Here is a 144,179-nt window from a genome sequence, read left to right on the forward strand (position 1 = left end):
ACATATCGCGTCATTGAGCAAGAAAAAAAAAGATGTTTTATGTCTTCCTCAGTATTATCACAATAGTCACAATTCCCATCATTCAGCAAAGATCGAATTAAAAGATTAATTTTAACTGCAATCCCATTTCGAACCAATTTCCTTAGGAAAATACGCAATTTTGGCGTAATTTTCATATGCCAGATAATTCTATAAAAATCATAAATTTCTTTCCTGTGTAAAGGTTCCTTATTCCTATTCAACATAGTTAGGAAAGCATAACCAGATTTTATGGTGAAAGTACCTGATATTGTTCCAAACCAAAACCGAAAATCCTCCTCCTCCGTTTGTGGAATTTCCATTGCTAGTATTCGTGCCGCACTTACCCATTCAAACCTATCACGAACCATCCCCACCTTCCAAGTTGTAGACTGTTGATCAATCAAATCCTTTACCATCCAAAGTCTACTCTGTCCTAATAACTGATTCGATCTAACAACTGGAACATCACCCTGCACCCATCGTTCACTAGTAGCTCGTATAGTTGCTCCCGATCCTATTTTCCAAGCAAAACCATCCTTGAACTTTAACAAAACTTTATGAAAATTTCGTCTAGTCCAAGAAACCATACTTGGTAGAGAACCTTGTTGTAGACACCCATTTGTGTCTCCCCAAAACCAAACCCAGTGATGAATACCTTTCACGTCGAATCGTAATCGAATGAAGTGAAAGTGTGAAAAGTCTAGTGTTGCGGATAGTTTTAATTTCTTTTCTCTTCTCTCTGTTTTTGAAAACCTATTTTAAGAAAATGGCCAATCCAATTTGGTTGGTCCATGACATGGGTTCGATAGTAGTGTAGTTGGATAGGGCTTGAAAAGAGCTTTCCAACGATATATTATAAGCCCAATTCCGATGAATATTGAGGAAGTTATGGCCAAATTACTAAACTGGGCCCGGTTTGAGCCTCATATGTCGGCCCAATGATCTAGGGGAGGTCCTAATATGGATTTATCATTCCTAATGCAATTAGGAATGGTTTTAGTCTTCTAGATTCTTCTAGAAGGTTATTTTCATTCCTAATTCAATTAGCATTGATAAATTGACTTTTGTTGACTTTTTAGAGTTTTAATCAGAATAAAAGAATGTTTTTGAGGAAATTACGATTTTATCCTCCTGTACGGTTAATTTCTATTTGATTAAAGAAAACGCGTCAGAAATTTAATCAGCGCCAAACGCCAGTCATTAGCGCCTGGCGCTAGCGTTAGCGCCTGGCGCTAATGTCAGCGTCTGGCGCTAACCTCGTTTTTTCGCGTTAAAACTCTGCTTCGATTTTCTATCTTATTGGCTGATTTTCTCTATAAATAGCCTTCTAAAAACTCCATTTTGATTCATCAATTTTCATAGATTCTCATCTACAACCTCTAATCTACAACCATCAACTTTCTCTCTAAAGCTTCTCTCTCTCTTTTCTAAACCTACCCCCTTTTCTTACAAAATTTCGCATTCACAAGACCTAGATACACCTAACATCATTCGAAGTTGTCTTTGCCCTAGACGTGAAAGGTTTTAATTTCTGAGGGTTTGGTCCCAAATCTCTATTTCAATTATTTTATTTAATTGTTGTTTTATTATTTTCCTTGAAGTTACTAACGTGTGTATTTTGTTATTAGAAAGAGGTAAGGTACGAGGCATCCAAGTAAGTGTTTTAATGGTTTTTATTGATGTTATTATGTAGAAATCATGCTTAGGTTGTTGTCATGATTCCTATAGTGTCATGTTAGGGCGTTTTGATCTTCCTAGTATCATGTTTAGGGTAAATTTAATATCAAATATGACAATTATGATTTCTATGATGCTTCCTATTTTCTTTCCTAATATTCATGTTAATATGATGTTAGGATTAAAGCTTTGATTTTTAAGGTTTAGTAACATGCTAGGGTTTGTTATTAATCTTGTTAGTATCATGCCTAGGATCTTGCTATTATCATGCTTTAACATGTTAATTATGATTTTGATTATTTTGGTTATAATTATGATTATTATTATGTTGCTTGATATATTTATTGTTATTGCTTGATCACACCTTTTATGCATGTTTAAAGGGAATTTGACTTGTAATCACGCTTAATAAGATAATTAATAATCTTGTTTAGGGTTAATATGATTATAATTCAAGTGATCGCCAATAATAGATTTATTTGTGCATTGATATTCAACCAACATAGATAAACAGGTTTAGGGTTAATCCTATTGATTGCATGTTAGTCAGAAAGCGCACATGGATACGATCAGAATAAAGTAGAGGCCTATTATTAGGGCAGGTTCAATCTCTTTTAGGTTGGATTTGTACCTTCATCCCCGAACTACCAGTCATGGTCCAAAACCTATTGGAGTTGACGATCTCCTGGATCGTTAAGGGGTGTAACCTCACCTCGTGAACGGTTTACAAGTTCCTAAAACTTGTTGGCGACTCTTTTGCTCTATCTTCTTTCCCTTTGGACGCCACCGTACTTTAGTGTATGATCACAGTGGGGTTCAAGCTAGGGATAACGCTTGAAATATTCCCTACACTTGTCTTCTCCCACCATCAGAAGTAGTATTGAAAACGCATCGGACCTTGCCATTATACACTCTTGCTGCCAGTAACTGGGGATTGATAAAAATCTTTTGTACCTATGAAAATAGGAGTACATCATTCATGTCACACACCGAGCGGATCCCAAGTTCTCCCATCCCTTTTGGCAATTGTATCACCTGCTTTCGTACCTAATGTATCCCCTGCAAATTCCCTTTTTTCGCCCACTAGAATATCGTTATCAAAGAATCCATCTTATATGCAATGGATAGAGGCAATTTACAAGATCTCATAACATGTGCTGAAATGCCTAACAAAACAGAGTTTATCAAAATTAATTTTGCTGCCTTCGATAAAGTGAAATTACTCCACGAAAGAATTCTTCCCCGCATCTTATCCAAAAGGTATTGGAATTTCCCCGGTTTTCACCCTTGTAACTCAATCAGGACCCCTAAATGAGTACCAAACTGTTGTACCAGAGAGAATTTTAGCAAATCCTTATAAAATTGCACCTTTGCGGTACTGACAGAAGGGATAAAATTAACACAGGATTTACTAAAATTTATTTGTTGTCCTGAAGAAGAACCAAATCTGTCCAGAATATCTGCAACCAGTGCACAAGAGTCTTCATCGATTTTGAAAAAGAACATGGCATCATCAGCAAAGAAGAGGTGCAAAATTGACGGTGCACGGCGTGAAATTTTCACTCCTCTTAGCAAATTGAGATCCTCTGCTAAAGAGACCATACGGGATAAGACATCCATACAGAACAAAAACAAATAGGGAGATAGCGTATCTCCTTGTCTTAAACCACATTTCGGGTTAAAAGTCTCTTAGATCTTTCCATTCACCAGGCCTCTAAAAGGACACAGTACTAACACACTAGGAAATCCATTGTATCCATTTCGATGAAAAACCATAAGCCCTCAACGTCTTCAAAAGAAAAAGCCAGTTCACCTTATCATAAGCCTTTGACATGTCTATCTTAACAATCGCCAACTCAGTCACTCTGCGCCAGGTATTGATAAAATGTAGGAGTTCCTACGAGAGATAAACATTGTCCTCCATATGGCCTTCCTAGAATAAAAGCATGTTGATTAAATCCGACAAAACCACTTTAGCCGATTAACCAAGCATTTTTCAATGCATTTATAGACCGTATTACACAAACTGATTGGTCTAAATTGAGAAGGTAATTCCGGTGTATCAATTTTTTGTAATAAAACCAACAAAGTCACATTTAGCTCCTTTAACAAGAAACATGTATCAAAAAAAGTGTTTGATACTTTGATAAATCGTATCCTTCACCACCATCCAATGAGCCTGAAAAAATTCAGCAATAAAACCATCCGGTCCCAGAGCTTTAGAAGCCACTATCCCAAACATAGCTAACTCCACCTTTTCCATCGTGAAAGGTGCATCCATATCCATCAATTGTGAAACCGGTATCGTCGGGAGATGAATATCACGCAGAAAAATATCAATAGCTTCCCTAAGAGTAGGAGACAAAGAAGGAGTATAAACATCCTTCAACAAATTGATAATTAAATCTGAAACTTGTTGTTGCCCCTCCAACTAAACACCATCATCATTTTTAAGTGTAACAATCTCACATCTCTTCTTCTTAGCCTTTACCCGGTAGAACATTCTACAAGTTGGCATATCCCCTTTCTCGATCCAATTTTCTTCATTCGTTGTCGCCAATATTGGAATTCTAGATGACATTTCAGAATAATTTCACGTAAATTGTGGAAAAAACACGTACCATCCATAAGTGAATGAATCGAAAGACTTGTAGTAGCAAGATCTTTAGAGATCCTCTTCAGTCAATCCCCCAAAACTTTTTGTGATCAAGACACCATTTTTGTAGCCGATTTCTCACAATTTTCTTCTTTTGAAGAAGACAATAAGCAGACGAGCCATGCAAAGCAATACTCCAAGAATCCGAAATAATATAACCAACCTCCTCAATATTCAAACACCATTGTTCAAGTTGATAAGGTCTATTAGAAGAAAACAAACTTGGATTTGAATCATACAAAATTGTCGCATGGTCCGAAGTAACAATGGGTTCATGAAAATTTTGTCCATTCGGAAAGTCCTCAATCCATTCCATATAAGCATAGCCTCTATCCAATCGTTCCAAAATTAATCCACCATCCACTCTCTTGTTCGTCCATCACTAGTAGAAAAATACAAATAGGCAACCCCCAATTGGCACCGGTTCAGACCAAACCGGTGCCAAAAACCGGCCTAAAATTGGGCGGGGATTTAGACCAAGAACAATGGCACCGGTTCAGATCAAACCGGTGCCAAAAATAACAAGGCCACCGGTTTGAACCGGTGCCACTGAACCGGTGCACCAAAAAAAACCGGGATTGTTCATTTATAAACCCTAACATCCTTATCTCTCCTCTTAGCTTCTCTCTCCTCTCTTTCTCCTCCAAGGCTCCAACTGAGCGCCTCTCCTCCTTCTCCTCCAACTGAGCGCCTCTCCTCCTCTTTCCTCTCTTTCTCCTCTCAGCTTTCCGACCTCTCTTCTCTATCTCTCTCCCCTCTCTGTCCTCTTCTTCTGACCTGAAAACTACATCTAAGCCCGGCTTCGCCCCTCTCGCAGTAGGTGCTTCTTGCTCGCCTCGCTCTTGTGACATGCATGCTATGTTTCCCGGTTAACCGCCTCGCCTCGCCTCGGATCTCTTTCTAGAACCACCTCCTTAGAGTGAGTTATAGGCGACGAACTCAATGTTTCTGGGTTTAATAATTCGGGGTAAGGGTTTCTGGATTTAATTATTTATGCTATGTGCCTTAATTTTTTTGGGTTTGATTGTTGTAATATTGTTCGAAATTGATTGGTGTAATTGATCTTGGAATTATTTGGGTTAATTGATTTTGTCATTTTTTGCACTTAATTGATTTTTCGAAATTTCTGGGTTTAATTGATTTTCGAAAGTTTTGGGGTTAATTAATTTTCTGGGTTTTCTAGGTTTAATCGATTGCTGGGTTTGCTTCTGGGTTTAATTGATTTTCTGGGTTTAATCGATTTTCTAAATTCTGGGGTTAATTGATTTTCTGGGGTTAATCGATTTTCTGAATTCTGGTATAATCGATTAATTCAGAAAACCCTGGGGTCAACTAATTTTGCTGGGTTTGATTTTGGGTTAATTGATTTTGGGTTTGATTTTGGGTTAATCGATTTTCTCATTCATGCATTAGTTTTCTGGGTTTGCTTCTCGTTTTTTTTTTTTTTTAGTTTTAATAATTTCTGGGTTTTAATTTATGCAGGTGTTAATTCATGCAACAAGGATTCAAGATTTCGATTTTGGAATATTATTTTGATGTTGTAAATTTTTTTTTTTTATTGTTTTACAATTTCAATTTCTGAGTTAAATTTCATTATAATTCATTGTAATTTTTTTTTTATTTTTTTTTTTTTTGTATGGTACAATAACAATTTACTTGTTGAATATAATGTGATTTACCATTGTTTTGATGTTGAATATAACAATTTCAAGAATCCTTATTTCACCATTTATTTTTGTTTGGTTCGTATTTCATGTTTGTTTGTATATTATTTTTATTATTATTGCAAGAAAAAAGTAAAAAACAAAAAAACAAAAAAACAAAAAAATACCAAAAAGGCACCGGTTAAAACAACTACCACTAACAAAAAATATTCCGCGAAATTATTTAAGGCACCGGTTAACCGGTGCCAAAAAGGGGTGTAATTGGCACCCCCCACATAGGGAGCGGTTCAAACCGGTGCCTTAACCCGGGTTTGAACCGCTGCTAAATCCCTTTTTACACCTAGTGCATTTAAATCTTGGCCCTGTAAAAGGAACCTCCTTAATATCACACCCTAGTCTCCAATCAACAAAAGAATCCACCCCCTAATAGAACTACTTCCCCCTAGTTTAAAGTTGTTCTATTTGGTTAAAATCACCCAACAAAAGACATTTTGGATAAGCACAAATAATGTTTGCCAAATCATTCCAAACACTATCCCTATCCTCAACACAAGGAGCACCATAAACAAACACTACATACTTCATTAATCCATTAACTTCAAGTATTTTACACAAAAGATAATTTTGAGTAGAAAGTAGACAAGTAACCGTAGCACTCATCCACGCAAAAACCATCAAACCGCCCCTACTACCTATAGAATCTATCCCAAAAGAGGTAGTAGGAGATAAACTAGTACATAAAGAGCGTACATCATCTACTAACGTCTTAGTTTTCGATAAGAATAACAAAGAAGGACAATGGTGAGTAGTAAGCCGCATTAGATATGGGAAAGTAGGGGCATGTGGATCATTAAAACCCCTAGAATTCCAAGCAATGAGCTTCATATATGACTCGGGTGCTGAGTCGATGCAGCCACCTCATCTCCAAGTCACAAATCACAGTTTGGGCTTAAAACCCGAGAATCCACCTCCATATTAGTCACTTGCCCAGGTGGTGCCGAAGTGACTTCATCGCTTCGCTGTCGCTTTTGTCGATCTGAAGAAGAAGAATGTGAAGGGGACTTGCGCTTCTTCCCTTTCAAAAGAGGATCAGTGATACGGATACCCCATTGATGAGCCATATCCACATCTATCATAGCTTTCGATTTCAAGTGCCATGACCCCTGTTTATCACACTTCTCTGACCAGCGATTCAGAGTCTTCACCCTTTTCTTCCTAACCCAAAGAACATCCTTAAAGCTACCCCTGACATTAAAATCACCCTCTAATTTAACATGGCCTTGCACCACCACCCTATTTGCCTGTGAAGAACCAACTGAAGGTGTAGAATTGAACAGAGCATCAACATTGAGTGAACCAATTGGTGAAATTGACGTATTTGGAGGATCAAATTCCGTCAATGGTAAATTCGGCAAAGCTGCACTAAAAGTAGAAGGTGAGTAAGGAAGAAAAGGAGATCAGGATGGTCGCGGGTATGGGTGAACTCGTGCCATATTCCGATCACTCCCATTAGGAAAAGCATTTGCTAGCCTTCTTCGAGCTTGCACAAAAGACCAGGCCACATTTGTCATTGCAGCGTCGTTATCAGGCTCCACGAGCATCATTGGCTCCGGGAAAGAACCCATCATTCGGAGGGTAGGTTGCGGCAGCGCTGCCGGTGGTGGCGCCTGAATAGTGATCCTAGGTCCTCGATTCCTACGCTGATAAACAGTGGGCTGTCGAGAAGACTCCCCCACCTCAAAATTTGATGATTGAGATAATCCCGGCAGCGGCAGCACCATGGATTGAAAACGGGTGGCTAAATTTCTAACCACCGTCGTCACTGTCCTCGGATTCACCACATCTTCTAACCTGTAATTGAGTTGAGAATTAAGATGTAAGTCTAAATTAGAATCACGAATAGGAGATAAAAACCCAGGAGGAGCTTGAGAAGATGAAACACGAGCAGTCGTGTTTGTAGCAGCAGGAGGTGGCGAAATTGGAGAAGCAGAATAAGGAGAAGAGCCCCTTAATAAGTTAAAAGGTATTGGATTAACATGGTTAACCAGCCAATAATCTACTCTATGAGAACTCGGCCCACTTTCAGGTGGCTGCCTATTCAGATTTGCCAATCGGTCTTGGCTGCACTCTAGTGCAGCCAAGATAGCTGCAACAACACGCGGCCCAATACTCGCAGCCCAAACCAAACAGCAGCTTCAACCCATCAAACATACAGCCCACGCCATATTTCGGAAAAAAAAAAAAAAAAAAAAAAACCATCATATTCAAACCGCCATTAATTCCAACTTCTAACCATTTACTTCCTCACTTAAAATTATTTTCTCTCTCCATTCTCTAATTTTCTCTCTCCTTTCTCTTGATTTCTCTCTCTAAAAAATTGAAAATCCATGGCAAGCAAGCTTCTACCATCTCCGAAAAAAGGGTAACTTCAAAATTAGCATAATTTATGTTGAATTTCTTTCGTTTTCCTCTCCAATTCTGTGAATATTGTTCATATTTTATAGAGTTTACATTTTAAAGTTAATTTTTATTATTTTTGTCGAAAATTATGAAGTATTTGTTCGTTTTTTTTATTATGTAGAAAACCCAAAGAAGATACAACTAATTCAGATGATGAAGATCATGCGTAAGAATCATAAATTTGTTGTTATTCATTGTTATTTTTATGTTATATGAATTTTGATTTTGCACTAAAAACCCTAAATATCTAAAACAGAACTCTTTCTCAATTATTTGGAAAGAAAAAGAAGGAAGAAGTAAAAAGTCCAATTGTTGATCCAAAAATTTTAAAGGACTTGGAAAGAGAAGTTCAAACTGAGGATGAAAAAAGTACAAATGACAAGTATGTTCGCTTTGTTAAGTTCATGTTTATTGTAATTAAGTTCATTTTCATTATTCTTATATTCACTTGTTAAGTTCATGTTTATTGTACTTAAGTTCATTTTCATTATTCTTATATTCACTTGCTAAGTTCATGTTTATTGTACTTAAGTTCATTTTCATTATTCTTATATTCACTTGTTAAGTTCATGTTTATTGTACTTAAGTTCATTATAATTATTCTTGTATTCACTATATGCAATAAAAATATGATTATTGTACATTTCAATTTATGATAGAGAAAATGAACGACGTTCAAATCCTTCTGAACAAACAAAAGAAATTTCTGAACAACAAACTTTTGGAACTTGTAACACTAAAACTGTAGAAATTTCGGACCCCCTAAATGAAAAAGGGTATGTAATATACTTAATTTTTGTTAATATTCATTATTGTTCACTTGTTGTTAGTTTTTACATAGTTTTTTTTTTCGATTTTATGATATGGATTTAGTAATTTTGTATTCTAATTTATATACAGAGAAAATGATGTTGGACAGCCTAGTGTTGATCAACCTTCTGTTGAAACTAGGAAACAAGTGTACGCATTTTATTTAATATTGGATAAACTTCATTTATGTTTATTTGATATTCAGTTTTTAATGGATGTTGTTCAGTTTTCATAATAGAATATTAAATTTGCACTTCCAACTTAGTTATGTATTGCCTTAAACTTGTGCAATCTTAATTTATAAATTCATTGTGTTTCTTTTGTTGTGCATATTTTAACCTTAGTTTAGAATTGAACACAGCAATGAAAATGTATCTTCTGATCAACCAAAACCATCAGAACTCAAGCGAACTGTTTCTGAACATAGACCAATACCATCAGAACTGAATGACACTTTTTCTGAAGAAGGTGATAATCAAGGTTATGAACAACAAGAAAATTCTTCTAAAAAACCTACTGAAAAAGAAGTAGAGTAAGAAAAAATATTATTAGACAATGTTCATATTAATATAATGTTTATTCATTTTATTTGTTTTGATATTCATTCTTATATCTACAGAGATATGCCTCAAAATCGACTTGTACAACTTGCTATAGCTTCTGAACATGAATCTCTTTCAATGGTTGATGCTAAGTAAGAAAACCTTCAATTCTGGTCTATATTCACTAAATGGTTTTTTATGTTCATTTTGTATAATGAATTTATTCATTTTTTTTTTTGTAGAACTAAAATGAAAAGGAAACATATTGCTGTAAAAAAAATCAAGAGAAAGTGCAAAAAAGGAAAAGGAAAAAAGAATTGTTGATCAAGGTATTAAGAAATCTCCTGGTAAGAAACAGGAACAAAAAAATTTGAAAGAGAAGGACTTAACACAGAAAAAGATGAAGGGACAAAAAGATGAAGGACAAAGTTCAAAAAAATCAAAAGCAATTCTAAAGAAAAAGGAGTTGAAGGATAAGAAGTTAAAAGAAAATGAGTTGAAGGAATTGAAAAAAGAGTTGAAGATGTTGAAGGAGGAAAAAATTGAGGAAAAGAAAAAACCTATAAAAAAAAAAGAAAGAGAGAACCAGAAAATGGTGAAGATGAAATTGAAGTGGTGAATTTAGATGATGATGATGAGAACATATTGGATGATGAAAAAGACAGATTAGGTGTTAGAGTTGGACACTTCAAATTCATGACTTTTGTGAAACATTTGAGTCTAGCTCAAAAAGAACTTGTTGTTCAAATGGGGTTTGGAGCTATACTTGATGTTAACTTGCCACAAAATGACCAAAAATTTTGTGCTTGGTTGGTGAAGAACTTTGAAGAAAACAGTTGCACACTATTTTTGCCTTTCAACAAATCTATTGAGATTTGTGAAGATGACGTAGAATTGGTATATGGAATACCAAGAGGAGAAAAAGTTGTGACAGAAAGTTGAAGAAATAGCTGAATCTGATGAGGAGGAAGAGCAAGAAAGTCTATTAACAAGGTTAAAATATGTTCAATTTATTAATATTCAATATAAATTCACTAATGTTCATTATTAATTTAAGTATATTCATTATTCTGAAATTTTTACTTATTTTTTAAAATAAAATATGAAGGTGGAGAAAAGCATACAGCATCACCTCTGGAAGCCCAAAAACTCACTTGATTTTGGGAAAGTATGCACCTGAAGAACAAGAAGAAGAGAATGACAAGAAAAAGAGGAAGAAGAAAGCTGAAAAATCACCTGCTATTCAACAAAACTCGGGTGAAGCAAATGAAATTTTCATCATTGATTTCATTGTACTTGCTGTAAACTGTTTAATGAAAAGCAGCCAGAGCATCACCTGTCATTACAAGTTCCTATATTCATTCAAAGATTGTAATGAAATCAAGGAGTACAATTGGTGCAAGTATGTACTTAGAAGCTTGATGGATACTACTTCTGATTGGAAAAGCAACAAGAAAGGGTTCTATAAGGGTCCATTGCCTTTCTTAATGGTATTTCTATAATTCATTTATTCATTATGTTTATTCATATATTTCATTTAGTTATTCAGAATATAATAACAGTGAAACATTTGTTACTTTAGTTTATTTAAAATATTCATTTTATATACTTGATTGTTCATATTTTTATATGAATTATTCTATGTTTGCTCAGTTGACTTACTTTGATCGATTACAAAGAAAGGGTATTGTAACAGCAAGAACTCCACCACTGATTTCTGTTTGGAACAAGGACATGGTGATTGAAAGAATGAAGTTGGAGAAGAAGGATTATGGATTAGGAACAGTGTTACCAAGAATCCAAATCAAAAAGGCTGTTATAGATGTACCAGAAAAAACAAATACGGTTTGTTTACTTTTATGTTCATCTCCAAATTCACAATTTTGTTTTTCGATTCAAAGTATTCAGTTCTATATTTATATTAAAAAAGTATTATGTTCATTTTTTTGCTATTGATGTTTATAATTGGATACTGAATGTTCATATCCTCTATATGTTATGTTAATTTTGTAGGACCAATTCATGGATGAGTTAATTGATCTGGCAAAAACTCTAGGTGGATATTTGTCAAAGATGGCAGCAAAACTCAACCGTGCCAAGGAACTTTTCTCGAACAATCTCCTTTTAAAAACAATGGGAGTGTTCATTGAAAATAAGTTAAAGGAACCTTCAATCTTGAGTCAAGATGACGAAGTGTTTGGGTCAGAGTCCTTTTTGCGTGCATTGGATGAAGTTGAGAGAGAGTACTTGCAAAGAGTGGTAGAGAGATTAGCAGCAGAAAAAAAAACAAGCAGAAAAGAAAGCAGCAGCTAAGGAAAAAAGGAAAGCTACATTTGACCCGAGCAATCCTTTTGACTTGAGTATTAATGAAAGTCCTTCCCCAAGCCCCCAAGAAGCTGTGATTGCAAGTGGATCAAAAATCAACTTGAATCTCGGATTAGGAATGTCAACACTTGAAACAGAAGAGATTCTGGTATTTGATCCATCAGAATTTGGAGATATGTTGAACAAACTCGATACAACTCTGACAGATATTTTTTACCAGCCACAGTCAGGAAACTTCCCGTTTAATGAAGGGTAAAGTAACTCTAAACTAGACATTAGTTTTTCTGTAGGACATATAATAGATGAAGTGCAAGGATGTAGTATGAAGATGAATTTTTTTGGTCAAGTACTGGATGAAGTACTCTGAAATTTTTTGATCAAGTACTGTGAATTATTTTGGACAAAATGTAATTGAAATGAACAAGTATTAGAATGAAGTACTTTTGTATTGTAAATATTCTGGGAAAACTTATGTGATTATGATGAAATATATAAAATTTATGGTTAAGTTTTCTATACTTGTTCAGTTTATTTATATTAATGTTCATTTTTAAATGCATAATGTATTGTTCTCAGATATAAAGAAGCAGCACCAAGTGAGGAACAAAAAAATCCAGGAACTGAACAACGGTAAAAGAAAGTTTGACGTTCATAATCTGTCCCTTTTTATTCAAATATATACTTTAATTGTTAATAAATCAGGGAGAAGAACACTGAGCCAAAATTGCAAATTGAGGCAGAAAAGAGTGCAATAGATAAACAAGAAAGGTATAATCACTGTTCATTTCTTAAAAGTTTTTAAAGTTCATAATCTCAATATTGTTGTTCATATATATACTTTAAATCTTCATATATCCTTAAAAAAATATCATGTTTTTTCAATTAGAACAAAGGATGTAGAGGCAAAGAAAAGACCAAGGAGAGAAATTAAAAGACTGCCTCCTTCTCTTAAATCCCCTTTCATGATAAAATACAAAGATTTGTTCAAGGATGTCAACGCAATGAATGCAACCATTTCTGACTATGCATTCAGTGAAGGTCCTAATGAGTAAGTTTTATCTGTGAATTTCATTGTTCATAACTTGATACTGTATTATTCAAAAACTAATAAGTACTGTTCATTCTTTCATAAGTTTTAAATTTTTTTTTGTTTGTTTTGGTAGTGAGCTTTTGTACCATGATGGAGAAAACAGTGTCAATAAAGGTGAAATGAAGACACTTGGAACTGATTCAGAAGTCGACACCGCCGTTATTGATGCCTGGGCACATATTCTCAACATCAAGGGCAAAAAACATTGCCTTTACTTCTCCACAATGCCATATGTAAGAATATATCTGCTTTAATTTACAATTCATATTATTTATCATTGTCTTAATGTTCAATTTTGGTAAAAAATGTTGATTATTATAACATAACATGTTCATTTATTTGTATTTGATATGCAGCTGATAGTATGCACAGACAAAGGTGCAACTCCAAACACTACAAAAGAACAGAGATTTGAAAAGTTTGCACAAAGATTGCACTATGAAATAACAAACAGTAGCATTCAAAGAACCAAAGACTTTAAGCAATTCTTTTTTCCTGTAGCTGCATATAAGCATTTCTACTTAATGTGCATCAACATGTACAATGGCACGATTGACTTAATCGACAACAGAAAGCTACCAATGAATGTAAAAGCAAGTACAAAATATGAAGACAATCCAGAAAAAATGGTAAATTACTGAATTTCCTTTGTTCAATTTTTTCTGTTATGTGATCAATTTTGTTTGTCCATTATTCAACATTTCAGTTTGTTTAATTTCATATTTCAGCTTGAAGCTTTTGCACACTTTCTAAAAATTGAAGATTACAAAGAAGCCGATTTCAATAAAGTAAAGAGCTTCAAAACAAATCTGATTAAGATGAAATGGAGAAGCAATTTGGATCATGACAATTGTGCTATTTACTTAATGAAACATATGGAGACATACACCACAGAAAATTTGGTGGAGTGGGATTGTGACTTGGTGGCTAATGATGTAAGTATTTTAACAATATTACTCATAATTATGAGTATATTCATTTTTTTTTTAAAATGTTCAAAACCTTTAATAATATGTTCACTTTTGTGAAAACAGATTGATCAAATCCGGAAGCTCAAGCTGAAATATTGTGTAGAAATTATTCTAAGTACCACAAATAAAGAGGGATACAGAGTGAAGATGGCTGCAAGAAGAAGAATTGAAGATTGATGTTGTGAATTAATCATGTTGAAGAAATTGTGGTTTTATTTAGTGTGTTTGAATGATTAGTTTGAAAGACAAATGTTTTTTTTAAAATTTGAGACTGAAATTTTATGTTTAATTTGTAGCAAACTATTTACATTTAACTTTCTTCAAAAAAGCAAGTCTAGATGTTCAGTATTTGTGTTAATTTTAAAAATAATAAACAACAATAATAAAATTGAAAAACAATGAAAAAATAGATTTATTAATTGAAAAGTAATAAAATTTGTATATTATTACAATTTCAATGAAAAATAAGGAATAAATCTATGACTAACTTGTCCTGTCAAACATTGATAACATTTCATCATAATGAGACACATTAGAAGAGGCAGAAGCATTAGAAGATCCTTCATTCCTTGCATTGCGACCGGCATCAAAATACTAAAAATTACAAAAAAGAAAATTAAAAAATTAAATTTTGTTCATAAATAAAATGCACATATTCATAATTTATTATAAAAAAAATCATATTACCTGATACCATTTACTCTTTTCATATTGAAAACTTCTGTTGGAGTTAACTTCAGGATGTTTTCTTTTTTTAGCTTGAGATCCTAATTGACTTGATACCTACATCACATAAAAGGTGTTCAGATGTAATACAAATTTAGTTTATATTTTTAGCAACAAACATTCAAAAAGGAAACTTCATATCTTACATTTGATGAAGAAGGATTAGAAGAATTTTTTGGTGGTACACATGAAGATTGAGCAGTATAGTTAGACTTATTGGACTTTTCTGTTCTTGGTTGACCATCTACACCCTGTCAATTAAAAAAAACACCTATATTCATAATCTAATATTTAAAAACTCATAAAAAACTATTAAAAGTTCAAATAGTAAATTACATTAGAGGAAGAAGGTTGAGAAGCATGTGTTGACTTATTAAAGTTTCCTCTTGCTGGTGCACATGTAGGTTGAGCATTATTTTTTGATTTATTAGTATTTCCTCTTGCTGGTGAACGGCTAATACCCTTCAAAATAGAAATAATATATAAGTTCATTATCAATTTGACTAAATTCATAAATAAAACAGTAAAGTTCAATATTACTCTTTTCAGTTGCAGATTGGACACCAATACCCTATATATATATATATATATATATATATATATATATATATATATATATATATATATATATATATATATATATATATATATATATATATATATATATATATATATATATATATAATGAAAAAATTGAAAAAAAATATAAATAAAGTATTGAAAAATATTTAAAAATTACCTTTGTTGATGGTTGAAAATTCTTCTGTTTTGGAAGGACATTAAGATTTGAACCTGGTTCTGTTGGGTGTGAATAAATCATAGGATCACCATCATCATCCAAAACCTACAATTAAAAATGATATTTTAGCATTATTCATTTATTAAAATCTAATATTCACATAAATTAATATTATATTCAGATATACCTGGAAAAACTTTTCAGTAGTAGCTTTGACTTCATCCTTATATTTATCAACCTTTTTCTTCCACCCCTTGGATTTATTGTAAGCTTTTTCAACCGTACTTTTTGGCCTATCATTTCTCTCACCCTTTTTTCTTTTTATTTTGGGATTTTGAATAGGCTCACCTTCTTTAGAAACCTCTTCAACCTCCTCTTCTCCATCATCAAAAAGTATTGGTCCTCTAACACTCTCCACCTTTTCCCTTAGAATATCAAAAGTATATTCAATTTCAGCCCTTGCTTCAACATAATCTTGACAAGATGTCACCAATTGAACAAACTTTCTTGTCATTTGAGCCCTCCAAACAGAAGATGCCACTACATTCTCATCTATAGTTTCTTCATCAACCACATGACTACACATAGAGGTTTTAGTCCATCTCTTAACTATGTACTCTTCAGGAATTTTTTGAACACAGTGGATGTTGTAAATACGAAGAGAATGTGAACACAATAAACCCATTTCACTCCAATACTTACATGTACATTTGATTACCCTAGTAAATTTGTTCAAAATAACCTCATGCCTAATTATATCCTTGTTAGGCCTCCATACCAAGTAAGTAATTGTCTCATCATTTTCAGACTTTCTCTCTTGACAACAAGAAATGGCTTTAGCAAATTGATCTTCAAACACAATATAAACCGAAATAGTATACACCTCTCTAGCATGAATAAGAAGGCTTACATTAGCAACCGCCAAGTGACGATTACCTCTCAAAAATCGAAAGTCTTGTTTGCTTTCCCTACTTCTCCACTCAGCCACAACATCAAGAAAAGTCTTATAAAAATCACACATACCATCTATTTTCCTCAACCTATGAGAAACCGAACGGTTAGTAGTTTCACTCCTCTGTGTTGTCCTCTTTTTCTAGTTTTACTACTATCTTCCTTTCATTGGTAGAGTGTTGTGCAGAACTTGATTCGCCTACAATCCCAACAGATGAAACATTCTCAAGAGGTCTTTTTGTTGGAATGATAAAGAAATCACTTAGATCCCCATTATCACAAATCACAGATTTAGATTCCTATGATATAAGTTTCAAGATTTTTTTAGTACAATAGTCAATTATATATACATAATTAAAATCATATACTTAATTACGTATCAACTTTTTGTATATTAAAAGTTTACCTTTTCTTTCTCAGATGAAGTTTCTATTGGTTTATTGGAAGACTGAACATCGACATCATCTTCCTGCAAATATTGATTAATAAAATGCATTTAAAAATTTACTTTGCATCATAATTGACCATATTTTATGATGAGATTTATAATGTCATTAGTTACCTCCACATTACTATTGACTTCCAAAAAGGATTTGATTAAATTCTCATCATCACTTATTTTGAGGACATTACTTGTTTCGGGTGAAAACAATGGGGCCTTGCCGAAGGCCCGTTGAAGTGGTGAAGACTGGATTCGGTCCAAGTGATGTTGGGCCGAAGGTTTCCTGCACAGCGAACACACGTAAACTAGCCTCGGGGGTGTTGCCGAGGAAGGCCCCTCCGATGCTAAAGTCAGTACAATGTGTAGAGAGAGAAAGCTATGCAAGAGTATTAATTGCTTGAGGCTTTGTGTGTATATGCTTACAAAGATCATATTGATGGCTTTTATACCTTTGCACATATGGAGAATGTGGGCCGTGGCCCAATTGACATGTCTTGTGGACTGATCTTGACTTTAGCACAATTGGAGAGTTGAACCTTGACCTTGGGCTTTTAATTGGATCATTTAATGACTAGGCCCAATTAGACTTAATTGGACCCAAACAACTTGCCCCCCAGACCCGGCCTGGAAGGATGGCGGGTCGGGTTTGATTAATCAGAAAAAGGAGGGAAGTAAATGATTTAATTAATCCAAAAAATTTGAATTTAAACTGCAATTAAGGAAATAACGGCGGTTGGGCGAATAATTTGTGGAAGTTGGACGGATAATGGGCGGTTTAGCCACGAGATCGTGTGTTTAACGGTTACTCACTGGGGTATTTAAGAGAAATTAAGGCACGGACTCCCAGAATTCTCATTTCTGGACATATAATCAAGGAGCGCACCGTCTCTTCTCATTTCTTTCACAGAACCCAGAATTTTCGAGAGAACCCAAGAACCCGCTTCAAAACTTCGCAAATTCCCCGAGCATTGAGCTTAGAAACTGAGACTCGTCAATATCAATTCGTCAATCGGCAACTTTCGCTTCAGATTAAGGTAATTCCCTTTGATTTTTGTTTATTTTTCTTCAAATTCGAACTCTTTTTCCTTATTTTTCGAGTTTTCTTCGAAACTCAACAATGGCGAGGGAAGTTAGAGGTAGGGCCCGTGCTCCAAGAAGAGCAAGGCCGATTCCCGATCCTAGGAACAGGACGGGGACCTGGAATGGACAGAGAGCAGAGTCTGACCCTGTTGAAGGGATTAGGGCGACTCCTATTTCTTCGGCTCCTCCTCAGGGAACGGAGGGGCCGAGCGTTTCTGGGCGAGATGATGAAGTTTCCGCCGTCCTTTGGGATATCCTTCCTGGGTTTTCGGAGTGGGAGGATGCTGAAGTGGCTTCGGCCATGATAAAGAACCGCCCCTACTCATGGTGGGTAGAGAATGCTGAACAGTATCGGTTTGCCGAGAAGATTGAGTTGCATTACGGCATCCTTGAAGCTGATGGGTATTGGTGCCGAATGCCTGTGGCATCCGATAGAATCCATCGTCCACCCCCGGGGTATGTGGGGGTATATACAAGACAACTTCAGTATGGGCTGAGGTTCCCTTTGGACATATTCGTCCGAGACTTGCTGATCCATTATAATATTTCTCTATGTCAGCTAATTCCCATTAGCATCCGAAGGGTGATGACATACTTATGGGTCTACAAGTTCTTCAGGTATGTGCCGAACCTGCACTGCTTCAAAAAGCTCCATCGACTAGTGCCAAATATTCAAAGTGGACATGGACATCACGGCTCTGGGTGGTACCGGATTGAGTCTCGGCCCCAGTACCTAACCATGTGGCCGAATGACTCTTCAGACAAGGACAGGAGAGGTCAATGGATCTGGGTTAGGGCGCCCACAGATCTGGACCACCCTTGCGTCTTCAGTGCCCCCAGGTATCTTGCCGAGCCTGATCCCGACATGGGAAGCTTGGGTCCCCCCGAAGGTGACGGTTCGGATCCGAACCTTAATCAAATGAACATCTTCGGCAAGCGGCCGAACCCGGGGGGCAGCGGTCGAATGCAGCATATCCCGGAGACTTGGCTCCCCGATACGCATTATGTCTTCCAAGAGAACATGTTAGCAGCTGTCGGCCTCAGCCGAAAGTTTAGGGATGGTACGTTTCTTCGGCTGGGGCCGAGGCCTTTTAATTACATCTTTTCCTCTGTTTTTACTTCGTACTTCTCTGTTGTGCCGACCTAGCTGAACTAATCTTTTCCCTCTTCTTCTTTTAGAGCGGGACGAGACCAACGTCGCCATTAACTACGATCGTCTCGGCGTCAACCGAGAACGGGTCGTAACTGCTCGGGCTCCTTCTATCACTGAATCGAAGCATAGGGAAGTCCATCTAGACTCTACCCATTTCCAAATTGAGGTTGTTGCTCTATATCAGAAGCAGAAGCCTTGGTGGAAGAAGAGGGATCCCTTGTTTCAGCTGTTAGACGAAGAAGCTGAAGCTGCCCGTACAGCCGAAGAGGTTGCACGGGTTATTGAAGCTTGCGAAGGAGGAGTAGGGTCTTCCAGGGCTGCTGAAGAAGAAGCTGCAGCTAGGGCAGCTGAAGAAGACGAGGCTTTGCTGAAGACTTCGGTGAGTTCTTTAGACTCAGCTTTTCAGCTTTGCTGTTGCTTTCTTTGCTGTTACTCATGCTCTTTGTCCCCCCTTGTCTTTTACAGTCCGAGGAGAGTAATAGACAGAGAGAGGGTAAAGCCCCTGCTCGTCCCGAAGACCAGGTACAAGAAGAGTCTGAAGACTCAGACATGGATGAGCAGCCGCTTCAAAAAAGGCGACGAAGAATGGCCATCATCGGCCCACATGACTTTCAAAGGAGGCCGATGACCATCGGCATCGAGATAAGGGAACCTGAGGAAGGCGGTGGATCGCCGAGGGTTCCCCGGCCGCCGGCTCAATCACCTCCGAGGACCCCTCCGCCACCTCCCGAGATGGAGGTGGATCAGAAAACTCCCGATCCTAAGGGAGGGGTTCAAGAGGAAGTTCAAGAGAGTGCTGCTGAGCACAGAGATGAGGATGTTGTGATGCCCAATGCTGAGGGTTTCACAGCCGACATTGCTAGAGAGGTTGAGGCTTTTGTCCTCACACCTGAAGAAGAAGCGGAGGTCATAGTAATTGACTCTGCTGAGAAGGGGGATGCCGAGCCATCTAAGACTCAAGAAGCTCCATCGTCATCCTTCCCTTCCTTCCAGACACTGCAGTCTGGAGAAATGGGTTTCTCGGCCCCCCGAATGCCAATCCCAGATCACATCTGGGACCTCATATGGGGTCAGAACCGAGAAGGTGCTGCAGCCTACTTCGGCAACTTTGCTGGCATGTCCGAAGTAGATAGGGCAAGGATCTGGTCGCTGAAGGCCACTGCTGGGATGGGCGAATCCAGCAGATCAGTTCCAAACCCAGCCAGGTCTAACCAACTGCTGATGATGCAGGTGATTCTCCTTCCTTGCCTTTATTTTATTTATTATTTATTATATATATATATATATATATATATATATATATATATATATATATATATATATATATATATATATATATATATATATATATATATATATATATATATTTTACTTCAGCTCTTCAGTCGTTTTTTTTTTTTTTTTTTTTTTTTTGCTGACTTGTGCCCCTGTTTCCAGTTTGTGCACAATCAGACTCTTACTGTAGAGCTGATAGATACCCTACAAGATAGGGTTGACGCTGCTGAGTATGCCAAGAAGATAGCTGAGGAGGAGCTAAAGCTTGTCAAGCTGAAGCAAGCAGCGGCTGAAGAGAAGCAGCAGAAGGGTGAAGAGTATGAGAAGAAAGCTGCTGAAGCCCTTCAGACCTTCTGCGATGCCATGGAGAAGGAAGTTTTCCCCCCATTGATGGAAGGAGAAAAATTCCTTCAGGAGCACATGGGAGTGGATATTTCCAAGTTCAAAGCTGCCATTGGGAGCCGAATCCAAGAAGGAACTGCTGCACAAGCTGAAGTGCAGCAGAAGTTGGAAGCTCTTGAAGCCAGTAGAATGGCTGCTGAAGAGGTGCTCCAGGCTCGGAATGTCCAACTCTCCGAAGCTGCTACTGTCGCTGAAGCTCAACTAGCTAAGCTCCAAGAGGCTGAGGATCAGCTGAAGGTCAAGGAAGATAAGTTGACCCAAGCTCAGACCAAGGCTTCCCAAGTTCAGCAGGAACTGGACGAGCAGAAAGAGTCTTCCTCCAAGCTTGCTGATGAGCTAAAGAAATCCAAGGAAGACTTGGAGGAGATGAAGAAGAAGCTGGCTGATGCTGAGGCTCTACTCAAGGTCCGCATCTATACCCAAGAAGAGTATGAAATGGGTTTTAGAAACGGGTTCAGAGTGTGCCGAAGAGTCTGCCTACATGCTGAGCCGAAGCTCGACTGGTCCAAATGTGCTGAATGGGTCCAGGATCCCGAATACCCTCACATGAAGTATGCAACTCCAATCGAAGCTGAAATCCTCAAGGCTGAGGAAGCCGAAGAAGAAGCTGAGAGAGAGGAGTTGGAGGCTGAACGAAGGGAAAGGGAGGCTCAGCAGGGTGCAAAGCCCACCTCTTCTGCTGCTGGGGCTGAGGTCACCATGGGGCCCAACAACGCTGATCAGTCTGATCCTCGGGCTGAAGCATAGGAACTCGAGCAGTCGTCTTCAGAATCTTGCGGTTCATCGTGCGCTCAACTTTAGACTTGCCGCTTTCTGAATTTTTTGCCTTGTTTTTTGCTTCAGCTTGCCTTGTCGTACAAACAGTTTATTTTTGTTTCTGTACGTATTTCGGCAGCTGTTATTTTTCGCTTGTTGGCGGCTGCCGATATAGTCTTTAATTTATTTAAACTTGTAGCTCACTTTCTGAGCATGAATCATTGATCTGATGTTCCTTTCTTCAACTGCTTTGTCTTATTTTGAATGCTTTACTGTTTCTGATCTTGAGAAATTTTCGTAAAAATTCGCGAAGTAAAAGGCTTTCGGCTTGAAGAGTTCTGCTGAACATAAACTTGCACTGGTAGTGCCTCTTGCCCCCCCCCCCCAGAAATCTAAAGATTCAAGTCTTTGGATTACTGAGCTGGGTTTTGTTTTTTTATCTTTTAAAAATGAATATCCGAAACACAGGGCCAACTGAAGGCAATGCTTCGGATAATGGCTTTCTGGGATACAAGGCTCAGTTAAGGCAATATCCCAGACTGAAGAACAAGTCTTTGGAGAATAAGTCTTACTGAAGTTTGATTTCAGCTGAAAGACCGGAGTTCTTTAAAAAGACGAGTTTGTCAGCAATCCGAAACCCAGTTACCCGGAGGCGAAGGTTTCAGACAGGCCTGAATAAAAAATTTTCAACAGTTGCTGGTATCCTTGGTTTTCTGTCTATCTTTGAGAATGGATATCCGGAACATAGGGCCAACTGAAGGCGATGTTTCGGATAATGGCTTTCTGGGATACGAGGCTCAGTTAAGGCAATATCCCAGACTTGTCCATGGACTCATGTCTTTGGAGAACAAGTCTTACTGAAGCTTGACTTCAGCTGGAAGACCAGTGTTCTTTAAAAAGACGGGTTTGTCAGCAATCCGAAACCCAGTTACCTGGAGGCGAAGGTTTCAAACGGGGCTGAATAAAAACCCTTGAAGAGTAGATAGAACAAAGAAACTTTGAAAGAATAAAAAGTTGCGAATATTTACATAAATGGTGGCTCCAAGGCCTTTCATTAATTCAAAATGTACTTACAAAGATTGTTCTGCCCCGAAGGATTTACACATGATATTTCTTCAGTACATCAGCGTTCCAGTGATTTTTCAACTCAGTTCCATCCAACTGCCGAAGTCGGTATGTCCCTGGTTGAAGCTCATCACAGATTTCGTAGGGCCCTTCCCATGTAGCTGAGAGTTTCCCATGGACTCGGCCTTTCTGAACTGCAGCAGCATTCCGAAGGACAAGGTCTCCAATTTTGAGGGGTCTTGCATGGACCCTTCGGTTGTAAAATTTGCTGATTCTCTGCTTATAAGCAGCCATTCTGTCTCGGGCTGAGTCTCTTACTTCGTCGAGGAAATCGAGAGATTCCTTCATCAGTTGCTCATTCCCAGCCGAGAAGTGGTGCACTCGTAAACTCTCAGAGCCGATTTCCACTGGAAGGACGGCTTCGGCACCATACACCAGTTCAAAAGGTGAATAGCCCGTTGCCTCTTTTTCAGTTGTCCGAAGGGACCAAAGGGTTCTTGGGAGCTCCTCCAGCCACTTGGACTTTTGATCTTCCACCCTCTTTTTGAGGGCATTTAGGATCTGTTTATTTGCAGCTTCGGCTTGTCCGTTACTTTGCGGGTGGCATACCGCTGAATATGCCAGTTTGATGCCGAACTGATCTGTATACCGCTTCAGCGGTAAGTTATCGAATTGCCTCCCATGATCGAAGACAAATACTCTTGGGATGCCGAAACGAGCGATGATATTCTGCCAGATAAATTTTCTGACAGTTTGCTCTGTAATGTTCGAGGCTGCTTCGGCCTCGATCCATTTACTGAAGTAGTCAACACCGACTATCAGCCATTTTTTCTGGTACATAGCATCTGGAAATGGTCCCAGTATATCCAGTCCCCATTGGGCAAACGGGAGTGGATTAAGGATTGGCTGAAGATCCCTAGCTGGCTGATGGATAACTGGTGCGAATTTTTGACATTTTTCGCATTTCCGAACCAGCTCCTTAGCATCTGAAATCATGGTGGGCCAGCAATATCCGGCCCTCAATGCCTTGTGGGCTAAGGTCCTTCCCCCGATGTGGTTCCCGCAGATGCCGAGGTGAATCTCCCGTAGGATATAATCTGCATCTGTTGGTCCCACGCATTTCAGCAATGGGGCTGAGAAGGATTTTTTCAAAAGCTCCCCCCTGAAGATGATGAACCTTGAGCTGGTTCTCTTCAGCTTGGAAGCCAAAATTCTATCTTCGGGAATCTCTCCCCGAAGCTTGAAAGCTAGGATGGGGTCCATCCAGCTAGGCTCTGGGTCAGTGCAGCACACTTCAGGTGCTTCGTCGACACTTCTTTCTCGACGCACTTCCACATATACAGATCTGTTCAGCTCAGTGAGAGTTGAACTGGCAAGTTTGGAGAGTGCATCGGCCTGAGTATTCTGACCTCTTGGGATCAGTTGAACCTCAAAAGTTCTAAGCTTTGCAATGACTGATTTGATCTTGGCAAGATAGGCTATCATGGAGGGCTTTGGCCTCGTAGCTGCCACTGATCTGATATGCAACTAGCTGAGAGTCTGTTTTCAGGCATACATGCTCGGCTTCCAGGGAGATGCACAGCTCTAGGCCAGCGATTGCTGCCTCATATTCAGCTTCGTTGTTCGAAGCCTTAAAAGAAAATTTTAGTGCATACTCAAAGGATTTGCCTTCGGGAGAGGTTATCACTATCTCTGCCCCCGAACCATTTACGGTGGAGGATCCATCCGTAAACACGGTCCAGACTTTCCTTTCATTATCTAGCGTCTCTTGGTACAAGCATTCGGCCAAGAAATCCGCTAGAGCTTGAGCCTTTATAGCAGCCCTCGGCTGATAGCTGATGCTGAATTCGGTGAGCTCGAAAGCCCACTTGGCCAGCCTACCAGATTTTTCAACTTTGTCGAGAACTTTTTCCAGCGGCTGATCAGTTAAGACCACTATCTGATGGCAATCAAAATAGGGCCTCAGCTTCCGAGCAGCTACCACTACCGCAAAAGCGACTTTCTCGAGTAAAGGGTAGCGAGTCTCGGCATCCGTCAGGGTGTGACTGACGAAATAGATCGGTTGCTGAACTTTGCTTTCTTCCTTCAGCAGCACTGCACTGATGGTGGCTGGACTAACGGCCACATACAGATACAAAGTTTCTCCCTCTGCTGGGCTAGCCAGCGTTGGGAGTTGAGCCAGATGCTCCCGAAGCTGCTTGAAGGCTTCTTTTTGCTCTTCCTCCCAAACGAGCTCTTTTGTTTTCGGGAGTTTCAGGGCTTTGAAGAAAGGTAACCCCTTATCCGAAGCTCTGGAAATGAACCTCGAGAGGGCTGCCATTCTTCCGGTGAGCCGCTGAACATCCCGCTTTGTCTTCGGCTCAGGAAGGTCAAGCGCTGCTTTGACTTTGGAGGGATTGGCATCGATCCCCCTCTTGCTGACCATGAACCCAAGGAATTTCCCTGACTTCACGCCGAAGACACACTTCTTCGGATTCAGCTTCATTTGATGATTTCTTAAGGTGGCGAAGCTTTCAGCCAGGTCCTTAACATGGTCCTCAGAATTTTTGCTTTTGACGATTGAATCGTCAACATAGACTTCCATGTTTCGGCCCTTTTGATCGGCGAAAACTTGATCCACCAGCCTTTGATAGGTTGCCCCCGCATTTTTCAATCCGAAGGGCATCATTTTATAATTGTACACCCCGGCATTCGTGACGAATGCCGTCTTTGCTCGATCGTCGGGGTGCATGAAGATCTGATGATACCCCGAGAATGCGTCCATGAAACTAAGCAAGGCATGGCCACTTGTCGAGTCGACTAGCTGATCGATCCTCGGCAAGGGATAGAAATCCTTCGGACAAGCCTTATTTAGGTCCGTGAAGTCAAAGCACATCCTCCAGGTACCATTGGCCTTCTGAACCATCACCACATTTGCCAGCCATTCTGGATATTGACAAGGCTCGATGAAGCCTGCCTCCAGCAACTTTTTGACCTCGGCTGCGATGTCTCGGTTCTTATTAGCGGAGTAGTTCCGCTTCTTTTGCTTAATTGGTCGACACGTTGGGTCAACATTAAGCTTATGGGAGATGAGGTTTGGACTTATCCCGGGCATATCAGCTGCCGAGAAAGCAAACACATCTCTGTTGTCCCGAACGAGTTGAATAAGTTCACAACGGGTGTTCGGATCAAGGTCCATCCCGATTGTTACACATTTCTCAGCGTCTCCTTCGGTCAACTCGACCGTTTCAGTCTGCTGGTCCAGGTCCATTGTTGATGGACTGGACTCTTCACAATCTGGCCTGGTGTCTATGTCAACCGGCGTCCCAGACTTTTTGTTCTTCGGCTGGCTCTCTAAGTCTTTCGGCTCAGATGAAGAGCTAGCCTTTTCCCTTTCTGGCCCTTTTTCTCTGGGCACAGAACCTTGGGCCGAAGCACTTAGGCCTTTCGGCTTTTTTGTGTTGGGCTCTCTTTCTTTTTCTTTCTCCTCCTCATCCTTGTCGTCGTCATCTGGGCGACTAGTGGATGGCTTGAGGTAGTTGCACCTTCGGGCGTCCTTTTGGCTACCCTGGATCCTTTCGGGGAAGCCGGCGTCTGAGACGTAAATCATCAGCTGATGATAAGTTGAGACGACCCCTTGGATCTCGTGAATTATGGGTCTCCCCAAAATCACGTTGTACACTGAAGGAGCGTCAATGACCAAAAATTCAGTCATGACGTTCCTGGCTGCCTCATCGCAGCCGATGGTGACAGGAAGTGTCACCTTCCCATCTGGGTAAGTTGAAGCCCCATTGAATCCGGATACCGGGTAGGGTACTGGTGTAAGGTGCTTGGGCTTCAGCTTGATTTGATTGTAGGCCTTTCGGAACAGGATGTTTGCTCCGCTGCCACCGTCAACAAGGACTTTACTGACGTCGTGGTTGGCCACCGTGGCGATAATAACCAACGGATCCTCGTGAGGGAACGTTACCCCCCGACAGTCGGCGGCTGTGAACGTCATATTCGGCACCGGCGACTGGGGAGGCTGAATGTCAGCGTTGTTCACCTGGTGGGTCAGAGCCCTAAGGTGTCGCTTGTGTTCCCTCCGAGAGCATATTCCTCCCGAGATAACATTGATCGGAGAGAATTTTCCCTCCGCATTTTTATTGTTCTTCCGGGGGAAGTCGAGGTCTTGCCGAGAGTCCTTTGCTGACTTCTCGGCCTCCTTTTTCTCGCGGTGATCCGCGATGTATTTTTTCAAGTATCCCTTCCGGACCATGTCTTCGATCTGGTCCTTCAGCTGGATACACTCCTCAGTGTTATGTCCCGGAGATTCGTGGAACTCGCACCACTGATTTTTATTTTTTCGCTGATACCACTCTGGGAGTGGTCTCGGCTTTCGGTAACTCTGCTCTTCCTTCGTCACGTTGTAAATTTTGGCGCGTGGAAGAGAGAGCGGAGTGTAGGACTCGTATCTGCCTGTGTATGAAGCAGATTTCTCCTTCTTCGGCTCGTTGGCCGAAGATTGTCTCGAGGCCTTGGCCTTTCCCTTTGTCCTCTGGCCTTGGCCTTCAGACAAGGGTGTTTGTTTCTGCTTCCCTCCCCCAGATTGAGGTTGGGTTTTTGTTTTGTTCGACTCTTCGGCTCGGATGAATTTATCCGAGGCATTCAGAGCTTCCTCCAAGGTCTGCGGGGTATGCATGACCATGAAGTCTAGGAACTTCCCAGGCTGAAGGTCGTTCTGCATTGCAAAAACAGCTAGCCCCTGGTCCAGCTGAGAGACGCTGGATGACTCGTTGCTGAAACGGGTCAGGTAGTCTCGGAGGCTTTCGGTCTCCCCCTGTTGCAGACCCATGAGTTCTGCAGTAGTCTTCTCTCGGCGGTTTGCCGTGGAAAACTTGCTCCTAAATTTGGAGGACAGATCGTCCCACCCTATTATAGAGCCTTGTTTCACTCCCTTGGAGATCCATGCTTGCACGACCCCCTTGAGAGTGGTTGGGAAATATTTGCACCAAGTCGCTTCGGACCTGGGGCAAAGATGCATGTGAGCCTCATACGAGGCAATGTGGTCCTTCGGATCCGAAGTCCCATCATATGTGATGTGCGACGGTATTTTAACCGTGGGCACGTGCTCTTCCAGTATCCATTGCTCGAACGGGGAACTGGTGGGTAGCATTACGGCCTTGCCCTTGTTCCTGGCCGAAGGGACCGCGCTCCGCCCTCTTAGAGAGGTAGGAGCGGTTTTCGTCCCTGGCTGGGAAGTTTGGGTCTCGGCTGCAGGGAACGAGAGGCGACTGTGCACGCTCGGTTCCTTGTCGCCGAGTCGATCGAGAGCGCTTCGGCGAACAGTCACAGGTTGTTCTCGGCGAGCAGATTCTGGCCGAGAAGTTGAGCTGCTGCTCTTATGCGTTTCTGGCCGGGAGGTTGAGGATCGCGAGAAAAATTGAGGGTTCTTTTTCCTTTCTCTTTCAGTTCGCCAGGTATCCTCTTCCCACTTTTCCAGTTCCCGGAAGGAAGAAGGTTTCCCACCATCATGGTCTAGCTTCCTCCGCTGATGTCGGGTATGCGGAGGAGCTCGATCACGAGGTGGAGGCATGTTTTGTGCCCTCATTGCCTCCATGAGCACTGCCAGCGCTCTCGCCACCTCCTCCGAGCTGGGCCCCGTCAAAGGGGTCCTCGGCTGAGTGTGGGAATGAGAGCGGACGGTCAATGGTTGGCTTTGGGGCACGGAGTGAGTCCTATGATCGGACTGACCTCTGCTAGACCGAGAGGGACTCGGCCTATGATGAGAGTTGTGAATTATGGGAGAAAGGGAATCCTCCCTGTCTGATCCTCCCCCCGGACTGGCACCCTTGGGAGAGTTCCTGTCCGGTGAGGGTGATGGTGTAGGAGTTTTAGGCTTTTCGCCCGCTCCTTGACGGAGGCTTCTGCTCTTGCGGTTCTTAGCCATTGCCACTAAGATGATTGCAAGATGATTTTGATTAGAGATTTGGCTTAAAGATTTTTGAAAGTCTTCCCCACAGACGGCGCCAAATTGTTTCGGGTGAAAACAATGGGGCCTTGCCGAAGGCCCGTTGAAATGGTGAAGACTGAATTCGGTCCAAGTGATGTTGGGCCGAAGGTTTCCTGCACAGCGAACACACGTAAACTAGCCTCGGGGGTGTTGCCGAGGAAGGCCCCTCCGATGCTAAAGTCAGTACAATGTGTAGAGAGAGAAAGCTATGCAAGAGTATTAATTGATTGAGGCTTTGTGTGTATATGCTTACAAAGATCATATTGATGGCTTTTATACCTTTGCACATATGGAGAATGTGGGCCGTGGCCCAATTGACATGTCTTGTGGACTGATCTTGACTTTAGCACAATTGGAGAGTTGAACCTTGACCTTGGGCTTTTAATTGGATCATTTAATGACTATGCCCAATTAGACTTAATTGGACCCAAACATTACTTATCCCAATTTTTTCGAGATTGTACTTCGAAATTTGGACCTTGAACAAAAAATTTTTGTTCAAAAGTAAATCAAGTTCTTTTGGATATGAATCATTTTTACCTTCCTGCATAAAAAGAAATTGTATTAGAATGGTTGGACAAGGAAGGGTTGGATAGTCCAATATGAGTATTAAAACTCAAATGTTATACTCATATTTTTAAATACCTTTGACAGCTTATCCTTCAAATTTGTAGCTGATATTTGAAGAATTTGAAATATTTCACGATCAAACATGACAAAAGTTGCTATTCCGCTATCATTTTCCACCGTCACAGTCACTTTGTACCTACATGAATAGAATTGTAAATATTGCAAAGTATGAAGCATTTAAATATTTCATATAATCATGTACTATTTTTTGAAAAAGTACCTTGGTGGAGCAGATTTCACATGTGCGTCACATTTTTGGCACCAATATCATCTTCCACCTCCTTCATAATCAACCTTTTTGTTACATTATTTGCAAGAACTATAGTACCATGCGGTATCAGATTCTATACTAACGATGGTAGCAAATGTCACAAAATAACATTCCTGTAAAATCCATATAGTATATTAATTAATTAGATTTTTTTTTTTTGTAAAGATGTATCTCTTTTTTTTAAAAAAAAAAAGTGTAGTGAAAAATCTATAATTATATATCAAAGGGAATATCTCGCAATATTTAATTATCCCGTATTTATTACGACCTGTGTGATTGGATAAATAAAAAAAAAATCTTATACAATATATTAATAAAAGAACACATTCTAGTAGAATATTTGTTAAACTGTATTCTATCTATAAAATAACTAAACTATATATGCGTTATTTTTATTCAGAAAAAAATTCTATAAATTATGTTAATATTTAATTATTTATATACACACATAATTATTAAATTAACTTACTTTATTAGTCTCACATATCTCGTCCAATTGCTTGCGTTCAGACATTATCATAAATTCATCGGACAAAGAATGTGATATTTGACTTGGCAACTGAGTTATATTTTGTGAATGAGAATCATCTCCACCTATAATGCTAACACCAGTAAAAAAAAATTATCAGTTAGATATATGTTAGTTAGTTGGCAATATACACATATTTAATAAAATTAACTTAGTGATTTGTTATACCTGCTCCTAAAATCACGCACTTCGGATATGTCTTCATTAAGGAATATCTTTGTTGCAAAAAGTGAATTTTGTAGAGTAACTTCATCTAAATAACAAAACTTATCAATATTCAATTATATCAATTTTAAAAACATAATTTGAAATAAAATAGAATTACCTCTAAAGATCTTAATCATAGAAAATTGTATTATGATAACGACGTGTCCTTGAATGTCATCTTTTACAAAATTTGACACTTGTTCAGCATACTTGCCCCATAAAGTAGTTTTCAATTTGTTCTTCCTATCAATAGTATTGAAGAAAACAATAAATTTAAGAAAAATTTAATTTTTTTGTACAAAATATTATATACAATAAATTATGTCACTGTTGATCTTCTATCTCAAGTGGCAGCTTTAAATTTGGTGTAGAACCTTTCGACTCATCTATCATCTCACCTATTCCTGTAATCGTTCCGATTACATCTAAAAGACACCATAAAATATATTAATTTTAAAAAATTAAATTTCTAAACAAACAGAAATTAAAAGGGACAAAATACGTGTCATTTAAAAGGTAACATGAGATTTATCGACTAAATAAATGTCATTTAACTGTTTTTCAAGTATTTTATGAAAAGGGACTAAATCTAATCCGTGTAAGGAGAGCCCAACTTCTTCGCAATCTTTGATTGAAGTCCTATAAAAAAATTGATTTTATATGTATAACAAGTTGCTCTATACTTTCCATAATTTTTTCCTACTCCAAAGTTAGAAATGATGCAAGTTGAGCCTTCTTTCACAAGTTTTTCAAATCGCTGAATAAGTGTTTGTTTGATACTGGCTTGCATCTTTGATCCCTGTGATAAAAATTGTAGTAATTGTTATGTACATAAATAAATAGAACGCATGCATTTGTAGTTTGAATAAATAACGAAACAATAAAAATAACATTGTACATTTTCATCAACCAAAACGAAATCAACTGAACCAGTTTTTTCAGGTTTATTGTAGTCTGGAACATACCAAACTCTCACAATCCTAACTTTGGTCTTCCAGTTTTCTTTAAGAGAGGTTATATCATTCAACATGGTGTACGCCATTTAGAATTTAATGATATAAAATACAAACTTTTGGTTCTTGTATATCAATTAGAATGATAAGTGTATATTTATATGTTTTTTTACACTCAAATATAGTGTCGATTAATTTAAGGAAGGTAAGGATGGTAACTATGTCAACACTATATTTTATTAAATAATCAACCAACTATATGATAGTGGAATGTTGAGATTTTACTAAAATAACTAAGTAAGGAGATTCGTTAATTGTAGAATAAAGTAAAAATATTGTTCATAAAAATGATTTGTCAAATCACAAATTAACTATATTCCACATATTCCATTATATTCGTAACATATGATTCTTAATATATTTTGCAAATATTATTACTTCAAAATCTATATGATTCTTACTATATTTCGTAACATATGATTCTTACTATACAATCTTTGTGAATATTCTTAATATATTTCACATATTCTACTATATTATTTTACTTAATATATTCCACATATTCTACTATATTATTTTGAATGAATATTATTTTGTGATTCTCTGCCTTTTCACATACATGTAATAAGATAGAATCATAAACTTTTAGAGATTATTTGCCAAGTATAGATTGACGTACCAATTTTGCCAAGTAAATAATATATATATATTATGCGTAATATTTAAAGAAAATAGAATGTCTTTGATTATTAAGTGAATAATTTCTTTATTTAAGATAGCGGAAAAAGAGCGGGAAAATATGGTTTGTGAAGGTGACACGTGGAGCTTCTTTTCCGAGTGCCCTCTGTTTTAGTATAGTTATAGATTATTAGAGTGATAGTGGTAGTTAAACTTTTTACAACTTTGGACTAGTTCTTTTATAAAAAAAAATAAATAAATAAAAGTAGTTGTTTCCCACACGTGCTTTAATTGATACTTCTCCACAAAATTTCCTTATTTTTGACAAATTTCATTTTTAACCATTTGTCTCTTTCAACTTTCGTAGCAAATATATATATATATATATATATATATATATATATATATATATATAAAATAAAAAAAAAACTGGATCAGCTTGTGATCTGACCCGTACAAGGTTTATGGAACCTCTGTTTTACCGTCGTGGCAGTGAGCCGGATTTCGCCTCCCCTTCTGGGCCCCTCGGGGTCGGTTTTCCCGGATCCTTTTGGGGCGGGTCCTAGTAACTGGCTCTAGTCTACTCTATCTCCTCAACCGGAAGCTACTCCGATGTCTATTCCTTCACCGTCGCTGTCATTGGCAGCCTCTTTCCCAACGTATAATTCGGAGGACTCCGGTTATTTGGATGATTCCTCAACTGATGGATTCGCATTTTCTCAAGATTCTCAGGCTACATCTCTTCTGCTTCATGACTATCAAATTCCAAGTGATGTTTCGGGTCTTGAGAATGATGAACTAACTCCTATGGAGTGTTCCCCGCCAGCGTCAGTGCCTCCTTCTCCGGGTTCCCCGGCGTCTGCTCCTTCAACTCCCCCCATTCAGGATATTGGACAGGGGACGAAGCCGCTTACCTTGAAATTGAGCAAGAAAGGAGATAAAGTTTGGAAATGGGTTAAGGTAGTGTGCCCGTGTAAGCGTCGTTCTTCTACTCCGGCATCTCCTATGGTTCAACCTCCAATTTCAGATGCGGGGTCTACTTGCCTCTCCTTTCTAAAGCCTTTTAAGAAGCGTAAATGCAGCGATGAAGGCTCTTCATCTTCTGGTTCTACCCCGCAGGGGTCTGAGGGCATGGTGGTTGCCCAAAACGAGCCACCAGGTCAGATATGAACATAGCAGCGTGGAATTGTAGGGGTCTTGGTACGGCGGACTCCCTTAAAGTTCCATATGTCGCTTCCCTAGTCCGCTCTTTTGATGTAGATATTATGTTTCTGATGGAAACCTTAGTTTCTGTAAATGTAGCTATGAATAAGTTATCCTTAGTTAACTTTGATGGTTTCTGTGGAGTGGATGCTTTAGGCCTTAGTGGGGGATTTGTAGTTTTTTGGTTTGCTCCCGTAGTTGTTAGGCCTATCTCAATTTATTCTCATGTTATTTTTTGCAAAGAGGAAGTTCCTGGCCAAGTAATAAAATATATCATATTTGTGTATGGTTCGCCTCATATTTCTTTTCGTAGTTCGGTTTGGGAGGAAATTTCTTCAATTTTAATTGAAGTTCCAAATGCAGTTATTTTAGGGGATTTTAACCAAGTTGAGTATTTTAGTGATAAAGTGGGAGGCTCTTTTGTAATTCCTGGACGACATGATTTTATAGAATGGAAACTTAATTCGCAATTAATGGATATTTCTTTCTTTGGTCCTCACTTTACTTGGACTAATGGCCAAGTCCTAAATCCTACCTTTGAGAGGCTAGATAAAGGGCTTGCTACTTCTTCCTGGATGGATCGACATCCCGAGGCTTCAATTTACCATCAACCGATACTGTTCTCGGATCATGCTGCTATTATTTTTGGGAATCGGGTCTACCTAATTTCAAGAAGCGTCCGTATAAGATTGAAAACTGGTGTTTGGGCTTAAAAGAAGTTTTCGTTTTGGTCCAGTCTCAGTGGCGGACCTCCCACTTGGGGTCCCAGATTTTCTCCATTTCTCGTAAACTGGAGAGTGTTAAGCAATGTTTGTTACATTGGTGTGTCTCGAATAAGAAAAAATGGGTATTGATTGGCAGGATCTTTACAGTTCGTTGAGTTCAGGTTCTTCTGATTTGCAGAATGATCAAGCTCGAGGTGATCTTTTACTGGTTCGAGAGGATCGGTTGTCTCGGGCACAGGCTGCTTTCTTGTTCTGGAAACAAAGGTGTAAGACTCGTTGGGATGCTTTAGGAGAATCTCATTCAGGTCTTCTTTTCCGTTTTGTTCAAGCTCGTCGACGTCGGAACAAGATCATGAGTTTAAAGGACAACAACGGTACTTGGGTCTCAGATCAACAAAAAATTTCTGAACTCTTATTTAGGCATTTCTCTTTACTCTATAATTGTCAGGATACTTCTCCTATTCCTAGTCCTGTTAACTGGGAGGAATTGGAAATTCCTACTCTATCACATGCAGATTATCAGTTTCTAATGACTCCTTTTTCTTCATTGGAAATTAAGGATGTTATGTTCCATATTGGTTCAGATAAATCACCGAATCCAGATAGGTTTACTTCTGGTTTTTTCAAGTCTCACTAGGCGGTGGTAGGTTCTGAGATCATTAAGGCTGTCAGGTTCTTCTTTGCTCATGGATACTTATTAAAGGAGTGGAATCGTACCCTTTTGGTTCTTCTTCCGAAGATTGGTCATCCAGAATCTCCGTCCCAATTCCGACCAATTAGGTTGTGTAATGTACTTTACAAATGTATTGCGAAGTGTCTTACGACTCGGCTGCGCCGTGTTTTACCATCCTTGATTTCGGAATATCAAAATGCCTTTGTTCCAGGAAGATTAATGGCGGATAATGGTCTCTTGGCTCATGAGTTGCTTTCGTACATGTCCAACTCCTCTTCCAGGCTGTGTTCGGCTGCCTTGAAACTTGACATGACCAAAGCTTATGATAGGGTTAACAGGGATTTCTTATCGGATGTTGTAGGGAATATTTCAAGCATTACCCCAAACTTGAACCCCCACTGTGATCATACACTAAAGTACGGTGGCGTCCAAAGGGAAAGAAGATAGAGCAAAAGAGTCGCCAACAAGTTTTAGGAACTTGTAAACCATTCACGAGGTGAATGTTACACCCTTTAACGATCCAGGAGATCGTTAACTCCAATAGTTCTGGAACCATGACTGGTAGTTCGGGGATGAAAGTATAAATCCAACCTAAAAGAGATTGAACCTGCCCTAATAATAGACCTCTACTTTATTCTGATCGTATTCATGTGCGCTTTCTGACTAACATACAATCATTAGGATTAACCCTAAACCTGTTTATCTATGTTGGTTGAATATTAATGCACAAATAAATCTATTATTGGCGATCACTTGAATTATAATCAAATTAACCCTAAACAAGATTATTAATTATCTTATTAAGCGTGATTACAAGTACAAATTCCCTTTAAACATGCATAAAAGGTGTGATCAAGCAATAACAATAAATATATCATGCAACATAATAATAATCATAATAATCATAATTATAACCAAAATAATCAAAATCATAATTAACATGTTAAAGCATAATAATAGCAAGATCCTAGGCATGATACTAACAAGATTAATAATAAACCCTAGCATGTCACTAAACAATAAAAATCAAAGCTTTAGCCCTAACATGATACTAACATGCTATTAGGAAAGAAAATCAAAGACATCATAGAAATCATACTTGATTTAGGGAACTTATTCTTTACCCTAAACATGATACTAGGAACTTATTGTTGTCATTCTAAACATCAAATTAAGAAAAAACATCCTAACGTGATACTAGGATTCAAAATAACAACCTAGACATGATTTCTATATCATAACAACAATAAATCAATTAAAGTACTTACTTGGATGCTTCGTATCTCTTTCTAATAACAAAATACACACGTTAGTAACTTCAAGGAAAATAATAAACAACAATTAAATTAAATAATTGAAATAGAGATTTGGGACCAAACCCTCAGAAATTAAAATTTTTCACGTCTAGGGCGAAGACAACTTCGAACTTGGCTAGGTGTGTCTAGTGCTAATGTATGAGGAATTGTGTTTGTAAAAGGCTGGGATAGAAAGAGAGAGAGAATCAAGAAATTCTTGATTAGAGTTGATGATTGAAAAAATGGAGATATGACCTCTATTTATAGGAAAAAAGAGAGTCGAAAAATAAAGAAAAGAATCCGAATTCGAATCGAAATAGAACTCGATGGACAGCAGTTTTTGCGGATTTTATTTTTATCATATCTTTTGATACAGAAGTCCAAATAAGGCATATAATATGTCGTTGGAAAGCTCTTTAAGTCTACTTTTCAACACAATCAAAATCATATTAAAATATTTTGTAGATAAAAAGATATGGCCGAAATAGTAGAACGGTGTCAGTTTTGAGTAGAGTTTCATATCTCATTCATATCTTTTTCGTTATAGCTCGGATTTAATATTATAATATATCATTGGAAAGATAATATCAAGATCTATACAACCATATAAAATTTGGATAAAGATTATGAGGCACAAAAATAAAATATGACTGTCTTTGAACATCTTTAAATTCGAATAGAATTAGAATTTAAGAAAAAGGAAAGTTTTATTTAACTCAAATTCTTTAATTTTATCTTTTCAAAAAAGATAATTAAGATCTTTTAGAAACTTATAGAAGCTTCTAATTAATCCTAATTAGTTTAAGAATAGGATTAGACCTTTGGACCCTCCACATGATCATTGGGCCGTAGGTAAGATCCGGTTCGAGCACAGTTTAGTATTTTGGTCATAACTTCCTCATTATTCATCGAAATTGGGCTTATAATATATCGTTGGAAAGGTCTTTTCAAGCCCCATCCAACTACACCATTATTGGACCCATATCATGGATTAAACTAAACTAGAATTCACGTTTTTCAAAAGTAGGGTAAGAAAGAAATATTTTCAAAAACAGAAAGAAGAGATATTTTAATAAATTAAAAACATCCTCATCAGGATTTGGTTTTGGGGAGACACATTTAGGTGTGTATAGATGTTCTCCGTCGATTTGGTTTTCCTCCCTACAGGGTCCATATCTTGCAGCAATGTGTTACGACGGTCTCTTACCAAATCCTGGTTAATGGCTCTCTTTCTCAGGCTTTTCTTCCTAAATGTGGTCTGCGTCAAGGACACCCGCTATCTCCTTACTTTTTTGTCTTATGTATGGAAGTTTTCTCTTTGATGCTTCGTTAAGATGAAAAGAAAGGCTTGTTCCAGGGTTTACGTGTGTCCCGGAGGGCCCCTTCTGTTTCTCATCTTTTCTTTGCAGATGATGCGTTGTTATTTTTTAAAGTTTCTCCTTCAGCATGTGACCGAATTCTTTCGGTCACAAATGAGTTCTGCTCGGTCTCGGGACAGATGATTAATATACAAAAGTCCTTTGTCAGTTTCAGTTCCAACACTCCTGCGGATTTCCGAGACTATTTATCTGCTAGCCTCATAATGCAGTGACGTCCTTCTATTGGTGAGTACTTAGGTCTTCCTGTGGATTTGGGCCGTGCGAAATGTAAAGACTTTTAGTTTATGATTGACAAGGTGGTTCGTAAGCTTTCTTCTTTTGCTTCTCTACACTTATCGACGGCTGCAAAACTGGTAATTATTAATTCGGTTCTGGTTGCTTCTTTCAACCATGTTCTTTCTGTTTTTAAGGTTCCTGCGACTATTTGTGATCGAGTTGATTCTCTTCTTACTCGGTTTTGGTGGAAATCGAACAAAGATTCTAGGGGTCTGGCTTTGACTTCTCCTGCATTGATGTACCTTCTGAAGGGTTTAGGGGGTTTGGGTATTCGTCATCTGCGGTCCTTTAATCTGGCCTTGCTTGCTAAGCAAGCTTGGCGTCTACGACTTAACCCCCATCTTTTTGCACCTCGGGTTCTCAGAGCTAAGTATCATACTTTATTGTCTTCAAGACCTTCTGTTACCTGTCCTCATCCTTCTTGGGGCAGCTGTGGTCTACAGGAGGGAGGGTTAGCTTTATCTTCGGGGCTAGCTTGGAAGATTGGGTCGGGTGATAAAGTCAGCATTTTACAGAACAGTTGGGATCCTAAGGTTAAGGTTGTTTTAAGGATTGTATTCCTGAAGAGACTCGTCCTTTGATGGTTTTTGATCTACTTTTACCTGATTCTGGCGCTTGGAATACTTCTTTGATTCGTCATTTGTTCCCTAATTCTGTTGCTTCGGCGATTCTTGGTTTGGAACGCCCGCACGGAACATTGACGATTTTGTTTACTGGAAGTACACCCGGGATGGGTCTTTCTTGACTAAAACTGCTTACACTGGGTTTCTTATTCAGCATTTCAATCTCCTACACTCTTCGCCTGCTTCGTGGTGCTGGAAACGTTTTTGGGGTTTGCCTATCCTTCCTAAATGGAAAATGCTAGCTTGGAAGGTTTTATATAATGCTCTTTCTGTGGCAGACCTTCTGAAATTGAAAGGTATTCCCATTAATTCCACTTGTGTTTTTTGCCATGTTTCTTCGGAGTCGGTGGGTTACCTTTTTCGGGATTGCCCTCTTTCCCGCCGTTTATGGGATTCCTTTTCTTGGGAGTCTCTTCCTAAGCTTGAGGCTCCTCTTCCTTTTCTAGTCTGGTTTTCGGCTGTCATCTCTAGATATGTGACAACAAAGAATTGGTCTACTTTAGATCGTTTCTTTGGGATTTGTTGGGCCATTTGGCTTACCAGGAATAGTGCTAGGTTTAGATCAACAGTCTACTCTCCTGATTCCATTTTGCATATCGCCCGGGACTGGTGGGACAAAAGTGGTAAGGCTCGTGATTTTTCTGATTCCCTTAATGATATTCCCCTGGGCTTTTCTTACCCTTTTGTGAGTCAGGTTTTGCGGGGTAATCCCAATGTGCCTGACATAGTTATTATGCACTTTGATGGTGCCTGGGATCAAGGCAATTATAATGCAGGAATAGGGTGGTGTTTTTGGGATACCTTTTCCTTCCAGTCTATTGGAGGTGGGCCAGGGCTTGTATGGCTGCTTCTGCGCTCCACTCAGAATTGCAAGCTTGTCTTTTTGGCCTTAGGCATGCTCTCCAGTCTTTTTGTCTTTTTTATGGTGCCTGGGATCAAGGCAATTATTCCGCGGCTACTTATGGGTCTTGGTTCTACTGATATTTCGGTGATCTGGCTCGTTCAGGGAATCCGGGAGTTTGTCTCTTCCTTTTCTACTTGTCATATTTGAAAGGTTTCAGGTGGCTGATCCTCATCCGCTTGCTAGAGCAGCAAGGCGTAGAGATTTGCTTTATTTTACTTTTTAAGCTTTGTCTTTTTGGTAGTTCTCTTTGTCCAAAAAAAAAAAAAAAAAATTCGTAGCAAAAGTCATTTTTTTTTTTTTTTTTTTTTTGGACAAAAAAAAAAGGCTAAAAGAAAAAATTAGTGATAAAGCCAACATTAATAAAGTTCCTTTTCTGCAAGTTAATCTCATTATAAAGGCAGACAGTACTTTGTTATCTGATAACATTTGCTTTTAATTAACAAATGATGGAAGTACCTAATCTTCCCTTGTCTATAGCTAAGGGGGATTAGGGAGATTATTTAAAAAAGGCTACTAGTTGCGGGAAGCTGCCAACTTTTTTTAATGGAAATGCCAAATTGAAACACCCATTCATTTAATAAAACAAACATGTTACCCAACATAGGAAACATTAATAAACCCAAATTAAGTTAAAGAAAAGGAGACTCCAACATCTCTCATAATTTCTTTGCTCATTTGTTTCTCTTTACAAACCTGAAATCAAACTATTTACACTGTAATTTTTTTTTTTTCTTTCCACTAAACTCTCTTTCTTCTATAGTATTCATTTTCTTCTTTTTTCTAATCTCGCCCCTTCTAAGAGACAAGCTATTGATTTATATATATAATACTTCCACGATCCAAAATAACTTTTACAAGGGTATATACTTCGCGCATTTGAGCACAAACCCTAGCTAGACTCCTTTTTGACAAGTTCCCATCACCTGATTAGAAAACAGGACCCCTCGGTAAAAGGAGGTTAAGTCCCTATTTATGGCATCGGGTAGACACACACATACACGCACACACTCTCTCTGCCACGAACACGTTAAAAAGGGGGGGCCGAGAGGAGAGGAGAGAAATATAATAGTAAAAAAAGAGAATATAAAAGGTGGGTACGGAGGACGCAGGGCATGTGGGACAGAATGGACTGACACAATCAAATGTCTCTGGCAGCGGCGTTGCCGGATCTTGGTTGCCGTAGAAGCTCAATCAAGGTCTCCGCCTGTCCCACAATCAACAGCAACATCAGCATTATATTATGTCACAAAACTAACATCCAACAAATAGGGAAAGCCAAAATAAAACAGCAAGATAACATTCATAGATACATTATATTCGCTAAATAATAGTGTCCCCTACCTCTTCGATGTGGAAAGGTTCATTTCACATTGACACCCAATAATTTATGCTTAAAAGAAGACAGGTTGATTGGTCAAGTAGTTATGCCAAACTACATTATATAGCATATTGTAATAATCTCCGACATATCACATTAATTGAGTTGTTAATAGTTAGTTTGTTACTTTATAATTGGTATTCCATAATTTTTTTTAAAAACCGTCCATAATGATTTTCCTTGGAAAAGTTTAATAATTGTATGAATATTTGTAACAAAATACCTGACAAAAATTTAAGAATAATGGTCATTAGATCTATTGAAATTATTCTTTCATAATTATGAGTATTATGGTTTATGCAAACATGGAAAGTACTGTATAATTTTATTCCCTCATAAATACTATATATAAGTATAATAATAGTTTATATTTTGCTTAAACAAAATCCTTAGGGTTCGTTTGGCACCATTATGATTTTCTGATTTTTGGTTTTTTGTTTTCTAAAAGTATAGGATATGTGTCCCATAATGAATCAAAAATTATATAAACTTGTTAAAATTATGATAATTTTGAAAACTGACAACAGAAAAGTGGAAACACATTTTTCTTGTTTCCTGTTTATGGTTTTTGGTTTTAAAAAAAACAGAAAACTTAAAATCAAAACTGATGCCAAACAAGTCTTTAATTGTCTATTAGTGATTTTTCATAAGGAAATCAATACTCTAACTCGGGTGTAGCAGTGTTCAATATTCATGTCTAATCTTGAGGCGTATTATTTTCAAGAGTATACATGAATTGAAGAGTATATTGATGTGGGAAGTGCAAGTAAGAAAGAAAAAGTGATTGACTGAGAAAAGAACGTGATATTAGTAAAGAGAGGGTGGATATAAATGTGTAAATACTGTGGAATAAGAGGGTACAAATGTACAATAGTAATAAATTTTCCCAAAAATTAAACCAAGTTAAACAAGCTAATCCAAAAGTGACAATGTAAAAAATACAATTAAAAGTTGGTAGTATTAAAATAGTTTCCATCATAAAATGGAATTTAAAAAAAAAAAGCTGCCCCATTTATAATGTAGGACAAAACACAAACGGAAGCGTTAGAAGAATAAGGGCTCGTTTGGTTGCCTTTAGTTTTCATGGGCACTCAAAATTCCTATGAATTTTCTTTTGGGTATGTTGTTTGGTTGATATTAAAAAGCAAAAATGGGGGAGGTCACAATTTATGGGAATTTTCACTTCCCACAAAACGTGGGAAGTTACTTACCCACCCATCCCTTGGTCATTCACAATTCCCATGATTTATAAATTCCCACATGACAACCAAACATATTTATGTAATTCCTACGAATTTTAATAAAGGAAGTAATTTTCAATGAATTAGAATTTCCCATGGGAATTTACTTCCTACATCAACCTAACAAGCCCTAAGTCACATTACTCGCATCATTATTTGTCTCAAAGAGTATAAAACAATAAGTTTACAAACCCAACTAATTAAAATACTATGAATCCTTACGTTATGATTTGATAAAGAATAGCTTGTTTGGCATTTTTTTAGTTTTTAATTTTTAATTTTTTTGAAAAATAAACCAAAAATAGGATACTAGAAAAAAGATGTTTTCACTTTTCTCTTGTCAGTTTTCAAAATTATCATAATCATAATAAGTTTAAATAATTTTTAATTCATTGTATGACATATATCATATGATTTTGAATAACAAAAAAATAAAAAATAAAAACTAAACAGAGGCTTTTCGGTGCGGCAAGCCACATGGTGCGGCATGGTTACTTGTATTTTAGGGTTACTTGTATTATGGAGTTACTTGTAAGATGTTACTTGTATTATGAGGTTACTTGTATCGTGGGGTTACTTGTATGTGTTACTTGTATTTTGAGTAACTCCTACAAGTAACTCTAGACCAAAATCTCATACCAAACCAGTAACACCTTACAAGTAACCCCTGATCAAAACCAATAACACCCAAAATAACCTTAGAATACAAGTAACCCTATAAGTAACCTGACAAAATCAGTAACACCTTACAAGTAACCTCGACCAAAACCAGTAACACCCATACCAGTAACCCCAGAATACAAGTAACACCTACAAGTAAACAGTAACACCCTATAAGTAACCCCGACTAAAACCAGTAACACCCATACAAGTAACCCCTACAAGTAACCCCTGACAAAACCAGTAACACCCTACAAGTAACCCTTGTCGCACCATGTGGCCAGCCACATACAAAAATCTGTAAAAACTAAAAAACCACACGATGCGAAACGAATCGAGCTTCTAGTTTTAGAACATAATTCAGTATACTATCATCCTCTTTAAAAGTTGTGTACACTCTTAAATAGGTGTATGGTGCCAAAAAAAAAAGGAAAATTTGTCAGAAACAACCTTTTAAAGTGTCCACTTTATTTAAAACAACCTTTTAAATTTTTTTTTGCAATTTCAGACCACATTATAAATTTTTTTTATCAAAGACAACCAAATGCTACTTTCCGGCATTGACTCTATTTTTCCCGATGTTGACCACTAGTGTACAACGCACATGAACTTGTATATTGCTTAATACACCAATTTTCCCTCAATTCACCAGTATTAAAATAGGGATGAAAGAGAAGCAGAGGTTTTAATAGGGGTTAATTGGAGGGAAAAACGGTGTATTAAGCAATATAGGAGGTCACGTGACTCGCACACTCATAGTCAACATCGGGAAAAATAGAGTCAACGCCGGAAAGTAACATTTGGTTGTCTTTAATAAAAAAAAATTATAATGTGGTCTGAAATTGCAAAAAAAAATTTAAAAGGTTGTTTTAAATAAAGTGGACATTTTAAATGGTTTTTTCTGACAAATTTTTCAAAAAAAAAAAAAAAAAAAAAAAAGTGAATGAGCCACAAATGAGGAAGTTCCTTATATGAAGCTTGCTCTCTTCATTCTTAAATAAAAGCTGACCCTTCGTATGCGTCTTTCTAAAATTGCCTCTACATCTATCATACAAGCACGACATTAAACAATTTTCTATTAACTATTAACTAACAAAACTCTTCCAATCTTATAATACTTCACAGCATATACAACTATTTTTATTCAACTTTTTTTTATTGAACTTTTCTATTTCTTTTGGTTTGTTATCATCTTTTTTTAATCAATTTTTAATATTACAATATCATTTTTTAAAATTCACCAAAAACATTGTGCCCCCGTAGAAAGTTGGGGTGACGAGAACAAATGAACAATGGAATTTGGAAAGTTATGTAAATAGGAGATACCCCTAATTTTCCCCAAAATAATTGAAAAACACGTGTTAAATATCAACCACTCAATAAAGGTCCTAGTTCTCTATCTACAATGTTTCACTATTAATAAAAAAAAAAAAAAAAACAATTTTTTTTTTTGAAAGTAAGCCAGATTCCTATGTATCATGAGTAGTCAATAGTCTTATTTTAAAATTATTTATTTTTAAACGAGAACAATTTTTGATGGCCAAAAGAAAAAGCAAATAAATACGGAGTATTTCACAAATGGCATCAAACGTGCCTTCCATATGGAATACTTGAGATCAAAGCTACGGCAGAGGTGTAGTATGGTGACTAGTCCACTCTCCAAGATTTGCAAAAATCACAAGAATTTTAATTTGAATTATGCCCACTATTTATAACCATGTATAAACCCATACCTTGACAAATTTATACCTAATAAATTTCATAGGTTGACTTATCACTAAGGCCGTAATTAATGGTATACTTCCTTCGTTCTCTAGAGTTCTATCTATTTCATATTGTATAAGACTACAAAAACATTAAGAGAAAAACAAAAATTAGTCAAGCAAGTTGGTCTAACTTATGGAGCAAGCAGAATTAGAAAAGACACATTACTACTACAATATGTTAATATACAAACCACAAGCAATTCGCCTATTGCTTGTGGTTTGTATATCAATATATATTTTTTTTACGAAAAATTGACAAGAATATTCTAAACTTTGTCTCATTCGACCAAAATTATCCCAGCTTTCAATTATTTTTTAATAATTCGAACTTTAATATCAGTTTGTTTTTAATGGTCCCAACCGGTTATAAAACTTGTTATGACAAGTTATCAAACACGTGTCAAAACGGGATTGGTAAAAAAGATAACTAAACAAAAAAGTAATAAATAAAACAAAAGTTAAAATTAAAAAAACTTCAATTAATCAACTAAAACCCACCACCCCTCCCAAGAAGCTCCAGCCACCCCAGCAGCTGCAGTCATCCTTCAGCAGCACACTCCCGTGCAACTCATGACCCCCACCCCTCCCACGCGCCGGCAACAACCAGCCTTCCCTTCCAACACACCAAAACCCCAAAATCCCACATCCTCGAAATCCCTAGAAAAAGCCTTTTCCATCGCAAAAATCCCCAAATTCCACCTTTCCCACCCTCGGAACCTTAGCGAATAGAGGTTTTGAGGGTTGGGGGAGGAGCGATGGGCGATTTGAGCGTCGAAAAAGAGGTTTTTTAAAAAAAATTTGGGGGTAAGGGAGGGGGTTTCGTGTTTCCTGGTGGGTCTTTGGTGGTTTAGTGGGAAGGTCGACGGCGGGGGCGTGCAGGGGAGTGGATCTTGGGGTGGTGCGGTTAACGAGTCTGGGACGATGCGATTGATGGGTTTGGGGGCGGTGGTGGCGCTGGTAGTGTTGTGGTTTTTTTTATTAGCTTTTTTTTTTTTTTTTTTTTTTGGTAGGAAATTAGATTTTTTTTTTTTTAAATAGGAGTTAAGATTATTAATTAAGAGTTAATTAGGCACCAAATGAAATTTTAACTTTTTCTCACCAATCATGTAGTGACACATCACACATGTACATTAAACTTTTTTTTAAAAAAATTACATGCTCAACAGGTTAGAAGTCACTTGGGACTATTAAAAGCAAATTGATACTAAAGTTTGAATTATTAAAAATTAATCGAAATTGGGATTATTTTGGGCGAATGAGGCAAAGTTGGGATTAGTTTTGTCAATTTTTCTTTTTTTATTACTGTTACAATCATAACTATATTTTCTTTTCTTTTTTGAGGAACTTAACCATGTTTTCTTGCAAACATATAAAACTAAAACACTAGTCCGTAGTCTAATGTTTATTAATTGTAATAAGTATATATAAATTTTTATTATTGTCAATATTATTGTAAGAATATCTCCGTTTAAAAAAAAAAAAAAAAAGGTAAATAGGAGTTTACTTTTAAATCCAGAAAGTAATGCGAGATGAGTGATGAAATAGGCGTCCGCTTGGATTTGTATGGTAGGTAAGAAATCTTTTTAAATTTGGTGAAAACTGACAAGGATTTCTCCGTATTTCTAGCAAATAATACAACGGCGTAGTGATCCTAGAGCCTCCACCTCAAATTTCCACCAACATGACTCAAGAGTTCCTACTTATTTACTGACTGTCGCTTTCCTTTCTTACTTTTCTGTCTTCTTTTTCAGTATACTTCTATTTTTTTTTTTTTTTGGATCATTATATTTCTATCATTTTCTTTTTACTTGACACATTTTTTTAATCACGTTTGATAATGAACAAATTAAGTCATTAATATCTCATTTGACAATGTACAAATTAAATCATTAATATCTTTAATTATCGATAAGTAAAAATTATAAAATGTGAGTTAAGTATAGAAGTAGGTACTATCTTTTTAGATTTTTCACCTTTTAGGTACTCAAAGGCATTTTTCAGCCAAAAGTTAACCAAAGGTGAGTTAAAAACTGAGTACCTTGGTTAACACGTGGGACCCACTTAAAAAAGACTATGGGAAATGAAAAAACTGGTCCCCTCATAATGGGTTTTTTTCTATATTATTTTGCATTAATGTATTATTGAAATCACAATTCAAATCATTGAATCTTACGGAGTATGATTTAATTATTCATATAAGACCTATGATATTTCCCGGTTTTACATACTTTTCTTAAATAACGAAAACATTATAAGTTTTTTTTTTATTTTTTTTTTTGAAATGGACAAAAACATTATAAGTTTACTAACTTATTTAGTAAATAATACTAGTATATAGCAACTATATATATATATATATTTTTTACTTGTATTAAGGTTTTTTTTTTTTTTTTTTTGAAACGTTACCCGTATTAAGTTTTATACAAACACATTCAATCATATTTGACTATGATGTCTTGATTATGCATGTTAGCTTTCAATTCTAAAAGCCCCTTTCGATTAAAAATAGAATTCCGACTTTAATAACGTTGATTGATACTTAATTTAAACTAGTTAAATTATTATTTTGTATAGAGAAAGCAAGCATGAACATGATGGTGGAAGGAAAAGAATGTGTGGAATATTTCCCACGGATTACACCTGTTTGCGATCATGATAAACTACTTGATGCTCCTTGTAAAGATGAGTGTTACAAGAGACATGGAGTTACTGCTTCTAAGCAATGTTTTATACCAATTGAATCACTCGTTATTTAGTGTGTGTGCAATTATCCATGTTAATTAGTATGAATTTTGATTTTTAAACTTAAGAGAAATAATTTTATTATATGAAAACAATATTATAAAGGTTTTAATGCAAAAACTTAGTCCCCTCATAATTGTCATATATGAATAATTCAATGAAGGGATTGAGTTTTTTTTGCATTTAATTAGCTAAGGTACTATGTTCTTTTCCGGTGGGTTTATGTTGGGTTAAGTCACCAGTTTCTTAACTTGAGTACCTAAAAGGTGAAAAAAAAACATAGAGTACCCAAAAGGTGAAAAATGCAAAAAGATAGTACCCAGTTTTATACTTAACTCTATAAAATGTTGATATTTTGAAAAAATATACATTATGACGAATCTAATAAGATCTCACTTCACTATATTTTTCCTTACATATAAATCACAAAACATAATCAGGGGAAGGTGTGTGAATAGTGCAAAAGTCAAAACGTGTCAGCTAATAAAAAACGGAGGTAATAAGTTAGCATCTTCAATGGCAAGATACAATGTTGTGTAGCTTGCTTTTCCACATTAATTTTTATGCTACAATACTTTTTAGTAACAAAGTGTTCCAATGATAAGCTACATCTTTTAGTTTGTAAAAAATAAATAAATAATTATACACATATTACAATATGGGTGGAGTTTATTTGTCCTATTTTTCGATCAGGCATGTAGTTTGTTTGAGCTACAATTGTTAGCATGTTGCTTCATTTTTTGTTCTCTAATAAGCATATAGTTAATTTTTTTAATACTGCAGGCAAGTCCTTACAATTAAATCATTAGAGATGCTCTTACAATACTATTTGTCTTTCCTCTTTACCCCAGTATATAATTGTATATTTCCAGCATCAATGCCTTTCATTATTACGGAGTAATACGCAAAAATAAATTTAAAAAAAAAAAGGCCAAAATTGTAAAAATTTAGAATTCAAAAATCATATTGATATACAAACCACAAGAACTCATTTTAATTTTGAAAATAGTGATAATATCAAATTGTGTCAAAAAAAAAAAAATAGAGATGGTTATTGTATTATTATTATTATTATTATTATTATTATTATTATTATTATTATTATTATTATTATTATTATTATTATTATTATTTTTTGACAAGGTATTACTTTGTACTTTGAAAGGTAAAGTGTTAGAGATATGTGTTATCGGAAAATATATGTGTGATATATTTGCCGTAGATATTATTAAAGGAATAATATAATTAGGTTTATTTTATGTTAAGATATTATTTAATGAATATATCATTAGGATATATAGTATATCTTTTGGGAAGATTGTTTCCTATCTTATGAGGATATGTTTTGTATACTCAACCTATTAGTGATAAATAACAATCAAGCAATACAAAAGTCATTCTATTCTATATTTCTCTCTAATTTGTCATGGTATCAAGAGCAGGTTAAATCTTGGGACCGCTCACAAAAATTTTCCCCCTGCCGGTGGGTTGGAAAGTTAAACCCACCGGTGGGATTCAAAATTTTGCTTCCGCTATGCAATATTAATACTTTTTAATTTTTTATTCTTTTTGGGTTGGTACACGTATCATGTGTATGTGCATTTTTTTTTTTTTTGGAGATTTTTTTTTTGGGGGGAGTATGTGAGTGGACTTCCTCCACCATAACACATCTTTGGAGATGAAGAAATAAAATAGCGTTATGCTTGACGCAATATTTTAAAAAATAAATAAATAAATAAAACGGCTCTCTTGTGATACCTCCTTCAATTTTTGTTTCTTCTTTTTCAACGATGATATATTTACTAAATAATATCTTAACATAAAATAAATCTAAATATATTATTCCTTTAATAATATCTACGGAAAATATATCACACATATATTTTCCAATAACAAATATCTCTAACATAAAAACTATTATAATGATAGTCTGAAATTGAAACAGATAATCATACATTCATACCTAAATGCGCCAGCTACTACAGTACTAATTAGATTGAAAATAGTTGTGCTCAGTAAATACATAGAATTTTGGTTCAATTGAATTGACATCTTATTTAGAATCTAAAAAAATCGATACTGGAGACCTGCTTTCTTTGGCTTAATTTCAATTCACTTCAGTTTCTAATTTCCTCCTTTCATAAATAATTCGGTTCAAACAGTTCACTTCAGCTCAGCTTAAAGTACAAAGTACCGAAAAAGTCTAACAAATTGAAATTTAATGCAACGGTAAAACCTACCAAGAGTTCAAAAGGCAACCAACATAATCATCCAATAAGGACGTGCAAATATTTCAAACAATTATTTGATGAGCAAATACTTAAAAAATTTCAAAACAAAACAACCCTTAACGAAAATTTGTGAAGTACATTTCTTTATTAAATTCTCTAAACACTGCTGGTCCAAATCTAGGACTTTTTCAAAGATAGTTCATTCTTAACATCCAGCAATAAATATTACCTCCGTTACACAACGATTAGACATTTTTCCTCTCTACTTTATGTCAAATCGTTGTAAATAATATGTAACGGAGATAGTATACCAAGATTGAATACATATAATTCCTTCAAAAAAAAACCAATAAGCTCATTATATATATTTAAGAATTTCGGCAATGGGCGGCAAATAAATATTACTTCCTAGATTCTAATACTCTTGTATTATCTATACACAACTACACAAAAACAAAACAATCTCCCTTATAAATTTGTAACTAGAAATTTATTTTAATTTTCCGTTTTTTTCAACTGGTTAAGAATTAATCGAATGAATGATAAAATTTAAAAATGGTTTACATTTCAACAAACAATATATGTAACAAACTAACAATGCAAAATCATATTAAAAAAAAAAAACAATAATAATAACAAAATTGATTTGAATTTGGCAAGTTGCATCACTCATATTTGATTTAAGCAAATATCTAAAATGTGAAACAATAAAATAGTAAGGCAATAAATAGATAACAAGAACTAACCTTCCTCTTGGCCCGGCTAGTACCCGACTGAGACAAGGCAACCAACGGCGGAATTGCACCTTCACGCGCCACCATAGTCCTATACACAACACTGTCTTCACATAATTGCAGCAAAATCGCGGCCGCAATCTCCTTTTGTCTATGAGACCCAACCTCAACTATTTCTACCAATACCGGAATCCCCTCCTCATCCACCAACGCTGATCTCGCCTCCGGCAACGACACCAGTAAGCTCAATACAAAAGCCGATTTATCCACCATGTGGGACCCAAAATCCGCCATCAATTCAATCAACGGTTTCATGATACCCGCTTCAACGGCCCTGATCTTGTTTTCTTTTACGGAACATAAAGAGTAAAGTGCAGTTGATGCATCCTTTTTAGCTCTAATTCCACCGTTTTCTAATAGATCTACTAAAGCTGGAATTGCTCCTGACCGTCCGATCAATGACTTGTTCTCGTCGACCTGTGATAGCCTAAGAAGCGCACACGCGGCGTTTTCTCTCGCCGTTGATGTCCCAATTTTTAGGGCTCGAACCAACGGTTTGATTGCACCGGATGATGTAATATGATCTTTATTCTCGTCACAAAGAGATAGATTCAAAATTGCTGTTACGCCGTATTCTTGAAGCTGAAGGTCGGAGGAATTTAGAAGAGAAATTAGCGGTTTGATGGCACCAGCTCTGGCAATTTTAAGGCGGTTTTCAGGTTTATTCTTAGCTAAAAGACGAATTTCCATGGCAGCTTGTTTTTGATCATCGACTGAGGAAGATTCCAAGTCGGAAACCAAATGAGGAATTATTTCATCGGAGAAATCATCGGCGGCACTAGCGCAGGAAAGCCAGAGTTTGCGACGGCTTTCGGATGTAGCTGACGAGAATTCGCCGGACCTGTCGCTATTGCAGTCGCTAAAGGCAGACGAAGAGTTATCATTTAGGTTAAGGTCGCTGAAATTACGGCCTAAGTAGGTGAAACCCGTCGGAATTTTCTCTGTTTCCATTGGTTTGATTCTGGATTGTTTTGAAAAATTGGAGAATATTAAATGATAAAATAATGTTAAGTTTAGAAGAAGAAGTGTCTGTTATTGGACCTCATGAAATGGGAATTGTGGGAGTTGATGGGATTGTTTGGGAAGTTAAGGAGGTTGAGAGAAGAAGAGGGAGGTTGAGAGAAGTTGGTTTGGTTGGATTGGAAGATATAGTAGGAGAGGAGAGAGAATAGAGTTGGGGGAAAAGAACCTAGACTTGGTCATTGTGTAAAGGGAATTGAGAAGCAAGGAGAAGGGGCCACCAATATTATTTCTCGTGGGCGGGATTGGTACAGAGACTCTCATAAACTTTGGCCCATTTTCATTCACTCTTGTTAAAACAAAACAACCGATAAAAGTGTTTAATTTACGGGTTACAAGTACTTACATTACAACCAGTGGTGATAAAGAGAATGAGCTAAACTATTTGAGCTTAATTAGGTCAAAGCTCGGTTTGAGAAGGCTTGACTTGAGTTCGAGTTTGGCTCGAAACCTTTACCAGCCCAGCCGAGCAAGTCAAAGCTCAGCTCGAAAGCTCGTGAACATGCTCGATTTAATATATAAAAAATGTTTCATGATTTTTTGCGAGATGTCCTTGTTGACACTGAAATTTTGTTAATTATTAGGTGTCAGATATATGTAAATAAGGAGATAAATATCAAAAAATATAAGATATTTATCTTCGAGATCTCGTAGATTATTATTTTTTACTTTACAACTCTCTATATAAATATCTTATATTTTTTTATATTTATCTCCTTATTTACATATATCTGATACCTAATAATTAACAAAATTTCAGTGTCAACAGTCCTACGAGAGAGTTACGTCACAAAGATTGGCTACTCTTCGGTTGTACACGCAAACAAACGAAAGCTTTGAGGGTTCAAAGTTCTACCTCCGACGACCAAGTTAAAAATGGTGAAAGTGAAGTAAATGTACGGAAAGTAAAAGTATCTTTTCGGATCTTGAGATCTGGTGTTTTGTTTGATGCGAGAGAACTATTTGTGATGCAATATATGAACGTGCTCCCAAATTGTGGTAAACGTTCCTAGTTATAGGGTCATGGGAAATCGCGCCCTTACATAACCTATGTTTGGTGGGCTGCGCCGTTTTGCGGAACCTCGGGAATGGGTCTTGAAGATCGTCATTTTTTTTTACTATCTGCATGCCACATGTCAAGCTCTGGTAGGACTACTTTGGACTCTCTTTAGCGTGACCACATGCCACACTCTCATTGGTCCACATGGCTAGGGTAAATATATTCAAATCATTTGCCCCTCACAAGGGTGACGTGGCACACCACATGACGACTGTGACAAGTGTCACGCATTGCAGGGGTGAATATTAGTTTTACTATTTATCTTCTTGAGTAAATCTCATAATTAACCCTGATGTTTTGGTAAAAAATACCCTTGCTACATGGCCCAATCGGAGAGGGACACGTGTCATCCCTAGATAGGTCCAACATGGACCACTCACTAGTTAACACGTGGCGCCCCCAGATGGCAAAGGAAATTGCGGCCTTCAGGGCCAATTCCCAAGAATGCTGCAAAACGGCGCATCCCAGTAGGTTAGAGTGACCTAATAAAGGGCACAACGACACTATAAATAGGGAGATTTCCCCTATTTTTGGGATACATTCATTCACCTCATTTATTACAACACCTGAATTCTCTCACATAAGAGAAAACACCTGATCTCAGAATCCGAGAAAATCTCATTTTTACCTTTTTTCACCTTTTTACATTCTTCGTACACGTATTTACTTAATCGTCGGAGGCGGAACTCCATCTACCCATATTCTCCGTTGTTTTGTAGGTACAGACAGATGATTCCAGTCTTGGTGACGTAACTTTCCTAAGGGACACTGTAGGGAATATTTCAAGCATCCCACACTTGAGCCCCACTGTGATTATACACTTAAGTATGGTGGCGTCCAAAGGGACAGAAGCTAAAGAAAAAGAGTCGCCAACCGTTCACAGGGTGAAGGTTAAACCCCTTCATGATCCATGAGATTGCTATCCATAGTGGTTTTGAACCATGACTGGATATTCGGGGATTAAGGTACAAATCCAACCTAAAAGACATTGAACCTGCCCTAAATAGACCTCTACTTTATTCTTCTTATATTCATGTGCTCTTTCCGACTAAGATACAAACAATAGATTAACTCTAAGCATATTTAATCTATGTTGGTTGAACATTAATGCACAAACAAATCTATTATTGGCGATCACTTCAATTAAAATCACATTAGCCTAAATAAAATTATTAATTATCTTATTAAGCGTGATTTAAAGTACAAATTCTCTTTAATCCTGCAACAGAGGACATGATCAAAAAATAACAATAATATATAATATCAAGAAACAATAATAATAATTAATACAACTAATCATCATCAAAACAATTCTCAATAAAGCATAATATTAGCAAGATCCTAGGCATGATACTAACATGATTAATAACAAATCCTAGCATGTCACTAAATAATAAAGATCAAAGTTTTAGCCCTAACATGATGCTAGCATGATAGAAGAAAATAAGAAGCAATCTAAACATGATACTTGAAAGCAATAAATAACATCCTAACATGATACTAGAAACAAGAAAACTAATAAAAGCAATTAAAAATTTTCTCTCTCTAAACGAGAGCGTATCCAACTAGAAGTGAGTTTAGAAGTTTCTTTTCAACTTCACTATAGCATGCAAAGGAAGAGTTTCAAAGTCTCTCTTTTCTGAAATTGCATGTGTTTCTATTGCCCGGTAAACTTTCTTGAAGTTCTCTCAAATCTTTCAGTGATTGAAGAACATAATCTTCTCCAAAATCAACAAGAAATCTCAAGTTGTGTAATCTTTGTTTTACTTCTTCATTACAATTTCTGCCACTTGGATAACATGCATTTGGGAAAGCTACACTCTTTCACCTTCTTTGCCTATTTCTTTCAATCATCAGTTTTCCTTTCTTTAAACCCTATTTTCTGTCTTTTTCTTTCTTTCCTTGGTTCTCTATTTCTTTAATGGATAACAATCCAAACACACGTTCACCTCCCCCATTGGAAGGTTCAAATGATGCTGGTAGAATGGGGAATGTTGCAATTACTCCCACCAACTTCTCTGTGGTTGGACCTATTAATTATAATAGGTGTGCTATTGGATCCTTTTTGGGACCAGCTCCGCCAAATTTGTCTTTTGTGCGGTTTATTGTTAATTCAAGATGGATCAGGCGTGGGGTTATTCGTGTGCATAAGGTGGGCGCTTATTTGCTTTTTGAATGCTTTAAGGAAACGGATCTGGATAGAATTCTTCACCAACAATCAGCTGTTATTGATGGCAGGTTACTCAACCTGCGGAGGTATCATCGTACTTATAGCCCTTATAATATTAATTTTGATACTACTCGAGTGTGGGTTCGTGTGCATGGACTACCTATTCCTTACTTAACAAGGGAGTGGGCGGTTCAAATTCTATCTCATGTGGGTTGTATTGAGGAATGTGAAGATTTTTGAAATGATGTTCCTGATAGTACTGATTTACGTGTTCGTATGTTAATTGATGTTTCACAACCTTTGATTCCGGGCTGTTATGTTCCTCTTGAAGGGGGTAGTATTATTTGGGTGTGTTTTTTTAGGTATGAAGGAATTTTCAAATTCTGTAAGAATTATGGTCAGATTGGACATGCAAAAGGGAAATGTCTCATTCTAAAGGAGATAGCGAAGCGCCGCCTTCGACAACGAGTGGCAGCTATGGAAAGGCAGGGGATGTGAGTCTTGTATGGGCCTCGTGAGTATGAAATTTGTAATAATTTTGTAAAAGGATTGCTTAACATTTTCAGGTATAGGAACTCTGTCCTTAATCTAGTGAGGCCGGAGGAACCAGAAGATATTCCTTGGGAAGTGAGGAATGCTCAGGGTGATGATGATCTTTCTTCTGATGAAGATTCAGGTGGAAATTCTAAGGGTGAGGACACGGATCAATTCTTTTCTAGATCTGATAGTCCATCAGATTCGGAAACTATGGATGAGAGGCGGCCTAATAGAGTGAGTAATCAACATAGAGGGCGGCGTTTTGGGCTTGGGCCAGATCCTTATGCTCAATTTGTTCCAGCAAATCTGCGCAATTTCTTGGCTGCACTCTAATGCAGCCAAGCTGGCTGCAACAAGCCAAAACGCAGAAGCGTAAGTATGAAACGCAACCATTACTAAAAGCTTCCACATTCTATTTCTGCTTCAAGTTTCCCGCTAGAAGTTTCCTTAATTTTCTCTTTCCTTATTTGGTTTATTTGATTCGATTCTCTTCTCATTCAAATTACACATTTGATTGCAATTTTTTCTCTCCTCTTTTTTTACTCCATTGTTCTTCGCTCTATTGTTCTTCGCTTTTAATCAAGATTTTCTCTCTCCTCCTCTGTTCTTTACTTAACAATGGAGGTGATCGTTATTCCTGACGAAATCATCAATGCAGGTTAGTTTTTGTTGTTTATTATTAATTAGGTTATTGATTAATTGATTTCTAATTTTATATTTTATGAATATGATGATTTTCAATTTATTGATTAAGTGAGTTTGACGACATTGAATTCGATGAATTTTGCTGATTTTTGTGATTTATTTCATGAATTTTGCTGAATTTTGTGATTATTTCAATTTATTATTGATTAATCGAGTTTGACGACATTGAATTTGATGAATTTCAATTATAATTTTGTTCTGCATTTTTATGATTGATTTTTTGATTTTATAATTATTGAATTTTGTTATTTATTTCATGAATTTATTCAAGTTCTATTTAATGATTGTCGTTGATGGAACTATTTCAATTTACAATTGTTATTGATTTCTTGAAAAATTTATGAAATCTTGAATTGATTTTTTCGTTATGATTTTTTTCTTCTTTAATTGAATTTGTTTTTGAGTTCGTCGTATGTATATTTAACATTGTATACGTTTATCATTTATATTTTGAATATGTATATGTTTAATCTGAATACTCCATTCCTATACTATGAACATTAATTGTCTACAAGTGCACAATGTACAATCTCCAGACAATGAATTGTTATTTCATTATGTATAGTAATTGTGAACATTGTATTCGATTTTATGAACATTTTTTGTACATATTATGAACACTTTGTTATTTTTTTATTATTTCAGAGAATTCAAATGTTGTTGTGTTTAAGGAAGCTGAAGTATCTGAATTAATGTTCAAAGAAGTTGGAAGTGAGCAGGAAGCATTTGATTTGTACAATGATTATGCCTTTAAGATGGGTTTTAGTATAAGGAGGAGCAATGTGCGAACAATTTATGACACTAATATATGGCGAAGTAGGAAATATGTATGTTCAAATGCTGGTTTGAAGGATGATTCTAAGAAGGATGTTAGGAGCTATGAGAGGTTGGAATTTCGAACAAATTGTGGTGCGTTTGTTGAGTTCATTATTGAGCGTGGTGTATGGATTGTTGTACAACATTTAATGGATCATAATCACCCTATGATTCCAATTGATAAAAGACATTTGCTTAGGTCTCAAAGAAAAGTGAATAAAGAACATTTGAAGGTGATTAGTGTTATGAAGGCTAGTGGTGTTCGGGTTAGTGATTCTCTTCGTGTTATTAGTAAAGAAGTTGGTGGTTCACCAAACCTTGGGTGTACTAAGAAGGATGTATACAATGCTTTGGATGTTGAAAAGTCAAATAGGCTTGATGGTTCGGATTGTAATCAATTGATCAAGTATTTTGCTCAAAGACAAGCCAAGGAAACAAATTTTTATTATGAATTTGAGGTAGATAAAGCTAACTCTCTTACTTGTGTCTTTTGGAGAGATGGAAGGATGAAAAGAGATTATGAATTTTTTGGGGATTTGATGGTTTTTGATACTACTTATAGAACGAATAAGTACGACATGATATGTGCCCCATTTATTGGGATGAACCACCATTGTAACAACGTTATGTTTGGCATGGGATTTGTTCTTGATGAAAAAACAGGTAGTTTCATATGGTTGTTTGAATCATTCATGAGATAAATGGGAGGTGGGCGTCATCCAATAACTATAATGACAGATCAAGCACCATCTATTGCTGCTGCTATTCGGGCAGTATTCCCTAGTTCTACGCATCGATTGTGCACATGGCACCTTGGGGAGAACTCAAAAACAAATATTGGAAAATTTAGAGCTATGAAGGGGTTCACAGACTTGTTTGATTTTCTAACGAAGTATTGTGAAACTGCTGCAGAATTCGAACATTATTGGCCAAGGTACCTTTCATATGAATTCTTATAACACAAAAATGAACTTTGTATATTACCAATTGAATATGTTTTTGGCTATAATTATTTTGTCCACTGTTATTAATTTGTCTTTATGAATATTGTATATTATGTAATGAATATGTATGTTTAATGTATGAACTTACTTATTTTAAACTTAAACATTTTTGCATCTATGAATATATAGGGTTTGTGTGTATTATATGACTTGGGTATAAGTATCACTGTTTTACGAGCTTTACTTACTATTTGAACATATTGTTTTATTTTTTGAACTTAGTATTGTAATTTATGAACAGATAAAAGTTTGAATATGTTTTTTGTAATGGGATGATGGATAAGTACGACTGTCATGATAATACTTGGTTGAATCATTTGTACTCGATCAAAGAAAGATTCCATTAATCCCATAGAGCGAAATTCTGCACAGTACTCCTTTACCCAAAAATAAATAAATAAAATTTCACGATCAACTTAGGTAGTAATGAGAAGATGTACAACAACCTAACTATTTATTTCCTATCTATTTAATTTATTTAATGAAAAATCATAGTCATCATAGAGTAAAAAAATCCACTAAATTCAGTTTTTTGTAAAAAAAATAAAAGTATTATTAAAAAAAAATAATTCAAATGATCTTTTTTACAATAATCAAGCATCATATAGAGTAGGTTCATTTTAGTGAATCTTACAGCTTATGACATAGAATGTAGATAATGAATATAAACTTGGCAAGGAAATAAGAATATATTTAGGCAGCATACGCATAGTAAATAGATTGTCAAAATGATTTTCTTGATTCCAATATATCTAAAATATATGACTAGTTGATTAAATGACCAATTAAGGTATGTATGAAAAGATATACAACAACCTAACTATTTACTTCGTGTAATAAAATTCAATATATTCATAGGGTAGAAAAATGATCTTATATAATTTTTTGGCCGACTAAATTATGAGAAAGTATCGGTAGCAAAGAAGTAGTTATGAAAAAGCTAATGGAATATACACTTGGAAAGGAATTAACAGTATATTTAGGTATAGTATATATGATTAAAATAGTTTAGTATTTCCTTAGATGACAATTTTATTTCATTCTATAGTGATAAGCATAAAATATTTTATAAGTAATACTACTTTGATACATGGTAAGTTAATTATATCATATTGAAAAAAAAAACCCTTATAAAAGATTTTTTTTAATTGATTTTGGTCTAAAGGTATTGAAATTCATAAGTTTCATGCGGTAGAACTATACTTATTGCATACAATTTTAATATTTTATTTTTGCTTTTGATGTCATACGCAAACAACTTCATATCAATATAAAGTACGTCACATTAACAAATGAGTTCATCGTATACAGCTTAATTTTTGTTATATAAATAATTTGTCCACATACTGTCAACAGATTTATCCATGGATCCAAATTTTGCACGGCTTGCAAGGCTGAAGAGAAAAGCGATAATCACAAGGAAGCGTAGATAGTGAAAATCATGGTAATTTCTAATTTACAGATTGAATAAAATTACTCTCTCTATGGTCAGGCAAATTAAACTAAACATGAAAAATATATATATACAGGTGATATAGAGCAAACAAAGATTAAAGACGTACAATCAATTCAAAGGAACCCATTAGGCGACATTTCAAATGGTCAGGTCACTCTTACTTTTAAATTTAGCTACAACACAATAGCTAGCATGTATAAACTACCTTTAAACTCTTTTTTTTATTGATTTTTGTGGGTGAGGGGATGAGATGGATAGAATAAAGCGCAGCTATACAAAACTAGAAGTTAATAGAGAACAACTACATAATAATATACATGCATCTACATTTGAAAATTTTAATTAGAAGTAGCATTCTTACAATTACTTGGTTTATAATTAATTGATCTTCAAAATTGTGATACTTAATACAATGTATCAAATTAAAGTTGATCTCATAAGTTGAAGTCATTTTATAATTTCCATCATTGTTGCAGATACAATTATAAGTTTTTTTTATGTATAAAACCACCATTCAAACAACTTTTTGGTTCTTAGTATTTTAATGTGCTCTGTTTGCCGTATTAATTATGGATGATTTTTTTTAATTCAAGTGCACTTTGTTCCCAACCAATTTCGGAGAATCCATACTTCTACTCTATGTGATGCGGCTCAACTTAGAAGAAAAAGTACCACTTTGATGCTTGGAAAAAAAGTAATCAAAAAAGAATCATAATGTACAACAACGTTCCAAACTTGGTAACAATATCAGGAGGTACTACTAATTTTTGTATTGTTATTGGTGTTGATTAAAATGTACGTAGTATATTCTAAATGAAATGAATGTGTCTATTCAAATACAGGTGAGGGTAGCTCTGCTTTGCCCTTAGAGGAAAATTCTACTATGAATGATGACACAGTAGTTAACCAAGGTATTATATAACAAAAATATAATAATTATAATTATAATTGACTAACGCTTTAAGTAATGCAACAACCTCCTATATAGGTGAGAGTAGCTCTGTTTTTCCTTAGAAGAAAATCCCAATATCAATGACGACACTCCAGATAGCAAAGGTATTATATAACAATGTTAACATTATTTAAAGTTTTAAGTAATTCAACAACCTCATATTTTAATATTTATGTAATTTTTGTGTTTAGGTGAAAATGATATCTCAGCTAACTCATTGAAAGGTAATGTGTTTCTCCTTACAATTTATTTTCCTAACATGTATTAGTAATCAACTAACGTGGTTGTATCATAAAACAGAATACTGGGATGTAGGAGATCCAGTATATAATTTTAGATTTTGTGGTGCGATGTTGTGGTATGAGGAAAGACTAGAGAAGAAGCGGAATTCAAAAAATCCAAAGTTTTCCTTATGTTGTATGCAAGGGAAAGTGCAACTACCTTTACTAAAGGAACCACAACCGCCACTTAATAGATTTTTGAAGAATAATGATGTTAAAAGTAAGCATTTTCAAGAGAATATAAGAGGTTACAACATGTTGCACGCATTTACGTCAATGGGAGGAAAGATTGACACAACAATTAACCAAGGTCGAGGACCTTATGTCTTCAAATTACATGGTCAAAACTATTATAGAATTGGAAGTTTGTTACCAAATTCTGGATCATCTCCAAAATTATCTCAGCTTTACATATATGACACAGAAAATGAGGTTGCAAATAGAAAGCGTGCCATGAGGTATTTTTATTAGTTTCTTTCATTTTTTTTCATAAATTATTAAACTTAAACAACTGATACATCACTTATTAAGGACTATTTAACATTTTTTATGGCCACTCAAGAAATTCTGATGAATTCGAAGATGCAATTATTGATGACCTCAAAACAATGCTTGATCTACACAACCCTATTGCTAAAGCTTTTAGAATGGCAAGAGATCGATTTAATTCTAACGATTCTCAAAATATCAAACTAAAACTTATCGGCAAACGGAAGACTGATGGGAGGACATACAACCTCCCAAGTGCATCTGAAGTGGCAGCTCTCATTGTGGGAGATATTGGATGTTCGACAGATAGTGATATTATTGTTGAAAGACAATCAGGAATGCTACAACGAATTAATGAACTTCATCCTTCTTACCTTGCTATGCAATACCCGTTGTTATTTCCATATGGTGAGGATGGATATAGAGGTGATATTCCGTTGAGGGACACCGATGAAAATTCTATGAGGAAACGACAACGATTAAGTATTAGAGAGTATTTTGCATTTAGGATTCAAGACAGGTTACATGAATCTGCAACATTGTTGTTGTCAAGAAAGTTATTTCAACAATTTTTAGTTGATGCGTATACAATGATAGAGGCAGAACGACTAAATTACATTCAAACACATCAGAAGCAATTAAGGTCAGAATTATACAGGAACCTTGCTGATGCTGTAATAAGGGGAGACAGATCCATCCTCCATTGGAAAACGGGTAGTTTTACCTTCATCATTTACAGCAGGACTCAGGTACATGATGAAAAATTATCAAGACGCCATGGCCATATGCAAGTGTTATGGATACCCAGATTTATTTATCACATTCACTTGTAATCCAAAATGACCACAAATCAATAGATTTGTCCAAAAGAGGGGACTCAAATCAGAGGATAGACCTGACATCCTATGCCGAGTTTTCAAGATGAAACTAGATCGATTAATACATGATCTCAAAGATAAAAAAAATGTTCGGGAGAGTTAATGCTTGTAAGTTTGTAATGCTATTCTATTATGTCATTTATATGCTATGAGATTTTCGAATATTGATATTGTATCATAAACATATTTGCTTATAAGCTAAATGAAATAAGTTTTTTTTTTCTTTCAGTGGTTTACACAATAGAGTTTCAAAAGCGTGGATTTCCTCATGCTCATATCCTTCTATTTTTACATCCCAATGATAAGATTTCAACCGCAGAGGATATTGATAGAGTTATATCTACTGAAATTCTGGATCCAATAGACCCCTGAATTATATGAAATTCTTGGGGATAGTATGATGCATGGTCCTTGTGGTGCGATGAACAAAAATTCTCCATGCATGAAAGAGGGGAAATGCTCGAAACATTTCCCTAAGAATTTCACTGAAAGCACAAGATTTGATGAAGAAGGGTATCCAATGCACAAAAGAAGGGATGATGGAAAATTTATTGAAAAGAACGGAGTCAAACTGGATAACAGATTTGTTGTTCCCTACAACCCGACACTCTTGCTAAAATATCGTGCTCATATCAATATTGAATGGTGCAACCAACACAGGTCGATCAAGTAATTATTTAAATACATTAATAAAGGAAATGACCGTGTTACAGCTACACTTTCTGGAGAAAATGGTGATAATGTTGATGAAATAAAGTCCTATTATGATTGCAGGTTAGTTTCCCTGATTACACTTTTTAAGTTTCTTAAAATTATATAGTTATTGTTTTTTGTTGGATTTACGTTAGTTAAGAAAGTATTTATACATATGTTTTCAAAAAAAAAAAAAAATGTATTTATACATATTTTCTTACAAATTGCAAGTATATTTCACCTTGTGAAGCAACTTGGAGAATTTTTGGATTTGACATGCATTATAGATTTCCTCCTGTTGAAAGATTGAGTTTTCGTCTTTAAGATGAGCAAAATGTTGTGTTTGAAGGATGATCCTATAGATTCAGTCATAAACAAGCCTTCAATTGAGAATTCAATGTTCTTAGCATGGATGGAGTGTAACAAAAGTGATGAGGAAGCTAGACAACTCACTTATGCTGAATTCCCAAAAAGGTTCGTGTGGATCAGAGATGAAAAACGATGGAGAAAACGAAAAATTAAAGGAAGATTTTCTATTGGGAGAATCTACCATGTTCTCCCAGGTTGTGGAGAGAGATACTACTTACGAGTGTTACTAAATCATGTCAAAGGCCCAACATGTTATGAGGATATAAGAACGATCCATGGTGTTCAATATCCTTCATTTAAAGATGCTTGCTATGCACTAGGACTATTAGATGATGACAAAGAATACGTTGATGGGATTAAAGAAGCAAGCTTTTGGGGATCTGCACATTACTTAAGAAGCCTTTTTTCTATGCTACTGTTGTCTGACAGTCTATCACGACCAGAGTATGTTTGGGAAGCGACATGGCATTTACTATCTGATGATATTATTCACAGACAAAGACGCATTCTACATATTGATGGTAAACATCTTCTCTAAGCAACGTGCTCATTTCTTAGAATAAGTTACATATTAATTAGTAAGAAAAACCATCTTCAATTTGCTATGCGTAATCTAGATTTCAATTAGCAAGAAACATACCTAAATGTGACTAAGCAAACATTTGATCATGCAATATAGAAGTTGACAGGCTAAGCACCAAAGACATTAATGATTAAATTTAATATTCAGCTTAAACTCACAAGTAATAAGCCAAATAGGACAGTCCACAAAGCTTAAACTCTGTAAGTAAGAGAAATAGTTATTCTAAAGCATAAAATGTTAGATCTACTTATTGTCCCAAAAGAGATTGCATGAAAGATGTTATCCATAAAAAAATAGATATAGGAGAGATAGTAGATACTACTTACTTCTCCTGTTAGCCTACTTCTGATCTAACCACATCCTGAACATATCAGCTTGATCTCCCAGTCACGTACAATCTGCAATAACGCAAAAATTAAGCATGTAATTTTCAAGGCCAAATAATAATATTATATAAAAAAATAGCTTTGCTATACTGCTAAAGGCATATTCAGGCTAATTGTAAATTTCAGTTTAATCATTGCATAAACAGAATAATGCAATCATAATTGATAACTATAAGCCACATTACATACCTTTTCTAACCCAGTAAGATACTTAAAATACATAAAAATTCACCAAATACTCTTTATATATTTGTTTATATATATTCATTTATTAGATGCATAACTTACATATTACATTAAAATGCACAGATTTGCAGCTAAATGAAGATCAATTGAAGGGCTACACTCTTAGTGAAATTGAAAAAAATTTACAAGGTAATGGTGGTACGCTTCGAAAATATCCCATGTTACCATTCCCAGATGACATGCTTATGTCAGAAGGAAGAAACAAGCTAATTCAAGATGAACTTCAATATGATAGACCAGCTTTGCATATAGAGCACGAGAAACTTTTTTCAAGTCTTACAGATGAGCAAAGAAAGATATACATGAAGATTATGCCTGCCGTGTCAAGAGGTCAAGGGGGTGTATTTTTCATATATGGATATGGTGGGACTGGAAAAACTTTTATTTGGAGAACTCTCTGTGCAGCTCTGCGGTCTAAAGGAGAAATTGTGCTTCCCGTTGCTTCGAGTGGAATTACATCACTCCTCCTTCCCAAAGGAAGAACAGCCCATTCTAGGTTTAAGATACCTTTAAATGTATTTGAAGAATCAACTTGTAATATTAAACCAGGAAGTGATTTGGCAGAGCTTTTAATGAAAACAAAACTTATCATTTGGGATGAAGCTCCTATGGTCAACAAATTTTGCTTTGAAGCTTTAGACAGAAGCTTAAGGGATGTTCTAAGGCCCACGGAGAAACCTTTTGGGGGCAAAGTAATCGTGTTTGGAGGAGATTTTCGACAAATTCTTCCGGTTATCACAAATGGAAGTAGACAAGACATTGTTTTTTCCACAATCAACTCATCTTATTTGTGGGATCATTGGGAGGTCTTGAAACTTACAAGGAACATGAGGCTTCAAGTGGAAAGTTCAGATTTAAGCAATCAAGATATAAAGGAATTCTCAGAGTGGATATTAAAAGTTGGAGATGGTAAGTTAGGAGAGCCGTATGATGGTGAAGGAACTATAATAATCCCTGATGAGAATCTAATAAGAGAAGCATGTAATCTAGTTGAAGCTATTGTTGAAAGTACTTATCCGGAAATTTTGCAGAATTTATGGGATCCAAAATATCTTCGAGAAAGAGTTATTTTAGCCCCAACTCATGATAATGTAGATATCATCAATGATTACTTGCTATCTTTATTACCAGGTGAAGAGAAGGTATATTTAATTCTGATAGCGTATGTCAGGCAAATGCAACCGTGGGTATTGAAGACATCTACCCACCTGAGTTCCTAAATACCATTAGATGCTCTGGGGTGCCGAATCATATAATCTAGTTGAAAGTTAGTGTTCCTATCATGCTTCTTAGAAATATAGATCAGTCCTCTAGCCTATGTAATGGTACTAGATTGGTGATCACTCAGCTTGGAAACCATGTTGTTGAAGCTAAAATCATTTCAGGTAGTAATATAGGGCATAAAGTGTTCATTCCTCGAATGACATTAAGCTCATCAGATACCACCAATTTTCCTATCAAGCTTCAAAGAAGACAGTTTCCATTGGTTATTTGTTTTGCTATGACGATAAATAAAAGTCAGGGACAATCACTTTCACATGTAGGTTTATATCTCCCAAGACCAGTCTTCAGTCATGGACAACTCTATGTTGCAATATCCAGAGTGACAAGCAATAAAGGATTGAAAATTTTAATATGTGACAAGGACAATGAACTTTCTAATACTACAAACAATGTAATTTACAAAGAAGTTTTCCAGAATTTACCATGAGGTATTTGTATGCATACTATTTATTATTATATAGGATTATATTTTCATATGTTCTTAAATTTATTCATCTTATTTTCTTTTTAGAATATTTTTGAACTTTTTGAATCATTCAAGTTATGTGTTGACTTGTGGCTATGTTTTTTTTAGAGATTCTAATTCATCCTTTACTGAATTTTAAGACTTTTCTTTATGAAGATGATGCATTTGAAACATATATATAAGTCAATTCTCTATTTTAAATAGTACTCAACTATGCTACATAAGTTTGTATTGTAGGATAATATTAATTCACAATGGAACCGGTTATGATTTTTCTATTGATCCTAAATATGTTAGTTTCAATATAATTTTATCTTTCTCTTTGTTAATCTGATTTATTGCAAAACACAACAATTGTTTATCTAAGTCCATGAATTGTACTGTTTGCCCAAACCGTGTTTTTATCAATATAGACATTTGTTTTTAAAACACGTGTTTTAATTGATAGTTGCTGACAAAATTATCCGAAAATAAATCAATGTTATTGTAGTTAACTCAAAATAAGTCCAACTCCTATTTTGTACACCTAGGTACCTTCCTGTAGGTACACCCAGGGACATTTTTGTAATTACGATCATTATTTAACATGTGACTCATGCATGCTTACTATTCTCTTTCCTTTCGCTTTCAATTTTGCTTCATTCTCTCTCTTCTTCTACAAAAATTTAAGCCAAAATTTTTTAGCAATCTTCCAAAAATTCGTTCAAATTGAAGATTTAAATTAGCAATAATTTAGATTTTGCAATTATTAAAGCTTTGAATTACATAAATTGAACAGGAAAAAAAATTTAAAAGCTTGTGTTGCTTATTAATGGCGGCATTTGTTCTAGCACAAATGGTCCCAATCAAAAGTCATTCAACAATCTAATCTAGGAATTATTTTAACCATTGATTAATTTATTAATTCATAATTATAAATTTTCCAAATTGAGTTGAAAAAACTGGAATCGCATATTTACTGTAAAAGATGAGCAATTACTCCGTATAATTTAACCATTTGAAAAACCAGTAAGGTTGTGTTTGGGAAGATAGATTTCATTTCAAATGCATCATTTGAATTATGAAATTTGAGTATTTCAAATGACATGGTTTACCTTGTCATTTGAAATCCTTACCTTCATGGGTTATTACTTGGTAGTTGTATAATTTGGGGCAAATTCCTCATTTGAAATTCTTGGACATCCAAACACTATAATTGTCCCAATTCCGGAATTTCAAAAGAAATTCTAAAATCCAAACAGACCATAAATTAAATATAACCAACTGAAAATGAGTTAATTAAATCTAACCAGTTCAAAATGAGCAAATACAATCTATTCAACTCTAAAATGAGTAAATACTAGAGTGTACCCGTGTAAAAATACACGGGATATATATTATATTAGAAAAATATTAAATATAGAATATAAGAAAAATATATTTAAAAAACAGAAAGTTGATTTTGATGTCATAACTTAGACCGTATTCTTTTGAGCTGTTGTGGTTTGTTGTGGACTTGTGGTCTGATTTGCTCTGCTAAAGCCTGCTTAATTCAGCTTTACCGAGTATTAATAATCTGCTCTACTCTGCTGAAATATGATGTTCTCTACTATGCTCAAGAGCCCAAAAGAACAGGGTTTTACTCTTATATGTCGATGGCCACGCAATGTGGCCAGCTCTTATGGGACTTACTTTGTCAAAGCTATAGAGGTTACCTTTTTAGTGTTTTAGGGGTTGCTTAGTTAGTATTATAAGGGTGATTCCATCAATGTTACTTTAATCTTTTGCAAACAGTTATTCGGTGAGGCCAGTCCCGCAAAAAGCGTTGTGTACTTTTAATTTTTTTGTGTTAATGACAAGAGAAGTGGAAGTTTTTTTTAGGGAGTAGTCCCTAAAAAAAATGCATATAATTAATTATGAAATGGAGATTTTTGAGTGCTATGTTGAATTGTTGATAAAGGGACTGTATACTCGTGCTAATGCATGACGTATTATACTATATACAAAAAAAAAAAAAAAAAAAAAAAACACACACACACACACACACAAAATGAATTGTTAGTAGTTTTTTAAAAAAGGTAAAATATTAGCAGCAATCCCTTGAAATAAATTTGAAAAAAAAAAACAGTGGGATGGGTAGTTATGGTTTTTTTTTTATTTAATAACTAAATGCATAAGAGTTTAGCAATGGGGCTTTGGAGGCTTCTCGTCAAATCGACTCTTAAATTAAATATAAGATAAACCAATTATTTTAAAAATAAGCAATTATAATCTAACTTACTCTGAAATGAGCAAATATAAACCCATAATTTGAAAATTGAGAAATTATAAGGTAAGTATTTCAAAAAAGAGTAAATAAAATCTAACCATTTAAAAAATGAGCTATTAAAAAGTTACAATAAACAAGAAAAAAGTAATTTTTCAAGTGGGCAAACATAACCAAACGGAGTTATACCTTATATGTATTCTGCAGAATTGTATAGAAATTGAGCACAATCAATAAGGACATTAAAATTAATGAAAAACCAAATTACATCGAACAAATTATTAATTAATTTTTTTTTAATATGTAACCCAAATTTCAACAAAATTACAATAGAAAAATCAGAATTTTGAACAAAAAATCGAGAAAAAGGGGAAAATTTACCTAGATTTGTTGGAAATACGCTTCATTCGAAACCAAACATTGGTAATATAGATGACCAAAGACGAAGAATACTACATATTGAAGAGAGATGAAGTAGAGAGATGAAGTAGAGAGAAGAGAGAGAAATAAGAAGGGAGGAGAGAAATTGTTTGAAATGGAAAAGGTGTGGCATGTGTAAATGATACTTTAAAGGAGAAAGAAATTGAACAGACATATTAAAGTTGGGCTGACAAAATGACGATTTAAGCCCTGCGTGTACCATACATCCAGGTATATAATACTATTTATGAAATAAGTCAATGTGTACTTTAACCAAAATTAAATGAATGTAACATAATTGAGTCTTGACCTGTTAAAAATCAATTAATCTAGTAAAAATTGAAACAAATAATTTCACCTTTACAACATATTTTCAAAATAATATCACATTTTCAAAATTTGAAAATAATTTTATCTTTAATCTTAATCTGCTTGAAATAGTCTATTTTACCTACAACTTGCATTATTTATTAAATTATCTTTTGTTTTTCCATCTCTCTCCTCCCATCTCCTCACCCTTTTCCATGGACCACAACAGTCCACCATAACCACCACCACCGTATCACAGAGCACAATACCACCACTTGACCCCACCTTCATTCTCACAACTCCCTCATTCACACTTCTCCTAACAGCAGTAACAATCGAGTGAGCAACGACAACCAAATACTACCACCACCTAAACTCTCCACCATAGCCACGCAACAACCACCACGACTTCACCAATCACATCATCATACCTTTGCCTCCACTTCTCACACGCACCAGCAATTAGATTCACGAACAAAGCATCCTGCCCTCCTTATCGCCTTTCTCCAACATCTTAGGCTCCACCCACAACAACAACAACGCATAAGATTCATGTCTCGTTGTAGGCTTCGTACGAATTGCACCTACGTTGAGCATAAGTGAATATACTTGGCAATCATAAAAGCTTGAATTTGACATGTAATGACAGGGACAAAAAAATAGGGAGTCGCAAACAAGCTTTTCAGGAACTTGTACAATATTCATGGATCATTAAAGACAACAATGAAAAGGGACAAAATGAAGGCAACAATGATTTGATCCATGAAAGTTACACTCCATTCATAATCTATGATATTATTAACTCTATAGTGGTCCTGAACCATAACTGAATATTCACGAATGATGGTACAGATTGAGTCATGAGCCCAATGTTGCTCGTATTAACCTCTTCTTAATAGTTATGGGGACATGTATTATTTGTAACTGTAGGGAATATTTCAAGCCCTCCCACACTTGAGCCCCATTGTGATCATACACTTAAGCATGGTGGCGTCCAAAGGGAAGGAAGCTAGAGTAAAAGAGTCGCCAATAATTTTTAGGAACTTGTAAACCGTTCACAGGGTGAAGGTTACACCCCTTAACTATCCAGGAGATCGTTAACTCCATAGGTCTGGAACCATGACTGGAAATTCGGGGATGAAGGTACAAATCCAACCTAAAAGAGATTGAACCTGCCCTAATAATAGGCCTCTACTTTATTCTTCTCGTATTCATGTGCGCTTTCTGACTAATATACAATCAATAGGTTTACCCTAAACCTGTTTAATCTATGTTGGTTGAATATTAATGCACAAATAAAGCTATTATTGGCGATCACTTGAATTATAATCAAATTAACCCTAAACAAGATTATTAATTATCTTATTAAGTGTGATTACAAGTACAAATTCCCTTTAAACATGCATAAAAGGCGTGATCAAGCAATAACAATAACAATATATATCAAGCAATATAATAATCATAATTTAAATAACAATCATAATTAAAATAATAAGCATAATCATGTTAAAAATAAAGCATAATATTAATAGAAAGATCCTAGGCATGATACTAACAAGATTAATAACAAACCCTAGCATGTCACTAAGCATTAAAGATTAAAGCTTTAGCCCTAACATGATACTAACATGATATAACGAAAGAAAATAGGAAGCATTCTTTTAATCATACTTGATATTAGAAATATTAATTATTACCCTAAACATGATACTAGGAAGCATTAAAACATCCTAACATGATACTAGGAATCAACAAAACAATCTAAGCATGATTTCTATATAAAAAAAAATCAATAAAGCAATTAAAGTACTTACTTCGATGCCTCGTACCTCTTTCTAATAACAAAATACACACGTTAGTAACTTCAAGGAAAATAATAAATCAAATAATTAAATTAAATAACTGAAATAGGGATTTGGGATTAAACCCTCAGACATATCAAACCTTTCACGTCTAGGGCAAAGGCAACTTTGAACTTCACTAGGTGTGTATAAAACTAGTGTATGAGGATTTTATGTAAAACGGAAGGTTTAGAAAAATAATAGAGAGAGAAAGAAAGCTTTTAGCTTTTTAGAGAGAGAATAGAGAGAGATGATTGTTGTTAATGTAGATGATTTGAAAACAGGGAGATACGACCCCTATTTATAAGAAAAACAACAAGGGATCAAAGAAAATCATATTCGGAATAAAACTCCTCCCGTCGCGAACGACAGGAGCCAGGGCCAAACAACGAGTCCATTTCCAGGCGACGAAAGACAACGCCAGGCGACGAAGGTCAGCACCTGGCGACGACTTTGTCGTCTCGCGCTGGTCCAAAAGTCAACGCGCTTTTCCATGCGTAATTACCTTCAACCTCGGTTGCAGGTAATTATGCGTCCGAGCATTTTTTGAAATCAGATTTAATATTTTATTCTAAATAAAACATTCTTTTAAAAATAATAGGCCCTCCTCTAGATTATCGGGCCACCTTTGCAAATCATTGGGCCCAATTTAATTTAATCCATAACTTCCTCATAAGTCATCGGAATTGGGCCTATAATATATCATTGTAAAGCTCTTTTTGAGCCCAATCCAACTATACTATTATTGGACCTTTATTATGGACCAAACCAAATTAGACTGGCTATTTTTCATAAATAAGAGTAAAAAATAGAAATATTTTTAGAGAACAGAAAGAGAAATATTTTAATAAAAACATCCTCATCATTAGGCTTTTCACACTTTCACCTCGTTCGATAATCAAATGATGCGAAAGGTATTCATCACTAGGTTTGGTTTTGGGGAGACACATTTGGGTGTTTGCAGAAGCCCCCTCTTTGACTGAGTTGGGGGAAACGCAAGTTTTGAAAACAAAAGTCAAAGTAACGATAGGGACGGAGAATGATTCGGAACGTTCTGCAATCCTAAATCATTCTTGTAACAACAAATACCTGCAAACTAGCGTTAGTTAAACAGATAAGAGAGTTAAGAAACTCGTATCTTGCACCGTCGAGCACACGTCTTTGAAGTAACCGATTTGTTGCTGTATTTGGTGTTATGACAACCTTCCACAAGCTAGGGAATGCCATCTTGTTGCTGTTTTATTGATGATATGTCCACGCGTCTCTGAGCTAAGAGCTTCTTTTTTTGTTTGACGATCTTCCTCAAGCTAGGTAATACCGCCTAAAGGCCGCTATGCCCGTAACTGCCTCCAATTTCCGCTGTGATAGTCTTGTGCAAGCCAGAGAACACTGTCAAAGATTGTCTCGCTCGAAACGACCTTCTACTGCCTTGTGACCATCTTCCGCAAACCAGGGAATACGATCGAAGATTGCTTTGCGCGAAACGATCTTCTACCGCCTTGTGACCATCCTCCGCAAGCCAGGGAATATGATCGAAGATTGCTTCGCCCGAAGTTATACTCAGTTGTTGCGATAATATTCCGAAGAAAATTTCTGAAGATCAACGCCCGTCGATCCTCCATGCTCGTTTGAATTTTGCTGTTGATGCTTTGGGTGATGACAATCCTCTTTTCTTTAGGAACAATTGTCAACAAAACTCTTGAATGATGTATGACAATCCGATTTAGGGAAAGTTGTCAATACTATGTAGCAATCCGTCCTTGGAATGTTGCCATAATAAAGCGACAATCGCATCTCGGTAATTTTGCCAAAATCCATTTTTGGGAAAAGTTGCCAATGCTTCGTAACTATCTATAATAGAACCTTGATACGATCGAAAATCCACATATCTTAGAACATAACTCTTGAAAGCAATCAACCTTGGAAATTTGCCAATGCTATGTGTAGACACCTATTTGTGTTTCCCTAAAATAAAACCCGGTGATGAGTACCTTTCGCGTCGAATCATAATCGAATGAAGTGAAAGTGTGGAAAGTCTAGTGCTGCGATAGTTTTAATTTCTTTTCTCTTCTCTCTGTTTTTGAAAAATTATTTTAAGAAAACAGAAAATCTAGTTTGTTTTGTTTATGATATGGGTCCAATAGTAGTGTAGTTGGATGGGGCTTGAAAAGAGCTTTCCAACGATATATTATAAGCCCAATTCCGATGAATATTGAGGAAGTTATGGCCAATTTACTAAACTGGGCCCGGTTTGAGCCTTATATGCGGCCCAATGATCTAGAGGAGGGCTTAATATAGATTTATCATTCCTAATGCAATTAGGAATGGTTTTAGTATTCTAGATTCTTCTAGAAGGTTATTTTCATTCCTAATTCAATTAGCATTGATAAATTGACTTTTGTTGACTTTTCAGAGTTTTAATTAAAATCAAAGAACATATTTTGAGGAAAATACGATTTTATCCTCTTGTACGTCAATTTTTATCTGATTTTAAGAAAACGTGTGAATTTCTAAATCAGCGCCAAACGCCAGCTGTAGCGCCTGGCGCCAATAGCCAGCGTTGGGGCTAATCAGATTTTATCTGCGCCAGAACTCTGTTTTGATATTTTATCTTTTTGGCTAATTTTCTTTATAAATAACGTCGTAAAAATCCGATTTCATTCATCAACAATCATCAATTCTTATTCTCTCTCATTCTCTTCTATAATCATTTACCAACTCTCATCAAGATTTTCTTGATCTTTCTCTCTCTTTTTTCTAAACTAGCCTTTTACATACAAAATTCCGCATTCATTAGATCTAGAAACACCTAGCCAAGTTCGAAGTTGCCTTCGCCCTAGACGTGAAAGGTTTTAATTTCTGAGGGTTTGGTCCCAAATCTCTCTTTCAATTATCTAATTTAATTGTTTTAATTATTATTTTCCTTGAAGTTACTAACGCGTGTATTTTGTTATTAGAAAGAGGTACGAGGCATCAAAGTAAGTATTTTAATGGTTTTAATTGATTTTATGATATAGAGTTCATGCTTAGGTTGTTATTACGATTCCTAGTACCATGTCTAGGGTAACTTTAATACCAAGTATGATTAAAAGTATGATGTCTTTTATGTTCTTCCTAATATTTATGATTGTTAGTATCATGTTAGGGTTAAAGATTTGATTTTTATGAAAGGAATGGTGTCCTTCGAACAAGTGTATTATTCTGATGGCGGGTTCAGAATTATTAGAAAGCTAATATATTCACTAAGGTTAAGTGATCGGAATGCCTGGGTGGAGGCCGCTTCCGATCAGTAATATTAATATAATTAATATTACAGCTTAATCTTGACTGAACCGTTCGGGTCACACCCAAGCAAATTATACGAACCAACTCGACGAATTAATTCGGAAGAAATTAATTCGTCGCCCGAGTGTTAAATATTTAGACGTTGGAAATTCGAGCTTAGAGCGTCGAAACCGAGCATCGGAAGTCGAGTCAAAAATAATAAAAAGACGAGACGGCAAATTAGTAATAAATTAACAATGACCAAAATACCCCTAGCATCGGAATCTCGAGTGCTAGGGGATTAGCCGAGCTAGCAGCCCGCACCATATGCGAGACATGCTAGCAAGGCGTGGCTAGCAGCCCGCACCATGTGCGAGGCATGCTAGCACAACACGACCAGCAGCCTGCAAGCAGTGCGTGGCGTGCTGGCGTGCACTGCTGCTAGCAGCCCGCACATGTGCGGGGCTAGCTAGCAGCACCCTCGGCATCAGCAGCCCGCACTGATGTGCGTGGGCGTGCTGGGCCGAGCTGGCAGCAGCTAGCAGCCCGCACGGTGCGAGGCTAGTTGGGCCGTGGGCCTAGGTCGGGTAGAAAGGGGAAGCTAGTAAGTATGCTTGCTTTTTGGTGTGGACAAGTGTCACAAGGAGAGGAAGGAGTAGGGAGCAAGTATAGTCCCCTCCTCTCCAAGTGGTCCATACTCCTCTTTACATATGACTAGGACACTTGTTGATTTATTACTTGCTTATATATTTAATTTAATTTAGCTTTAAATTAATTTGTGGAATTTCATGAATCCCACATTGATGAAATAGAAATTCCCACTCATACTTTCCTCTATAAATACCAACCTTGGGATTTGGAGTAAAGTGCTTGAGTGGGAGTTAGAAAGAGAATTCCATATTTTGGAAAAACTCTTAAACTCCATTAACACTTGGGTTTTGGTCGGACCTTGCTAACTCCAAGGTAGCGGACCTAAAAATTCGTGTTCGTCCTTTGTGGGTGGATACCGTTGGAGGCACGACATTTGCGGTGCTCAAGGCTTTCAAGTAAGAGCCCGTTTTGAGAGGGCGAAGCTCGCTTCAAGGGTATGATTCGTTCTTCCTTTCCTTGTGCTTATTTATTTATGCTTTATGGTTTTATTAATTACGAGTGGTTCCTTGGGTCGGGGTTGTTTCCGCGAAAAGTCGGACTCACCAAACCCCAACATTTTATTCTTTAGTGACATGCTAGGGTTTGTTATTAATCTTGTTAGTATCATGCCTTGGATCTTGCTATTATTATTATGCTTTAACATGATTCATGATTATTATAATTATTATGATGACTATTATTATTGTTTCTTGATGGTATATTTATTGTTATTGCTTGATCACACCTTTTATGCATGTTTAAAGGGAATTTGATACTTGTAATCACGCTTATATAAGATAATTAATAATCTTGTTAGGGTTAATATGATTATAATTCAAGTGATCGCCAATAATAGATTTATTTTTGCATTAAATTCAACCAACATAGATAAACAGGTTTAGGGTAAACCTATTGATTGCATGTTAGTCAGAAAGCGCACATGAATACGATCAGAATAAAGTAGAGGCCTATTATTAGGGCAGGTTCAATCTCTTTTAGGTTGGATTTGTACCTTCATCCCCGAACTCTATTTGGTTCAAGACCTTATGGAGTTGACGATCTCTTGGATCGTTAAGGGGTGTAACCTTCACCCTGTGAACGGTTTACAAGTTCCTTAAAAAACTTGTTGACGACTCTTTTGCTCTATCTTCTTTCCCTTTGGACGCCACCGTACTTTAGTGTATGATCACAGTGGGGTTCAAGCGAGGGGATAACGCTTGAAATATTCCCTACACTATGCGACAATCCTTTTAGGAAAATGTTGCCACAATTGACAATCCACGTCTTGTAACATTTGCAAAAAAAAAAAAGGCGATCGACAATCCACTTTGGGAAAATTTGCCACTTACTGAAATGAATGACAATCCACGTTGAGGAACCTTTGCCGAAATATTAAGATGATTAGATCTTGCGACAATCCTTTGGGAAATTTTTCCATAGGGAACTATGTGTATGACAATCCAATCTCAGAAAACTTGCCAGCGATGACAATCCGAACTTGGAAAAAATTTCTAAATAGAGCAAGAGTACGACAATCCACGCTTTGAAACTTTGCCGGAGATGACAATCCAATCTTTGGAAAAATTGTCGTTTAAGAAGAATGCGCAACAATCCATATTTGGAAATATTGTCGGTTGGGGATTGTAAGGAATATTTCAAGCATTATCCAAAACTTGAACCCCACTGTGATCATACACTAAAGTACGGTTACGTCTAAAGGAAGGAAGCTAGAGAAAAAGAGTCGCCAACAAGTTTTAGGAACTTGTAAACCGTTCACGAGGTGAAGGTTACACCCCTTAACGATCGAGGAGATCGTCAAATCCAATAGGTCTGGAACCATGACTGGTAGTTCAGGGATAAAGGTACAAATCCAACCTAAAAGAGATTGAACTTGCCCTAATAATAGGCCTCTACTTTATTCTGATCGCATTCATGTGCGCTTTCTAAATAACATGCAATAAATAGGATTACCCCTAAACTTGTTTATCTATGTTGGTTGAATATTAATGCACAAATAAAACTATTATTGGCGATCACTTGAATTACAATCATATTAACCCTAAACAAGATTATTATTTATCTTATTAGGCGTGATTACAAGTACAGCTAAAACCTGGCGCCTGGAACCATGACACAGTTCTGTCGCCAGGTGCTACAGCTAAAACCTGGCGCCGATCTCTGTTTGCTGGTGCCAAATTCTTCCAATACCGAGCCAGAAATATGCGTTCTAATTTCTACCAGTTTTTCGCATTGTTATCTCGATCCTACTTCCTGATTGAGTTCTTTCTCACTTTTCTGAAACCCATATGTGTTCTACATATGGACATAATGCTCTGGGAATTCATGCTCCATCTACCTGATCAAACGCTCTGAACAACAAAGGGTACATCCGAGAATGTTGAATTCACCAAACCATGGAAGCGAGTTTTTTCAAAACTCGCGGTGTCCCATCCACTCGCGCCAACCCTTCACGGTTAGGCTTCCGCGCGGTGCATCCGGACAATTAACCATGGACCCTCTATTAACTAAACCATATCCCGAACTTTAGAGAACTAGAGCCATGGTTAGGTTGCAAACTCATTGCATCATATCGTGCCTACTTGACTAATTGTGCATTAATTGTTGTGCATATATTTTATGTTTCTCTTAACCGTTTGTTTGACTTGTGTTGAGATTTAATAAATTAATGACTAAAAGAACTTTGCCTAATTAATTAATTGATTAATTAATTTCAGTAAATAAAGTCTAATATTTTAATCAGAATTGACCTAGCAAGACTTTAGGCATACCCCTGTTGATTAATAACACCGAAAACAGTCTCGGATTGAAGCTCCAGCATTGGCGCCAAAGTCTGTACTGTAGCGCCACTCTGTGGAGTGTGGCGCCTGGCGACAACTCTGTTGTCTGGCGCTACACTACACAGTGCGACGCTAGTCCTGTCGTTTTGCCGACAGTTCGGATTATTGATTGAGTCATCACCTAGTGTCTAATTAACCATCTTGATAATTAAGTCGGTTAAATTTCGCTGTCAATAATACCTTGTCGAGTCATTAATTGAGTCTAGTCACATAGTCTAGCCACATGGTCATGACACGAGTCTTAACATATCACCTACACTCACTAGTCTTAGAACACACTTCGAGTATGTATCACCATGACCATGTCTTAGGTTCATGCATAAGTCGGTCTTTCCGTCATTTGAGTTGGGGGGTACATCCTACTCCTAATTCTACATATCCCTCCATCTACATCATTTTTCTTCACATTCTATTCCAATCTTTCTTCACTTCCTCCATCCATTGCATGTTGAATAAAGTTTGAGTCAAATAATTAATAATAAATATCCCCAAATTCCTTTTCCACAGTACTTGGTCAAGGAGAGAAGGGCGATTAATCAAGGACAACCTCTTTATTCAAGTTTCACTTTTTGATAAACTAATTCGTCAAAAGAGGAAGGCTAAAAAGATAATGGCAAGTCAAGAAGAAGTCAACGAACTTAGGAGTTAATTGAATGACGTGACTGAGGTGTTAAAGGCTTTAACCCTCAAAATTGATGACCCTGTGAAGCACCAACAAATGAACCTCATGCAAGAAAGCTTGAGCAAGCTATCTAGTGACTATAAATTTCAGGGCATTAGTTCACAAGGGGTCTCTCTGGACAAGGAACTTCTTCCGCATAAGTTCAACGCCACTAACATCCCTAAATTCAAGGCAACAGATAACCCTTACTTTCATCTAAGAGCTTTTGAAACTATAATGAGCATTAAGGGTATCGATAAGAAGGTTTTCCCCTCTCTGTTCCCACTATCTCTCGAGACCGTTTGCCAGCAATGGTTCTTTTCTCTCGAGAAAGAAAAAACCTCCACCTAGGAGTCCATAGAAAACGCTTTCATAGATAGATATAAGTGCAACATCCAAGACGAAACAGACCATAGACAACTTAAGATGTTAAAACAAAAAGAAAACGAAGGTGTTAAGTCACTTAAGGTTTTGAGTGATGACAAACAGCTGACTAGCTGGTTCTTGTTGGTTTTATATTATATCAACTGACATTTTGAACAGGAACAGCTATCCCAAGTACTTGAGGCAATATGAAGTCCTTTTGAATCAAAGCATTCAAGAAATCTGTATCAGAATGTTCTATCAAGGAAGGCCGTCAAGACTTGAAGATTATGAAGTCTCTCAGATTAGGATAGTTAATCTTTGTAGTCTTTATAATGTTAAGTGTGCATGGATGTTTGTACGTGAGCTATCTGTATCCCTTACTTAGAATATTTAGTGTTGTAGAGATCAGGAAAAGTTGACCTGATCTCTAGGACACTAACAGGTTAGGAAACAGCTGCTTCGTAGCTTGTTTCATGAACCTGGACATTAGTTCAGTAAATATTTTCTGGAATATATATTTCCTATCCTTAGAGAATATTTACTAAACTAATTGATTCAGTTTATGCAGAGTTGGAGATGAATTATTTCGCATATAACTTAGAATATATTATTCTACCCATTTATGGAAAGTAGAATAATATCTTAGAATATCTCTTATTTACAAAATAAAAGATATTCTATTTACCTAAGTTATGATCTGAAAAGATCACGAAAGAATTCATCTCCCAACCTTATAAAAGCATAAACTCGATCAGAATTTCGAGTGAGCTTTTCTGAAAAACTTCTCTATCTTTGAAAGCTCGAAATACACTCTAAGGGAAATAGTTAGTTCATCTCTTACAAACTATTTATGCACACAGTAAAAATTGTTTTGTAATTATCTCTTGTAAGCTTTGAGTGGAAGCATTTAGAGGGAAACAAAGGGTTTGTATTGAATCACTAAGAGGTTAGTGATTGGGTAGCATTTACGAGTGTGAGTGCAAGTACTTGTGAGTTCAAGTGCGAAGTGACACCTAGAGTTAGGTGTGGGGATCACGAGTGTGATCATTTGTAATTGCTTTTGTTTTTCAGAGTTGATTAATAAAAGTAATTAGGGTAGTGGAGGACGTAGGCTCAGAGTTGAGCTGAACCTCGTTAAATCTTTGTGTTGATTATTTATTGAATTTTCTGTTTCCGCTGCAGGACCAGTTCATCACCTGGTCCCCCTACATACATAGAGAAGAAAATCCAATAATTCTTAACACTGCCCTGTACTCAATTCAACCCCCCCCCCCCCCCTTCTTGAGTACCAGCTGCACTTTCAGAAGGGTTCACATATTTCTTCAACAAATGGAGGGAAAATTTCGCTAATATGGTCAAGGCTCCTACCAAAAAAGAATCTGTGAGGATGTTTATCAAGAATCTCTAAGGGAAGTATTCAAAGCACTTACAGTACCAACACAACTTGAATACTTTCAAGACTGTCTATAATATAGGCATTGACATTAAAGATGACCTTCTGAAAAATAATAGTGCGAGAGGAAAGAAGAAAGACCATCCTTCTTCCTCTCCCATTAATGAGGTGCATGCCACGAACGCCTCTAAATCACAAATCCAAAGATCAAAAAAGGTGTTCATTCCACTTGGTATGAGTTATGAAACAGCTTTCGAGAAGCTACACCACAAAGGACTAGTCATGCCCATAGGGCCTATCAAAGATCCAATTCTAGAAGCCAGGCCACCCAAGTGGGACCCTAATAAGCACTGCAAATATCACCAAGGAAAGGGTCACGACACTGAGGAGTGTTGGAAACTCAAAGAAGCTATTGAAGATCTGATCGATAACAATGAAACTTCCAAGATTCTAGCCATCGACGACGATCAAGCATCCTTCGATCCATCACTTCTTATCACACCTGTAGGAAAGCCCATGATCGAGACAACTTATATAATCTCTCTTGATGAAGTGGCCATGATTGGGGAGGATGAAAGTCTTTTCTTAGATAATACCAGGGAGGACTCGTCAAGTCTAAAAGAGGACGTTCAAAAACTGCAAGATGTCGTTGCCATGCTCTTGAATGTGGTAGAAGGACTAGCAAATTGGGTGATGGTCATTGAACAAAATTCTTGCCAAGGGTTTAATGAAGAACTCAATGCTCCTAAGCCACGAGCAAAATGGACCATTGAAGAATACACACCAATAGGAATGACTCACAACGAAGCTTTTGACTGTCTTCACGATCAAGGCCATATTCACTCCATTTGTCCCAGTCAAGACCTTCCACATGAAAAACGTTTTCCCAATTGGGATCCAAATTCCTATTGTCGGTACCATAGAGGTCGCGGTCACACTACCGAAAAATGTCTCGCCCTTAAGGATCGTGTTCAAGACTTCATTGATTTAAATCTCCTTCATGTTCCTCCGCGCAACAAGAAGGCCAAGATTAGTAACGATAGTAACAGTGGCTGTAAGGGAAGAAGAATGACTATCCTTCTCCTTCTGAAAACACCTACTCTAGCAATAGTGTTGGTACTTTCGACCTTAATGAGATTTTAGGATTTAGAAGGCAACAAAAAAGGGATTTTACCCCTATTGGAATTAGCTACGATGATGCTTTTGATCGACTCCATGCCAAAGGACTCATTACTCCTATTGGACTACTTCAAGATCCCCCGCTTGAGAAGAGATTGCCTAGTTGGAACCCAAATGTGCGCTGCAAGTACCATCAAGGTAGGGGTCATGCTACTAAGAGCTGTTGGAAGCTAAAGGAGGCTATCCAACATTTGATTGATAATAACAAGCTTCCCATACCTCCAGTTAACAAGAAGAGCGAGTGATGATAAAGAAACAACACAAGACAAGAGGCGAGCTTCAACGACGAGATTCTATGACCTCTTTTTTCTATTTCTTTTTCATTTTTTCCTTTCCCCAATAAGTCTAGCACGGGCACCTTTCTTTTCCCTTAGATTACTTTTGTAGATTCTCTATTTATTTTCCTTAGATAAAATGAGCATTTATTTTCTTGCATATGATCATTTCATTACATTGCATTAAAAAAAGAAAATCCATGTCAAACTAAGCACAAGGTATACCAATGATTTGAGGCACCCCTTGTAGCCACATCATATTGCTTTTCACCTTTCTAATTTACAATCCTTTCTTGAAAAACCCCTTTGAGCCTCGTATAACGATATACCTTTCTTTTTTCAACCTACCTAACCTTGGGATGGGATGGTGTGTAACTTATGCAATCTTAAAAGCTTGAGTGTATCAAAAATTAAAATAGCAAAAATAAGCAAAAACAAAAGATAAATACAAGTGTACAAAAGGGAAAGTGTTCCAATGTCATTGACATAAACATGTCTTTGATATGAACACGACTCAGATTGCGTCTCTGTCGAGTGCTCGGTACCGTGCCTGAGAAACATGAATGCCAAGTGAGTGATAGACCGCATGATCAGGATTATCCACACTTATTAAAATAAAATAAATAAAGCAAAAAAAAGAGCTAAAAAAAGAGTAGAAACTCAAGCATAAAAATATAAAGATTCAAAAGCGAAGTTACACACCTTGGGGGCTTATCGAGGGTCTTGAGCCTTTATCCCCTTCTTCTATAATCTTTATCCAAACCACGTTACAACCTTTAAAAAGACCTTTTTGAGGTATACACACTTGTGTGAGGTGAGGCTAGAGCTACGTTCGGCCTGATTCCTAACGGATACGTAGGCAACCTCACATCGAGGTGCGGCCGTAATAAACATGCATTCACGATCATATCAAGGGATTCCCTATGTTCATCCCTATTCATTTAGAGCTAGACTTGGGGGCTTGATCCCTACATCATTAGCTTACCTAGTGTAAGAGTCATCACCATTTGACTCTTCTCAATATATTTTCCCACACACTTAGCTCTTGCGGCCTAACCTTAGTGTCACTTTCACACACCGCACAGATTCAAGACTAAATATACTTTCCCTAAGGAACCCTTTGTCATGAAATCTTAAAATAACGATGAAGCATGCCTTGTCATGTCAAAATCACTCATCAGTCATAATCATTATTGCATCGAAGTATGAAGTGCTTAGCCTCCGCGCCTAAGTTACCTAAATACTTTCATTATCAAGTCAACTAGGATAGTCTAAGATGTTACAATCCTTGTACTGTGAGAAACAACATTTGACTAAGCTCATTCAACATGCACCTTCAAAAACTTCGCTTCTTTCTTTTTCATGTCTTTCTTTTTCGGGAGAAAGTCGGTACCCTCCACAAAAATGACAGAATTTTTTTTGCTTTTTAGAATTTTCGAGTCGCGCAATCACAATACAATGCACACACGGATCATGAGTCACACGTGTCATTTCACTTCGAGTATAGTCAATCTCGAGTCAGTCACAGAGAGTCAAGTTTATACCTTGAGTCGTGTCAAATCAATGAGTCAAGCGACATTAAATCTTAGGTCAACCCTAAGATAATTAAAGAGATTAGCAAAGTTCTATAGTAAAAAATAAATACAGGTGCAGCAGAATAGGGAAGACCCTACTCCAGCGCCAGATGACAACATCTAGCGTCTGGAAATAGATTTCAACGCTTGGCGCTAGATCCCAGCGTCTGGCGACAGAGTTAATTCTTGGCGCCTGAGATATTTCAGCAGCGACAGAGCTCGAAGCCTCTCAAAAGGGTGATTTCGGCCTCATACAGCAATTTCGGGTTCCTTGGTGCGCCAGTTAGCCCCTATTAGCAATTTGACATGATTAAGTAGTCGGTTTGATTACAATCACAATAAGTTATCGACCTGATGAAAGATCGTCTCACTTAGCTTAAAGCGCCTAAGCATTGACTTATCACGGAGACACCGACATACTGGTTTTAGCGGAAGCAAAGTTCAAGAGAGCTTTAGAGATCGACAAGCGTTGGTTGACAGGCTAAAGTCGTATTACCTAATCAAAAGTAATTCCTAAATCCTCTAACTAATGCAAATAGGGAAGTAGGGTCGAATCCACAGGGAAACAAGTATTTCTATTCCTAATTAATTATTATAATCTAAATTATTAAAGTAACCAAGAGTTGTTGTTATTTAAGGGAATTATACTACGAAGAATAAAAGTGGGGAGAAATAAAAGTAGGAGGAAATCAATGAATAAAAGACCTAGGGCATAGGTTCACCAATAAATAATACTCCAGGGTAAAACATAATAATTAATCATCAATGCAACAATTAATTAGATCATAAAGGGCATTCGCTACGTATTACAATCACAGAATTAATTTACCGGTATTAAATCTCATCTCTCGAATCTCGACCTAACCATTTATAAATTAACCCGCCTATTGACACTAAGCCTAAACATCAATTCTCATCTCTCGAATCTCAAACCATTGTTGCGTAACTCATGCAATTAAACCAGCGCTAATCTAATTGCATAGCATTAAATCAATCAATAGAAAATTAATGTAAAACATTAACAATCAACAATAATAAATCACCCCTTTATATTATTTATGGATCCCCACAACCCTAGAAATAAACTACTCGTGCATAATTAAAACTAAACTAAACAAAACAATTAAAGAAAGCGTAAATAAACAATAATAATAAAACTAATATGAGAGTAATAATAGTGAAAGCTTGAATAAGAACAGTAAAAACTAAAACTAATAACTAAAAGTCAAGAATATTAATGAAAATAAATAAAAGCTTTGTAAAAACATATATCTACTAAAAATAAGAGAAGTAAATAAAACCAAAGAAACACTAAAAGCAAAAGTTCCGTAAATAAATTCAACTAAGAAACTAATCAATCATGCAATCCCACTAAAACTAATGAAAAGCTAAAAACTAAAACTACTCACTAAAAACTCCTCCTCTTAAACCTACATACTTCCTCCTTTTATAAGGAAGGAAAAAGAAGTTGATTTCCAATCAACTTAAGTTTTAATCTCCACCGACAAAAGTTGCGTGAACTTGGTGCAAGGCATTAAAATCGGTTAGCTGGAGTAGGGCCCAAGGAGATCAAGCCTATCCATTTACCAGGCTTCGTAGGTTTCGACTTGGGCTTAAATACCTCGGCCCAATTTATTTCCTTGCTTCACATGGTCCATGATAATGATTTGGTACGTGAATAATAGTATTAAAACCTTTGACCTCTTCATTAAATCATCGAACTAAATTCCTTTAATTCGGCCATGGTCTCAAAATATACAGTCATAAAATACGATCCGACTCCAATATCTTTGTAGTGGCTCAATAGGCTCGGGAATCGTCATAAATCTGCAAATTCCTATAAAATAATACCAACTCTACAAAAACACTAGAAAACGTATATTAGTAGTAAAAATAGCTCTGTAGAGCTCAAATAAGCACAAATATGACCGTGGGACGGGGAGTAAATATATATATAAAATAGACTCATCATTGGTCTTCGGAAATTTTTCTTCGGAATATTATCATTGAAGCTCTTTTGTTCAGAGACGCGTGGACAATCCTTTCAAGCTCTTTTGTTCAGAGACGCGTGGACAATCCCATCAAGCTCTTTTGCTTTAGAGATGCGTGGGCATATCATCCAAGCTCTTTTGTTCAGAGACGGGTGAAAATTTCTTTCAAGCTCTATTGTTCAGAGACGCGTGAACATTTCTTTCAAGCTCTATTGTTCAGAGACGCGTGAACATTTCTTTCAAGCTCTATTGCTCAGAGACGCATGGGCATCTTATTATCAAGCTCTTTTGTTCAGAGACGCGTGAACATTTCTTTCAAGCTTTTTTGTTCAGAGACGCGTGAACATTTCCATCAAGCTCTTTTGCTCCAGAGACGCGTGGCATATCATCCAAGCTCTTTTGTTCAAAGACGCGTGAACATTTCCATCAAGCTCTTTTGCTCCAGAGACGCGTGGCATATCATCCAAGCTCTTTTGTTCAGATTCGCGTGAACATTTCTTTCAAGCTCTATTGTTCAGAGACGTGTGAAAATTTCTTTCAAGCTCTATTGTTCAGAGACGCGTGAACATTTCTTTTAAGCTCTATTTCTCAGAGACGCGTGGACATCCTATTATCAAGCTCTTTGTTCAGAGACGCGTGGACACATCATTTAGAAGTTCATATTAAAAAATAAAGAAGCTCTATTGTTTAGAGACAAGTGAACATATTAAAAAAAAAAGGCTCTTTGTTCGGAGGCGTGTTAACATGTAAAAAAAATAAGCTCTTTGTTCAGAGACGAGTGAACATCAAAACAGCAGGTTGGCGTTCCCTAGATTGTGGAGAGTTGTCACAAACAACTGAGGATGATTTCAAGCGAAGTCGTCTTCGATAGTATTCCCTTGGACGTGGAGTATTATCAAAGCGGAAGAGGATTGTTTCAAGCAAAGCAATCTTCGATAGTATTCCCTTGGACGTGGAGTATTATCAAAGCGGAAGAGGATCGCTTCAAGCGAAGTAGTCTTCTATATTGGAAGCAGTTACAAGCGTAGTGGTTTTCAAACGGGATGACATTCTCTTGGCAGGAGGTCATCAAAGCAACGACAATACAGCAGCAAATCGGTTACCTTCAGAGACGTGTGCTCGACGGTGCAAGATACGCGTTTCTTAAATCTTTTATCTGTTTAACTAACGCTAGTTTGCAGGTATCGGCATTACAAGAGTGATTTAGGATCGCATAACGTTCTGAATCATTCTCCGTCCCTATCGATACCTTGACTTTTGTTTTCGAAACTTGTGTTTCTCCAAACTCAGTCAAAGTGGGGGCTTCTGTAGACACCTATTTGTGTCTCCCCAAAAACAAACCCGGTGATGAGTACCTTTCGCGTCAAATCATAATCGAATGAAGTGAAAGCGTGGAAATTCTAATGTTGCGGATAGTTTTAATTTCTTTTCTCTTCTCTCTATTTTTGAAAAATTATTTTAAAAATTAGTCAATCCAGTTTGGTTGGTTCATGATATGAGTCCAATAGTAGTGTAGTTGGATGGGGTTTGAAAAGAGCTTTCCAACAATATATTATAAGTCCAATTCCAATGATTATTGAGGAAGTTATGGCCAATTTACTAAATTGGGCCCGGTTTGATCCTTATATGCGGCCCAATAATCTAGAGGAGGGCCTAATATAGATTTATCATTCCTAATGCCATTAGGAATGGTTTTAGTCTTCTAGATTCTTCTAGAAGGTTCTTTTCATTCCTAATTCAATTAGCATTGATAAATTGACTTTTGTTGACTTTTCAGAGTTTTAATTAAAACCAAAGAACATATTTTGAGGAAAATACGATTTTATCCTCCTGTACGACAATTTCTGAATTAGCGCCAAACGCCAGCTGTAGTGTCTGGCGCCAATAGCCAGCATTGGCGCTAATCAGATTTTATCTGCGCCAGAACTCTGTTTTGATATTTTATCTTTTTGGTTAATTTTCTTTATAAATAACGTCGTAAAACTCCGTTTTCATTCATCAACAATCATCAATTCTTATTCTCTCTCATTCTCTTCTATAATCATTTACCAACTCTCATTAAGATTTTCTTGATTTTTCTCTCTCTTTTTTCTAAACTAGCCTTTTACATACAAAATTCCGCATTCATTAGATCTAGAAACACCTAGCCAAGTTGTCTTCGCCCTAGACGTGAAAGGTTTTAATTTCTGAGGGTTTGGTCCCAAATCTCTCTTTCCATTATTTAATTTAATTGTTTTAATTATTATTTTCCTTGAAGTTACTAACGCGTGTATTTTATTATTAGAAAGAGGTACGAGACATCAAAGTAAGTATTTTAATGGTTTTAATTGATGTTATGATATAGAGTTCATGCTTAGGTTGTTATTACGATTCCTAGTATCATGTCTTGGTTAACTTTAATACCAAGTATGATTAAAAGTATGATGCCTTTTATGTTCTTCCTAATATTTATGATTGTTAGTATCATGTTAGGGTTAAAGATTTGATTTTTATTCTTTAGTGAAATGCTAGGGTTTGTTATTAATCTTGTTAGTATCATGCCTAGGATCTTGCTATTATTATTATGCTTTAACATGATTCATGATTATTATAATTATTATGATGATTATTATTATTGTTTCTTGATGGTATATTTATTGTTATTGCTTGATCACACCTTTTATGCATGTTTAAAGGGAATTTGATACTTGTAATCACGCTTATATAAGATAATTAATAATCTTGTTAGGGTTAATATGATTATAATTCAAGTGATCGCCAATAATAGATTTATTTGTGCATTAAATTCAACTAACATAGATAAACAGATTTAGGGTAAACCTATTGATTGCATGTTAGTCAGAAAGCGCACATGAATACGATCAGAATAAAGTAGAGGCCTATTATTAGGGCAGGTTCAATCTCTTTTAGGTTGGATTTGTACCTTCATCCCTGAACCCTATTTGGTTCAAGACCTTATGGAGTTGACGATCTCTTGGATCGTTAAGGGGTGTAACCTTCACCCTGTGAACGGTTTACAAGTTCCTTAAAAAACTTGTTGGCGACTCTTTTGCTCTATCTTCTTTCCCTTTGGACGCCACCGTACTTTAGTGTATGATCACAGTGGGGTTCAAGCGAGGGGATTAACGCTTGAATTATTCCCTACACTATGCGACAATCCTTTTAGGAAAATGTTGCCACAATTGACAATCCACGTCTTGTAACATTTGCAAAAAAAAAAAAAAAGGCGATCGACAATCCACTTCGGGAAAATTTGCCACTTACTGAAATGAATGACAATCCACGTTGAGGAATCTTTGCCGAAATATTAAGATGAATAGAGACCTATGACAATCCTTTGGGAAATTTTGCCATAGGGAACTATGTGTATGACAATCTAATCTCGGAAAACTTGCCAGCGATGACAATCCGAACTTGGAAAAAATTTCTAAACAGAGAAAGAGTACAACAATCCACGCTTAGAAACTTTGCCGGAGATGACAATCCAATCGTTGGAAAAATTGTCGTTTAAGAAGAATGCGCAACAATCCATATTTGGAAATATTGTCGGTTTGGGATTGTAAGGAATATTTCAAGCATTATCCAAAACTTAAACACCACTGTGATCATACACTAAAGTACGGTGATGCCAAAGGAAGGAAGCTAGAGCAAAAGAGTCGCAAACAAGTTATAGGAACTTGTAAACCGTTAACGACGTGAAGGTTACACCCCTTAATGATCCAGGAGATCGTCAAATCCAATAGGTCTGGAACCATAACTGGTAGTTCAGGGATAAATGTACAAATCCAACCTAAACGTGATTGAACATGCCCTAATAATAGGCCTCTACTTTATTCTGATCGCATTCATGTGCACTTTCTGAATAACATGCAATCAATAGGATTTCCCCTAAACTTGTTTATCTATGTTGGTTGAATATTAATGCACAAATAAAACTATTATTGGCGATCACTTGAATTACAATCATATTAACCCTAAACAAGATTATTATTTATCTTATTAGGTGTGATTACAAGTACAAATTCCCTTTAAACATGCATAAAAGGCGTGATCAAGCAATAACAATAATATAATATCAAACAACATAATAATCATCATAATCATAATAATCATATCATAATAATAATAATTATAATTAAAATAATCATGTTAAAGAATAATAAGAGCAAGATCCTAGGCATGATACTAACAAGATTAATAACAAATCCTAGCATGTCACTAAACATATAAAAATCAAAACTTTAACCCTAACATGATACTAACATGAATATTAGGAAAGAAAATAGGAGGCATCACAAAAATGGTAATTGATTTAAGAAACTTAGTCCTTACCCTAGGCATGATACTAGGAAGCATTCTTTTAATCATACTTGATATTAGAAATTACCCTAAACATGATACTAGGAATCAAATTAATAACCTGAACATGATTTCTATATCAACATATCAATTAAACAATTAAAGTACTTACTTGGATGCCTTGTATCTCTTTCTAATAACAATATACACACGTTAGTAACTTCAAGGAAAATAATAAACAACAATTAAATTAAATAATTGAAATAGAGATTTAGGACCAAACCCTCAGAAATTAAAACCTTTCACGTATAGGGCAAAGGCAACTTCGAACTTGGCTAGGTGTTTCTAAATCTCGTGAATGCGGAATTTTGTATGCAAAAACTAGTTTAGAAAAGAGAGAGAAAATATCAAGAAAATCTTGAAGAGAGTTGACGAGAAGAATTGATGATATTTGATTATTGAAAACGGAGGTTTTAAGAGGCCATTTATAAAGAAAATCAGCCGGATGGATAAAAAAACGAGTCAGAGTTTCGCAGAGAATAAAACAAATTGGCGCCAGGCGCTGGTCTTGTCGTCAGACGTTGGAAAACAGTTTCCACGCGTTTTCTTAATTTGATAAAATTTAGCCGTACAGAAGGGCAAAATCGTATTTTCCTTAAAAACACCTTTTTCATTCTGATTAAAACTCTAAAAAGTCAACTAAAGTCAATTTATCAATGCTAATTAAATCAGGAATGAAAAGAATCTTCTAGAAGAATCTAGAAGACTATAATCAATTCTAATTGAATTAGGAATGATAAATCCATGTTAGGCCCTCCTCTAGATCATTGGGCTGCACATAAATATCAAACCGGGCCCACTTTTGTAATTTGGCCATAACTTCCTCATTATTTATCGGAATTGGGCTTATAATATATCGTTGGAAAGCTCTTTTCGAACCTGACCCAATTACACTATTATTGGACCCTTTCCATGGACCAAACCAAACTATATTGGTTGTTTTCTTAAAATGGGTTTTTAAAAACAAAGAGAAAGAAAGAATTAAAAACTAACCGCAACACTAGACTTTCAACACTTTCACTTCATTCGATTATGATTCGACGCGAAAGGTACTCATCACTGGGTTTGGTTTTGGGGAGACACAAATGTGTGTCTACAGAAACCCCCACTTTGACTGAGTTTGGAGAAACGCAAGTTTCGAAAACAAAAGTGAAAGTATCAATAAGGACGGATAATGATTCAGAACGTTTTGCGATCCTAAATCACTCTTGTAACGCCGATACCTGCAAACTAGCGTTAGTTAAACAGATAAAAGAGTTAAGAAACGCGTATCTTGCACCGTCGAGCACACGTCTCTAAAAGTAATCGATTTGTTGCCGTTGTTGTATTTTGCTGTTGTGACAACCTTCTGCAAGCTAGGGAATGCCATCATGTTGTTTGTTTTGACGATCTTCTACAAGCTAGAGAATACCGCCTAAAGACTGCTACACCTGTAACTGCCTCCAATTCCACCGTGATAGTCTTCGAAAAGACCACTGCTTGTTGATCCTTAATGCTGCTTGAATTTTGCTGTTGATGCTTTGGGTGATGAAAATCCTCTTTTCTTTGGAAATGGTTGCCAACACAACTCTTGTATAATGTATGAAAATCCGATTTAGGAAAAGTTGTTAATGCCACGTAACAATCCATCCTTGGAAATGTTGCTACGATGAAGCGACAATCCGTATCTCGGAAAATTTGCCAAAATCCAATTTTGGGAAAAGTTGCCAATGCTTCATAACAATCTGTCATAAGAACTTTGCTACGATCGACAATCCACATCTTGGAATATAACTCTTGAAAGCAATCCACCTTGGAAATTTGTCAATGCTATGCGACAATCCTTTTAGGAAAATATTGCCGCAATTGACAATCTGTGTCTTGGAACATTTGCCAAACAAGAGTCGATCGACATTACATTTCGGGAAAATTTGCCACTTACTGAAATGAATGACAATCTACGTTGAGGAACTTTTGCCGAAATTTATGATGAGTAGAGACCTACGACAATCCTTTGGGAAATTTTTCCATGGGGAATTGGGTGTATGACAATCTAATCTCGAAAAACTTGCCAAAGATCCATGAATGTATGACAATCTGAACTTGGAAAAACTTGCCAAACAAAGAAGGAGCACGACAATCCACGCTTGGAAACTTTGCCAGGGATGACAATCCAATCTTGGAAAAATTGTCATTTGAAGAAGATGCGCGACAATCCATATTCTGGAAATATTGTTAGTTGGAGATGACAATCCAATCTTGGAAAAATTGTCGTATAAGTGATGCGCTTGCTTTTGAACCAATGCCTTGGTGTTTGTAATGAGCCAATGCTTAAGCGCTTAAGCTAAGTGAGATGCTTTTTTTTCAGGTCAATCACTTACTACGATTGTAATCGAGCCGACTACTAACCATGTCAATTTGCTTATAGGGGCTAACTGGCGTGAACCCGAAATTGCTGTATGAGGTCGAAATAACCATTCTGAGAGGCTTCGAGCTCTGTCGCTGCTGAAATATCGCTGGCGCTAAGAATTGGCTCTGTCGCCAGATGCTGGGATCTAGCGCCAGGCGCTGAACTTTGTCGCCAGGCGATAGCCTTGTCATCTGGCGCTGGAGTCGGGTCTTCCCTATTCTGCTCTTGCTGCCGCTGTTGCTTGGTTTTGCTTCGAACTTTGAGCTTGGTCGTTTCCTTTCAACCAAATCCGCTCAAATATTTTGTAAATTAAAGCTCTTCATCTCTAATATACTGACCTATGTAACTCCTCTTATATTGGAGAAATCTCCCGTGTCATATTCGCGGTTTTTTTCGAAAAAAATCCGGGAATGTCCTCGCTTGTTGGGATACACCTGCATTTATATTTTTGACTATAAGACTTTGTCCTTCTTTCTTTAAGGTTGACCTAAGACTTAGTGTTGACTCAATGTGATAACACGACATGACTCAATGTGTACATGACTCGTGTGTGCATTGTAATGTGATCGTGCGACTCGAAAAATGCAAAAAGGAAAAAATTTTACGTCATTTTTATGAAGGGTACCGACTTTCTCCCGAAAAAGAAAGACGCGAAAAAGAATCAAAGTGAAGTTTTTTTGAAGATGCATGTTGAATGAGCTTAATCAAATGTTGTCTCTCACAGTACAAGGATTGTAACATCTTAGACTATCCTAGTTGACTCGATAATGAAAATATTTAGGTAACTTAGGCGCGGAGGCTAAGTCTTCATACTTTGTGATTTAATGATGATTGATTGATAAGTGATATTGATATGACAAGGCATGCTTCAACGTTGTGTTAAGATTTCATGACAAAGGGTTCCTAAGGGAAGTATATTTGGTCATATATCCGTGATGTGTGTGATAGTGACACTAAAGTTAGGCAGCAAGGGCTGAGTGTGTGGAAAATATATTGAAAAGAGTTAAATAATGGTGACTCTAAGGCTGGGTAAGCTAAGTATATAAGGATCAAGCCCCTAAGTGTAGCCTTAAGTAAATAGGAATGAGCATAGGGGATCCTTTGATATGATCATGATGTGTGAATGTGAATGTGAATATGAATGCAGTTTATTACGGCCGCACCTCGATGTGAGGTTGCCTACGTATTCGTTAGGAATCAAGCCGAACATATCTCTAGCCGAACCACGCACAAGTGTGTGTATACCTCAAAAAGGTCTTTTTAAGGGTTGTAACGTGGTTAGGCTAAAGGTTGAAGAAGAAGGGGATAAAAGGTCAAGACCCTAGATAAGCCCCCCAAGGTGTGCAACCTTGCTTTTGAATCTTTATATTTTTATGCTTGAGGATTTCTACTCTTTTTCAGCTCTTTTTTTTGCTTTATTTATTTTATTTTTATAAGTGTGGGCAATCCCGATCATGCGGTCTATCACTCACTTGGCATTCATGTTTCTTAGGCACGGTACCGAGCACTCGATAAGAGACGCAATATGAGATGTGTTCATATCAAAGACATGTTCATGTCAAAGACATTGGAACACTTGCCCTTTTGTACACTTTTATTATTATTATTATTTTTTATTTTTTGCTATTTTAATGTTTTGAAGTCACTCAAGCTTTTTATGAAATTGAAAATTGCATAAGTTGCACACAATCCTATCCCAAAGTTAGGTATATATGGGTTGAAAAATGAAGGGTCTATCGTCAGACGAGGCTCAAAGTGGTTTACCAACAAAGGGTTGCATATTTGAAGGGTGAAAGGTGATATGATGTGGCTACAAGGGGTGCCTCAAATCATTGGTATATCTTGTGCTTAGTTTGACATGGATTTTTTTTTAATGCAATGCAATGCAATGATCATATGCAAGGAAATAAATGCTCATTTTATTAAAAGGGGAAAAAGAAAGAATCTACAAAATTAATCTAAGGGAAAAGAAAGGTGTCTATGCTAGACTTGTTGGGGAAAGGAAAAAAAGAAAAATAAATATAAAAAAGGTCATGAAATCTTGTCGTTGCAGCTTGCCTCTTGTCTTATGTTGTTTGATTCATCATCACCCAGTCTTCTCGTTAGCTAAAGGCAATGAGATCTTATTTGCTTCTATGAGATCTTGAATGAGATTTTTGAAACCTGTAGCATTCATCAGTAGTATGACCGCTTCCTTAATGGTACTTGCAATAAGAGTTGGGATTCCATCTCGAAGATCGATTTTCTGACGTTGGATCCTCGGTAGGGCCAATAGGTTTGATTAATCCTCGATCATAGAGACGATCAAAAGCAGCATCATGGGTCATTCCAATGGGTGTGAACTCTCTCCTGGGTTTCCTTTTAAATCCTTGATTGTCCATGGCTAAGACACCATTATGGTCAAAGGTACTAACATTATTACTAGAGTGCGCATTTTCGGAAGAAGAAGGATTGTCGTTCTTCTTTCCTTTCCAGCCACTGTGGTTACTATTGTTAGTAGCTTTTTGTTTTGCGAGGTCATCTTCGATTTCAATTCCGACGTCATAAACGGCCTTGAAAGTATTCAGATTGTGTTGATATTTTAAATGCTTTGAATAGTTCTCTTGGAGATTCTTGATAAACATCCTCACAGATTCTTTTTCGGCGGGCACCTCAATCATCTTAGCGGAAGTTTCCCTCCACTTATTGAAGAAAGAAGTAAAGCCTTCATTCTCTTTTTGTCTTAGCATCTAGAGTTGTCTATAATCGGTTTCGACTTGAATATTACACTTATATCTATTAATGAAAGCGTTTACAATAGCATCCCAAGTAGAGGTTTTCTCTTTATCAAGAGAAAAGAACCATTGTTGACAAACGGTTTCAAGAGATAAAGAAAACAAGGAATGAAAGACTTTCCTATCAATCCCCTTAATGTTCATTATAGTTTTAAAGTCTCTTAAGTGAAGATAAGGATTATCTGTTGCCTTGAATTTAGGGATGTCAGTGGCATTGAACTTCTGTGGAAGAAGCTCCTTGTCCACCAAGACCCCTTGCGAACTGATGCCCTGGAAATTATAGTCATTGGATAGCTTGCTCAAGCTTTCTTGCATAAGGTCCATTTGTTGTTGCTTCACAGGATAATTTATTTTGAGGGTTAAAGCCTTCAACACCTCAGTTACGTCAGTCAATTGATTCCTAAGTTCATTGACTTCTTCTTGACTTGCTATTATCTTCTTAGCTTTTCTTTTCTGACCCACTGGTTTATCAAAAAGTTGAACTCGAACAAATGTGTTGTCCTTGATTAATCGCCCTTCTCTCCTTGACCAATTTTTGTGGAAAGGGAAACTAGGGATATCGTCTGTTAATTATTTGACGCAAACTCTATTCAACATGCAATAGATGAAAGAAGGTAGGAAGAATGAAGGTTATGACATGGATAAAGCATCTAGATAATGGAAAGATGATGTAGATGGAGAGATATGACAAAATTAGGAATAAAATGTACCCTCAACTCAAATGACGGAAAAAACCGACTCATGCATGAACATAAGACATGGTCATGGTGACATGTATAAGGTGTGTGCTATATATTGTGAGTGCAAGTGACATGTTAAGACTTATGTCATGACCATGTGACTAGACTATGTGACTAGACTCGAACAAAGACTAAGTTAAGACCTCAACTATATGCATTAAACTGGACAGACTGGTATTTTAGTCATAACGTTTGATATGTGACTCTGATTTGGATGAAACCAAAGCCAAATTAATGATAAAACTCGGGGATACAGATCCATAGTTGTACGACTCGTAGTTTTTCCTAGAACTCCGGCTATGACCAAAACAAGTTGACGCTTGTGCAGTATACGGGAATAAAAATTCGGGTTGACTTAAAGAGACTATGACTCGATTTTAGACATATTTATTAGCTCAAATTAATTAATTAATTAATTAAAAAAAGTCCTTTAGTCATTAATTAGTTTATTAAGACTTATTTACAAACACAAGTCAAACTAAACGGTTAGTTTAGTCGCATAATAAGTATGCACAAGTAAGAGATGCACAAGTAGTCACAACATGATGCAATGAGTTTGCAACCTAACCATGGCTGTAGTTCTCTAAAGTTCAGGATATGGGTTAGTCAAAGATGGTCAATGGTTAATTGTCCAAATGCACCGCGCGGAAGCCTTACCTTTGAAGGGTTGGCGCGAGTGGATGGGACATCGCGAGTTAAAAACTCGCTTCCATGGTTTGGTGAATTCAACATTCTCGGATGTACCCTTTGTTGCACAGAGCGTTCAATTAGGTAGATGGAGCATGAATTCTCAGAGGGTTATGTCCATATGTAGAACACATAAGGCTTTCAGAAAAGTGAGAAAAACTCAATCAGGAAGTAGGATCGAGCAAACAGGAGTGTCGCCTGGCGCCAGAGTCAAATCCTCGGCGACATACTCTGTTTTCTGACGCAAGTTCCTACATTCCTCACCAGCTTTCTGTGCTCGATAAAAATTTCCAGTTTTGCACAGCATAATTTCGATCGTAGTTGTGAAAGGTATTCCTCAAATTTCCTACGTGTAAAAATCCTATCTTTTTAACTCATTACAGATGATCTTTCCAATGAGATCTTTTTTTATGCATATGACAATAATGTTAATCAAAATTACGCACATGAAATACTTAGAACTTTTCGAGTCTCATCCACTCATTCTAAATCATTGCCAAAATAAATTTTAGGAATTAAAATAGAAATCCTCCCCAGTGGAGTCGCTAAAAAACTGTAGGGAATATTTCAAGCATTATCCAAAACTTGAACCCCACTGTGATCATACACTAAAGTACAGTGACGTCTAAAGGGAAGGAAGCTAGAGCAAAAGAGTCGCCAACAAGTTTTAGGAACTTGTAAACCGTTCATGAGGTGAAGGTTACAACCCTTAACGATCCATGAGATCGTCAACTCCAATAGGTCTGGAACCATGACTGGTAGTTCGGGGATGAAGGTACAAATCCAACCTAAAAGAGATTGAACCTGCCCTAATAATAGGCCTCTACTTTATTCTGATCGTATTCATGTGCGCTTTCTAACTAACACGCAATCAATAGGATTACCCCTAAACCAGTTTATCTATCTTGGTTGAATATTAATGCACAAATAAAACTATTATTGGCGATCACTTGAATTATAATCAAATTAACCCTAAACAAGATTATTAATTATCTTATTAGGCATGATTACAAGTACATATTCCCTTTAAACATGCATAAAAGGCGTGATCAAGCAATAACAATAATATAATATCAAACAACATAATAATCATCATAATCATAATAATCATATCATACTAATAATAATTATAATTAAAATAATCATGTTAAAGCATAATAATAGCAAGATCCTAGGCATGATACTAACAAGATTAATAACTAACCCTTGCATGTCACTAAATGTATAAAAATCAAAACTTTAACCCTAACATGATACTAACATGAATATTAGGAAAGAAAATAGGAAGTATCACAAAAATCGTAATTGATTTAAGAAACTTATTCTTTACCATAGGCATGATACTAGGAAGCATTCTTTTAACATACTTTATATTAGAAATTACCCTAAACATGATACTAGGAATCAAAATAATAACCTGAACATGATTTCTATATCAACATATCAATTAAACAATTAAAGTACTTACTTGGATGCCTTGTATCTCTTTTTAATAACAAAATACACACGTTAGTAACTTCAAGGAAAATAATAAAACAAACAATTAAATTAAATAATTAAAAGAGATATTTGAGACCAAACCCTCAGAAATTAAAACTTTTCATGTCTAGGGCAAAGGCAACTTCGAACTTGGCTAAGTGTTTCTAGATCTTGTGAATGCGGAATTTTGTATGCAAAAACTAGTTTAGAAAAGTGAGAGAGAAAATATCAAGAAAATCTTGAAGAGAGTTGGTGAAAACTAGAGAATTGATGAGAAGAATTGATGATATTTGATTATTGAAAACGGAGGTTTTATGAGGCTATTTATAGAGAAAATCAGCCGGATAGATATAAAAAAGAGTCAGAGTTTCGAAGAGAATAAAACAAATTGGCGCCAGACGCCAGACATTAGCGCCAGACGCCAAGCCTGGCGCCAGGCGCTGGTCCTGTCGTCAGAAGCTAGAGAACAGTTTCCACACATTTTCTTTATTTAATAAAATTTATCCGTACAGAAAGACAAAATTGTTTTTTCCTTAAAAACACCTCTTTCATTCTGATTAAAACTCTAAAAGTCAACTAAAGTCAATTTATCAATGCTAATTAAATTAGGAATGAAAAGAACCTTCTAGAAGAATCTAGAAGACTATAATCAATTCTAATTGCATTAGGAATGATAAATCCATGTTAGGCCCTCCTCTAGATCATTGGGCCGCACATAAATATCAAACCGGGCCCATTTTAGTAATTTGGCCATAACTTCCTCATTATTCATCGGAATTGGTCTTATAATATATCGTTGGAAAGCGCTTTTCGAACCCGACCCAACTACACTATTATTGGACCCTTGCCATGGACCAAACAAAACTGGATTGGTTATTTTCTTAAAATGGGTTTTTAAAAACAAAGAGAAAGAAAGAATTAAAAACTAACCGCAACACTAGACTTTCAACACTTTCACTTCATTCGATTATGATTCGATGCGAAAGGTACTCATCACTGGGTTTGGTTTTGGGGAGACACAAATGGGTGTCTACAGGGATGATAATCCCATCTTGGAAAAATTATCGTATAAGTGCTTGCTTTCGAACCGATGCCTTGCTGCTTGTAATGAGCCAATGCTTTAGGCGCTTAAGCTAAGTGAGACGATCGTCGTCAGGTCAATCACTTATTCCGATTGTATTCACGCCGACTACTAATCATGTCAATTTGCTTATACTCCCTCCGTTTTTAAATACTTGCTCCATTTCTTTTGGACACGCATGTCAATGCTAAATTAACTTTAATCACTAATATCTTTAATTATCAATAAGTATAAATTCTAATAGTTGAAAATTAATAATCTATTCATTGAGATGATTCCAATAAGTATCCACAAGACTATATTTTTTCTTATGTATAAATCACAAACATTAGTCAAATTAAGACAAATGAATAGTGCAAAAAATAGAAATGGAGCAAGTATTTAAAAATGGAGGGAGTAGGGGCTAACTGGCGTACCAAGGAACCCAATAAATTAATATGACCGCCGTCAGGCCGATCAACAATCAAATATTATTGCAATCAAGCTGACTCTAGTTGATTTGCTAAGTTGTTTGTGTCCTTTTGCTTCAAACCTTTTGTAAAGCTTACCCGTCCGTCTGGGACTTAGTGTTCCTGCATTTACATTTTGGACTATAGGAATTTGCTCATGTAGTTAGGGTTGACCTAAGACTTAGTGTTGTTTAATTCATTGACTTGACAAGACTAAGGTATAAACTTGACTTAATGATGACTCACTTTGTGTGACTCGTGTGTTCATAGTTTTGAATCATGAAGCTTGATATGTACATGACTCGAAATGCAGAAAAACAAAAATTTTCCGTCATTTTTGTGGAGGGTACTGACTTTCTCCCGAATAAGAAAAACTCGAAAAAAGAAAGAAGCGAAGTTTTTAAAAGTGCATGTTGAATGAGCTTAATCCGTTAACATTGTCTCTCACAGTACAAGGATTGTAACATCTTAGACTATCCTAGTTGACTCGATAATGAAAGTATTTAGGTAATTTAGGCGCAGAGGCTAAGTACTTCACACTTTATGATGCAATGATGATTGATGTTGATATGACAAGGCATGCTTCATCATTGTGTTAAGATTTCACGACAAAGGGTTCCTAAAGGTAGGATTATTTGGTCATGTATCCATGATGTGTGTGATAGTGACACTAAAGTTAGGCTGCAAGGACTAAGTGTGTGGAAAAATATATTGAAAAGAGTCAAATGGTGACTCTTAGGCTAGGTAAGCTAATAATGTAAGGATCAAGCCTCCAAGTCTAGCTCTAAATGGAAAGGGATGAGCATTGGAGATCTCTTGATATGATCAATTATGAATGTAAATATGAACGCATTTTTATTATGGCCGCACCCCTTTGTGAGGTTACCTACGTATCCATTAGGAATTAGGCCAAACGTAGCTCTAGCCGAACCTCGTACAAGTATGTGTATACCTCAAAGAGGTCTTTAAAGGGTTGTAACGTGGTTAAGCTAAAGGTTGAGGAAGAAAGGGATAAATGCTCAAGACCCTAGATAGGCCCCCAAAGTGTGCAACCTTGCTTTTGAATCTTTGTATTATTACGCTTGAGTTTTTCTCACTTTTAAACTCTCTTTTATTTACATTTTCTCTCTCTTTCTCTCTCTCTCTTTTTTTTCTTTTTTTTTTTTTTTTTTTTGCTTTTTTCATATTTGAATCTTTTTCTATAAGTGTGGGCAATTGCGATCATGCAGTCTATCACTCACTTAGCATTCATGTTTCTCAGGCACGGTACTGAGCACTCGATAAGAGACGCAGTCTGAGACGTGTTCATATCAAAGACATGTTCCTATCAAAGACATTGGAACACTTGCCCTTTTGTACACTTTTATTATATTTGCTATTTTACTCTTTTGATTCACTCAAGCTTTTATTCTTTGAAAATTGCATAAGTTACACACCATCCCATCCCAAGGTTAGGTAGATGTGGGTTGAAGAAAGAAAGGTCTATCGTTAGACGAGGCTCTAAGTGGTTTATCAAGAAAGGATTGTATATTTGAAGGGTGAAAGGTGATATGATGCGGCTACAAGGGGTGCCTCAAATCATTGGTATACCTTGCGCTTAGTTCCACATTTTTTTTTTGAAATGCAATACAATGCAATGATCATATGCAAGGAAATAAATGTTCATTTTATTTAAGGGAGAAAAGAAACATACAAAATAAAATCTAAGGAAAATAAAAGGTGTCTATTGCTAGACTTATTGTGGATAAGAAGAATAAAAATAAATAGAAAAAAGAGGTCATAAAATATTGTCGTTGAAGTCCGCCTTGTGTCTTGTGCTTATTATCACCCGGTCTTCTTGCTAGCTAGAGGCAATGGGATTTTGTTTGCTTCTATGAGATCTTGAATGAGATTTTGAAATTTGTAACATTCATTGGTGGTATTACCATTTCCTTGATGGTACTTGCAATAAGAATTGAGATCCCATCTTGAATATCGTTTTTCTGGCGTTGGATCCTCGGTAGGGCCAATAGGTTTGATTAATCCTCGATCATAGGGACGATCGAAATCAACATCATAGGTCATTCCAATGGGTGTGAACTCTCTTTTGGGTTTCTTTTTTGATCCTTGATTATCCATGGCTAAGACTTCATTGAGATCAAAGGTACTAACATTGTTGCTAGAGTGGGCGTTTTCGGAAGAAGAAGGATTGTCGTTCTTCTTTCCTTTCCAGCCATTGTTGTTACTATTATTAGTAGCTTTTTGCTTTGCGAGGTCATCTTCGATTTTGATACCGATGTCATAAATCACTAGTGGAAAAAATCTCATTCGTAACAAGCTATTTGTAACGGGCAAACCTTTGCCCGTTACAATTAAGATATTCGTAACAGGCAAAATAGTGTCCATTACGAATACTTATTTATTCGTAACGGGCAAAATAGTGTCCGTTACGAATACTTATTTATTCGTAACAGGCAAAATAGTGTCCGTTACGAATACTTATTTATTCGTAACGGGCAAAATAGTGTCTGTTACGAATACTTATTTATTTGTAACGGGCGAAAAATGTCCGTTACGAATACGTATGTATTTGTAATGGACAAATTAGTGCCCGTTACAAATAAATAAGTATTTGTAACTAACACCATTTTGCCTGTTACGAATACTATATTACACGTAACCTGGCCCAACTGATAGAGAAGCCCATTACTCGGCTTTTTAGGGTTTCACCTAACATCCGTCATTTCTCCTCTCTCTCTCTCTCTCTCTCTCTCTCCTCTCATCTCCTCCCCGCCATTCTCCTCTCCTCCTCTTTCTCTCCTCTCCTCCATCAATTTTAGAGAAAAAAACTACTGCGCTTTCGTTGTCGTTGTCGTTGTCAATGTCGAATTTGAATTGCGAGTTGTCTTCAATTTTACAGCCTCCATTTTTGAACTACTGCGCTTTTGTTGTGGTTGTCAATGTTGCCGTTCTTGACTACTCTTCCGGCGAAGTCCGATGACTTGCCTTCTGAACGGGATAGAGTTTACTCCGATTGATCCTGGTGTTGTTCTAATTGGTATCGCTTTTGTTCCCGATGACCCTAATCACGGTACTCGCTTTCTATTTTTATTTTGATGATTTTTATTTTAATTAGTTTTTGAATCATCTTATTTTTCTACTGTTAGTTTAATTTTCGTTTCAATTAATATTTTTTGGCTGAATTAGTAAATTTTGTATAATCTGAATTTTCTAATATTTGTGTTTTAATTTTCATTTGAATAATTGTGTTTTCGGCTGATCTTTCATCACATTTTGAGTCTATTTTGTGTAATCTAATTTTCTAATATTTGTTATAATTATTGTTTTTTTTCTGGTTTTTTTTTTTTTTGCTGAATTTTCATTTTGAGTAGTTTTTTACATTATCTGATTTTTCAATTGTTTGTGGTTTAGTTTTCATTTGAATAATTGGTTTTTTTTTTTGGCTGAAAATTCATTTTGAGTAGATTTTGTATAATCTTATTTTCAGAATTACGTTTTGTCACTCTGTGATATATTTTTTTTTATATGGTTGATGCGATGTGCTTTTGATAGAATTTGAGTACTTTGAACAATTCAACAAATGCGCTATTATTGTCATTGTGAAAAATGAATTGGAGGTGTGATATATAAATAATTATGAGAATTAGAGAGTACTTAATTCTGGATGAATGAATGGTGGTCTTCTTATGCTGGAAGGAGTGGGAAGAAGGGAGAGGAAATGTCATTTCGTTTCAAGCAACTAGTATATATACAGAGCTATTAAAGTAGGAAGTCTTTGGTTGCATATTTTTTGGGTGATATTAGTCAATGCGTTTTGTCTCTAAGGTAATGAGTGCTTGCTTTTGTTACTCACCCTTATTCGATGAATTGGTGAAAAATAATAGGAATTAATTTCACTGATCAATTTGTTCTGGCTCGTGTTATGGGATAAGATGGTGTAGGTTCCAATGAAAGATAAAATTATGCCTTAAAGCTGTCAATTTGTATCACTAAGTATGAGGTAGAGAGAGCCCATTGTGGAGCACTGGCCTGGTGTAAGATAGAGAATTGATCTGTTGGATACTTTATTGATTTATTACCCCTTTACTTCTTAAACTTATGCTAATTCGTTCTGTAAAAAAAAAATGGTTTTGATACTATCTAACAATGATTTATGAGGGGCTCATGTTTTCAATGATTAAACATGTGTTCTTTGTAGGAGAAAATTCCTATAGAGGAGGTGTTTGAGAGTTTGAGATGCTCAAGAGAAGGTCTAACTTCAGATGATGTAACCAACCGTCTTCAAATTTTTGGACATAACAAGCTCGAAGAAAAAAAGGTTTATCCATTGTTCTTTCACTCTTGAAGAAAATTACGTATTAACTGTGTTCATTAACTTCCAGTCGATCTAATCAAGCTTTTTTAACATCTGATACCGTTGATCTGGAATTAACAGGAGAGCAAACTCTTGAAGTTTCTTTGCTTTATGTGGAATCCATGCTCATGGGTTATGGAAGCAGCTGCTTTAATGGCTATTGTATTAGCAAATGGTGATAATAAGCCTCCAGATTGGCAGGATTTTGTGGGTATCATGGTGCTTCTGGTGATCAACTCTACTATTAGTTTCATAGAAGAAAACAATGCTGGTAATACAGCAGCAGCGCTTATGGCTAACCTTGCTCCTAAAACCAAAGTAAGTCACTAACGAAAAAAGGCTCAAGTGTAGTTGCAGCTGTATGATTTATAAAAATAATGCTAACTCTTCAATACAGGTTCTTCAGAGATGGACAATGGGGTGAAATGGAGGCATCAATTCTAGTCCTAGGAGACATAATTAGCATCAAGTTAAGAGACATAGTCCCTGCTGATGCTCGTCTTCTTGAGGGTGATCCTTTGAAGATTTATCAATCTGATCTCATTGGAGAATCTCTTCCTGTCACTAGGAATCCTGGAGACGAGGTCTTCTGTAGTTCAACCTCTAAACAAGGTGAATTAGAGGCATTTGTCATAGCTACTGTGATTATTTTATTGATTTGAATTTTGATTTGTGGGTTTATGACTTATGAGGAGTTTTGATCTTAATATGGTTAATAATGTATGAGTTGTATTGAAATTGTGATTATTTGTAATTTTTTGTCCGTTTGATTTTGATTTGTTAATATGTGATGTAAATTCGAAATGAACCTTTTTTTAGATGATGGGACTTAAGCTATGAAGAAACTATTGATTCAAAACAATGAGCAGCTGGACTTGGTGAGGGAGGAGATCCGAGTTTCCTCCCTGTTTACGTATCCCAATCTGCTTCCCCTTCTTGATCACGCTATCATCAAAGTCAAGGTAATCGACTGTGTTTAGGTCCTTCTCTTTTCCCCTCCTTGAGCTCTATGTATGTTATAAATCCGGATTACAAGGTGTTGAAACTTGAAAGCATGTATGCATGTACATAAATAAATCAATTATTTTGAATCCACAATCAATTATAAATCTCAATGTAAGGCTTTTTCAATACTTCCTGGAAGTTGTTTTAATCTAGTGTTGTTTCAGAAATTCAAAAAGATATATCTATCTTTGTCTAGTGCATGTTGATATGCTTGAGAATTCAAACCTAAGTGATTTTTTTATGCCATCAGTGGGATTGCTTATTTAGTTGGCATAATTTTGTGTGAATTATTAAAGGCTTAATTGTAGACTATTCTGTTCACTTGATGATTGCTAATCTGATTAACTTGTGAGATATTAAGTCTATCCTATGAGAATTAAGGTTAAAGAAAAGAAACAAACCCATGTGGAATTTTCGGAGTTTTATAGTCTTTTTTGATATGCAAACAATTGCATTTTCATCAGCTTTATGTTCTTGTTCTTGGTTGTTATATAGTAAAGTTGCTGATCATTGCCAAGATAAAATTTAGGAATTAAAATAGAAATCCTCCCCAGTGGAGTCGCCAAAAAAATGTAGGAAATATTCCAAGTCATCCCACACTTGAGCCCCACTGTGATCATACACTTAAGCATGGTGGCGTCCAAAGGGAAGGAAGCTAGAGTAAAAGAGTCACCAACATGTAGGCGTCGCTCGAAGTGCGCCTACGTTAAAGCATGTGTGAATATGCTTGGTACTCATAGGAAGTGGGAATTGACATAATACGATTAGGGACAAGGAAAGTAGGGAGTCGCCAACAAGTTTTTAAGGAACTTGTAAACCGTTCACGGATCATAAAAGGCAACCACGATTAAGGGACAACGATAGGCAACAACGATTGACCCGTGAAGGTTACACCCCATTCATAATCCATGAGATTACTAACTCCATATGATTCGGAACCACGAAAGGAGGATCGGGGATGATGGTACGAAGTGAGTCTTGGAGTCACATTCGCCCGTATTGGCCTCTACTCGATTCTTATAGTGAAAAGTGATTCCTCCAATCTCAAAGGCATACAAACAAAATATTCAATTTGTTCCAAACTATTATTTAGCTAAATTGGTTGAATATTAATGTAACACATAATTCTTTAAAATTTGTGATCACTTGAATTAAACAATAAGATTAAAAAGGAACCTAAACCGGTTGTCCAAATTATCTTATTAGACGTGATTTCCAATTACATATTTTCTTTAAATATGCAATATGGTGATCATAATAATAAAATAGAATACCATTAATATTGGAAGCAATTTAACAATAATTCCAACAATATAAAATTGTTAGAAAAATAATAGAAATAAAAGGAACATAATTCTTACTTTGATTCTGTTTGCTTGCAACTACAAAATAATAAACGAGTTAGTAACTTCAAGGAAATAATAATAGAACAATAATTGAATTAAATTAAATAAAGTAGAGTTGATTTGGGGCCAAACCCTCAAACAGTTCTACCTTTCACGCCTTAGCTTAAGGACAGAACCACGAGTAAAGTACGGGCTCCTTGGAGTGCTTGAAGAAGGAATTTTGAAAGAAGAAGGGTAGGCTAGTGTTTAGGCTAGAGCATAGAAGAGAGAAAAATCAAAGAATTAATTGATGCCCCGTACATCAGAAATGAGGGGGTATTTATAGAAAAAATGTGCTGAGGGAACACACGGAACCCTAAAATGATAAAAACCCTAAAAAAGTATCCCGTGACACGGCAAAGTGTACCGTGACACGGGAAATCCCACCGTCAGACGAGAAAAATTCCTGTGACACAGTGCACATTTTGTGTGACGCGGGAAATATTTAGTGAACGGGGGAGAAAACGCGTTAAGGGTTTACGCGAAAAGGACACGGAAATTCCCGTGTCACAGCAGGTTTCCCGTGTTACGGGGAGACCCACTGTCAAACGGGAAAGTTTCCCATGACACGGTGGACTGTTGCCGTGACGCGGGAATTATTTTGTCCGCTTTTTCGTCTAAATTCATTTTTAACCCTAATTTCATTCAGCATTTTAAGTGTCGATTGATAATTTCGGGCCATTTTCTGATTTATTATTATTTTGGCTAAAATAAGAAAATAAGTAAATAAAATAAATAAAAGGTTTGGGCCAAAATAAATAATAAAACAATAAAATAAAAAAGGTTTGGGCTGAAATTAAAAAATCTATGCTTTGACCAAACATCAATACTGATCCATGGACTATTCAAAATTTGAATTTAATTAAATACGATTTTTTAAGCACTCTCGGGATTAAATACTGAACCCGACCAATAGTGGCGGTGAAAGGTTGTTCATCATCGGGTTTGGTTTTTGGGAGACATTTTTAGGTGTCTACAGAAGCCCCCACTTTGACTGAGTTTGTAGAAACGCCAGTTTCGAAAACGATAGTCAAAGTAGTCGATAGGGATAGAGAATGATTTAAGACCTTCTGCGATCCTAAATCACTTTGTATACGCCGATACCCGCAGAAAATGTTAATTCCACAGATAAAAGAGTAAAAGGATAGAATACGTATCTGGCACCAGTGTATAGGTGACAAATGAGTTTGGCAGCTTCCTATGCTTGAAGGAATTCACCGGATGACGTTTGTTGAAACACTTTCCATGCCCGAGGAAAGCCGACTGATAAATTTGGTAGCTTTCTAAGCCTGAAGAAATCTACTAGATGATACTTTCCATGCTTGAGGAAAGCCGACATATGAATTTGGCGGTTTTCTATGCTTTAAGAAATCCACCGGACAATACTTTCCATGCTTGTGGAAAGTCGACAAATGATGAGATTGCAAGTCTCTGTGTATCGAGAACCTTGCGCCATGAAATGATGGTGGTTCGATTGTCCCCGAACGTGGGCTGTAGTTGGTTCGCTTGTCCCCGAACGTGGGATGTAGATGGTCCGCTTGTCCCCGGACGTGGGCTGTAAATGGTTCGCTTGTCCCTGGACGTGGGCTATAGATGGTCCTCTTGTCCCCGGACGTGGGCTGTAGATGGTCCGCTTGTCCCCGGACGTGGGCTGGTTGTATATGGTCTGCTTGTCCCCGGACGTGGGCTGTAATTGAGACCTGCAATAAAATTTGCTAAGGGACTCGTATAGACTATGATTGACTTGACCAACTGACTTGACCAAGTTTGACATGACACGACATGACATAACATGAGTATGACTTGTGATTGTGTGTGTATAGTTTGAGTGTGTGTGTGTGCAGACACAAGCAACCGAAAATGCAAAAGCAAAAATTTTCCATCATTTTTGTCATGAGACGAGTGAAGGGTACCGACTTTCTCCCGAAAAAGAAAGACGTGAAAAATGAAATTTTAATTTTGAACTTTCCTCGATGAGAAAATTTTGAAAAGTTTTTTTTAAACTTCCCCAAAAGAAAAGACGCGAAAAAAGGTAAGAAGTTTTGAACTTCCTCGTTGAGGGTTGAGCAAGACAAAATGAATCGCATTGATTGAATTGCTTTTCTTGAAAGTAATATATGCATGATGCATGTCCTTAGGCCAGGAGGCTAAGGACAATTACACCATGTGACACGATGAATGAACTTAGGTCGTGGAGCTAAGCATCATATATGGTGTAAAGAAACGATCTTGAACGTCACTTAGGTCTGGAAGCTAATAAGCACGTATATAGATGAAGTGATTATTGCATAATGAACGTTGCTTAGGTTAAGGAGCTAAGCACGATATTCTTTGTATGATTATAAATCATTGATATATAAATGTTTCTCAGCACATTATACGATGCGTGAAACAATGAATATTGCTCAGGTCAGGAAGCTAAGCAAGTATACAACGTTTCTTCTAATGAATGTTGTCTTGAAAATGATGAAGCATGCACAGTGTTGAAACAAGATTTCATGATAAGGGCTCTTAAAGGGAAGGATGATTGATATGTATATGGATGTGTGAGTGAAGTGTGTGAATGTGATACTAAGTGAGGCTGCAATGGCTACGGTGATGGAAATATATGTGAGAAGAGTCAAAGATGATGACTCTTTAGGCTAGATAGGCTAAATGATGTGGGTTCAAGCCCCCAAGACTAGTTCTCAATGGGTATGGGTAAGCATTGGATATTCTTTGACTTGATCATGCATGGATATGAATATGAATGTGGCTGCACCTCGATGTGAGGTTGCCTACGTATCCGTTAGGAATCAGGCCGAACGTAGCTCTAACCGAACTTTGCACAAGTGTATGTACACCTCAAAGAGGTCTTTCAAGGGTTGTAATGTGATTAAGTTGATGGTTTAAGGAAGAAAGGGGTAAAAGGCTCAAGACCCGGGAGAAGCCTCCAAGATGTGTAATTGTGAATTTGAAAATTTTGAATTTTGCAAGTTTATTTTCAACATTTATTTTTTTTATTTTTTTTTTGCTTTAATTTGTTTTTTCATTCTTTCGAATCAATGTAGGCAATCTCAGATCATGCGGTCCATCACTCACTTAGCATTCATGTTTCTCAGGCACAGTACCGAGCACTCGATGAGAGACGCAATTTGAGACGTGTTCATATCAAAGACATTGAAACACTTGCCTTTAGACATTATTTTATTTTTTCTTTGCTGTTTTTTTTTTACTTGCTTTTTGAATGTTATACGATTACACATCTTCCAATCCTTGGGTTAAGTAAATATGGGTTGAAGAAATGAAGGCCAAACGTTAGACGAGACTCAAAATGGTTGATGAAGAAATGGAATGTGATTGAATGGTTAACAGGGAATGACAGGGTCGCAAAGGTGCCTCAAGTCATTGATGTACCTTGGGTTTAGTTCGGTAATTGATTTTTTTATTTTTTTATATTTTTTTATTTTTTGAGAATGAATGAATGAATGAAAAATTCTATGATCAAGATGTAAAAGAAATTTGCTCATTTTATTAATGGAAAAGGTGAACGAAACACATGAAACATATAAAAATTTAAAATGGAAAACCTACGCTAGACATGAATAGGGGAATGGAGATGAATGATAAAGAAAGAAATCAAGAAATCTTGCACGAAGGATCTGCTGTGCGCCTTGTGTTCATTACTTCTTGCCGCCTGGAGGGACAGGAATTTTGTTTGCATCCACCAAGTCTTGAACTGAAAGGAATGGTGTCCTTCGAACAAGTGTATTATTCTGATAGCGGGTTCAGAATTATTCGAAAGCTAATATATTCAGCAAGGTCAAGTGATCGGAATGCCTGGGTGGAGGCCGCTTCCGATCAGTAATATTAATATAATTAATATTACAGCTTAATCTTGACTGAACCCTTCGGGTCACACCCAAGCAAATATATGCGAACCAACTCGACGAATTAAATAGGAAGAAATTAATTCGTCGCCTGAGTGTTAAATAATTAGACATCGGTAATTCGAGCTTAGAGCGTCGAAACCGATCGTCGGAAGTCGAGTCTAAATAATAAAAGACGAGACGCGCAAAATAATAATAAATCAACAATATTCCCGAAAATACCCCTAGCATCGGAGTGCCCCGAGTATCCGAATGCTAAGGGCAAGACAAGCCGGCGCACCGTGCTGCAGCCACGGCCAGCCGCGGCTCGGCACAGCAGCAGCCGCGCCTCGCCACGGCAGCAGCCGCAGCCGCACCACGCCACAGCAGCAGCTGGTGCGGGCTGGGCTCGGGCCAGGTGCGGGCTGGGTGCGGGCCAGGTGCGGGCTGGGCTCGGGCTGGGCTCGGGCTTGGCTCGTGGCTTGGCTCGGGCCATAGGGCCGTGAATAAGGGGAAGGTTAGAATATGGGAGCAAGTGGGTTGCCATGTGGCACAAGGTGAGGGAGAGAGTGGGAAGCAAGTTTGGTCCCCATCTCCAAGTGGTCCTCACCTACTCTCTCATGTATGCTTGACACCTGTTGATTTATTACTAGTTTGCTTAATAATTTTATTTTAGCTTTAAAATAAAATGAGAAAATCTCATTGTCCCACATTGATGGGAGAGATTTTCATACTCCCATCATTCCCTATAAATACCCAACTTTGGGCATTGGAAATGTTGCTTGAGTGGAAGTTAAATAGAGCATTCCATAATATTGGAAAAACTCTCAAACTCATATAACACTCGGGTTTTGGTCGGACCTCGCTAACCCCCAGGTAGTAGACCTTAAAGTTGTGTTCGCCTTTTTGTGGGTGGATACCGTCGGAGGCGCGGCGCTTGACGTGCTCGTAGCTTTCAAGTAAGAGCCCCGGTTTTTGGGTGAAGCTCGCTTCGACGGTAAGATTCGTTATCTTTTCTTTGTGTTTATTTGTTTATGCTTTATGATTTTAATTATTGCGAGCGGTTCCTTGGGTCGGGGTTTGTTTCCGCGGTGAGTCTGACTCACCAAACCCTAACAGCGGTATCGGAGCCCCGCTCGTTTATTTTTATAATCATATTTTTCAAGGTTTATTTTGGCTTAATTTTCTGGTTTAAGTTGCTAATTAGATTAGTAGCTCGGTTTTATTATTTTAATCCCGTTTTAATGTCGATTTTGGCCCATAACCCAGATTTTCGCCCAAGACTAGTGAATTTTGGGTGGAAAACGTGTTCTGGAAAGGTTTTTACTCCCAGAGGGGGCTTTGTTTTAGCCAAATTCTGACCAGAAATGCCTGTTTCGAGGGGTTTTTCGTTTTTTACGAAAAATTTCAAATCTTTTCTAACCTTGAAATTAATGGCATAAATTGTTGATTATATGGTTGATTATTTCCATTATTTTTTGCATTTTATGTCCCCTTAAAGCACACTAACTTGGTAGTATTTGATGCTTAAAGGTTGATTTATTTTCACATAATTGCAAACTAATTGCTTTTTAATGTGAAAGTTTTAATTTTGAGGCTTCCTAAGTGTTAAAGATTCAATCTTTATTTGTGATAAGTGATTGAAACTTTAAAAACCACTAAATTCCATGTTATTTTGTGTTAAACTTTGATGTTTTAATCATTTTGAGTTGATTGGAAACATAAAGTTTCGATTTTTGTGATAGAAATTTGGTTATCTTCATGTTGGAAGATATAATTTTCAAGGATTCACAAAATTTAGATGTTTGAATTTTCATTTGAACATTAAAGTTCATATTTTTCCAACTTCCCTTTACTTTGTCAAATTCTCAAGTTTAATTTAAATTGATTAAATTGAAAGTGAGAAATTGCCTCAATTTTATGTTGCACCAAGATAAACCAATTTAATTAAGAATGGTTCTTGGAATTATTTTGGTTATTTGCACTTTGAAAATTTTATTAAGTTAGACTTGTTTAAAATTTTATTTTGCTCTCTAATTAGTTCTAAAATTAATTTAGAATTAATTATTGTTGTCTCGCGAAAAGGAATCAAATCCCGAGGCCGTGGCACGCAAAATGAGGCAATGCATCACCTTGGCGAGCCGGGCTGCACAACAGCCCATATGTGGCTGCCAAGGTGGCAGCACCACCTTACTTGCGGCCACACGTGCGGCAGCAGCCACGCAAGGCAGCAGCCACGCGCGGCTGTGCTGTGGCAGCAGCTCGCGGCCGTGTGCCGTGGGCCGTGTGTTCGTGGTCTTGGCGTGTGTGTATGCTTGGTGCGGTGAGGTGTCTAGCCGTAGTAGGCTTGATGTTGCTTATTTTGCCGTTTTATCTATTTTAATTAATTTTGTTTATTTTAATTAAAATTTTGGGAGGCTAGGCCTCGGTTTTGAGCGGCATTGGCAAAATTTCATTTTGACAAGGTTGGGTGCTACCGACTTAATTAATTAGATTAATTAAGGAAATGCGGAATTTAGTGGGAGCTTCAATTATTAATGACGTAAAATATATAATCGGTTAAACAACTTTGACTAGTTTTAATTAGGCGTGTTAATCGGATTAACCACCTAGATTAGTTACTAGTGCGCGCGTTGTTTAAATGCATTTTATTTTGTTTTAATTTGTAAATTGCATGGGCCATTCACAAATAGTGAATGGATGAATGGAATATATATATTCTCTGTCACAGGTTTTATGAAATGGCAACTAGTGGGACCCGACTAGGATAGAAAATACGGACTACGTGCCGTTATGTATTTTTGTAAATCTAAATACGGTCTACGCACCGTTAAGTATTTTTGTACTTTAATATTTAGATTATTCCTAGTTGTAGACACTAGTTTTTGCATAGTTTGGTTAAGTCTTGAAGACGGCGTATCTTGGAAGACAAAGCCTTGAATTGCAAATGAAGACCTTTTGAAGATATGAAGATCTCAAGGGGTCATGCTAGTTTCCAATATGCATCTATAATTTCGCTTTATATTTTATGCTTATATATATGTGTGTGAATTATTCGTTAGATGCATGTTTAGTTTTTCTTGATGTTGCGATGATTAGTTAAGTTCACTTAAATCAACCAACATAGAAATCCTAGGTCCCTAATAATATTGAGTCAAATTTGCCTTTCCAAAACAACACTTACTAACCGAACGAGAGTGATGGTAGGCTACGGCAAAGCGAGGTGCCAACACTTCTCCAAGGGGCATAAGGCACACCGGGTGTGCACGTTGGTTTTGGTTTAACTCATCGGTATGAGTGAGGAGTCCTCACATACCGTGACAAAAGAGATACATCGTCAAAGATGCATTAGATGCGACGATTATCTAACCAAGAGTGGCTTAGAGCCATTAGCAAGGCAATGCTTACCCTAGAAGATTGAGTGTTTAAGACAAGCCAAAGCATGCTTAACCACTCTTTGTTTCTTCGGATCTTGGAATCGCCTTATTTTCGCCAAATAGGGACAATTATTATGCGTAAATAAGACGTTTAATAAGATTGAAGTTTGCATGAATGCTATTAAATTTCAAACTTATTATGTTCTTGATAAATGGTTATACTTAGCACTTATATTTATAGTATTCTAAATCAAATAATATTGTTTCCATGATTGGTAAAGGAAATCCTTGAGAATAGTTCTCAAAGAAAGGAAAAGCATTTCTAAAATACAATTCTCATGAATGACTTTTATAATTAAGTCCGAAAGGAAGGTTGGACATCATGTATTCAAAATACTAGGTAGTTTTGATAAAACATGAGGTATTGAGTTGCAAACTCAAGATTGTCAATGTTTGACAACCAACGTATCTTTTCGCATCACAATTGAGTAGGACTCATTAATGTAGTAATTCGAGTAAGAATTAATGGAAAAGATGAAACTTTGTTTAACGACGCACTAGGTGCTTGATTATGCCTAACAAAGTATAAGAGTCAAGGTACTTAAAGAAATTATTCTTTAAGTAAGATTATGAGATGTTGTATGATAAGAAATATAGGAAAGAAGGAACGAAGAAAAGGAATTAGATTTCATTTCAACTCATGAGTTCATGTTATTTACTTAGCAATTCGTTATCTTCACAAGTATCAGATACTGCTTGAGTGTTCCACTATGATAGTGACCTCAAACTATTGAAGTTAAGCTAAGTTATCGACTTACAAGCTTAGAATAAAGCAAGAAGAGCTACATCAGTTGTAAGGTCGTATGTTTTGTTTAAAGACCTTTTAAGCCAAAGGCTGGAACAAGTAATGGTTATTATGTTCCATAATCAGCAACTGATCCGTTTACACACGGAAAGACTCACATCCAAAGTAATGAGCAATAGTTGCGAGATTTATTTGAATGGGATGGTTATCCAAGCGTTGAGTTAAGAATGCTTGATTATAAACAAACATTTCTCTAACATGATAAACTCACTAAGTTCAATTCATGGGCTTGATTTGCGTTCCAAACATCTTTAGCAATGTCACATCGGCAAGAACGTTCTCAAGGCTCTATTAAATAGGCTCTTGATAGTTGCTTGAATTGGAATCGTTCTAAGACAAGAAAGTCTTACTTGTTGAAACCGACAAAGCAGAGAGCTATTGTTCTTGGTATAGACAATTGACTCCGAAGGCTAAAGAGGATTCAATTACTTCAACGTTTCACAAAGAATTTGAAAGGATATGGCTATATTCATCAAATGTGAACAAACTTGACTTGAGTAGCTCAAGAGTTCGGTGAAGTACAGAATCGACTTGGCAAGATATCAAAATGTCTAGATTAGATCGAGCGATGTTTGCTTGAGCCAAGCGTGACTATCTCAAAGTTATGAATGGAAATTTTCATAAATAACTCCACAAAGAACATGGTGTGTCTTCACGGAGACCTCGGTGTCATTTGAAAATGACTCAAACGATGATGGTTCACAACCCTTCCTATAAAGTTCTTAAAGATTTGCACAAATGACTAATGTTACACTAAACAATGTGTCGAAGCTAAGAAAGGACGCCATATTCAGTTATGGATAGAAAAAACTTCTAAAAGTCTTTTAAAGTATATGTCTAAGGCTCTTAGTCTCAGTGGGAGTTCACTAGCTCAGTGGGAGCAAAGTGGCTCAGTGGGAGCTAGGTGACTCAGTGGGAGCTGAATGGCTCAATAAAGACTAAGATAGCTCAAGTAGGAGCTAACTGTTTGTTTCACAACGAACTTTTACCCAAAGACAATTTACATGTCTCTTTGTAAGCATTCAAGTGAGACTACGGGTATTACCTCCACATCCTAATTGAGAACAAAAATTGTTTGTTGCTCTAAGTAGTGTTTTTCTGGAAAGTAACACGTTTCCAAAACGAAAAGTGGGAGGAAAATGAACTCGATGACCATCGATCTTAGCAACAAACTAGAATTGAGAATCTCGGAAGACCTTAAAGGACTTCGTGATAATGCTTGATCAAGAATACTCAAAAGGACTTTACAAGTGCCTTAAAAGAGAATTCATTACTCACAAAACATTAAAGATGTTGGAGTAAGATCAACATAATAAAAGGGCTTTGAAAGCGCCTTAAAACTCAGTGTTTGATGCCCCGTATAGGTATAGAATTCACCAAAGGCTTGGATTGAATCCTATAAATTTTCTATTAAGTTAGAAACAAACCTAAGACTTACAAGCATACTATTTACTATTAGATAGTAAAGGAATAATGTCTTGTAAGATAGCTACGACAAATCTAAATTCCGAATAATGGTTAAAAGCCATGAAAATCCGAAATAGACTCCATGTTTGAAAATCATGTTTGAAACTTGATTAATTTGCATGAAAGGTGAAAGACCCATCGATTGCAAATAAGTTTTCAAGGAGAAAACTAACAAATGTGGAAATGTATATGCATACATAACTAGATTGGTTGTAAAGGATATAATTAATTTCAAGGAGTTGATTTTAATAAAATCCCATTCACCAATCGGAATGCTCAAGTCTTTTCGCGATTGATCTAGCAAAATTGCGCATATGAAATATGGCAAAATAGATACCAAAATCGCCTTCCCAAAATGGAATTTTGGAAGTGACTATGGAATAGTCTAAGGGTTTTGAAAATCTAAATAATGCTAGATTTGAAAGCAAGCACATGGAATCCGTCATGGGATTAAAGGAAGCATTGCATGAAGGAATTGGAACGTGTTTTCTCATAAAGTTAATAAGAAGATTGACTTATGGAGAAACATAAAAATTTCTGATGAACAAGAAGTTTAGTGGGAGCAAAAGTAATGGTCCAACAAGAAGTTTACGAACTCTACTGTGAAACAACCATCAAATGCTAAATGTTTAGATTTGAAAGTATTTTCGACAATGGACCGAGCTAAAGACGATACTTAGTACATGTTGGGAATTAAGTTCTATGGTATAGACTTAATTAAATGTTTAAATGAGTAAAAGAAATTACCATGTTAAACATGAAAGACTTTGAAAGGCTTTCGACTCATATGTATGAAGCTAAGTAAATGTTTGAACTAAGTATAAGCTAGGCTAAGTACTAAATCAAACAAGAAAGACTCTAGTAAGAGACTTTCAATCATATCATACAACGAACAATTTGGCAAGACTCAGTGTAACTGTATGAGCTAAATGTCACATGGATGGAATAAAATTGAGAATCATTCTAGAATTAAATCCATCATGTAAGGCTATGATATGGAATCGTCAGATGACTTACATGCTTAGAGCATGTGAAGTACGTATATAATACCAATCGACATTAATCTAAGTATTAGATCATTAGATTATAGTCAAGAACATCCAAAGAACTTAGATAAGTAGTTGGATGAGTTCTTGACGCATGGAAACAAATATAATTTGAGTTTTGATGTTGCAAGCACAAACCTTAACAAGGATTAGATCCTTAGCAAGGAAGCCATTTATAAGCACGAGGCAAGAAGTGTCGTGGCTTGAGAATGGTAACATGGATGTGCATCCATGTATAATGTGCGGGAATTTAAGGAAAATTTCCATGATCACAAGTGATTAGGGTATCCCAAATCGTTGTGAGTCGCTTGGAGTAAAACCCAAGCAAGGCATCATCGGGGAGTCTACTAAAATATATGTTGAGAATATTGTTGCCTTAAAGGCAATAATAAGATAGATGTCAAATGGAAAGGTTCGTTGTTGAACATTAATGATTGTAGGTTGTCAAGTAGAAGGTCTCAAATCATGAAAATGAGTGGGAGCCATTGCTTGGACAATAAATCCTGAATCACATGTAATCCATTAACACTCTCAAAATTTTATCATCTTATTATGGAAATGGTGGATAATGAAGATGCTAAGGTTTGCAAAGTAATTTTAACTAAACCTTTGCAATAAGTGAACGACAACATTCATAATTGCATGAAAGAAATCAAGCATATCAAATATGGGTGTGATTTCTATGAATGTTTTATGAAGAGTATTACTCTTTAAACATTTGGGAAAAACCATTTATCATAAGATGAAACATTGTGAAGTTTCATAGTGGAATAAAATATTTCTAAATATTCCACAAAACTATTTAATTGTGGTTTAGAATTAAATAATGAGTCCATTCGATTTTAATAAATATTCAAAATAGGGTATCAAGTCAATGGCTTGGATAAAGAAACACCTATTAAGTGAACATTGAATATTTTAATCGAAAATTATCCCTAATCAAGGTCATATTTTGTGGACGATTGATGACCATCAGAGATTAGTGTGTAGTATGATTTGTAGCACCGTTTCTTGTGCTATGAGGATATAAATCATTTGCACAGGTATTGGTTTAGAACCATACTGGATCGACCTATGAGGATACTTTAAGAGATTTAAAATCGTCATAAGTATTTTCTCATTATTACTATCGGAACTCTTTTCCTTTGACCATGAGTAGTGGGAGATCTCTTGTTTGAGTACTGGTCCGCTTTGGTATCCGCCAAACGTTTGCCGTAACTGGGGATTATAAAGACAGATATTGGGCGGGTGAGTCCTCTTAGTAAGAGAGGCTACATTACAAGACTGGAAATGTCCCCCTACTAACAATAGGGAACATGTCTTGTTGTTAACAAGGCCTCTCGAAGAGCGAGACTGTGAAAAATGCATGGCCGTGCTCAGATGGATTTTAGAAATCATCTGCTTATTGACAGTCAAACTCGGATTTCGAGAAACACTTCTGGACGTAACAGAGATGACTGGTAATCTTACTCTGTAGTTCATGAAGAGACATGAAGAGACATAGGATAAGGGCTATACACTAAATGCACACTTGTCCAGAAGGACAAGTGGGAGATTGAAAGGAATGGTGTACTTCGAACAAATGTATTATTCTGATAGCGGGTTCAGAATTATTAGAAAGCTAATATATTCAGCAAGGTCAAGTGATCGGAATGCCTAGGTGGAGGCCGCTTCCGATCAGTAATATTAATATAATTAATATTACAGCTTAATCTTGACTGAACCCTTCGGGTCACACCCAAGCAAATATATGCGAACCAACTCGACGAATTAATTCGGAAGAAATTAATTCGTCGCCCGAGTGTTAAATAATTAGACATCGGTAATTCGAGCTTAGAGCGTCGAAACCGATCGTCGGAAGTCGAGTCTAAATAATAAAAGACGAGACGCGCAAAATAATAATAAATCAACAATGTTCCCTATATTTATGAGTCAGATTTTGAATAAAGAGGCGAACCATTTCTCTTTCTTTGGGAGGATTTACCAAGAGTGAAGCTGTTTCCCTCCACCTGTTCAGGTTAGCGGTGAAGCCTTCATTCTCTTTCTGTTTGAGAATGGAGAGTTCACGTTCAGAAGTTTTGGTTTGAATGTTATACTTGTAACGATTCACGAAACTGTCGGTGACATCTTTCCAAGTCGCAGTATGCTTGGCATCTAAGGAATAAAACCATTGTTGGCAAGCATGTTCTAAGGAGAGAGGGAACACCGTAGGGAAGAGTATTACATCCAATCCCTTAAGATCCATGGTTGAAGAGAACGTCTTCAAATGGAATATTGGATTGTTAGTAGGCTTGAACTTTGGAATATCAGCAGTGGAGAACTTTTCAGGGAGTCTGTCCTTCACATCCAAAGGAGTGGGAGGCCGTTCCACATAAGTGAAATCCTTAGAAATCTTACTCATTTGCTCCTTCAGTTTGTCAAGGGTGGAAATAGTGACCTTGTTTAATTTGTTCCATGGTAGTGACCCTAGTGGTAAGGGTTTGCATCATGGAAGACAGTGCCTCGATGGATTTTTTGATTTTCTCAATATCTTCTTTAGTGGCCATTGAAAGGTGATGAGTAATGGAGATGGCAAAGCTCTCTTTGAACGCCTATTAGCTCTGAGAGATTGTTGCGGTAATGACTCGAACCATATTAATCTATCCCTGTTCCTTGACCAAGTACTGTGAAATAAAATAATTCACTTAATTGTTTGACTCATTGCTCAAGATAGGAAAGGAAGGAAGAAATAGATATTTGAAAACAGGTGAGAAAACTCCACTCATTTTTTTATTATGACGAAAAAAGGGTGCATGAACCTAATATACGATCATAAACGACCTGGTGCACGACTCGAGTTGGAACATAAAGAAAGTGTGTGGAATATACTTGACTCGTGAGTGACTAAGTGATGTTATAAGACTTGTGGTATGATCGTATGGCTAGACATGTGAACAATAACCAAGCTGACTGACGCGAGGACCAAATTAACACGGAAAACTGTACCGTGTCACGGTAAAAGCTGCCGTGACACAGTGGTTTTTTTTTTTTTTGAAAATCCACCGTGCAACGGTGGAAATTGCCGTGACACGATGAACTTTCTCGTGCCACGGTGGATGCTTACGTGGCACGGGAAATTTTTATTTTTATTTTTTTTATGCTGGAAATCCACCGTGTCACGGTGGAAATTGTTTTGACACGGTGAACTTTCCCATGACACGGTGTAGACCTGGCAATCCTGACCCAGACCCGATGACCCGACCCGAATGACCCGACCCATGACCCGAAATTGACCCAAAACCCGAATTAACCCGACCCGACCCATACCCGACCCGAAGTGGAACTGACCCGACCTTGACCCGAAACTCGAAATGACCCAACCCGAAACGACCTGACCCGTGATGACCCGACCCAAAGTTGACCCGAGACCCGAAACGACCCGACCCGAAGTTGACCCGAGACCCGAAGTTGACCCGACCCGAAAATGACCCGACCTTTAACTTCTTTTAGTAAATAATTACATAAGATATAAAAAGTTTATATTAGGAAATTATACATTAAAATAGACCCAACAACATCTTACATGACTACATTGACTTTCATATAATAGCTAAAAAAGATGGTCAATGTGAGATATGTGAATAATGCAAAATGTCAAATCGTTAAGAGTAATTTGGGACGGAGGGAGTATAAGAATAATTCAAAGAAATTACTACAACAATGACAATGATAATAAGGGTAAGTATTAAAACTAAGATCAATAAGAGAGTGAGGTATAACTCAATTAGTTAGAGCATCCCTCTTAGTTTCAGTAGATCCTGAAAGTGATTCTAAGCCTAAAGTTCTAAACACACACAATAAAAAAAAAAGTTAATAAAAGTCAAACAATTACTATAATCCATGAAAAAAAATAGCCTTAATAAATATAGTAAGTTTTTCGTCAAAAAATAAATAAATATATATACAGAGTTGAATTTAACCCAATGAATCACCCGAATATGACTCGACTAGAAGTTGACCCGATACGAAGTTGACCCGGAAATTGAACCTGAAAATTGACCTGACCCGAACTGACCCGACCCGAAAATTGACCCGACCCTAACTGACCCGACCCAAACTTGACCCGACCCGAACTCGACCCGAAGTGTTGACCCGATACCCGACCCGACCTGATTATCAGTCGACCCGAAATCAACCCGAAACCCGAAATGACCCGACCCGACCCAAACTTGACACGATAATCTTTTGACCCGAACTTGACCCGACCTGAAATGACCCGACCCATACCCGACCCGAATGACATATTTGCCAGGTCTAGCACGGTGGATGCTGACGTGGCACGGGAAATTTTTTTTTTTGCTGGAAATCCACCGTGACACGGTGGATGCTGACGTGGCACGGGATTTGTTTTTTGGAAATCCACCGTGGCACGATGGAAATTGCCGTGACACGGTGAACTTTCCCGTGCCACGGTGGATGCTGATGTGGCATGGGGTTTTTTTTTCGCTAATTACTAAGTGAGTACGGTCCATTGGCAATCGTTAGTCATAAAATAATCCACCATAGACAAAGAAAGATCGTTAGGATCAAAACGACCAAACATAAACACGTAGTCACAATGATGCAAAGAGTAGTTCGCAACCTAAGGTCAAGTTCTATGTTCGAGTATGGTCAGGTTTATTTGGTGTCAATAGGATACCATGGTTAAGAGTTTGGATGCGTTAGCAAGGCAGCCTCCCTTGAGGGTGTATGCCAACGGGCGGCTCCGCGAGTTCGTGATGAAATCGAACTCGACTCCATGGTTTGGGTGGATTTGATAACTCGGATGAACCCTTATTGTCATGAGCATTTTTGGGTTGAAAGAGCTAAAATCCCCCGGGGCTAAGACACATGTAGAACACCGTTTTTTTAGAAAAATCAAAGGAAGTTGACTGTGAGAAGAGAAAACAAGCCACCAGACTGATTTTAGGACTTCCGTGACACGTCGGAGATTCCCGTGCCACAATACTGCACACCGTCAAACGATGCACTGCACCGTGACACTGCAGATTCTGCCGTGGCATGGCAGTCATAAAATCTGACTCGTACCCTGTTTTCCTTCGTACGCAATCAAGTTATTAAATTTTTCCTACGGAACAGACCTAAATACGACGTTAAAACGTCTATGCTTATACAACAATGCCAAATTAATCACAGGAATATTTTTCAAGAATCTTTCAAGTCTCATCCACTCATCTTAATTAAATACCTATCACTCAAATCGATAAATAACCAAGAATCCTCCCCAGTGGAGTTGCCAAATTGTAGGCAAGAATCTTTCAAGTCTCATCCACTCATCTTAATTAAATACCTATCACTCAAATCGATAAATAACCAAGAATCCTCCCCAGTGGAGTCGCCAAATTGTAGACGTCGCTCGAAGTGCGCCTACGTTAAAGCATGTGTGAATATGCTTGGCACTCATAAGAAGTGGGAATTGACATAATACGATTAGGGACAAGGAAAGTAGGGAGACGCCAACAAGTTTTTAAGGAACTTGTAAACCGTTCACGGATCATAAAAGGCAACCACGATTAAGGGACAACAATAGGCAACAACGATTGACCCGTGAAGGTTACACCCCATTCATAATCCATGAAATTACTAACTCCATATGGTTCGGAACCACGAAAGGAGGATCGGGGATGATGGTATGAAGTGAGTCATGGAGTCACATTCGCCCGTATTGGCCTCTACTCGATTCTTATAGTGAAAAGTTATTCCTACGATCTCAAAGGCATACAAATAAAATATTCAATTTGCTCCAAACTATTATTTAGCTAAATTGGTTGAATATTAATGCAACACATAATTCTATAAAATTTGTGATCACTTGAATTAAACAACAAGATTAAAAAGGAACCTAAACCGGTTGTCCAAATTATCTTATTAGGCGTGATTTCCAGTTACATATTTCCTTTAAATATGCAATATGGTGATCATAATAATAAAATAGAATACACATTAATATTGGAAGCAATTTAACAATAATTCCAACAATATAAAATCGTTAGAAAAATAATAGAAATAAAAGGAACATAATTCTTACTTTGATTCTGTTTGCTTACAACTATAAAATAATAAACGAGTTAGTAACTTCAAGGAAATAATAATAGAACAATAATTGAATTAAATTAAATTAAGTAGAGTTGATTTGGGGCCAAACCCTTAAACAGTTCTACCTTACACGCCTTGGCTTAAGGACAAAACCACGAGTAAAGTACGGACTCCTTGGAGTGCTTGAAGAAGGAATTTTGAAAGAAGAAGGGTAGACTAGTGTTTAGGCTAGAGCATAGAAGAGAGAAAAATCAGAGAATTAATTAATGCCCCGTACATTAGAAATGAGGGGGTATTTAGAGAAAAAATGTGTTGAGGGAACACACGGAACCCTAAAATGATAAAAACCCTAAAAAAGTATCCCGCGACACAGCAAAGTGTACCGTGACACGGGAAATCCCACCGTCATACAGGAAAAATTCCTGTGACACGGTGCACATTTTGTGTGACGCGGGAAATATTTAGTGAACGGGGGAGAAAACGCGTTAAGGGTTTACGCGGAAAGGACACGTAAATTCTCGTGTCACAGCAGGTTTTTCGTGTCACGGGGAGACCCATAGTCAGATGAGAAAGTTTCCCGTGACAAGGTGGACTGTTGCCGTGACGAGGGAATTTTCAAGCCGCTTTTCCGTCTAAATTCATTTTTAACCCTAATTTCGTTCAGCATTTTAAGTGCCGATTGATAATTTCGGGTCATTTTCTGATTTATTATTATTTGGGCTAAAATAAGAAAATAAGTAAATAAAATAAATAAAAGGTTTGGGCCAAAATAAATAATAAAACAATCAAATAAAAAAGGTTTGGGTTGAAATTAAAAAATCTATGCTTTGACCAAACATCAAGACTGATTCATGGACTATTCAAAAATTGAATTTAATTAAATACGATTTTTTAAGCACTCTCGGGATTAAATACTGAACCCGACCAATAGTGGCGGTGAAAGGTTGTTCATCATCGGGTTTGGTTTTGGGGAGATATTTTTAGGTGTCTACACAACAAGTTTTAGGAACTTGTAAACCGTTCACAAGGTGAAGGTTACACTCCTTAACGATTCAGGATATCGTTAACTCCAATAGGTCTGGAACCATGACTGGAAGTTCGGGGATGAAGGTACAAATCCAACCTAAAAAAGATTGAACCTGCCCTAATGATAGGCCTCTACTTTATTCTTCTCGTATTCATGCGCGCTTTCTGACTAGCATAAAATCAATAGGTTTACCTTAAACCTGTTTAATCTATGTTGGTTGAATATTAATGCACAAGTAAAGCTATTATTGGCGATCACTTGAATTATAATCAAATTAACCTTAAACAAGATTATTAATTATCTTATTAAATTCCCTTTAAACATGCATAAAAGGCGTGATCAAGCAATAACAATAACAATATATATCAAACAACATAATAATGATAATCGAAATAACAATCATATTTAAAATAATAATCATAATCATGTTAAAAATAAAGCATAATATTAATAGCAAGATCCTAGACATGATACTAACAAGATTAGTAACAAACCCTAGCATGTCACTAAGCATTAAAGATTAAAGCTTTAGCCCTAACATGATACTAACATGATATAACGAAAGAAAATAGGAAGCATTCTTTTAATCATACTTGATATTAGAAATATTAATTGTTACCCTAAACATGATACTAGGAAGCATTAAAACATCCTAACATAATACTAGGTTTCAACAAAACAATCTAAGCATGATTTCTATATCAAAAGATCAGTAAAGCAATTAAAGCACTTACTTCGATGCCTCGTACCTCTTTCTAATAACAAAATACACACGTTAGTAACTTCAAGGAAAATAATAAATCAAACAATTAAATTAAATAATTGAAATAGGGATTTGGGACAAAACCCTCAGAAATATCAAACCTTTTACGTCTAGGGCGAAGGCAACTTCGAACATGGCTAGGTGTGTCTAGAACTAATGTATGAGGAATTTTGTTAAATAGAAGGTTTAGAAAAAGAATAGAGTGAGAAGGAAAGCTTCTAGCTTTTTAGAGAGAGAATAGATAGAGTTGATTGTTGTTAATATTGATGATTTGATAATAGGGAGATGTAACCCCTATTTATAAGAAAAACAGCAAGGGATCAAAGAAAATCATATTCGAAATAAAACTCCTCCCGTCGCGAACGACAGGAGCTAGGACCAAACAACGAGCCCGTCGCCAGGCGACGAAAGAACGCGCTTTAACCCTAAACAACGCGCTTTTCCACGCATAATTACGTTCAACCTCGGTTGCAGGTAATTATGCGTCCGAGCAGTTTTCGAAATCAAATTTAATGTTTTATTCAAAATAAAACATTCTTTTAAAAATAATAGGCCCTCCTCTAGATCATCGGGCCACCTTTGAAAATCATTGGGCCTAATCTAATCTAATCCATAACTTCCTCATAAGTCATCGGAATTGGGCCTGTATCATATCATTGGAAAGCTCTTTCGAGCCCAATCCAACTATACTATTATTGGACCTTTATTATGGACCAAACCGAATTGGACTGGCTATTTTTCATAAATAATAGTAAGAAAAAGAAATATTTTTAAAAAACAGAAAGAGAAATATTTTAATAAAAACATCCTCATCATTAGGCTTTTTACACTTTCACCTCGTTCTATAATAAAATGACGCGAAAGGTATTCATTACCGGGTTTGGTTTTGGGGAGACACATTTGGGTTTCTACATTAACCCAAAAGACATACAAACAAGATTCAATTCGCTCCAAACTAATTATTTTAAGGCGGTTGAATATTTAATGCACACATAAATCTAATTATTGTGCTAACTTGAATTAAACAACAAGATTAATATATAGGAACCTAAACGGGTTGTCCAAATTATCTTATTAGACGTGATTTTCAATTACATATTACCAATTAAACAAATCCTAACACACCATATAAAGTGTAAGTTCTAGGCTTTTAAAGGGCCAAGCTAAGAGCATAGAGGAAATAGGATCCCCAATGGCGATTCCACTAAGGACTTAGAGGTTAAAAAAATTAGCTTTTGGTTACGGTTCAAGGTTTCCAACTTAGGTTACCTATGGGATAAATTGTCAAGAACTACCCATCTAATAGGTCATTTTGTCAATAACTAGTTACTAAAAATTTTTATAAAAAAAAACTACCCACTAAATTTTAAAAGTTTGAGTAACACTACCCATTTTGGTTTTTCGACAACAAAATTCGGCAAGTGTGGCCTCATTTTATTTTTTCCTCCAAAATTTAAGCCTAAACCTCATAAATAACAATCAGCCTAATCTCCTTACAACGAATCACCCTAAAAACACAAAATTTTTAATATTTCCCCAATTGAAGAGGGTGAAAGTAATTATGATTTTAATTAAGAAATATGTAATGCTTCTAAATTGATGTTATATTCATTTGTTTTCACTTCTTAATTGAGTGCTTCATCATTTCATATTTAAATATTGGAAGAAAAAATAAAAGTGAGCACCACTCGTCGGATTTTGTTGCCGGAAAACCAAAATGGGTAGTGCTAGTCAAACTTTTTAAATTTGATGGAAAGTTTTTTTGATAAGAATTTTAAGCGAGTAATTGTTGAGAAAATGACCTATTAGGCGGGTAATTCCTGACAATTTTTTCTTACCTATGAGTTGTAATGAAAGACTAACTTGGATAATCACATCTTCTTTTTTTCACAAAAGTAAAAGTCAAAAAAGCAACATTGCATCATGCATAATCATAGCACACTTTAAACAATGGGGATTGGCTCATTGACTAGGGGTAGTCAACACCAGGATCTTATCCTGAAATCCATGAAAATCATCCCAACCATTTAAAAAGTTGATAGCTTAATCCAACAACAAACAACAACAAAGCAACAAATTTAACAAAAAAAAACACAAGAAATCGACATCATCAATTTGTTCCAAAAAAACCCCAAAAAATCGAAAACCCTAGATCGCAAATAGCATCAAGAAATGGGCAAAAAATTCAAAATTTATATCAAAATATCAACATAATCCATGAGTAATTGAGCTTAGCTCAAAAAAATGGCGGCTTTTGGTGTCGTTTTCCCCATAATCGAGCCCAAGCTTGCTCGTGTTCTTCGACAATGACGCAGCAGAATTTCTAGAAAAGGAAAGAATAAAGGGAGCAAAAGGGGGTAATAAAGAATAAGAAAGGGAAAAAAATTAAGAGTGACCCACGAATTTTTTTAATCGGGTGGGGCCCACTTTCTCTTAACCAAGGTACTGAATTCTTTAACCAAAGGTACTGAATTCTTAGGCTGATTTATTTTTTTTGGCCGGAATTCTTAACTCAGTACCCAAAAGCAAAGTAAAAAAAATTAAGTACCTAAATGGTGAAAAAAGGAAGAATTGAGTACCTGAATTTGTGCTTAACTCTCATTATTAGTAATCTCAACAATTCTTCCATAGCTCCCTTCTTTCCTTTTCTTGCCTCAACTTCTTTGCTTCTTTATCCAAAAGCTTCAGAGTGTCATCTTTGTACCTAAATATGCACCAAAACACTAGCAACCCCATGAAGCATAAGATACACAAAAAAAATGTATAAAAATAGAGTAATTAGTGAATTAATACATTGATTCCTCTTAATTATAAGGCTCAAAACCACTCTAAAATCATCCAAATTACAAGCTATCAATAATATCTTTTTTTTTTTACTATTGAGAATATTGTGCAAACATTTGTACCCATAAATGATTTGTTTACATATTTTCTTCTTTCATTAATGCTACAATAACTAAAGTTTTGACATAGGGACAAACTGAAAGAGCTCCTTGAATATGCTAGCTATGGCGCAATGTCGCGAATTAGGCACCCTAGTAATGAATAAAAGGAAAGGAGTAAAATAAACCAAAAACATACTTCGTATCAAATAAAGAGTAAGACTTTACAAAAAAAGTAAGACTTTACTAGCTTTTAAGTAGATTCTCAGGGAAATACAATTCTGTTAACCCTGTGGCAGCGGTGCGGTGCGCTATAATTGATGATTTGGGCATAGCTCGAGATTTGAGAATGAAGAAGATGCAAGCTCTCTGCGTACCATGCTCATAACTACTGCTGGGAATCCACACCAGGAGTTGGCTGCTGCAATTTATGATGTGGCGGCACATCTTTTCAAAAGTTTCCAAGTTGCTCTTATCTCTCATGTGCCTCGCGAGAACGTCCTAGCTCATAAGTTGGCTGCATTTGGAAAGAACATAGCGGTAGGATACAAGACTCACTACTTGATGTCTGTTTGTGTCAAAGAAATCTATGAAGAGGAGCTTGCTGCTGCTGCTACTGCTGCTCTTACTACTCAAGTCCATTGTTGGTATTACCTTCTTCGGGATGGTTGCTTTAAATGTATGGTTGGTTGAAGTATACTTGTACTAGTTTCACGAACTATTTTGTTCCTTTCTAGCTATCTTTTGCCCATCACCAAGTTTTTTATAAGCTTAAAGGTGATGCTTGTAATTATTAACTTGACAATAGCCTATTAATGTAATTATCTTTCGGTTTGTGTAACAAAAAACAAGAAGGTAAAAGAGACAAAGATAAAAGCAGCAAAAGTGTTAAATTTAGAGCAGCTTTGATTCCAGGGATTCGGCCCGAGATCAATGGCAATCCCTCCACCAACTGCTAGGGTACATGCATACAGATAAAATAAAATTACGGCGAAGGGGCACCAAAGGCCGATTGAAGATAGTTATGTAAGCCCGTGTACAAGATAATTTGAAGATATTTCATCATCACTTAGGTCAGCAGAATCAATACTTCAACTAATGTTACAAAGACGATGATAATTTTATACCATCAGTTCAAGGAAAGTACTAAATCGCAGAATCCATTAGATTCAAGATCCACACTCAACACAAAGATTCGCAGTAAAATTCACATTTGCACAGTGAAAGCTCACTTGCCCTTTTGTAAAAGAGTCTTCTTGTGAATCATTGTGCTCCTATTTACAGATTCAATGGGAAAAAAGAATCCAATGGAAAATTTCTGCTAAAGGGAAGAAAGCTCCTACACACAAAACCTTAAAAATCCTATGTTCTACAAGTCTAGCTACCCTGTTACTAACCTGTATGGAGAATTCCAGAATAAAACCACCATCAAACATGCATATCATCCATCTGCCAGGTAATGTTACCCATATTCTTATCATATGATCTGTCCATTGAAGCAACTTTGGCTCGATATGCTGCTGCTGTTGCAGACATGGTCTTCAGCCTATCACCATGGGGGAGCTCACAAGTGTCTCCAACAGAGCTATATCTAATCTCAGCAGGAGGGATAAAACAGTCCATCGACAAGCCAGGGACATTGAAAGCTACTTCTTCAATTGTCCAAGCTTCTTCCATCCTTGTCTTTGTGTGGCTCATTGCTGTTTCCCCAAATCTAAAAAGGGTCACCACAGAACGTCCAGAATGAGCAATCATTATACCTTCCACAGGCCTGTAATCATCAAGACATGAATTAATCGTAGTTTCCCAATATACAGCATCTCCTCCGTTAGACTGAATGCGGGTTAAATGAGAATCTTCAATGTGTACAAGAAGCCCTGTTTTCTGACTGAAGTAACCAAACAATACATGGCGTATAATTTCAGCAGGCCCTTCACTTCTGGCCTTCAACGTCTTGGGATCAGCACACAGTTTCAGGATGAAGCAATCTTCTCCATTAATCTTCTTTTCACCAATACATCTTGCATTTGTAAACATTGCTGCTGTGGTTCTTGGATCAAGACCCTATAAATTGAAATAATCCAAGAGATTTAGAACATGCATAATTTTCAAATATATAAGCTAAAAGGGCAACTACGATTTATATTCATATAAAAGTCCTCTTAGTTATAAATAAAAATCTTCATACTCGATATTTTACAAGGATACGATAGATTCAAAGTCATTCACCAATTTATTTACCGCAAGAAGCCAGACACTCACCTGAAGTGCACGTCGAAGGGGTCTAACAGGACCTTTAGCAGCATGTGCCCCAAGCCAAGGAGTGTGCCTCCAAACTAGCTTCCCATTGCAACCAGCATGAACCTTGCTACCACCAAGTGCAAGCTCAACATACCACATGTCAGGATTCATCTGCCATAACACAAATCCACCAGACTCTGCAGACTTGGAAGAGTTTCTGTTCTTAATGACTTTATTAGGAGTCTCAATATCAGAAGCTAGCATCTTTAACTTGCCCATAGCATATGCATTATGGATAGAATTTTGAAGCTTCAACCCTCCAGAAGCAGCCGTATATTGTTGCAAAATATACTGTGCAGATGAAGTTTCCTAAAATAAATTCACCAATTAACACACAAACAACACTGACAGCTTAATAAAAAGACTGAACTAATGAAACTAGCAACATAATCCCTAAAGGGCCCTCCAAAACTCAAAAGAAAATTCGTTTTCAAAATGAGCCAGAGTTAAAAGAAAGAACATTGACAGTTCACCAAACATCTTGAGTCTCGGTTAGATCAGTCTCAAATTTACACCATAAGTAGTAAATTTGGATAGTCTATTCGACTATAATAGAATAACAACAAATTCCTTGTATACTCCAAACCCATCCTTAAATAATGCTGGAGTACTACTACAGACCTACAATTCATGGGGACAAAAGGGCAGAAGCAGAAACTTCATATTCACATGCAGAGAAATATAAGAGAGAGAGAGAGGGGGGAGGGGGGGCTCAATTCATGCCAGGCATGACAAAAAAATAAATAAATAAAAAATGCAGGTATAAAAGTAAATTCCTTAGACCACCAAACACATATACTCGTAGTTTGATTGATGAACAAGAGATTCAACTAAAGTTGCTTCCTGCTTGTCAACATACCTAAACAAGAATTTTGAAAGCAATGTACCTAAATGTAGAAAAAAAATCCCTCACCTAACCTAAGAGATTTTAAACAATTTCGTAAACCCAATCTTAAGTATCTAGGTAATACATAACAAAGATATTCAAAGAGCATACGTAATACAAGCCCGAGTTTGATGCGACACACTTCATAACTGGCCCGTCAACAACAAAACATCACAAGTTGCAAAGGTATAGGCTACATCTTAAATCAATTGTGGATAGCCCCAAGAGAAACAATACAAAAGAATCGTCCACCCTTCATCAGCAATTCCAAGTTCAGTAATTGACAAATGACCCCCCAACTAAAGCTACCAATTCTGTGTTTAATATTTTTAAACAAAAGCAACAACCAAGAATCTCAGCTAAATTCAGCAACAGAAATTGTACTGAGTATTTGTTTTTCTAATTTCATTAATTAATGCCTTTTATTAACCCTTCCAGCATTTTATTGTAAATTGGGTACTGCACAAAATACATGAAACAACATAATAACAATAATATAACAATTGGGCTATATTCTACTCCGTATATTGATATTAACACAATTTTTTTGTAATCTACTCCTTTATCACGGATAAACAGTCCATTTTCCCAGGACCTCATAAATTTATGCGTTTTATTAACTTATCTGTTTGTATTTTTGTATTTATAATATCAAAAATAAAATTCATCAATATATCAATTCCTAGAAAATTACCAATACAAGTGTATAAAAAACATTCTCATTGGCCTATTTCAGCATTATCTCCGAAATAAATCATATTAAAATAAATAAATAAATAAATAATTGAACAGATCAGAACCCCTGTAAATACAAATGAAAACAAACAAAAAAAAAAAGAAAAATTGATAGCCAAACAAAATATTTTCTTAAAAAAATAAATTCAAAAAAGTGAAAGAGACCGAAGGAGGAGGAAAGGTGACTAACAATGGGAGTGTCTTTGATGCTGAGATGAGGAAGGGGCTCAGTGGCGCTAACGTGCACCGGAGCTAGCGGCGCACCCAAAACACCAAGTAAAAGTCTCAGATCCGACCTTTTACAAGCAGCCGAGGAAGAAGATGAAGATGAACCGGAAACCGAGGGATTCCGTTTCATCCAGTGGGCCCATCCTCCTTCTTCTCTCTCCTCACGTGAGCTGCACTGGTCAGGACCCTCTCTTAACGGCGATAACATCTCCGGCGGCCTTAAGCTACCGGATCTCGCGATTAACACCTCTGGTATTGCCACGTGGTGGCCTTTCCGCCGTCGAAGTAAACCAGTCATGGCTGACCCACTTCTTGCTGGACTTCTAGACCTTGATTTTCCTGGAGATAAGCCTCTTACTACTTCATCTTTTAATGCTGAGAAAAAACCCTGTTTCCTCTCCATTTCTTATTTTATTAATTAATAAAGAAAAAAAAAACCCAAATCATGCAATGATTTTTCTATTTTTTTTGGGTATTTGCAGGAAATGGGAGGTGATAATGGAGAAACTAGAGGAATTTTCTGGACATTTTTAGGGTGAGCAGAAAAATGTAAGAGGTATTCAGTTGTTGAGCAACTGGTGAAAGGAGGAGGAGGAGAGAGAAAGTGAGAGTGAAAGAGAGAGAGTGGGAGATAGTGAGTGAGGGAGTGTGAAAAGGAGAAGAAGGAGAATGCCGTTTGAGAGAAGCAAATGGGAGAATGTGATTTCTCTCTCTTTTTTTTTTCTGCTTTTGGTCTAAACTGGGGCCAGTGCTGTTGCATAAATTAAATTAAATTAAAGTTAATAAATTTAAAAAAGAAATGATGATGAAAGTAGATTAGATTAGGGGAGCAGATTATTTTTATTATTTTTACTAGTATTATTAATATTTCAAAAAGAATTAAAGATTACGATTGGTAGCGAAACTGGGAAAGGGGGTGGGGAGGAGGATCTTGCACTAAATGGAACTGAAATAAGGAATTAGTGTAATAATGCTTGCTTTTCTCGTGAGAATAGCAGAGGACCAAAGGGAGAGGAAAAGGAAAGACGACTCAATTTATTTTAATTTTGTTTGTCCACTCCGTCGAAACGCATTCAACGGCGCTACCTGGGTTTACGATAGTCTGCCGATTAATTCTTGTTTGATTTTGTTAAATTTGTTTTCATTATCAATTGTGGATGTCGTATGACTTATATTAATGAAATTTAGTGTCATTTAAGACTTTTTTCAAAAAAAAAAAAAATGGACAACGAAGGTCTATATCTACATTGAATTTTTTTTTTCCGCTAAGTGTTGGAAAAACGTCATTTGCTATTTTAATACTGTTATTTTAAGTTTGATCTTGTTATTATAAATTTAATATTTTTATATGTATCTTCAATATTTTTTTCGAGGTGTCATTTTGCTCTTTTCAGCAATATTTATATATTAAAAGGCTAAGTATTTGTGTTTGAAACTAAGTATTATATTCGTATACTGTTATCATATAAGTGAAATATGTTATTAAGGAAGACGATACTGTTATTATAAATTAGAAATTGTTAAGCTGTGAGATTTGGTATCAGAGCCATACGGTTAAAAGTTAAATTAAGTTGTTAATTTAATTAATAATTAGGTAAAATTAGAGAATACTAGACCTTCTACTGAGTGTAAAAAAACCTGATTTTATGCATTATTATCATATTCCTGAAAATACTAGTAATTTTGGCTCAATTCTTAATTATATAGTAGATCAAATTGGTGAATTAAGATCGAAAGTTAATAACATACATGCTCGTTGTATTAATATCGAAAATAAGATATCAATAGCAACAACCGATATTAATAAAAAAAAGTAAGCGATTTAAAAGAACAGGTTAAATAAGTTCAACTTGCTTTAACAAACGAAGTTAGGCATCAATTCGGAATAGAAGTATCACCTAATAAAGAGAAAATTCTCCCGTATAAATATAAGTATCCTTTTCAAAATTTAGATAAAAATAAAAAGTTTATTGTATCACTCCCTAAAAGACCTACTAGTAACCAAGAAAAGAATAAAGAAACTAAAGATGAGCTCTCATCTTCAAGAGAAAACGCTTAAGGAATAACAAGCCCTATTTAATAGAAGACCCTAATAAGCTTAACGAAATCATGAACTTAATTTCTTAAAAAGGGATTGCTTCTGATAATGAAATAGAGGAAAATAATTACGTTACTTTAGAGGAAGATTTATATCAACAAATGGGATTAATGAAGTTAAATGATCTAGACTTTCTACCCATAGAAGTTGTTCGACAAAAGATTTAAATTAAACTAGGAAAAAGAGTAATGGATAATAATGATGTTGGAGAAGAAATTATTAATGAAAACATTAACGTAAACAATGTTATTCAAAGACCTAGGTATCAAGGAGAAGGAAGTTGCACACGGCCAAGATACATACCAAGGAAGACTACCCAATTTAGTGTCAAGGTTATGCTTAATCATACACCTAAACAAGAAGAAGTGACCCTTGAACCTATAAGTTAAACTAGTTATAAGCTTAAACTAGATGGTGTAAGAGATAGACAAGATGTTTTAGATTAGTGGAAAAAGAGTATGAGTAGTGTACTTAATTTAAACACTGAATGGACTTCAAAAAAATTATTAAATTTTATCAAACAAAGTCTCTATGGATGTGTAGAAGAATGGTACGATGGAATAGATGAAGAAGTCAAAACTGCATTAAGAGCTAGTGAGTCATCTACTAGAATGTTCAGACAGTTATGTCAATACACTGAGTTAGAACTCATAGATCCTAGAGCCGTAACTAATGAAAAACAAATGGAATATCTAAGGAAGTTGAGTAATTTTTCCATCTGTAATATGAAATATGTTGATAAATTTCATTATGGAATTTGAAACATGTTATTATAAAATTGGTGAAAACGAAACAAATCTTGGAATATTCTACGATAAATTACCAAATCCCATTAATGAAGAAATTAGTGAAATATATCAAGAATGGAGAGAGAAATTCTTAGCTAGGGATACCTTAGCTTAGGTAATAGAATTGCTTTTCTAAGAAAATGGATTGAAAAGAAATATAGAGAGGTTACAGGAACTCAACAAATGAAAAGACAATTTCTCACTTGTTCAGATTTCCCAAATAACTATGAATGGGAAAAAAATTATAATAAGAGAAAAAATTATAAGAAAAATAAATTTAACCGATCAAGAGGAGAAACCTATAAGAAGAAGTATTATAAACATAAATATAGAAAACCAAGTAGGTCTTTCAGAAAGGCAATATATTGTCCAGCGAAAAAGAAGACATGCAAGTGTTGGTCTTGTGGAGAATTAGGACATTATGCTAATGAATGTAAGAAAGCTAATCATAAACTAATAGAAGCCTTAGGAAGTTGGATTACATAGAAATGCTAGAAGACGAGGCTTTAGAATTGGCTTTCAGCAATAATAAAGGAATAATAGAAATCATAGAAGAAGAAAATGAGTATAATGAAGAACCTAAAGTTAGTGATGAGTTTGAAGATGAAAATTATGAAGAAATAAATAATATGATGGAAGGAGAAGAGATAGAAAATTCAGAATCAGATGACAATGAGGAAGAGAAAAGCAAAATGACTATAGGTCAACTAAAAAGAGTTGAATATTCATTTGAAAATAATGACCTAGATCAAGTAAACAAAGAAAGCTAGAATTTTTCCCAGATTACATACACCTGCAAATTTCAGCGATTACAGTAGTCGTCGGCTTTTCTCAAGCTTGGAAAGCAATATCGGTGGATTTTTCTTCAAGTATAGAAAACCGCCAAGTCGGCTTTCCTCAAGCATGGAAAGCGTTATCGGTGGATTTTTTCTTCAAGTATAGAAAACCGCCAAGTCGGCTTTCCTCAAGCATGGAAAGCGTTATCGGTGGATTTTTTCTTCAAGTATAGAAAACCGCCAAGTCGGCTTTTCTCAAGCTTGGAAAGCGTTATCGGTGGATTTTTCTTCAAGTATAGAAAACCACCAAGTCGGCTTTCCTCAAGCTTGGAAAGCGTTATCGGTGGATTTTTTCTTCAAGTATAAAAAACCGCCAAGTCGGCTTTCCTCAAGCATGGAAAGCGTTATCGGTGGATTTTTCTTCAAGCATAGAAAACCGCCAAATTCCTTTGTCGGCTTTTCTCAAGCATGGAAAGCATTATCGGTGGATTTCTTCAAGCATAGAATGACGCCAAAATCATATGTCGACTTTCCTCAGACATTGAAAGTATCATCCGGTAGGTTTCTTCAGGCTTAGAAAACTACCAAACTCCTCAGTCGGCTTTCCTCAAGCATGGAAAGCGTTTCAACAAACGTCATCCGGTAGATTCCTTCAAGCATAGGAAGCTGCCAAACTCATTTGTCACCGATACACTGGTGCCAGATACGTATTCTATCCTTTTACTCTTTTATCTATGGAATTAACATTTTTCTGCAGGTATCGGCGTATACAGAGTGATTTAGGATCGCAAAACGTCTTAAATCATTCTCCGTCCCTATCAACTACTTTGACTATCGTTTTCGAAACTGACGTTTCTACAAACTCAGTCAAAGTGGGGGCTTCTGTAGACACCTAAAAATGTCTCCCCAAAACCAAACCCGATGATGAACAACCTTTCACTGCCATTATTGGTCGGGTTCAGTATTTAATCCCGAGAGTGCTTAAAAAATCGTTTTTGATTAAATTCGTATTTTTGAACAGTCCATGGATTGGTTTTGATGTTTGGTAAAAGCATAGTTTTAATTTCAGCCCAAATTTATTATTTAATTTCAGCCTAAACCTTTTTTATTTTATTGTTTTATTATTTATTTTTGGCCCAAACCTTTTATTTATTTTATTTGCTTATTTTCTTATTTTAGCCCAAATAATAATAAATAAAAAAGGCCCGAAATTATCAATCGGCACTTAAAATGCTGAACAAAATTAGGGTTAAAAATGTGTTTAGACGGAAAAGCGGGCTGAAAATTCCCGCGCCACGGCAGGAATCCACCGTGTCACGGGAATCATTCCCGTCTAACGGTGGGATTTCTCGTGACACGGGAAACTTGCTGTGACACGGGAATTTCCGTGTCCTTTCCGCGTAAACCCTTAACGCGTTTTCTTCCCCGTTTACTAAAAATTTCCCGAGTCACTCAAAAATTGCACCGTGTCACGGGAATGTTTCCCGTATGACGGTGGGACTTCCCGTGTCACGGTACAGTTTGCCGTGTCGCGGGATACTTTTTTAGGGTTTTTATCATTTTAGGGTTCCGTGTGCTCCCTCAACACATTTTCTCTATAAATACCCCCTCATTTCTAATGTATGGGGCATCAATTAACTCTCTAGTTTTTTCTCTCTTTTATGCTTTAGCCAAAACACTAGCCTACCCTTCTTATTTCAAAATTTCTTCTTCAAGTACTCTAAGGAGTCCATACTTTACTCGTGGTTCTGTCCTTAAGCCAAGGCGTGAAAGGTAAAACTGTTTGAGGGTTTGGCCCAAAATCAACTCTACTTTATTTAATTTAATTTAATTATTTTTCTATTATTATTTCCTTGAAGTTACTAACTCGTTTATTATTTTGTAGTTGCAAACAAACAGAATCAAAGTAAGAATTATGTTCCTCTTATTTCTATTATTTTTCTAACGATTTTATATTGTTGGAATTATTGTTAAATTGCTTCCAATATTGATGTTATTCTATTATATTTATTGATCACCATATTGCATGTTTAAAGGGAATATGTAATTGAAAATCACGCCTAATAAGATAATTTGGACAACCGGTTTAGGTTCTTTTTAATCTTGTTTTTAATTAAAGTGATCACGATATTTTAGAATTATGTGTTGCATTAATATTCAACCAATTTATCTTAATAATAGATTGGGGCAAATTGAATTTGTTTGTATGCCTTTGAGATCGCAGGAATCACTTTTCACTATAAGAATCGAGTAGAGGCCAATACGGGCGAATGTGACTCCACGACTCACTTCGTACCATCATCCCCGATCCTCCTTTCGTGGTTCCGAACCATATGGAGTTAGTAATCTCATGGATTATGAATGGGGTGTAACCTTCACGGGTCAATCGTTGTTGCCTATCATTGTCCCTTAATCGTGGTTGCCTTTTATGATCCGTGAACGGTTTACAAGTTCCTTAAAAACTTGTTGGCGGCTCCCTACTTTCCTTGTCCCTAATCGTATTATGTTAATTCCCACTTCCTATGATTGCCAAGCATATTCACACATGCTTTTAACGTAGGCGCACTTCGAACGATGCCTACAAATATCCAAAAAGATTCATGAGACATAAGTTGGATGAACAATTTGGAAGATTTATTGATATGCTTAAGCAACTTCATCTTTCTCTACCATTTACCGAAGTTGTTACCCAAATGCCCAACTATGCAAAATTCCTCAAAGACATTATGAGTGGTAGGAGGACTTGTAATGTTGTGGAGACGGTCAACTTGATCGAGAATTGTAGTGCAATTATAATGAACAAGATGCCACCCAAGTTGAAAGATCCCGGAAACTTCTCTATCCCTTGTGCCATTAACAAGATGCAAATTGATAATGCCTTATGTGAATTAGGAGCTAGTGTTAGCCTAATGCCATATTCGATTTATCAAAGACTCGAGTTAGGGGAACTTATGCCTTCCAAAATTACCTTGCAATTGGCCGATAGGTCAATTAAGATTCCAAAGGGGAAGGTAGAGGATGTTCCTTTGAGAGTAGGAATGTAATCCCCCGTATTTTAAAATATTTTATAAATGAAAATTTATTTTATTTATAATATTTATTTGTTATTTTTCATAATTTAATTTCAAAAGTTTCAAATTATTAATATTGGTCAAAAATTATTTTAGCACAAACTATTTTATGAACCTATGTTCTACAATTCATGATCATACAAACAAAGCCTAGTCCATTTCATTTACCTAATTGGCCCAATAATTTTATGAGGCCCAATCTTCTTACTTACCCTACAACATTCTCTCCTATAAATACCCCATTAATCCCCAAAAATTTCCCACACAAAAAGGTTAGTGTTATTTTCATGCTCCTTTGTTTCATTATTTTGCTTAATGTTAATTTAATTGTTTTGGGTTTTGATTTTAGTATAAAGATTATATTTTTAGTATCAAATTATATTTTAATGGTATAATGATTATAAATTTCAGATTATATTTATGTTATAAATTTCATATTTTATGAATTATAAACTTAGGGTTTCAATTTATTGAAAATCATGATTTTAGGGTTTTTATGAACAATTGATTTAGGGCTTTTATAGTAATGATGTTTTGAAATTTTGGTGATTATAACTACTGATTAGTTTAACTTAATTCCAGATTATTTTGAATACATAGATTCGTGTTTTAATTTTTAGATTTTCGTTCGATAATATTAATCCCGTTTTAATCCCGATCAGATTCTGAACTCATTCAATTTTGATGAAAAAGTAGTGTTTTCCATGTGAAAACAATGTTTTAAGAAAGACTCACTATCTTTAGTAGTGAGCACCAGCCTCTCGTGGCCAAATGCACCCTCTAACTATGATTTTCGGGCAGTTTTTGATTTTAACGAAGTTTTTTTTATACTTAAAATATTATCCTTGAGTTTGATAAATAAAATTAATTATGTTTAAAGTTAATTAAGCATAAATATATGTCTTTATTGAAGTTTTAAGTGTTGGAAATAGTTTCTAAGTACTACTTTTGATGTTTTATAAAGAGGGTTTAATCACCCATTAAAAAGGGAGATTTTTAGGGGTTATATAATTTTCAGATTTTTATTTGACTTTGAACTTGCTGTAATTTCATGTATAAGAGTGTATTTTAAGGTTTTTATGAAGAAAATTTAAAGAACTATTTATAAGCCTTTAATTTTAACTAAAGGGAAGGTTTTAAAGTGTTGTTTGATTTGGATTTTGAAGGTTTTAAAGTAAGTTAGTATTGCTATAAATTTGATTGATTGGGAATTGATTGAGATGTTATTATTTGGCTTAGGAGAGGAGTTTGTTGAAGGTGATTTCTAGTTAGTAAAGTGACATACCAATTCGTTTGCTCAAGGTACGTACAAGTTACGAAACCTTTCTTTTGGGTGCATGTTTAAGGACGACGGATCGAGAACTTAGTATCATGTATAGGGATGACTGAGTTAAATTGTTTTCTTATACATTGTGAATTTCGTATGACGTGCACTATTTTATATTGCAAGTATTATTTGTGCTCTAATTATGCAAGGTGCGCTTAGAGGCAAAGGTATATGATTGGTGTAATGATTAATTTATTACTCATTCATGATTATGCAAGATGAGTAAAGGAAGAATTTAAGTCTTCTAAGACGAGGTTAAGGTTTTGGGGTGCCTTATGCACTCAAGGTGTTTATACACCGAGGTAGTAAAGGAATAAATAATAAATGTTGCTTGCCACTAATAAATCAAGAATTGAAATTGAAAAGTTGTTTTACTTGATTGAATTGATATTGGATTGATTGTATTGTTATGCATATGAGTCATCACCAAGTCTAAACCTGTAAATCACGTAAAATGCAAGATGGATGAGCAATAAAACTCTGGATTGGTGCACTTCTAGAGTAATAACAATCAGGGGTTGGGGTACATGGGGTATTAGACGTATACTTTTCTCGAGGCCGTCTGATCTACGAGTCTCTTATTTCAAATATTTTTCAAAACTAGGAGTTAGGTGAGATCTCATACTAACTACGGTCATGGAGTCGCGCCCGTGGTCGTTGGATGTTTATTGATGTTTCCTAAAGGAGGCATAGGGTTTTTCTTTTATTGATGTTCCAAATGGAGCATGGGTTGGACAACCTTGTCTATTGCGTAATCCAATGAATAAAAATAATGATTTACCTATTATTAATTAATGGAGTCTTAGTAATATAAATAGTTGAGTCGTGTGTTGAGTCTATAATTTAATGATGCATGATGATTGATTATTAGTAGCATGTTATGGATTTCTTAATTTATTTTAATTTGCAGCTTGTATGTACTCAGCTTTGCTGATTGCGTGCTTTATGTATCTTTCTTTGGTCACGGCCTTCGCCTTTCAATGACCCTGTGACGATCCAATTTTTACACTTGTAATATTGGGGAGCAGAATTACCACAGGTTCTTACACATGCAGCATTCATCAGGGTTGTGGGATCTTGAGTAGAGAGTTGGTTGTTTGCATTTTATTTCTTTTGCAAGTTTGAATTTATTTTAATTCGATTTTATTCGACACTATTTCTTTTGGGTTTGAATTTATTTGAACACTGAATTTAATAACTTACTACTTTTATTGGGTTTTGAATAAGGGCCTTAATGGTTCCAAGTTGTATGACTTAATTTGGTTTCATTCGTTGGTTTTGAAACTTATTTATAACCTATTTAGTTTTTCCGTTGCTATTTTCTAATAAATCCTTAACGTTTGAACACGTGGCGGTAGCACGCCAGTAATTCTCTTGAATGTTGTTCAGGGTCCTCACAGGTTTAAAGAGAGAATTATTGGGGTGTTACAAGGAAAGTTTGTGATTTCGGTAGATTTTGTTGTTCTTGAAATGGATGAAGATGCTACCATTCCCATTACTCTTGGTAGACCTTTTCTTGTTACCTCGGGTGTCATGATGGATGTTAAGAGTGCAAAAATTTCACTCAAAGTAGGAGAAGAGGTCATTGAATTTGATTTGAATGAAAGCATGAAGTATCCATGTTCTTCCTTTTTGATCCAAATGGAGTATTTTCCGCCTTTGAGCTTGATTGGTTTACCTAAACCTTGCCATGTTATGTTGGTCATGGTTGTGTTTGCCTTTTGTGTTTGATTTTCTTTTTTCTTTTTGTTTTGCTTTGGTTTTGTCTAGAGTAATGGGTTAAGCTCTTAGGAAACCCTCACGAGAGCACACTCGTCCTCTAGGGCGATCTAGGGGTTTAAAGGGCTTGATGCATACGCTAAATGCATCCGTGATTCCTATGGCAGTGAGTTAGTGTACATTCTTTCTCTTTGTTTCTATTTTGTTTCTTTTGCTTTCAATAATTTCATCTTATTCTCTTTTTCTCTAGTTTTGCTCGAGGACGAGCAAAGGTTTAGATTGGGGGAATTTGATGAGTGACATTTATGTCACTCTTAGGGAAGTGTTTATGCTTTGTTTTAGCTTGTCTTGAGGTGTTTTGTAGTTGTTTTGTTCAAATAATGCGTTCATACATGTCTCGATGTGTTTTGGATGAAATCGCATATATGCTTAAATGCTTCCCTTTATTGCGTGTTTTCACCATTGCCTATACCTGATTGCTTCCCTTGGTACTTGTGCTTAGCTATTTGAAATCTTGGATTGCGAAGAAGAGGAAAAGTAAGCACGAGAGTAGAATCGAAGAAGCAAGGTGTGAGGAAGTGCAAAACGTGCGCGAGAGCGCGGCCATAGCCGCGGGCGCGCAGCCCTGTCAGAACCCGCGCAGAAGGATGTAAATTTCAGAATCGAGGCAGAGAGATTTGCACGGGTTGTGTGTGACCTGTGCGCGGGCGCACACTCCCTTGTGCGGGCGCACAACCAAGGCGTGCGGGCGCACAACTCAGCCAGCAAGCCCCAACCCACGAAGGCGCGGGCGCACAACTACAGTGCGTGGGCGCACATCTACCTTGCGCGGGCGCACATCGAGCTCTGTTCAGCGTTTTTGCGCGTATCTATTTATATTCGAGGCTTGTTTTTGTACAGGACTTCTAGATAAGATGAGATATTTTTCTCTAGTTTTAGGAGAGCTTCTCTCTTATAGGGTTAGATTAGATAAATTCAGAGCGAGAAAGTAGATTATTGCTCAAGTTTCTCTTTTGTATTAAACTTTTGGTCAAGTTCATTTCAATCAAGCAATTCTTTTAAGTTTTAATCTTTAATCAAGTTCATCTTTAGTAATCTCTAATCTCTTCTTTTAGCATTATTTATTTGCTTAATTATTGATTTCATTCATCTTTTTAGTTGAACTAGTTGGTATTGTTTTCATTGTTCTTAATCATGCTTAGTTTTGTGCTTCTTGAATTCATGTTTATTATTGTTATTAAGCTTAATCTCCCTATCCTAGGCTAATTTCTTAGCTAGGGGAAAGGTGTGGAAAATATGTGTTGATATTGGATGAATGATGAAGGTTGGATTGAACACATGCCATAAATGGATGAAAGACATGATTTTTGATAGCTTCAGATTATTGTGGCACTTTAGTTGGTGTTTTCTAGTTTAAATGCATGAAAGTGATTTGAACTAGATTAAGATCATCTCTGTTTTAATGATTGCATGAGAATGAGTTATTAAAGTGGAGTTTTATGGATTGTGCTTCTTTAATCTCTTGATTTGATTGTAACTAATAGGATGCATGAGAATGATCCCTTATTAGTATAGACCTTTTTCATTGATTTGCCTAGACTATTGCATGAGAATGAATTGTTTAGGTAGAATCTTGTGTTCTTTGGCATGTTCTTCATGATAACCATTATTGTTCCCCTCTTTCTAATCATGTTTGACACCCCCGTATCCCTAGCGTCATTCTCTCTTGATTTTAATCATCATTTTCTCTACTTATTTGTAGTTTTAGTGCTCTTCATTCAAAAACCAACAAAAAACATTCCCCTTTTTACTCTTGCATTAGTTAAAATTGATGTTAAATGAGTAAGCTTCCTTAGTGGTTCGACCCTTTACATGCCCCTATACTTGTATTAGGGTAGTTTAGGAATATAAATGATTAATTTGATCAGGGTAGTAGTTTAACAACCTATCTAACCCTCGATCAAGAACCCCTATTTCATATATCTTGGTGATTGTTGAGATAGGTTTATCTTGTTTTGTTGATTTAATATTGTTGTTACTTGATTTCTCCTCCCCTTTTCTTGTTTTTCCTTGGTTATTTCATATCATTTGGTATCAAGAGCCTAGGTTATTAGTCTAGAAAGATCCTACCTCTTGAGTTTCTCTTTCCCTCTCTCAAAAGATCTCATCTTTTCCCAGAAAATTTAAAATTTTGTTTCAAAGATACAAGCTTTCTATCTAGAAACATGGGTGATAGATACTATTACGAAGATGATGAAGGTTACAATGAACACTCTAGATTGGATGCTTTAAAAAGGAAGTTTGATAGACTTCTTGTGGTGTTGGAGAATAGAAGAAGTCCTAGAAGGAGGAGAAGCCCTAGTGAAGAAGATGATTCTCACTCTCCTCACCGGAGAAGGGAACACTGCCAACGACACCATGAGGAAAACCGTGACCTAGACATCAAGTTGGAATTTTTGGATTTTGAAGGTAATCTTGATCCTAATGAATTTCTTAAATTAGGTTAGGAATATGGAGAATATCTTTGAATATAGGGGTTATAATGATGAAAACCGTTTCAAATTGGCCATCCTTAAGCTTTAAAAACATGCTTCTTTGTGGTATGTGAACTTAAAGAATCTTATGAGGAAAGATGGAAAATCAAAAATCACTTCTTGGGAGAAATTAAAAAAACATATGAATAAGGCTTTTGTGCCTAGAGATTATTTGCAAGATCCATATCTTAAGTTGAATTCTCTTAAGCAAGAGACTATGTTGGTAGAGAAATATACTAGTGAGTTTGAAAAACTCTCTATTATGAGTGGATTTAAGAAGCACTGGAGCATAATATTGCTCGGTATATTGGTGGTCTTGAGAGGAAGCTTGGGCAAAAGGTTGATGTGCATGCCCATGGAAGTTTTGATCAAGTGGTGCAAAAGGCTTTCAAGTTTGAGAAGTATGACAAGATGATTAGTGCTAGTGGGTATCCTAAACTTAACTTCAAGAATTATTTTGCTCCAAAGGATGAGACAAGCAAACCCATTGCCAAGGATGACAAAGGCAAGGCTCCCATGCATTCTTCTAGCAAAGATGATCACAACAAGATGAGCAATAGGAAGACTTGGTACAAGTGTAGAGGCTATGAACATTTTGCTAATGAGTGTTGGTAGAGGAATAATTGGTCGTTGGACAATCACCGTAAACCAAACAATATTTCTACCTAAACTAACCTAAGACAAGTCTAGGGTAAGTAAAGGATCGTATCTACAGGGAATGGGTAATGAACACCAAGAGTATGAAACGATTGTAAGCTAATTCGGTCACAAATTGGGTTTTGATTGGTTAAATACTATATAAAGGAACGCCAGGGGAAATGGGATTCAACACCAACCAAAACCAAGGAATCAATAACAAGGATAAATCATGAGCACACATGGAAGATAGAATAGGAATTTAACATTGTCTTCTTTCAAAATTACAACATAAACACTTCCTAGATTAAGTACCAAAATAACAAGGATTAAGCATCAAGGATAAGAAGTGGGTTTCTAGCTCGAGTTTGTCTCTCGATCGTTCCGAACTAGCATGAAGCACAAACAATTGGGATTTCTCACCTAATTACCACACTAAAGCATCCTACTCAATGAAACCAAACATCCACAATCATAAAGGTAGCATAATCTAATTACACAAGAAAGGACTCACTCCAAATCCCCATCTTTCGATGTGAGAAGAGGGATGAACACATGAGTATAAAGTGGCCATAAAAATACACATGCAATAATCAATTCATACACAAACAACCATCGATCAAAGGTAGAACATGAAAAAATCCAAATCAATCAACCATTGCTTGGTTGGGTTTTCACCCAACCCCTAACTAA

The 144,179-nt window shown here is 36.3% G+C and overlaps 7 protein-coding genes, 1 long non-coding RNA gene and 1 pseudogene across 10 annotated transcripts; 6 read left to right on the forward strand and 3 right to left on the reverse strand.

Moving 5' to 3' along the window:
* Positions 1-6,707: 6,707 nt before the first annotated feature.
* LOC145640979 (uncharacterized) lies at positions 6,708-8,911 on the forward strand. Its single transcript, XR_014115065.1, has 3 exons — positions 6,708-8,440; positions 8,600-8,644; positions 8,735-8,911. It is a non-coding gene; the product is annotated as an uncharacterized LOC145640979 (long non-coding RNA).
* A 20,259-nt stretch (positions 8,912-29,170) lies between these two features.
* LOC145640077 (uncharacterized) lies at positions 29,171-31,455 on the reverse strand. The gene is made up of 9 exons (XM_081691388.1): positions 31,312-31,455; positions 31,083-31,212; positions 30,742-30,838; positions 30,532-30,656; positions 30,375-30,459; positions 30,147-30,279; positions 29,735-29,790; positions 29,422-29,542; positions 29,171-29,320 (listed from the first exon to the last, which is right to left on the reverse strand). Exons 1-9 carry the CDS (start codon positions 31,453-31,455, stop codon positions 29,171-29,173), a joined length of 1,041 nt encoding a protein of 346 aa, XP_081547514.1.
* A 1,755-nt stretch (positions 31,456-33,210) lies between these two features.
* Positions 33,211-33,960, forward strand: LOC145640078 (uncharacterized). The gene has a single exon (XM_081691390.1). The coding sequence runs from the start codon at positions 33,211-33,213 to the stop codon at positions 33,958-33,960; it is 750 nt and encodes a 249-aa protein (XP_081547516.1).
* A 130-nt stretch (positions 33,961-34,090) lies between these two features.
* On the forward strand, positions 34,091-39,269 carry LOC145640079 (uncharacterized). Its single transcript, XM_081691391.1, has 4 exons — positions 34,091-34,589; positions 34,857-35,002; positions 37,730-38,134; positions 38,373-39,269. The coding sequence occupies exons 1-4, from the start codon at positions 34,091-34,093 to the stop codon at positions 39,267-39,269; spliced, it is 1,947 nt and encodes a 648-aa protein (XP_081547517.1).
* A 410-nt stretch (positions 39,270-39,679) lies between these two features.
* Positions 39,680-51,108, reverse strand: LOC145638953 (U-box domain-containing protein 14-like). The gene is made up of 2 exons (XM_081690033.1): positions 49,887-51,108; positions 39,680-40,326 (listed from the first exon to the last, which is right to left on the reverse strand). Exons 1-2 carry the CDS (start codon positions 50,883-50,885, stop codon positions 40,261-40,263), a joined length of 1,065 nt encoding a protein of 354 aa, XP_081546159.1. The 5' UTR covers positions 50,886-51,108; the 3' UTR covers positions 39,680-40,260.
* A 4,231-nt stretch (positions 51,109-55,339) lies between these two features.
* On the forward strand, positions 55,340-56,943 carry LOC145640080 (protein FAR1-RELATED SEQUENCE 5-like). Its single transcript, XM_081691392.1, has 2 exons — positions 55,340-55,379; positions 56,072-56,943. The coding sequence occupies exons 1-2, from the start codon at positions 55,340-55,342 to the stop codon at positions 56,941-56,943; spliced, it is 912 nt and encodes a 303-aa protein (XP_081547518.1).
* A 2,845-nt stretch (positions 56,944-59,788) lies between these two features.
* LOC145640081 (uncharacterized) lies at positions 59,789-65,290 on the forward strand (annotated as a pseudogene).
* A 35,725-nt stretch (positions 65,291-101,015) lies between these two features.
* LOC145640980 (plasma membrane ATPase 4-like) lies at positions 101,016-108,661 on the forward strand. 3 transcript variants are annotated; one of them, XM_081692195.1, is made up of 6 exons: positions 101,016-101,363; positions 102,492-102,611; positions 102,729-102,965; positions 103,045-103,259; positions 103,467-103,609; positions 108,088-108,661. In XM_081692195.1, exons 1-4 carry the CDS (start codon positions 101,349-101,351, stop codon positions 103,069-103,071), a joined length of 399 nt encoding a protein of 132 aa, XP_081548321.1. In that variant the 5' UTR covers positions 101,016-101,348; the 3' UTR covers positions 103,072-103,259; positions 103,467-103,609; positions 108,088-108,661. The 3 variants fall into 3 exon arrangements, with proteins under 3 accessions (XP_081548321.1, XP_081548322.1, XP_081548320.1); XM_081692196.1 differs by having other exon boundaries at positions 108,139-108,660; XM_081692194.1 differs by lacking the exon at positions 108,088-108,661 and having other exon boundaries at positions 103,467-103,858.
* An 18,763-nt stretch (positions 108,662-127,424) lies between these two features.
* Positions 127,425-131,223, reverse strand: LOC145638954 (uncharacterized). The gene is made up of 3 exons (XM_081690034.1): positions 130,500-131,223; positions 128,650-128,997; positions 127,425-128,451 (listed from the first exon to the last, which is right to left on the reverse strand). The coding sequence occupies exons 1-3, from the start codon at positions 130,938-130,940 to the stop codon at positions 127,816-127,818; spliced, it is 1,425 nt and encodes a 474-aa protein (XP_081546160.1). The 5' UTR covers positions 130,941-131,223; the 3' UTR covers positions 127,425-127,815.
* Between the last annotated feature and the right edge of the window lie 12,956 nt (positions 131,224-144,179).

This window comes from Chenopodium album, chromosome 7 (assembly GCF_948465745.1).
Source record: "Chenopodium album chromosome 7, dcCheAlbu1.1, whole genome shotgun sequence".
NCBI classification, from domain to species: domain Eukaryota; kingdom Viridiplantae; phylum Streptophyta; class Magnoliopsida; order Caryophyllales; family Amaranthaceae; genus Chenopodium; species Chenopodium album.

What these genes read in the sequence shown, in the direction of transcription:
- LOC145640079 (XM_081691391.1), top strand. Translation starts at nt 34,091, where the DNA reads ATGGGTATTGATTGGCAGGATCTTTACAGTTCGTTGAGTTCAGGTTCT. An exon ending in TCCAGATAGGTTTACTTCTG is followed by an intron (nt 34,590 to 34,856) that starts GTTTTTTCAAGT and finishes CCTTTGTTCCAG; the next exon opens with GAAGATTAATGGCGGATAAT. An exon ending in GGGATTTCTTATCGGATGTT is followed by an intron (nt 35,003 to 37,729) that starts GTAGGGAATATT and finishes TCTGTTTTTAAG; the next exon opens with GTTCCTGCGACTATTTGTGA.
- LOC145638953 (XM_081690033.1), bottom strand. Translation starts at nt 50,885, where the DNA reads ATGGAAACAGAGAAAATTCCGACGGGTTTCACCTACTTAGGCCGTAAT. An exon ending in CTAGCCGGGCCAAGAGGAAG is followed by an intron (nt 40,327 to 49,886) that starts GTTAGTTCTTGT and finishes ATTGTGGGACAG; the next exon opens with GCGGAGACCTTGATTGAGCT.
- LOC145640078 (XM_081691390.1), top strand. Translation starts at nt 33,211, where the DNA reads ATGAACATAGCAGCGTGGAATTGTAGGGGTCTTGGTACGGCGGACTCC.
- LOC145638954 (XM_081690034.1), bottom strand. Translation starts at nt 130,940, where the DNA reads ATGGAGAGGAAACAGGGTTTTTTCTCAGCATTAAAAGATGAAGTAGTA. An exon ending in GCATCAAAGACACTCCCATT is followed by an intron (nt 128,998 to 130,499) that starts GTTAGTCACCTT and finishes AATTTATTTTAG; the next exon opens with GAAACTTCATCTGCACAGTA. An exon ending in CCCTTCGACGTGCACTTCAG is followed by an intron (nt 128,452 to 128,649) that starts GTGAGTGTCTGG and finishes TTCAATTTATAG; the next exon opens with GGTCTTGATCCAAGAACCAC.
- LOC145640980 (XM_081692195.1), top strand. An exon ending in ACAAGCTCGAAGAAAAAAAG is followed by an intron (nt 102,612 to 102,728) that starts GTTTATCCATTG and finishes TGGAATTAACAG; the next exon opens with GAGAGCAAACTCTTGAAGTT. An exon ending in ACCTTGCTCCTAAAACCAAA is followed by an intron (nt 102,966 to 103,044) that starts GTAAGTCACTAA and finishes TCTTCAATACAG; the next exon opens with GTTCTTCAGAGATGGACAAT.
- LOC145640080 (XM_081691392.1), top strand. Translation starts at nt 55,340, where the DNA reads ATGGAGGTGATCGTTATTCCTGACGAAATCATCAATGCAG. An exon ending in TGACGAAATCATCAATGCAG is followed by an intron (nt 55,380 to 56,071) that starts GTTAGTTTTTGT and finishes TTATTATTTCAG; the next exon opens with AGAATTCAAATGTTGTTGTG.
- LOC145640077 (XM_081691388.1), bottom strand. Translation starts at nt 31,455, where the DNA reads ATGGCGTACACCATGTTGAATGATATAACCTCTCTTAAAGAAAACTGG. An exon ending in CTTGAGATAGAAGATCAACA is followed by an intron (nt 30,657 to 30,741) that starts GTGACATAATTT and finishes TACTATTGATAG; the next exon opens with GAAGAACAAATTGAAAACTA. An exon ending in GTGCGTGATTTTAGGAGCAG is followed by an intron (nt 30,280 to 30,374) that starts GTATAACAAATC and finishes TACTGGTGTTAG; the next exon opens with CATTATAGGTGGAGATGATT.